Genomic DNA, 121,896 nt, shown 5'->3' on the forward strand with positions numbered 1-121,896 from the left:
CCTTCCTTCAGTTCGCTAAGCCAGTCCAGAGTTCCTTTTTTTTTTTTTAATTTAATGTTGCCAAAATTGTCTCTATTAATTACAAGCCTCTGACTGGTAGTTACACCACCTTTCTAGCCTCGTCTCCCACATCCAACCACATATGCATGTGTCCCAGCCTTACAGAAACATTGGCTGGTCCCCAAATATGGACAAGCCTGGCACTTAGTGATGAAGAAACTCCATGGTATTTCAGGACTCTGCCCTGTCCTGCCTTTTTTCTGTAATCAGCTCTTTCTCATCCTTCAAGATTCAGCTCAGTTGTCTTCTTTATGAAATTTCACAAACTTCCCTATACAAAGTGAGTTGCTCCCTCCTCTGTGATCTCTCAGTATTTGTGTACACTTCTGTCATAGCACTTATCAAAAGTGATTTCAAAAAGAGATTTCATACTATATATCTCTGAATATTCGGTATTTAGCACAGTGCCTAGAACATAGCAATGTTTGGTGAAAGAATGAACACTATTCAGACATCTCCCGGGGCAGGAAGGAGATAATTGGCTAAGCACTCCCCAGCACCAGAGCAGGCTGAAACTACATAGCAATATATCTGAGGAAGAGGTTCTGTGAAGGTCCCAAGAGTTCCAGGCTGAAGGCAGGCAGGCTTTCTTTATCATAAATAAAGGAAGGCAGGGAAATTTTCACATGAGTTGCTGGATATCATCTCCCAGAGAAGCCTTGGAAGCCATATGTTGACGATGACAGTCAGAGCCTTCGAATGACTGTAGACTAGAGGACCAGCACCCACCCACACCACACCCCTACCAATTCCCACTAATTGGACTTTTGGACTTTACATGAAACAAAAAATAAACTTTTATTGTATTAATCTTCTGAGCTCTCAAGATTTATCTGTTACAGGATCTAGCATTATCTCATCTGTTTACAGAAATTGAGGTTAGGTGTGGCTATAACAAAAACCTAAACTATGTGGCTTTGGCTTAACAGTTGAACAGTGAGTGATGAAGAAATGAAAATCAAAGGTTACAAGGATGGAGCCTCAGGCTATACCATGCAAATATTTAGTAAAAATGTCACCTATGATGATTTGTGTATTAGTTATCTATTGCTTGGTAACATGTCACTCCAAAATGTAATGGCCTGAAACAACAATAAGCATGTATTATCTCTCGTAGTTTCTGAGGGTCAGGAATTCTGGAGCAGCTTGGGGTCTCTCATGAGGTTGCAGTCAGATTTTGACAGGGCCTGCAGTCGTCCGAGGCTTGACTGGGTGGTAGGATCCACACACTCATGTGTTTACTTGACCAGAAGGTTGGTGCTGGCAAGTTGGTATCTCTCTACTTGGGCCTCTCCATGGGTCTGCTTGAGTGTCCTCATGACCTGGTGTCTGGTTTCCTCCAGAGCAACCGAATCAGGAGATCAAGGCAAACGCTTCAATGTCTTTTATGACCTAAGCTTGGAAGTCACATACCATCAGTTTCACTGCATTTTATTAGTCACTTTCCCTCAGACTGCTCCAATTACTGTACAGAGACTAAACTAGAGAAGGGCAAGATTTGAGATAAAGATGCCAATTTTGGCTCCTTTTTCTCTGTTTTAATGATTTCCTTGTACATATGATATGTATTGTAATCGTTTCCAAATGCTTCTTGGAAGTAGGCAGGATTGGAATCATAAATGATAATTATAATGCAAATCCCAGGCCACAGTACAACTGCCACCATCAGGGAAGCCCTCAGTCAAGGATAATGTTTTTGGCCAGGACAGAGTTATGAGTTCTTTTTTTCCCCCTCCAGCTTCTGTTCTTCTCTAACATTCAGCTTTCCTGAAAACAGTTCAGCTTTTCTAATTCATCTAAGTTTTCCAAATGCATTTTTCTATCTTTCTCATTTGCTACAGTTGTCATCTCTACACTGGCTAGATCTGTAGATGGAAGAAAGAACAAGGCACCTCCGGAATTGAGTTAGACTAATAAAACCAACAGAAAATGGATGAGATCAAATAAACACAAGTGAGCTAAACCAGCAGAATATAATGTAACAACAACAACAAAAGCCCCCAATTACATCTTTAAGGCAGACATTATGACAAGGGACATTCTTATGACATTACAACAAATAGGGACATCTCTAATGTCTCTCAGACCAGAACCTCAACCTCCAATTTCTTTTTTCATGATTGTATCAGAATGAAGCAATAATTTCCAGGACAACTCCATCTTTCATGAATTACAGACTATTTGTCCTCCCTTTAAATATTTTTAATATATTTATCCAGTAGTCAAAGACCCTTCCTGACTTGTAAAAAATCCTGTTGACCTAATTACTGTGTCTAGTTAGGTCCTATACATAGACTGGGACAGATGAGACTCTCATCTTTACAGATGAGTAACAGACAAGGAAAACAACAACAAAGAGACAGCTAACAGCCTAGAATCTAGAATCTATGACAGGTATAGGAGACATGAGAAGAAAATAGCAGTCACCAAAAGTAAAAGAATAGAATAATTTCAAAAGATATTTACTTAAGAAAACAAAAATAATCTTGAAGTCTATTTTATGCTCTCAAAAAGATGTAAAGAAAACCTGGGATCTATAAAACAAGAGATGAAACACAAGATAATAAGATAAACTGAATTGGAAAAGGAGCTGGCAGAGTTAGCAAACAATGTCATGGCAGAATTTAAGAAGAATAAAGAGCAGAATTAACAGCACATAAAGCCAAATCAGTTTTTTAAAGTGTCAACATCAGAAATTCTCCCATAATGCCAAGGGGAAGAACAAAGAGATGACAGTTATCGGAGAGGAGGTAAACGACATGGAGAGAAGGCAGTAGAAATCCAATACATAGGTATTGGTTCTCCTGAAGGAGAGTCAGGACAAGAGAACCACAATCATCAAAGACATAATGAGAGGAAACTTCCTTGAGCTGATAAAAGACCTGAAACCATAAATTGGAAGGAATTCACCATGTACCCAGAAAAAAAACTAGATAAATTGTGATTTGAAAGTATAAAGAGATAATTCTACAATTTTAGAAATATAAGAAACAACTCCTGCTGTGGTTTGTGTACTGCTAATGAATAGTTAAGTTTTCACATTCTTGCCCAGTTGTGAACATAGAGTAGGATCACACCCTGTCAATAGGAGCTGAGGCCTCCTGTGAAGAAAATATATATTTCAATGTATAATCCTGGAAAGGGAAAGATCTTGGTTGAGAAAAGAGGACTTGGAAGGTAAGCCTTAAATAGAAAGAAGTGGGAATTCCTTTCTCTGCCTCATTCTCTTAAGCCTGGAATCCAAAGAGTTCCAATGTGCTCAATATGCTTCCAACAGATAAAGGAACAATGGCATGTGCCATATAGAAGCAAGTCAGGAACTAAATTAGTGAGTTAGTGATTTAGTACTTGTCAAGATCATAGAACATTACCTGGCTCATAGTAAGCACTTGGTAAGTATTAGCTATTATCATTATCATAAATATTATTTCTATGTGATTAATTACTGTCATTTAGTATAGTGTTATTATTAAATGATACACCTTAGACTCAACTGGGATACAGAGATTTGAGAGAAGCGTTTGTGCACTTGGTCTAGAGGGATAAGAAGGAGAAATCTCCCCTCTCTCTCAGAGACCACTGTTGGCCATGGGGATCAGTGATACCTCTAAAGGAAAAAAGCTAGGGTGAGGACAAGAAAGCAAAACTCTTGGCTCTCAACTGTAGCCATCTCATCCCTCCCAATGTGGAGTTAGTCCCTCCGGAGCCAACTTTGATTAACAGGATATTTATTAAGTTAGCTACAAAGGAAGAAAATATCAGGCTGGCTTCATTCTTCTCCATAACATATTAAATTTCAGAAAAGAACATCTGTAAAATATTGAGGATGAAAAGTTTAAGCCAGGAACCCCACAACAAGCTAAATGGCATTCATGAGTAAAGGCAATTGAAAGGCATTCTCAATTATGCCAAAACTCAAAATTCCTGCAAACCCTTCTTTAAAGAAAAATTTATCTCATGATTCACTCAAGCCAAAAGAGAAAGAATTTTTAAAAAGAATTTAAGAAGGCCAAGTATGAAAGAGGCTGGTGATGAACAGTGAAGATATTAAACATAAAATGAATTAAATGTAACTGTAGTAAGAATAGTCACAAAACAGAATACAAATGTCATAAATAATTCTTAATACATAGTAATTTTTTAAAAGTAAGTCTTAAAATCCCAGGTTATGGGCTTCCCTGGTGGCGCAGTGGTTGAGAGTCCGCCTGCCGATGCACAGGACACGGGTTCGTGCCCCAGTCCGGGAAGATCCCACGTGCCACGGAGTGGCTGGGCCCGTGAGCCATGGCTGCTGAGCCTGCACGTCCGGAGCCTGTGCTCCGCGACGGGAGAGGCCACAACAGTGAGAGGCCCGCGTACCGCAAAAAAAAAAAAAAAAAAAAAAATCCCAGGTTATACCAACATAAACTTGGGAACTGTGTGAGGTGGAATGAGTAAGGGAGAAGGAGAAATATGAGGAAGTAGAGTGCCCTGATGTTTTTTACTTACAAAGATATTATTTTATTCTCTATTTTAGCAGTTAAAAAAATATAGGGTTGCGTGTGTTATTTTAAAACAAAATGTATGCCTTCCAAAGTACCAGGGGAAAAAATTAAGGAACACATAGTCGATACAGAAAAAAAGAGAGAACAGAAAAAAAAGAAAAATTAACAACAGACACACAAAACATGAAGGCAGAATCATTAAATCAAACCAAATATTTATTTGTATTGATATAAAATATAACATGGAACAAAGACATAGTATGGACCATTTTGCACTGTAAAATATGGCATCTATAAGAAGCCCTCAGAAATACAAGGAGATATAGACAGAAAAATAGTAGTAGTTAGAGACTTTAACATGCCTCCTTCAGTTCTTGACAAACAAACAAACACAAAAGTATAGAGGACCTGAATATAATTTACAAGTCCGACTTAGTGGAACTGTAACAGAATGTTAAATGGAATATTTCCTCAAGTCCGACTTAGTGGAAATGTAACAGAATGTTAAATGGAATATTTCCTATGTCTTAGAGTTTCAGCCAAGGCTGCAAAACCAAGGACGATGAATGCTCAGTGCCTATACGTTCTGAAGAGTGAAACAAAGCAAAAACAATCCAGAACTGCTATTAAAGAAAAAAAAAGTGGCCCCACAAATGGTCTTGCAACCCTTAATCCACCATCTGCTCCAGATTATTTAAGAGAATGATAAGGTTTAATTGCGAGGGCATTCTTTGAAGAGAGTGGTCAGATGAAAATAAAGTGCTGCAATGTTTCCCCTCCCATCCCCTCCAAATAAGGGTTCAAGGGAAACCTCTGAGATTTTTCTGGGAAACACTTGCTTGGAGGGAAGCCTGACATCTTACTAGTCATTAGCCACCTACTAATCTTCAGAAGTTTTCAGGCCCACCTCAGGTTGCCACAGGAGCCAACCTTGGAGGAGCTAATGTGTGTGGCCCCAGATCTGCTGAGTCACAGACATGGTGACTGCCCCTTGCCCAGGGAAACTTGAGGGCTTGGGGAAGTGTTTCTTGTGGGCCAAATTCTTCACCACATTATTATCTTATTACAGAAAACAAACAAAAACAAAGAAAAGCATACTGGTTAAATAAATCATGACATAATCAGATGATTGGAATGTTATTGAATCAATGAAAAATGTAAAATCTTTGGCATGAGAAAATATGTTCATGATATATTTCTAAGTGGAAAAAGTATATAACAAAATATCATGCTCATTGTATCCATTGTGGGAAAATGAAAAAGTATACCTGCATAAGTGTGGGCATATAACAGAGTAACCAAGAATAAGACTGGATATCTCAGACTTTGGAAATATGCCAGGACTGAGCTCCTTGGTACTTGTCTTTTCCAAAGTCCTGATGGTAAATCACAATCCAGTGAGAAAGGTGGGGGCTCCTCTAAAATGAGGGAATGGGGGCTTCCCAGGTGGCGCAGTGGTTGAGAATCCGCCTGCCGATGCAGGGGACACGGGTTCGTGCCCCGGTCCAGGAGGATCCCACATGCTGCGTGCGGAGCGGCTGGGCCTGTGAGCCATGGCCGCTGAGCATGTGCGTCTGGAGCCTGTGCTCCGCAATGGGAGAGGCCACAGCAGTGAGAGGCCCGCGTACTGCAAAAAAAAAAAAAAAAAAAAAAAAAAAAAAAGGGAATGTTCTTGATGTTAGTCATCCAGAGAAGAACTTAGTCCTGGAGCAGGAAGTGGTGGGGAGATAAGGAAAGCTTTTGCTCTGCGCAGGCCCAGAGGACAGGAAACCCAAATTTAAGCGTGGAGAAGTTCACAGCAGTTCTTATGGGAAAAGCATACACATCTTTTACTTTTTTTCATGAATTCCAATTTGTATATTCAATTTTAAATTTCCTCTCTATATATTCTTCCCTTTTATTCACAAATTACATGGATCAAATTAACTCTGCATTATATTAATAAGGAATCCCCAAATTAGCTTTAATAAATGGGAAAAGATTTAATGTTATATATTTTAAATAATGCCTCTGAGTCTTTCCAACTTTGGCAGATATACAGTCATCAGTCTTTTCAATCTAACAGGAATAATTGGCAACCAGAAATTTTAAATATATGTTTAAACAGAGTGATAAAGAAGTAAAACTGTGAATGTAAATTCATTATAATAATAATGAGTAGGGGCTTCCCTGGTGGCTCAGTGGTTAAGAATCTGCCTGCCAATGCAGGGGACATGGGTTCAAGCCCTGGCCCAGGAAGATCCCACATGCCACAGGGCAACTAAGCCCGTGCGCCACAGCTACTGAGCCTGTGCTCTAGAGTCCATGAACCACAACTACTGAGCCCGTGTGCCACAACTACTAAAGTCCACATGCCTATAGTCCGTACTCCACAACAAGAGAAGCCACTGCAATGGGAAGCCTGCGCACTGCAATGAAGAGTAGCCCCAACTCACCACAACTAGAGAAAGCCGGCGTGCAGCAACAAAGACCCAGCACAGCCAAAAATAAAAGAAATCAATTTAAAAAAACACACACAAAAAAAACACTCTGGCCCTCCGTCCCCTTTCTCCAGGCAAATCAGAGCTGACCTTTCCCCATTGAAGAAGGGCTTTGAGGTGTGAAGCAGAGTCTCACAACCAGTCCTCCAGTTCTGTCAGTGTGTATGGAAGCTGTTAAAAATGCAGATTCCTGGGAGCCACCCTCAGAAATCCTGAGTCCACAGGTCTGCCTTAGGGCCTATGAATCTACATTTTAAACAAGCTTCTCAAGCAGTTACAGCACCACACTTTGAGAAAACTGCACCTATACACTTTTTAGGTACCAAGTATAGATGCTTTCCATGGGACCACTGGGAAGGAAGTACCTCCTCTCTGAATATTTGGGGTTTCCTGGCCAGCCTACCTTGGTGGATTACTGGGGTATAGAGTGGGGTTCAAGTTCTCAGTGAACCTGACATAGCAAGGAAAGCTACATGGTAGGATGGCTATACATGGAAGGAGACAACTGGAGTAGGATGCCATGGAATTGGTGATGTCATATATCTCAAAAATCTGTTTGTACATTTAGTACAACTGCATGTGAATCTACTACTATATCAACAAAAAGTTTAAAAAGAAAATTCGTAACAGAAGTCATCCAGCCACTGGCATGGGCAGGAGAAGAGGTGCTAGGATGTTTCCCAAGGATCTAGTGTTCATGTCAGCTCCTGGGCTCAGTCTTTTGTATGAATTTGGAGGAAGAGAGGAATATAGTTAGCTGTCAGGATGTGGATGGTGCTGGACGGTGTGAGAAGATAGGTGCTGTAGCTGCTATGAAAAAGAGTGCAAAAAATTGATGTGAACGAACACTGGTCCAAGGGACACAGATTAGTCATGTTGTCAGCAGACTCTTTAAGAGTAGATCTATGTGGCTGTCTGGTTGTCAATCTCTAGATGAATGGTAAACAATGGCCAGCAACTATGAACATGAACTATTTTGGAAAGCGTCCTTGGAAAATGGATACAAACAGGGGGCTCAGTTAGAGCCCAGGTGGCTTGACAGTCCATGGAGGCAGAAGCAGTTCTCATTGTTGAACAGGGCTGCAGCAGCTAGAGTGAATTGGGAGAACAGTACTGAGGTAAGGGTAAGAGGACAAGCCATCTTGGTGACAGAGTCCACCACCACCAGGTAAGAGACCTGCTTTGAAAGGACAGTCAATTGGACATTAATCTAGTGTGAAGGTTTTCTGGAGACATTCCATCAAAAGCAGGGGGCAGTGGTTCTTTGGGTCACCCATGCCTGTCCTTGACCTGGACACAGTTGTTAACAATAGGGAGAATCCTGAATGGTGTCTTTCAAAGTTTTACACAGCCCTGGGGTCAATGAGATTGCATACCTTTTTCTGCTGCCAGATTCATTGAGACCCTGATCCCCACCATGCACTCCAGTAAGCCACTGAGGTAAACTGTTTGCCTTGACAGGCTAACCCAGCATTCTGCACTATCACACAGTCTTGATAGATGACAGTCTAACTCATCATATGCGTACACAGATGCTACTGCTTCCCTGATAGATGTAGCCAGGGACACAAAGTTCTCTGGTTTGAGACTCTCCCTTAGTAGGGCTGCCTCCACTGCTCCCTCACCTTCAGGATTGGGGATTGGACATCTGATAGGTAGTTTGGGTTGCTTAGTATGAGTAGAGTTCAAGTCTAAGAAAGAAAGACACATTCCCTTGTGTGTAATAAATCTTGAGTCTCAGTTACTCAGATTGCAGTAATCTAAGCACTCTGGTCGAAGATGCAGGTCCACTCAAGGCTGTGTTTCCAGTATTGACTGCAGCCTTGAATCCCACACTGGGTGATTGCCTTCAGCTGGAGCCGGCTTCAGGACAAGACTACAAGGACTACAAGGAATAGGTAGAATCCTGGTGGGAAAGGATAAGCCCTACAGCAGTGCATTAAGCCTTCATGCAATGAGTATTGAATGGATGAAGTAGTGATTCAGTCTACATGTGAACAATTCCAACATGGGTTGATGGGGTGGGGGAGATTATTTCCTAAAGTAACTCGTCTTTAGACTCTTAAAGAATTATTCCTTGTTTTGAATTAAATCTATCTTCATTTAACTTCCAGCCCTTTGTCCTACAAATATCTCTTGGGGCCATATCAAGTCTATCCATTCTTTCAAATGAAGACAGCTGTCAATGTTCCTGAGTCTTCTTTCTTTGATTCCTTTCACCTGTCCTCATCTGGTGACTCACCTCTGAGCATTCTCCAATACATCTACTTGCCTCTTAAAAGCGTAGTAAAAGAATGCAATACTCCAGGTGTGGTCTGATGGGCATCAAGTACAATGAGATGGATCACTCCCTTGTTAAAGATGGTGTGCTTTTATTGTTGTTATCACATCAGAAATTTACTGGGTTAGCTATATTTGCTAAAACCTGCCTTTCCACTCTTCCCTCTTTATGCAGTTGTTTGTGGAGCCAAGTATAAGTTGTAACATCTAGAACACAATGCCTGATTTATGGTCTAACTCATTTTTTATTAAATGGTGTAACTCAATATAATTATAATCATTATTATTAACTTCATCTTATTAGCTATGATCATTATAAAATAAAATTACCACTTAAAATGTTAGCTCAGGCCCCACCTCCTTTAGCCTCAGAAATGAAAATGCTACCTTGCAATACATCTGCTTTCTAATTTTCAGACTACATTGTTGTATCCCGCCCCTTTTAGCCAGGCCACGTCTAATTAAGCCCCGCCCCCAGAGCGGCCCCTCCCTGGCTCCTCCCCTGGCCCCCTCCCCTGGCCCTCAGCTCCTCAGCACCCGCCCACTCCTAGCCTGAGGAGGGAAACGCTGGACGTAGCTGCTGATTGGCTGGCTGGGGCGCAGCTTGATGGCGTCGGGCTGGCGAGCGGAGGTCCCGGCGGTAGCTCGCGGGCGACAGCTGCCGGTGTGAGGGGGCCCGTGGTCAGAGCGTGCTGCGGCCTTGGGGAGTGAGAAGTGGAGGCACGAGACCTCCTTATACTTCGCCATGAGTTTCCTGATCGACTCCAGCATCATGATTACCTCCCAGGTAAGCCACCGCGTTCCGCCCCAGGACTCCTCAGCCTCCCTTTCCCGAGTCGTCTCCTCCGGGCCTCAGCGATGCGGGCTGGCCCGGGGTCTCGGTCTTCTCGCCCGCAGTCAGTGCCCGTCTCACCCGTGCCCAGAGCTCTGGGAGGGTGTGGGATTTGCTGCATCCGGTTCCCTGCCCCCTAGCTGTCAGGAGGCGTCCTGCGGCGGTCCGCGCTCCCCGCCCAGCCTCCATTCCTCCTCACCCCAACCCTCCCCCAGGTTTTCAGTTCACTTTTGGGAGAGGTCAGGTGGCCTTAGCGCTCAGAGCGAGTGCCATGAGAAGGGAGCTGCCCCCAAAGCGCCCCGAAGCTCTGGACTGCGCCGCTGATTCATGGATTAGGGAAGAGTGTGGTTCCGAGCGCGGACGGCGCGACTCGCCAATCCCTGCTGGCTCCTGGGGACACGTGAGGGCTTTGCTGGTTTAGCTGTCAAATCCTGAATCCGGATGCAGAGAAATTTGCCGCCGTCACTTCAGAGATCTAATAAATATCAGGTTTCGTTTGTACAGTAACACCTCCATCCTTCATCCTCTATTTGCTGCCCACGCTTTCGGATCTTTTTCTAACCCTCTTTCCTTCTCGATTGGCCACCTTCATTCATTCGTACAGTCAGCTAACTTTTATCGAGCATTATATAAAGTTCTGAGGATACAAACCTAAAATAAGACACTGACTTTTCCCTGCTCTATAGAAACTTCATCTAGTGAGCCTTTTGCTTTTACCATGTCAGTTCGTTGAGTTACTGTTTTATTTTCTTCACAGCATTTATCATAGCACTGATATCATTTATGTATTTGTTTATGAATTTATTTTTTGAGATAAATTCTTCATAGCTCTATCCTCCCTCCAAGTGCGAGCACTCAATAAATATTTGTTGGCCAAATGTTAAAATTTGTAGAAGCTCAGACTACCTAATTACTGATCTTCCCTTCACACACACCCCCCATTTTTCCAGTAATTTAAAGTACTCTTTCTTAATTGTTCTTTTTTTTCAAGTGGCACATGACAGAAACAGTTCCTTCTGGGAGTTTAAAGTAAACTAAATCTTAGGGGTGTTTTTTTTTCTGTTTTTGTATTGCTTTATCCTAATGCTTCTGTCTTCGGAGTGGAGCATTCTCCTTGTTTCTTGAAAACCTTTTATTAAAACATTTTAGAGAGCATGAAACAAGGAACATCCTGATACGATAAACTTTTTGTTTTTAAAATTACCATTCTTTATAAGTTTTCATAACTATAGTTTTTATTGGCTGTGTAATATTCAAATGCATCAATGTACAAAAATCTGGACATGTAATTCTCTTGCTTTTCTAACTTTTCCAAGGCTTCCTGTTGCCCTTTATGACAACTCAGGGTTATTTTTAGCCCTAGTACCAACTCAAGAAAAATGACAATATTTAAGTAGCAGTTTTTTCACTCAGAATAAAAATAAGAATGTCAGTGAGGAAATTGGCATTACATTATAACAACTAAGATGGTTATAACCATTTTTAACATAGATATAATTGATTGACAAGTTGAACCAAGAAAGTGGCTTTCTGATCTTGTATGCCATATAATAGTTTAGCTTTCACACATGCATTCACATGCGATATTAAATTTAATTTTCAAAACTGCTCTTTACAAGTGAGGAACTAAGACCCAAACAATCCTTTGCGTGGAATTGTTCTCTGTCCATATATTTATGTGGCTACTTCATCATCATTTAGGTATCAGTAAAAATGTCACTTCAGGGAGGCTTTACCTGACGCCCTACCCCCAGTCAAGGTAGCCTCCATTCCAGCCACTTCTGTCTCATGTCCCAGTTTTAGTTTCTTCTTCATATCTATCACTTGTTTGTTTGTGTTCGTTAGATGTAAACTCCATGAGGTCCAGGATACTCTCTCTCTTGTTTCTGCTGTATTCCCCAGCGTCTAGATCAGTTTCTGGCACATAGTAGTCCTAGTAAATATTTAATAAAAAGCACCTTTCTAGAGAGGTGTGATTACCTTAGAAACACTTTCCCCTCATTTTTTCTGTTTTGTATGAACTGAAAGATTTATTTGAAAAGAAATTTGAAATCAGAGGTCACACATTGAAGCTGGTCTGCCTCAGGCAACATCCTGGTGTAGAGATTGTCACAGGATAAAGTTCACATCCTTAATGTGGCTTATGGGGTCTCTTATGATGAGACCCAGCTCTTACCTCTTCACTTCAGCCTTGGCCCTTACCATTTCTCATTTCAATTTATAACACACTAGCCTTACTAAACTTGTTTTCATTCCTTAACCCGGCCATGCTACCATGCCTCCAGGTTTCCACCAGTATGTTCTCTTTCTGGACCTTTTCCCCATATCCCTCCACTTCTTTCTCCTGGCTAACTCCTATTCAGCCTTCAGATCTCAACATGGATATCCAAAAAACCTCTTCCAGACTGGACTAGATGTCCCTATACATGTTTTCCTAGTACCCTTTGCCCACTTCACTTATAACAGCACTATCACATTGTTTCATAATTACTTGTCTATCTCCTCCATAGATTATAAACTCCTTAAGGCAGTGTCCATGCTCTCTTGGTTTGCCATTCCACCCCTAGGGCCTGGCACATATTAGACACTAATAAATATTTGTTAAATAAATAAAAATATAAATAAATGATCCAAGAAAGGGATCTTTTATTGTCAGTTCTTTAATAACTGTCCTGCCAATGGCCATCTATTTTTTTCAAATCTGTAGCTAATTTTCAAGGTTGGAGTTATTTTTTATAAAAGCAACTGTTATCTAACCTCTGTTTTCAGCCTTCTCTACAGTCATAAGACTTATCAGTTCCAAAGTACACTCTTAAGTCCCAAGGTCAAGACTCTGCACAATTTCAAAAATATTCTTTTTGAATAAGAGCTGTGCACTTCCTATTTTATTTGCAAAAATGTTTGAAATTGCTTTTACCTTTTGCATGCTTTTTAGATCCTCTGTGATCTTGCCAGAATTCATATTAATCTTGGACTTCTTGAATTCTTCTGGTATTTTTTTTCATATTAGTTGTGTAAAACTCTTTGTAAGCGTTTCTTCAATGTGAAAGGAGCCCACAATGAAATATAAAGGTATGTATCTCTTTCTCTTTTTCTTCCATTACCCATCCCCTCATATAGACTTACCAATTTCACTTGTTTTCTTTTCCTTGTCTAAATCCCATTTCAGAGTGCTCTTAGTGAAATATTTTATTCTTTTTTCATCCGTCTCTACCATATACACTACTCCCTAAATTTCTAACTTCTCCACCTGCAGTCATGACTTCAGAAGTCATTTAAATATGGCCTCTAAACTATAAATTTAAATGTCTCCACTGGTAATGATTTATAATAGCCAAAGGATTTCCCAGGTAGTCTAGGGGTATTTTCTCCTAATCTATTCACCCTCTTGCTTTTTTACTCGGTCTGGATTCATGGATCCAAGCTACTTTCTCATACCCTCTTGTTTCTTTACCTACATATAAAAGTCCACGCTCAGATCACTGCTATAGTTTGTCTACTACTAACTCAGGGGCCTAAAGGCTTCTGTAGAAAATCATACAACTGTGCAGATTGCCGATGCCATAAGTTTATGGACACCCTTAGCTCACTGAATCGTTTTTTTTCTTGACTTTAATCAGCTGCTTGTTCCCTTCCCCTCATAATTTCTCTGAGTCTTTATCACTCTTTTCAAAGCTCCCTTTTCCATTTTCACCTCTCCTACTCTTGGCAGATCACCTTGCCTCCTACTTTATCAACAAAACTGAAGCCAAGAGGTATGAGCTCCTTCTATTTCCTACATCTTAACTAAGCAGTTATTTATATCCACAACCATTCCCAATTCCTTTCCTCCCATGTGAGAAAATAAGGTGCCCCTTACTCCTGTTTAAGATGATGTTTTCCACCTGTGCCTTTGATCATGGAGCAGCTTATTGGGAAGTGGTTAAAAGCACAAGCTTTGGAGTCAGCCACCCAGACTTCAGCTTGAATCCTGATTCCAAAACTTACTATAAATGGGTTAACTTCTGTTAAGCCTCAGCCTTCTCTGTAATGAAGACAATCAAACCTACCTTATCTGGTTTTCATGATTAATGAGATTGCAAGGCTAAGCACTTGGAGTTCCTGGAATATACCACATGGTCAGTAAAAGGTAGCTGTTGCTAATAATAATAAATTAATAACATCATCAACTCACGTCCAGTGTTCTATCAGTTCCTTCTCATATTTGTTTATCTCTTTCCTGCTTTCTTCCCCTTGGCCTGTAAATTTTTCTCTTTACCCCACATGCTTCTTTAGGCTACTCTCTAATGTTTTCTCTCTGTCTCATTCTTGGCTGTCCCTTGGGTAATTCGTGCTTATTGTCTCTACTACCTTACCCACCGCCCCCCTCCCCTTCGCAGGCATCCCCAGCCACTAGAGTCTGGTTGCTGCCTCCACCTCCCTACTCAAACTGTTTTCCGAAGGTCAGCATTGACCTCCAAGTTACCAAGTCCTTTGAGCGTTTTCAGTCCTGGTTCTATTGTCCGTCTCTGCTTCATTTAACACTCCTTTAAACTCTATTCTCTTGGTTTCAGGATACCACAGTGTCCTGGTGCCCATTATTTCTCTGACCATTCCTCCTCTGTCTCCTTCCTGGTCTCTTCTTCCCATTCCTTCCCTCTACTGTTTTCTTCCTGGCATATTGCCTTCTTCACTCTACCTACCATTCCTGGGTGATCTCATATCCTTTTGTGGCTTCAGTTCTTAGGTGCATCTCAGCCCTACCTTCCTCATCTGTCTTTTATGTCAATTTGGATTGCCTTCAAGCACTTAGCACATCTAAAAGTGAATCCATCTTCATCCTATCTCCCACCCCCATTCCCAAACCTTTGTTTTCTTTCAGTAGTCTTTATGTAAAGTGGGTGGCCTCACTCTTCATCCTGTATCCCAAACTAGTCATCCTTGATTCCTCCCTGCTGACTTTACCTTCTAAGTACTCAGATCTGTTGCCTCCTCTCTAACCACCGATGTCTTAATTCAGGCCTTTATCATCTCTCATCGGGACTGCTGCAACAACCTCCTATCATGTTTCTTTCTCTACAGTGTTGTTTCCCTCAAATAGCTACCATAGTGCTCTATACAAAATAAACCCAGCCGTGTCTTTTCTGTACTTAAATAACTCCTCATCACCTACAGACTATGATCCAAGCTCTTTACAGTGGCCTCCAGGGCTTTCAGTCATTAGTTCTCTGTGCCTCCTCTCTTAGCCTTATTTTTAACCACTTCTTTCTTTGAATTTTATCTTCCAGCAGCACCAAACTGTGTGTAGTTACCAGTATATACCATACTATCGGGTTGGCCCCAGAGTTCGTTCGGGTCTTTCTGTAACTTTTTTTTTTTTTTTTTGGCGGTACGCGGGTCTCTCACCGCTGTGGCCTCTCCCGTTGTGGAGCACAGGCTCCGGACACGCAGGCTCAGCGGCCATGGCTCACGGGCCCAGCCACTCCGTGGCATGTGGGATCTTCCCGGACCGGGGCATGAACCTGTGTCCCCTCCATCGGCAGGCGGACTCTCAACCACTGCGCCACCAGGGAAGCCCATCCGTAACATCTTATGGAAAAACCCGAACAAACTTTTGAGCCAACCCAATATTTCTTACCTTTGTGCCTTCACTCATGCTCTTTGCTGTCTGAAAAGAAAGCCCTGTCCTTCTACCCCCACTATCTGTCTTTTACCTGCCTAATTCTTTTATCATCTTTTAAGAGTGTTTGTTTGTTTAATATTTTAGGGATGGTGGAAACCTTTGAGTGTGTAGTGAATACCTTGGAACCTCTCTCTAGAGAAATTCATATAACCCCCAAATTTGCACATGATATCAGGTTTTAACCCTAAATTAAAACCTCCTTCATCTAAGGTATTATCATCCCCAGAAAAATCTGTCCTAACCCCCTGCCAGATTCGTTTAGTCTCCCTCTTTCATATTCTTTTACAATATCATGTGCATGTCTCACATTATAATTATTTAGTGTCTTCGCCACTATACTATATCTTCCTGAGGGTAGTAACTATCTTACTCATCTTTTTGTCCCCAGCACCTAGCACAGCACATAGAAGTTATTACCAAAAAATTGAGGTTGAATGTTCCTGAAGAACAAAACATCTTTCACTGTGGACCATTTATCCATTCAGGAAACATTTATGGAGAGCCTGCTGTGTGCCAGGCATTGTGCTGGGTGCTGAAGATACAAAGATTAACAAGACAAACATGATCCTTATCCTCACAGAACTTACAGTCTAATGCCTTTTTAAAAAGCGTGTAGTTAAATTAGACATTAAAAAACTGTGTGGTGGGTGGTTTGGTAAGGGAAATACAGGGTAGAATAGGATTATATACAAAGAGCAAGTTACCTGTATTTGGGAGGCCAGAGAAGGCCTTCAAGAGGTAGTAATAATTAAGTTACCATCTGTAGGATAAGTAAGGAGGGGACTGGAGAGAAGTTCCCATCAGAGGACAACATCTGCCAAGGTGTTGGTATGAAAGAATGTTGTATCTGAAGAAGAAAAAGCAGGGGCTTCCCTGCTGGTGCAGTGGTTGAGAATCTGCCTGCTAATGCAGGGGACACGGGTTCAAGCCCTGGTCTGGGAGGATCCCACATGCCGCGGAGCAACTGGGCCCGTGAGCCACAATTACTGAGCCTGCGCATCTGGAGCCTGTGCTCTGCAACAAGAGGCCGCGATAGTGAGAGGCCCGCGCACCGCGATGAAGAGTGGCCCCCGCTTGCCACAACTGGAGAAAGCCCTCGCACAGAAACGAAGACCCAACACAGCAAAAATAAATTAATTAATTAATAAAGAAGCAAAAGCAGTTCCATGTGGCTGAAAATATGAATTTGGTGAGTAGGAGGAACACAACAAGAGGAGGAGGAGTCTGCTAAACCATGCTCAAAAGTTCACACTTGCTCCTAAAGTCAGTGGGAAGGCATAAAAGAATTTTTTTTCTGAAATAATGCCATTTGCAGCAAAGTGGATGGGCCTAGAGATTATCATACTCAGTGAAGTAAGTCAGAAATAGAAAGACAAATACCATATGATATCACTTATATGTGGAATCTAAAATATGATGCAAATGAACTTTTTTATGAAACAGAAACAAACTCAGACATAGAAAACAAACTTATGGTTACCAAAGGGGAAAAAGGGTGGGGGAGGGATAAATTAGGAGTTTGGGATTAACAGATACAAACTATTATATATATAAAATAAACAACAAGGTCCTACTGGATAGCACAGGGAACCATATTCAATATTCTGTAATAAGCCATAATGGAAAAGAATATGAAAAAGAATATGTATATGTATAACTGAACCATTTTGCTGTACACCAGAAACTAACACACCATTGTAAAGCAACTATAATTTTTTTTAAAAAAGAATGTTATTCTTCAATAAAGTTCCTAGCCAATATAAGAAGAAAAGAGGAGTTGTGTCAGAGTGTGTGTATGTAGAGAAAGTTCTATTTACCAGTGGAAAACAAATGAGCTTTAGAAAGCTGAACAGAGCTGTCATGTGGCTACTGTCTCTGATGCCAGCTTGAACCAAAACTGACAAAGTGAGACCCTGCAATCTTTTGGCTTTATACTGAGATGGAAACCACTTTAGTGGATTAGGCAAGATGGTGGAGAATCTGAGAAAGGTCCATGAAGGAAAACATATAGAAAATATCACTCTTTCTACTACTTTCCTTTTTTAAAAAAATCTTTTAAAAAATTCCTTTTCCTTGAAGTTGTTTTGTTTTGTTTTTCTAATACTTGCAAGCAGGAATCATCTGTAAGAAGCAAGTTTCAGTGACTCCTTTTTTATTTGCTAATTTCTCTGGCTCATAAAATGATTATCATAAGATTACAGGGAAAATATATACTTTAATTTTTTGTCTAACTTAAACAAGGATAATTTCAAACATTGAAAAGCATTTCAACATCTAGTCCCAGTGTTGAGGACTTTAATAAGTTGATCTTATATGGGTGGATGTCATCTTTAATCTCTGAAATAAGCTATTTAGTTAGGCGACCTTTTATCGTAAAATAGTCTGTAGAAGACATTTCTCAAAAGATTATGTATATTGACCTTCTATCTTCTTTCTCCTCCAGATACTTTTCTTTGGATTTGGGTGGCTTTTTTTCATGAGACAACTGTTTAAGGACTACGAGGTGAGAAGAGATCATTTTGATTATGCTAATATTATATGAATTTAGATTGTTTTAAATGAGACAAGAAAAATACCTCCATTATAGAAAAATCATGTTCGAGAAAGACAAATATCATATGATATATTATATGTGAAATCTAAGGAAAATGATACAGGTGAACTTATTTACAAAACAGAAGTAGACTCACAGATGTAGAAAACAAACTCACAGTTACCAAAGGGAAAAGTGGGGGGTTGGGGGGGTAAACTGGGACTTTGGTTTTAACAGATATACACACTACTATATATAAAGTAGATAAACAACAAGGACCTACTGTAGAGCACAGGGAACTATATAGTCAGTATCTTGTAATAACCTGTAATGGAAAGGAATCTGAAAATGTATATATATATATAAATATATATGTATATATCTGAATCAGCTGTACACCTGAAACATTGTAAATCAGCTATACTTCAATTAAAAACAAAATGAGTTATGCTTGAACTTCCATGACCTGTGATGGTCAAGAAAGAAAAAGAAAAATCATGTTCACTCCCAAGATGGGAAGTTTTTGCCACTATATAATTCTTAAATTGGAGAATATAATTAAGCTTAGTTGATTTTCTTTTTTTTTTTAGGCAAGTCGTGTATAGCCCAGAAGCCAGGATCAAGAAATATCATGCCTTAGTCATATCAGTATATATACCAATAGCAAATAGTTATTCTTTGGGAGAGAATTTAACTTATAATGTCTCATAAATGTGCTCATTCATTTGGTATCTGGCCTTCAGTGTTAATTACCAATCTTACATCCTAAGTTAATACCAAATTCTAAGGCTGGTTCGATTCGTATCTTAAGCCTTGAATTCAGAAAGACAGCAGCCTACACTGGACATTTCCTAATTAATCTTTCTCATTTAGTAATAAGCTCAATGGTTATGGACTATCTGGGGTCATTTCTAGTAGCTTCTCCATTAAACTTCCCCAGGGAGTTTGAGTTGTTGTTTGAAAGAGCCCGGAATTCCAGAGATTCTGTTCTGCTCAATACTTTAAGGCCTCCTAGGGGAGGTTCTAAAACTGGTCCAAGGTCTGAAGACGGTTGAAGAAACGCTTTTAGCACTAACCTGTATATATAAATCTGTAATTTTTTTTGTCAGTGTGCATCAGGAATTCTAAATGCTACTTCTGACCCTGTCACTTCATCTTCTTGTGCTTTAAATTTTTCATCCACAGGAGGAGGATGATAATAGTGACCCTAGAATTAGAAGTACTACTTACTTTCATCTATTTCTTCAGCTCCAGACAAGTTACTGTCATGGCCCTGTTTCTAATAATTTAGAAACAGGGAGAATGAGAATTTCCTTAATATAAGTTTTCTGACTTGTAACCAGAAGGTTATCAACTCAATATTTCACACAAGGAAATGACTTTTAGTCTCTGTTTGACTTTTAACAGGTGCGTCAGTATGTGGTACAGGTGATCTTCTCTGTGACTTTTGCATTTTCTTGCACCATGTTTGAGCTCATCATCTTTGAAATCTTAGGAGTATTGAATAGCAGGTGAGTAAGAGTACTAATTAGCTCTCCTCTTAAAGAGACCTATGTTACTTTCTTTATGGTGGAAGATTTACTGGGATCCCATATCTGAAAAAATCCACCACGTGGTTAGTTTAGTCTCAGTAACTGTAATAATCATAGCAAATACAGGTCCCTGGCACCTAGTAACTGGCTTGACAAAGATTATGAAATAGCAAGTAAACAAGTCTGAGTATTAGTTCTGAAGTACTAATTGAGACTGAGGGTGTGAGAACCTAGGTCCCAGGCTTCACTTTGAGAAGTTTTATTTTTCTCAGGCTGCTCTCTGATTGAATCCCAGTCAGAGCCCTTCACATTGTCCTGCTGATTGAAAAATCTCTACCTGAAAAGATCGCAATTTCTCAGAGTTAGTTAAGGGCTTCTATGAAGACTGAACTCCAGTTCTTACTAATCGAGTTAATTTTGTTGATTTCATAGGCATGTTCAAGTCTGATTGAACTTAGAGTGTCTTTAAAGCATTTTTTAAAAGCAACTCCTGTCTTCCTCCAAATAACAGACCTGTTTAGTTTACTGAACAGTCTATCCAAAATATTTCTTGCTTGTTAAACTGCAAGCTTGAGTTTTTTGGGGGCCAATGTTTGTGTGTAGAGAACATCAGCTATTCTATATAGAGTCTTGTACTTTTTTATGGAAAAAGTCTTTTAAGACTTTTAAGACATGGAAAAGTCTTTTAAGAATAAACTAGCATTGGCTCTGTAGTCAGGAATCAATGCTGAGCTAAGCTGTATAACTCATTATAGACCTCTGATACTTGAGACTTACAGAGAGATTATATTCTCAAATTCCTGTTTTGAGAGTCAGAGTTGATAATTATGGTCTCTTGATAGATAAATTAAGAACTTGTAGTATGGGAAAACAGGAATATGTTCTGACTCGGCTGCTTTTAAACTTGTTCTTCAATAATCCAAACCTTTCTTGGATGAGCTAGATACAGATCCTATGACCGTCAAGACATGCTAGTTATTAAATTTTATTTAAGAGCCCAGAAATAAACCAAAGCATATACATCAACTATTTGACAAGGGAGGCAAGAATACTCAATGGAGAAAAGATAGTGTCTTCAATACATGATGGTGGGAAAATTGGATATTCACATGCAATAGAATGAAACTTGACCCCTATCTTACATTATTCACAAAAATTAACTCAAAATGGATTAAAGACTTAAATGTGAGACCTGAAACCATGGAACTCCTAGAAGAAAATATAGTAAAAAAACTCCTTGACATGGGTCTTGGTAACGATTTTTTGGGAAATCACACCTAAAGCACAAACAACATCAAAAACAAACAGGTGGGACTATATCAAACTAAAAATCTTCTGCGCAGCAAAAGGAACCATCAACAAGGTGAAAGGACAACCTTTGGAATGGGAAAAAACATTTGCAAACCATGTGTCTGATATGGGGTTAATATCCAAAGCATATAAAGGACTCATATAACTCAATAGCAAAAAAACCAAATAATCCAATTTTAAAATGGGCAAAGGACCTGAATAGACACTTTTCCAAAGATTTACAGGCCAACAGGTACATGAAAAAAATGCTCAACATTACCAGTCATTAGGGAGATGCAAATTAAAACCGCAGTGAAAACAGTAAAACCACACCTCAGATCCGTTAGAGTGGCTACATCAAAAAGACAAAAGAGGACTTCCCCTGGTGGTACAGTGGTTAAGAATCCGCCTGCCAATGCAGGGGACATGGGTTTGAGCCCTGGTCCGGGAAGATTCCCACATGCCATGGAGCAGCTAAGCCAGTGCACCACAACTACTGAGCCCATGCTCTAAAGCCTGTGAGCCACAACTACTGAGCCTGCATGCCACAACTACTGAAGCCTGTGTGCCTAGAGCCCATGCTCCACAACAAGAGAAGCCACTGCAGTGAGAAGTCCACGCACTGCAATGAAGAGTAGCCCCCTCTCACTGCAACTAGAGAAAGCCCACACGCAGCAGCAAAGACCCAACACAACCAAAAGAAATAAATAAATAAATTTTTCAAAAAAAAAAAAAAAAGACAAAAGATAACAAATAGTGGTGTGGATGTGGAGAAAAGGGAACCCTTGTGCACTGCTGCTAGAATTATAAATTGATATAGCCGCCATGGAAAACAGTGTGGAGGCTCCTCAAAAAATTGAAAATAGAACTACCATATGATCCAGCAATTCCACTTCTGGAAATATATCCAAAGGAAATGAAAACACTGACTCGAAATAGTATCTGCACCCCATGTTCATAACAACATTATTTACAATAGCCAAGATATGAAAACAACCTAAGGGTCCATCAAAGATTGAATGGATAAAGTGTGGAATATATATACAATGGAATATTATTCAATCATAAAAACTGAAGAAATCCTACCATTTGTGACAACATGGATGGACCTTGAAGGCATTATGCTAAGTGAAATAAGTCAGACAGAGAAAGACAAATACTGTATGATTTCACTTATCTGTGGAACCTAAAAACAAAAATAAGAACACCAAACTCATAGAAAAAGAGATCAGATTGGTAGTTGCGAGAGGCGGGGGGGTTGAGGAGGTGGAATTGGAGGAAGGTGGTCAAAAGGTACAAATTTCCAGTTATAAGATAAATAAGTTCTAGAACACTGCTGTGTAATATATAGGCAATTTAAGAGAGTAAATCCTAAGAGTTCTCATCCCAAGGAGATTTTTTTTTTTTGTATCTATATTAGAGAATGATGTTAACTAAACCTTTTGTAATCATTTCACAGCATATGTAAGTCAAACCATCATTCTAGACACTTTAAGCTTATACAGCGGTCTATGTCAGTTATTTCTCAATAAAACTAGAAAAAAAATTTTATTATCACAACCTGGAAGTTTTACTGATATCTAAGCAGAGGTCAGCAACCTTTCCTGTAAAGAGCAAGATAGTAAATATTTTAGGCTTTGTGGGCCACACCGTTTCTATTGCAACTACTCAGCCCTGCTGTTGTAGAACCAAAGCAGCCATAGGCAATATGTAATCAAATGGGTGTGACTGTGTTCCAGTAAAACTTCATTTATATAAACAGGTGCCTGGCTGGCCATAAGTAGTGATCTAAGTAGTGTAGAAAGGACTATGACTCAAATAGTCTAAAACCAAAATTATTGTTTTTGGTAGCTGATGTCCCCCAACTTTTGACTCATTTATAATTAACAATCCCATATAGTAAGACACCTCACTCAGTTACTTGGATTTATATTCCTCAAATAGCTTATCTTACAGAGTATGGAAGTAGCATTGCTAAAATCTGGTTCTTTAGGCGCTTTTTGGGGGATTGGGTAGGCTGAGACATGTCTTCAGTTATACCTATTTTTCATACTAACATTTGGTCCTACTATGTAACAGAATGATAGACCGTGATCATATATTATTACCTGCGCATTGACTATTCAGAATACTTTTCAAAGGAAAATCTTGTACCTGACCAAGAGTATTCTTTTGGCTCCTCTCTAAACAGAAGTGGTATAGCCTCCTATTGAAATATGTAATCTTGTTGATATCCTTAATTTTCTCAAGAGAATGTCACTTTACCCTCAGCTCAAATGACAGTTAAAATATATGGTTTGCTTTTAACTGGCAATATGGATTACACTTGTCATTTCAAACCCACTGCCTCCCAATATCTTTCAGAAACTTAGCTGAAATACTAAGTATGATTGCCTGGAGGATGTGCATATTGTTTGTTTCTCTAGATGCTCAAAAGTGGGTAATCCAGATGAGCAAAAGCTGTCAGTTTATCTAAACCAAATGGTGTTGGCTCTCTGTAGGATAGCCTTTACTGAATAGCTGTTTTATGATTCCTGCCATCTACACTAAGGAGTAAGCAGTAAGAAATAGCCCTCTGAAACTCATCAGTGTTTCTCTTGAAAGGATGTTGTTAAGAACATTGTTAATTGCCCTCATATTTTCTTCTTTATGAAATCTTTGGAGAAATTTCAATATGATCGTGGTAATAAATCAGTAATAATCATGCTTACTTTATATAATTTGTTTCTCTTACATATACTATGAATTTATCTAACTGATCAATTTTTTTATTTTACATTGACTATTAGAAAACGTGAAGCTAAATTTATGACCCACCTGTAGCAAGTTTCTAGAACTTTATGGTGAGCATTTTCATAATAACCATCAGGCCTGGCCTGATATTCTACCTATATTTTGCCACTGTTTTTCCTTCCTTTCTTATTTCCTTATAGTTTATTTCATCATCCTGTATTTTATATGTACTCATAAACCACTTAACCACTTAAACTTTTTTGAAACAAGGCCTAGTTTTAAGTAAGTTTAAAATCAATAAACTTGACACCATTGAGAAAGTGAACAGATATCCCACAAATTGGAGAAAATTTTTGTAAATCATGAATCTGCTATGGGACTTCTATCTAGAATATATAAAGAACTCTTACAACTCAATAATAAAAAGACAAATATCACAATTTAAAAATGGACAAAGGATCTGAATAGGCATTTCTCCAAATAAGATATGCAAATGGACAATAAGCACATGAAAAGATGCTCAACATCTTTAGCCATCAGGGAAATGCAAATCAAAACCACAACGTGATACCACTTGGCACCCACTAGGATGGCTATATTCAAAAAGACAATAACAAGTGTTTACAAGGCTGTGGAGAAATTAGAACCCTCATTTGCTATGGGTAAAAGGTAAATGATACAGCCACTTTGCAAAATAATGGCAGTCTTCAAAAAATTAAATATAGAGTTATTATATGACCCAACAATTCCACTCCCTGGTAGATACCTAAAGAGAAATTAAAACATGTCTAGACAAAAAACTCCTATATGAATATTTATAGCATTGCTATTTATAATAGCTAAAAAGTAGAACAACCCAAATGTTCACCAACTAATGAATGGATAAACAAAATGTGGTATATTCATACAATGGTATGAATATTATTCAGCCATAAAAAGGAATGAAGTATCGGTAGATGCTACACATTGTTGAACCTTGAAAACATTATGCTAAGTTAAAGAAGTCAGTCACAGAAGATCACATATTACATGATTCCACGTACATGAAACGTCCAGAATATATAAGTCCATAGAGACAGAGAGTATATTGGTGGTTTCCTAGGGCTGGGGAGGTTGAAAGGAAAGGGGAGTGATTGCTAATGGGTACTGGGTTTCATCATGGAGGGAGAAAAATGTTCTAAAATTGATTGTAGTGATGGTTGCACAATGATGTGAGTATACTAAAAACCATTATATTGTACACTTTAAACATGTGAATTATGTCTCAATAAATTGTTATAAAAAGAAAAAGCCCTAAAAATATTTTAATCAATAAGTAAAATATATTTTATAAGCAGTATTAAAAGTGGTCATGCAAATCAGATGTTTATACTGAGGGTACAGAAGAAGTATTTATGTGTCTTTATAACACATATTATTATTAACATTTATTTTCTTTTAACTCATATTGAAATAGGACTCCCAGTGGTAAGTGAAACAAGTCATTCTACCAATAATATATATTAATAAGTGTTATTATACATTGTCTATTAATATAACTAGAACATTAACATTCTCAATTTAATAAGTAAAATTCTTAGGAGGTTAAGATGGCCATATATACCTTTGTATTTTTTAATCTCTATAAATGAGCAGATAGTAACAACCTAGTTGACTAATTAGATGGGATATATTCAGTATTGAGTTCATAGAGCAAGAGATCCTTTGGAAGACTAAAGAGAGTGAAAGTAGCCGCCCTCTTCCCCTCCTAGTGATATTCTTTGACATTTGTTTCAGCTCCCGTTATTTTCACTGGAAAATGAACCTGTGTGTAATTCTGTTGATCCTGGTTTTCATGGTGCCTTTTTACATTGGCTATTTTATTGTGAGCAACATCCGACTATGTGAGTATTTTACCCTCGTGTCAGCACAGAAGATGAGTATTCTTAGGGATTGAGGCTGTAGAGAGCTTCATTTGTATATTACTTTCAGTAGCTACTGTTGTTTGAGGGCACCTCATACACAGCATCTTTAAAAGACTGGTACAAAATAAATACTGAATGAATGATTAGGTTATTTGTCCTGCCACAGCTTTATTTGTTTCTACTATAATATCTTTCCTTTCATTTTTCCAATGCAGGGTACTATTTGTACTTTCTGATTTGTACCGGAAATTGTTATTAGTACTTTATCAGAAAATGACCTTTTCCCCCCTTTAAATGTCATGTTAAAAGACTTCTTGCATTCTTTTTTAAAAAATTTATTTATTTATTTATTTTTGGCTGCATTGGGTCTTCGTTGCTGCACGCAGGATTTCTCTAGTTGTGGGAGAGAGGGCTACTCTTTGTTGCGGTGCAGGGGCTTCTCATTGCGGTGGCTTCTCTTGTTTCAGAGCACGGACTCTAGGGCACACAGGCTTCAGTAGTTGCAGCGCAAGGGCTCAGTAGTTGTGGCTCATCGGCTCTAGAGCGCAGGCTCAGTAGTTGTGGCTCATGGGCTCTAGAGCGCAGGCTCAGTAGTTGTGACGCACAGGCTTAGTTGCTTCACAGCATGTGGGATCTTCCTGGACCAGGGCTTAAGCCTGTGTCTCCTGCATTGGCAGGCAGATTCTTAACCACTGCACCACCAGGGAAACCCAAGAATTCTTGCATTCTTAAAAAAAGAAAAAAACCTCCCCTAACTCAATCCACATCTTAATTTCAGCCAAATTTCTCTTATGATGGTAAGAGGTTTAGAAAACAGTTTCTAAAACTTATATTGTTCCATCATTCATTTGCCAAGTGAGCAAGCCAGCCAAATATTAATTAGCATGATTCCATAAACTTATGTAGAGAAAGCTCTTTAACATATATCTATTTCACCTTGTCTCCTCTTTCTTAGTGCATAAACAGCGACTGCTTTTTTCCTGTCTCTTATGGTTGACCTTTATGTATTTCTTCTGGAAACTAGGAGATCCATTTCCCATTCTCAGCCCAAAACATGGTGAGTATATATGTGATGGGGAGAGGGAAAGTGTTGTTTATAATTTTCTAATATAAAAAAATCAATTTTTTAAAACTATTGACTATGGGAAACATAGCAAGTTATTTCTCTAAAGTCTGGTTTTGAACTGAATTTTTCTTTCATCCTAGGAGGTATCAAATGCTGGTTTGGGAACAGATTTCTATCATTTTAGAGCAGGAGTTTTGACTTTAGGTTAGTGAATGAACTTTAAGGGAGTAATGGGTTGAGAAAGGTATCCTTAACTTTAACCTCCTAATATTTTATGCAGAATTATGGAAATGTATTTGTATGTGTATTTGGAAGTGAGGGATCCATAAGCTTTTATGAGATTCCCAAAGGGGTCTGTGACCCAGAAGAAATGGGCCCTGCTTAAGTGATAATAAAGATCGTGTTTAGGGAATGTATGTATTTTGGCAGAGAGCAATGACATAAAACACAATTAGTAGATGAAAAGCTTTTTAGGAGTCGGTGTCTCTCCTCACACAAAAAAGTTCATCTTACATACAAGAACAGGTCATGGACATAGCCCTAATTTCTGTGCTAAAAACAATGAACAAAAATCCCTCACCTAACAAGTTCTTCTAGAACTACTCCAGAAATAAATACTACTCCAAAAATATATATATAAAATAGAACTTCCCTGGTGACGCAGTGGTTAAGAATCCTCCTGCCAATGCAGGGGACACAGGTTCGATCTCTGGTCTGGGAAGATCCCACATGCTGCGGAGCAACTAAGCCCATGGGCCACAACTACTGAGCCTGCGCTCTAGAGCCCATGAGCTGCAACTACGTAGCCCCTGCGCCTAGAGCCTGTGCTCCACAACAAGAGAAGCCACCGCAACGAGAAGCCTGCGCACCACAATGAAGAGTAGCCCCCACTCACCACAACTAGAGAAAGCCCGTGCACAGCAACAAAGACCCAACACAGCCAAAAAAATAAAACAAAAAACAAAACAAAACAATTAAATTTCCTATAAAGATAAAAAAATAGATTAGGGCCTACCTGTAATAAATATACTGGAACTTTGATATACTGGAGCTTTTTTAAAAAAAAATACACATTTTTTTCATTTCATTATCCTGCTGTATCATCAAGGTTCTTATAGCAGAAAACAGATTCTACTCTAACTAGTTTAAAGCAGAAAGTGATTTATTACAGTGTATTAGGGAGTTAAAAGCCATGAAGGTTGTCACTTGCCACTCAGGACATATGATCAGAGACCAGACGTTAGAAACTGCTTCAGCTGCTCCAGCTCCCAAGTGTTGTCACCACTCCCACATTGTTCACTTCTGTATTTGAGGTCTTACATGGGCAAGTGAATATGATGCAACCTAGGTAACATTCAGAACCTTAGCTTCAGGAAGTCTGGGAAAGAGCTTTTGGCTTTCCAGATTCTATAGTACAGGAAGACATGCTAGAAAGGCATTGGAATGAATGTTTAATGAACCAGTGTCTTGAATCTGCCATACCTCCCATGCGTCCTTCTGTGTCTACTCATTACCTAGAGCAGGGATTTGGGGGAGAGAGGTCATAAGACTCTCCTGCAGGAGTGTCAGAGGAAATGTGCAGTTTTTAAAAGCATGTGCAGCATGATAAATAACTATATTTTAAAAACAAAAATAGCTATTTTGAAATTTCACATAACATTAAATAAGTCCCCCAAAGTTAAGAAGCACCAGCATACCAAAAACATTCAAACTCTTATCATGTCATACAAGACTTTCCAAGTCCTGATGACTGCTCTCTTTCTCTATCTGTCCTCCAGTCCTAGCAAATTACTTGAAGTTCCTAGAGCTGTTCTATCAGCATGGACAATGCTTCACATATTGTCTACCTGGAAAATACCTATTTATTCTTTCACTATTCAACTCTTGTCAGTTCCTCTTAGAAGACTTTCCTGGCCATCATTAGGAGATAGTAATTGCTCCTGCCTCAGTGTACTTATATCACCTTTAAAACTTATGATTACTTGTTTCCTTATCCAACTTCCTCATTAACCTGTGAGCTCCCTGAGGTCAGAGTCTTATTTATCTTTGTATCCTTAATGCCTAGCATGGAACCTAGCACATAATTAGTGTTTAATACATATTTATTGAATTAGTGAATGAAAAATAAATTTTTGGTTCTCCAAGGTGGTAGATGAGCTCAAGAATCTAACGCTCTGGGTAGGAATTTAAGATTTGCTAATATGGTCAGCATGCCCATGTCATTGTATGGAAAAATTGGGGGTAGAGAGGCCCTGATAATATAACTCTTAAGCTATTTCAGTAAACCCCCAGAGAGACAGATTTGTTTGTGATACTAGAAATGAGGGACAGTAGTTGTAAAAGGACCCCAGGGCTGCTTACAACAATAGCGCAAGCTCACATGCAGTCCAAAGATGTGACTCTGACACCTTTTTCCAGCTTTCTTCTTATGAGCAGTCAGCTCACGTGACCAGTGCAGCCAGACCATGCCCAAGGCGAGATGAAGACCATCACATCTATTGTACCTTCATCCATCCCTTTTTTAAATTCTGTGGGAATGTCCTGAAGAATACACTGAGAAGAAGAGCTAAGAAGATAGTTTCAGTATTAGTCTTTCTTTTGTGCTCTGGTAAATAAGCATTTTGGTTTTATTTCTGAATGTTCAAGCATCTAATTAATTTGACGCAGTAAGAGAAATAAGTAGGAAGAAAAGTTTAGGCAGTGGCTGAGAAGCAGCCACACGCCTTTTTAGAGCTTTCCCAGGACTCTCCCAACAACCAGTATGGTCTGTTGCTATGGAGACCACAAAAAACCTATAAGACCCAGTCCTTACCTATATGAAAAAATGTCTGTGAAAGTATTCCTTGTGCAGTGCCTGAACCTAGGAAGGTTGGAAGACCTAGTGGGTCTTATTCTTTTCTCTTTTTCTTATTCTCTCTTACTCATTCCCATAGTGGGAATGAGTAAGAGAGAATAAGAAATCATATGAAGCTAGAAGGAATCTCTGCGATTAAATAGCAACAGTGAGATGGTCTTCTGCAAGTCACTTATCCATCTGACTTTCCATTTATGAGCTGGAAAACAAGAATTATAATGATTAACCTTTACTTCATAGAAATGCTGAGATTAAGTAGACAGTATCTAAAGGTACTTAAACCAGAAAAAGATACTTAATAAAGGGACATCACCTTTATTAAGAGAATAAAAGGAGAGGGGACTTTTTTTTCAGTTTTTTATATTTAACAACCTGTATTAATCCCTTGGATTTTTTTTATGTCACTGAGCGATAATAATGTACCCACAGTCTACAAACATTTGTTGAACACCTTCCATGTGCCAGGCAGTAAGAAAAGCAAAGATCAATAAGACATGATTCCTTCCTGTAAAGAGGATGCAAATTCAAGAGATATGTGGAAAGTAGCATCAACAGAATTTGGATGAGGATTTATTCATTCATTTAACATTCTGCAAATATTTATTGAGCACCTAGTTTATATTAAGTGATAGAGATACAACCATGAACAAAATAAACTTGGTTTCTGCCCTCATGAAACTTACAGTCTAGAAGGAGGGACTAAACAGTAAATTGGTAAATATATAAACACATAGCTGCCAATTGTGATTATTGTCATCATGGAGCAAACAGGTTGCTATGATAGAGAATAATGCAGATAAGGATATCAAATTTAATGCAAGGCCTGAGTCAACCTTTCTGAGGAGGTGGTATTCAAGCTGAGATTTAAAGGACAAGATCAAAGGTAGACCCAGCAGGAAGGCACAGGAAACATCATGTAAAGCCCTGAGGTAAAAAAGACTGGTGTATTCAAGAGTGAGTAAGAGACAGAATGGAGACTAGTGGTATAGATTTTTTTATTTGGGTGACTAGATAGCTGAAGATGTCATTTGCTGAGATAAGTAATACAGAAGAAGGAAGATGATTTTAGTTTGGGATATGTTGAATTTGAGTTGCCTGTGTGCATCTAAGTGATATTCAGTAGGTAATTGGATACACAAGTCAGGAACTTAGGAAAAAGGTATGGATTTATCTGTCCTCTTGGAGATAATTTCAGGAATCTGAAAAGTTAGACATCAGCTAAATGCCATTAGGTGAGACTGGGGAAACAGGCAAGATCACCCAAGGAAAATGTATAGACAGAAATGAAAGAAGGAATTCTGGCCCATGCAGAGCAAAAAAAAAAAAAGACTAAGAAAAAGCAAGTAGAGAAGGAAATGGGAAAACCAAGGGAAATTGTAGTATGAAAGCCAAGAAAGGAAAATAATTTTAAATAGGAATGATTCAATGTCATAAATGATTAAATAAAACAAGGATTGGAAAATGTTGTTGAATTTTGCAACCAGAAGAAAATTTGTGACCATATTATAATAATGGCTAAGAGTCCAAGCTCTAGAGCTAGACAGTTTGGGTTTTAATCCTGACTCTGCCCCTTGTTAGCTGTGTGGCCTTAACTAAGTTACTTGACCTCTCTGTGCCTCCATTTCCTCATCTGTAAAATGTGATATTCAATAATATCCACCTCATAGGGTTGTTAAGAGGATTAAATTAATTGTAAGTAGAATACTTAAAACAGTACCTGTTATGTAACAGGTGCTTGGTGAGTGTTACCTATTCTATTGCCATTACAATTATTAATGAAAGTACTTTCATTGGGTGAAGAAGAATGGGTTAAAAGCTGAATTGCAGCCAACTGAAGAATAAATGGAGGTGAAAGAAGCTTGGCTATTAAGGGGTAGATAGAGAAGATTGGTAAATAGATGTAAACTCAAGGCCAAGGACAGACTTTTTCTTAGGAAAGAGACTTGAAACTGAAAGGAAAGAACCAGCAAAGGAAGAAAGATTGAAGATTTGAGAGATAGAGGACAGGAAATGGAGCAAGATTTTGGAGGAGGTGGAAGGGAAATTAGATCAAAAGAGCAGGTAAAGAATTAGATCTTAGATCTAATTCTAATTTTAATTAGATTAATTAAATTTAATTAAAATTTAATTAAAATTCTAATTTTAATTAGATCTTAGATCTAATTTCTAATTAGAAATTAGATCTCAGCTTCAGACACCATCTTGTTCTGAAGGGGGCAAGCTGGAAGGATGATTACAGATGTAAATATTTATAGTAGAATGAAGGTAGTTTATGTCTAATGACTTCTTTCTTATATAATAAGCACATTAGCTAAAAAGAACAGATAGGAAAAATGAGTTAAAGAGTATCTGCTGAGGGGTATGGGGAGAAATGGCTGACCAAGGGCGAGAAAAGGATTCCTTAGTAGTGTGTGATTTCTGTCAAGACTGGAGACCATACACCTGTAATGGCATCAATGTCAGTATGCATTCTAGCAGTTTGGGGCAGCTCAGTCATGGGCACAGGGAAGGCAGGGTGTTAGACTGATCCAGAGTCGGGAGTTTGCAGGATCAGGGCTTCAGGAGAAGAGTAGAGGACTGAAAGTCCTGGAGAGAGAAGTTAAAGCAAACAAGCTTGGAGTCCAAGCTCAGCAAAGAAGGAAGTAGAAGTTCGGAGAAGGCAAAAGACTAGAGACCAGCAGTCATAATGACCTCTAAAATGGTGTAGTGGAAATACAGGCACAAGAGGACTCAAATATTGGAAGTTCAGCTTCAAAGCTAGTAGAATTCCTGAACGGCAGCTCTGGCATTAGGCCTTAGGAGTGGTTGATTCTATCCTAGAAATAAGAAGTGAAAACAAACTTAAACTAGTTTTTTCTGTGACACCAAACTTCCTGAGTTATTCTTAGCATTGCTTTCTCTCATATATCCCCAATACATCAACAATAGCATTTATTTTAACTACCAAGTTGATTTTCAGCCTTCTCAAATAATAGGAAACAATTGATAATTAGAATACAACTGAGTATCTAAAACTCACGTACTTACATTTGAATTACTCATTCTATAAATTCAGCCCATTTATTAGATGCATTATGTGCGTATTGATAGCAAAAATGAATAAGACAAAGGTAGGTAAAGAGCTTATGACATTAGAGGAAAATGTATAGATTGAAGTTAACTATAGCAAGAAGTGGTATCTACTATTTATACTTTTCCAGCAGATTTGCTTTCCTAATTTTTTTGCCAAACCTTTTACTAAAAGTACTACCTTACTTTGTTAGAGTTCACACTACCTTGAATAAATAGGCAATAAGTGTTATTTATAATTGTTGTTATTATTATTATTTTATTATTACCATTACCCAAGAATAGGGATGATTCTGGAAGCACTTGGGATAAGAAGAAAATCAATAGACATATTTATTAGAGAAAAATCTACATATTAATAATTAAAATTTAGCTTATGTAAGTTAGCTAAACATAATGGTTGCTGTTTTCAGTGATGTTTCCTTTTGCTGTGCAGATGAAAGCCGTCTTACCTGTATCACCTGGCATTAATGTGCTTTGATATTTTTAGGGATCTTGTCCATAGAACAACTCATCAGCCGGGTAGGTGTGATTGGAGTGACTCTCATGGCTCTTCTTTCTGGATTTGGTGCTGTCAACTGCCCATACACTTACCTGTCCTACTTTCTCAGGTAACAAGAGTTTTGTCTCTTTTCTTTTTTCCCATTACTTATTGAATACGTATGTCACATCGTGCCACCATCATTAATACTTAAATATTAGATCTATGACACTGCCTTTTTACTCTTCTCTGTCCTTATGGGCATTGACCTAGGAATCTTTCAAATAAGTCTTATCACTTATATTGCTTGCCCTTGTTATTTGTCCTACGTTTATTTATTTTTAAAATGGCAATTTCAATCTGACCTTCTCCACCCCCTTTTCACCCCCACTTTTTAAAGACACATTTTTAGTGGACAGCAATGTGAGCTAGTCTCAACTTCAGCAAATCAGTTCCTCCCAAAAGTAGAACAGTAGATGACAATGCCAAGTTAAAACTGTGCATACACGTATATCCTAAATGTCACTGGATCAAAGTTAAGCAAGTCTATAAGAGAGCTACTTACCTTCCACTTCCCTGAGGCCCCAGAAGAATTAGCTATTAAAAAATGACAACAAAAGCATTTTTGCTTATTATAGTTATTTTAATATTCCTCAGAAAAAATACAGTTCCTTGAATTATAGGGAAACAATTGAGGTTTATGTGTTTCTCCAGCTGCCTTATATTATGCCCAGGGATGGAACCCAAAACTTTGCTAACAGCTTGTGCTTATTATAGGAATGTGACTGACACAGATATTGTAGCCCTGGAACGGCGACTACTCCAAACCATGGATATGATCATAAGCAAAAAGAAAAGGTAAGATATCAGTACATTAATGCTGTTAGAATTTCTCAACAAGGAAATTTGACATGAATTGGTGCTAAATTTCATCTCATTTCATTTTTAAGTTAGGGAACCATCAAAGACGTAGTGTCTAATCTTATGTAAAGAAAATTTTCAAATTCAACCTTAGTTCCTAACTTTAGATAAATTCTCTTGAGGTAAATTTTAGAATAACTTTTATATTTGAAGGTATTCTACACTGGATGTTTTAAAAGTCTATTGTGCTGCATTTTTACAAACTTTTTCATGCCTTATTTCAACTTCCCTTTCTCCAACTACTTTAAAAAATCCTTCAAGTCTTCCAGCTATTGTTGTTGTTTTTATTATTTAAAAACTACTTTTAAAATGTATGTTTTCGAGTGACATTTCTAGAAATCTGTATCACAGTGGGTAAAAGCATAGGCTCTAGATTCAGACTATCTGAATCTGAATCTTTGGCCTACAACTCACAGTGTGACTTTGAGCTAGTTGCTTTATTTCTTTATGTCTTGGTTTCCTTATCTGTAAAATGGAAATAATTATAATGAGTTGACTAACATGTAGAGTTCTTAGAACAGCGAACTATACATAGCCAAGGAAAACTATCTAACTTATTAATAATCTCGGCAGGACAATCATTTGGTTTTAATACTTTGCCTTTATTTATTCATTCATATAGTCATTCACTTAATAATTATATAGAAAGCCTATTTTATGCTAGGCACTGTACTAAATGCTGAATACTACATAGAGATAGAATGATGAACAAGGTAATCAGTTCCTACCTTCATGAAGCTTATTGGTCTACTGTTTTTATTAGAGTTATTAGTACTCATATAAAAATGATGTCAGAAGTTTTAAATTGCATGAGTGTTTTTCCATTTCATGTTTCTTCTTTCAACACTTTACTGTAGTAAGATACATAATCAAGTCAAAGAAGACAATATAAGAGAGAACAATAGACATTAGAATGATAAAGAGGTCCAGATTCACTAACTAATTATTTATCTCCATTTGTATACATCTTTACTAAGGGAGTGGAAGTAGATACACATGTGTTTACTTATATATGTTTTGTTCACATTCATGCTCTACAATTTATTTTACATGAATGAATATGAATGTAGATTTTTAGAATATAACAAGAGCAACATTGTTCAATATTAAAAGATACTTGTATAGGAACATACTATTTTGATTCCCATGATAATTCTCCCTTGTACTATGTTTATTTTATTCATATAGAGATATGAATATAAAGTCATGACCCATGTCATTGTGGATGTGCACTTTTAAGCCATTTCATCACTAGTCATGCTGAGGAATTGGCTCTGATCTATACATGTACCCCTATAGACCTCGTTAAGTCAGGATCTAGGATGGTTTGTGGTCCTGCAGTAGTTCTTACTAATTTGAGTGGCTCCCAGAAGAATCAGCCTCCCAACTTGACCTAATTATCACAGTTCTTTACCCAGTGGAGCTAACAGGGCAGATAGACAGCTAACATGACAACACTGCAACCTTTGAGGTTCATACAATGTCCTTGGTATTTACCAAAATATTGAAAAAATGTTTTCAGAAACACTCATAGTTGCAGAAGAATAGTGACCAGAAAACCATCTTTCAATTTAACAGCAGAGGGCCCTAGTGAGATGACATACACGAAAAATAGCATCTGTTATGCCCAGAAAAGTTGATGGTTGAAAATGGGGGCAGGAAAGGGGCATACTGTCTTCTCACTTGGAACACTGAATAGAGGATAAGGTTTATAGTATTTGGAAAGTATTCATCAAAAACCTAGTTCAGATAGTACAAATATGCTGAGTTAGTGATCAAAGGCTTTCAGCTTTTTTCAGTTTGAGAGAATTAAGTGACCTGTTATTTTGTTTTATTTTTCTGTTGACTTAGATTTTAAAGCTTTTGTTTTGGAGATCTGTGATATAACTGAAGTATAGTCTCTTTTCACAAACAATACTAGTTTTGAAATTGTAGTTTTGTAGAAGATAGAAAATAGAGTTATGCAACTACACACTATGGTATAAGGAAAAGAACTTGAACTAGACAATCACTTTACAAGAAACTTGTTAAGTCATCTTGAGCAAATACTAAACTGTCTCAGTTTTCTCATTTGTAAAATGGTGGGGTTAACTAAAGGGTCTCTAGGATCCCTTTCAACCCACAAATTCTGAATTTATACTTTTTCACACAGCTTATGATATACAAAAACAAAAAACCTAGAGTACATAGAGTATGTAAAAGTTAATGCAAGCTATTACTATGAGGAAAAACCTTATCTCTACCCTTGAATTAGAAACAGGAAAAATTGTTAAAAACAAATATTCAAAGGCAATGGAAAATGAACAGAGACAGGCAGAAATATGAAGAGTGTCAGGTAATTGCATGTTTGTGGTTTTCTTGCCTCGGGGTGCTCTTCAACCACTGCCCACTCAAGTATACAGATTGATAGAGTTCAAATCAGCAGAGTAACTGGAAAATTTAAAGGGAAAATTTTGGAAGCAAGATAGATGCAGAAGGACTGAGATCTACAATCTATATATAAACGCTGCCCAAATTCCTGCCTCATCACTAAAGTATGCATGTGTAGAGGAAATACCAGAGAGCTGAGAAGTAGGCAGAAACTAGAAAGGGGTGTACCCTTGAAAGACAGCATTGCCTATTAATGAGATTTGCAAGTTTGTTGTGTCTTTGACTGAGTGCATTGTCTGAACAGTATGTAAGTTAGACATTGTTGGATGACAGAAAGTGACAGGTATGTAAGTTAGGCAAGTTGGATGACAGAAAGTGAAATTCTTACTGGCTTGAGGTGTCAGAAGGTAGAACTCAGGACTGGCAAAGCAATTAGAAATTTAGGAGGGATCCCTAGAAACAAAGGGACCACAGAGAGGGTAAGCAAGGCCTAAAACTGATTATAAAATCTGCCCCAATTCTTTGTTGACCACTAACCTTCTCAGGCTCAGAGGAAACCACCAGAGAGTCAAGCTAAAGAAAGAGCCGCTAAGAGTTGAAAAACTGAGCAGAAACCATTAGTTACTGCACACAGTAAATATGACAGTTTCACATTTTGAGTCCAGGTAAATTAACTGCTTAGTAGAACAAAAAAAAGAGCAGTCCTCAGAAAAATAAAACAGATACCAAAGCCACTAAAACATAATAGATAATAAAATAGAAACTATATTTTGAAAAAGAAACAAAGGAAAATTCAAACCTGAAAACTACAGTAACTGAAATGAAAATTTTACTATGTAGGCCTAGCAGAGTTGAGATGGCAGAAGAAAGAATCAGTGAACTTGAAGGCAGATCAATAGAAATTATTCAGTCTGAAGAATAGAGAAATCAAAGATGGAAGAAAAATGAACAAAATCTCAGGATGAAGCAATATCAAGCAGTCTAAATACTTGTAGTTGGAGTCCTAGAAGAAGGAGAAAGGGGCTAAAAAAGTACTTGAAAAAATAATGGCCAAAAGCCTTCCAAATTTGGTGGAAAACATTAATTTACAGATCTAAGAGTCTTAAGTAGGGGAACCACAAAACTACACCTAGGTTTATATAGTCAAATTGCTAAAAGATGAAGAAAAATCTTGAAAGCATCAAGAGAAAAATGCTAAATATAGGGGAACAACGAAAAAAGTAATGGTTGCTGAACAAGGTTGTAGGATACAAAGTAAACATACAAAAATTAATTATATTTTTATATTACTAGAAATTAAAAATACAGTACAAATTACAGTCACTCAAAAAAATGAAATACTTAGGTATAAATCTAACACAACATGTACAGGACTTATATGCTGAAAACTATGAAGTGCTGATGAAAGAAATAAAAGGTCTAAATAGAGAAACATACCATGTTTAATAAACTGGAAGACTCGACATAGTAAAGATGTTAATTCTCCCCACATTGATGTACACGTTTAACATAAGTCATTTCAAAATCCCAGCAAGATTTTTTGTAGATACACACAGAATTATTCTAAAGTTTATATGGAGACACAAAAGTACTAGACACTTTTTCAAAATAGCTAAAACAATTTTGAAAAAGTAAAATGAACAGTATCAGTCTATCTTGATTTCAAAACTTATTATACAGCTATAATCAAGGATTATATTGGCAGAGGTATAAACACATAGACCAATGGAGCAGAATAGAGGACTCAGATCAACAGAAAAATGCCCAACTAATTTTTTACAAATTTGCAAAATCAATTCAATGGAGGAAAGATAGCCTTTTCAACAAATGGTGCTTGAACAATTGGACATCCATAGATTTTTAAAAAATGAATCTCAGTCTAAGTCTCACACCTTATACAAAAATTAATTCAAAATGTAAAACTATAAAACTTGGTAGAAAAATAGGAGAAATATTTGAAATCTAGGGCTACACAAGAGTTCTTAGACTTGACATCAAAAGTACAATTTATAAAAGGAAAAATTGATAAATTGGGCTTCATCAAAGTGAAAAAATTTCACTCTGTGAAAGACCCTGCTAAGAGGATGAAAAGAGAAGTTACAGACTGGGAGAAAGTATTTGCAAACCACATATCTGAGAAAAAACTAACTTTCAGAACTTAGAGAAAAAATAAATCAAACAGTCCAGTTAGAAGTTGGGCAAAAGACCTGCACAGACATTCACTGTACATGTTGTATAAGTGGCAATTAAGCACATGAAAAGGTTTTTAACATCATTAGCCATTAGAGGAATGCAATTAAAACTGTGAGCTATTACTACATACCTATTAGAATGACCAAAATAAAAATTAGTGGCAACAACAAATGCTAGTAAGGATGCAGAGAAACTGGATCACTCATACATTGCTGCTTAGAATGTGGAATGGTATAGTAACTCTGGAACACAGTTTAGCAGTTTCTTAAAAAACTAAACATGCAACTATTACACACCATAGCAATTGCATTCCTGGGTACTTTTTCCAGAGGAATGAAGACTTATCTTCACACAAAAATTTGTGCCTTAATGTTTATAGCAGTTTTATTCATAGTAGCCAAAAATGGAAATAATCCAGATATCCTTTAAAGGATAAATGGTTAAAGTGCGGTTTATCCATACCACAGAATACTGCTGAGTAATAAGAAGTTACGAACTACTGATAGATGCAACAACCTGGATGAATCTCCAGAAAATTATGCTGAGTAAAAAAGCCAATCCACCAAGGGTACATACTATTTATATAACATTTTTTAAATGACAAAATGGAAGTGGAAACAGATTCGTGGCTGCCAGGGGTTAAAGAAGGGCTGGGGGTGGGAGGAGGAAAGTGGGCTATACAAGGGCAACATGAGGGATCCTTGTAGTAATGGAAATGTTCTGTATTTCAACTCTATAAGTGTCAGTATCCTCGTTGTGATATTGTACCTACAAGATTTCCATTGGGGAAAGGTGGGTAAAGGGTACATGGTATATCTGTATTTTTTTATAACCCCATGTGGATTTACAGTTATCTCAAAAGAAAATGTTTAATTAAAAAAGTAATTGCTGACTTCCAACCAGAAGCGATGGATACCAGAAAACTGGCGAATGGCGTATTTAAACCATAGTAAACATTTTCAGCTTCTTTACGTGCAAACTACCTCCAAGTACATACTTCTCCTAGTGATTACCTCTTTGCCTGTTGTGGGACCACAATGCAGTGTCTGTCATCTTTACATGTTCAAGAGGTTCCACTCCACAGCCAGTCATTATGTTTACTGTATTATAGACATTGAAACTAAGGACCACAGAAATGCGCTTCTGTGCGCCCTATCTCCTCTGCCTTCCTTTAATCCAGCATGGTAGGTTGATGTAAATTAGTAGGATAGAACCTCTTCCCTTTTGCTCCAGCTTTCCCAACTATGAAAATAGGAAAACTAAGACTTATGAGTCTCGCCAAGTCAAAATCTCCCTAGGTCTGAGCCTCTTCTTGGCTGTTCTACATCTTCCGATAATGCTGAGTTACAGTGAACATGTGTAATTAAAGGAAAAGGCAGAAGGAGCTAATACAACTTGGGAGCTACATTCCATTTACTCAGTATCCTGGTAAAGGTCATTTTAAGGAGGAAACAGTTAAGTCAGTGTGGCTAACACACTTAATACTCTTTATTGTTAATATCATTTTAGCCAATGGCTTAAAGAATTTAGCCCACAAAAATACCATTTGGTATTTGGTACCATTGGTTCTATTTGTATTGGTCCTAACCATGAATACCAATGCTGCTGCTTTATCCTTACCACTTCTACCTCTTGTCATCCTTTTGAGGTTAACCTTGAGTTAAATTTTTCTTTAGTTCTACAACTCTTGTTATTAGACTCATTCTGGTTTATTTTAAGCCTGTAGGCCTTGGCCTATTGTACTCTTCAAGTAGCCATTTATGCACAAATGATCTATTTTTCCTCACAAGGACCCTATTCTATGTGGTGGGCTGGAACTTGCCAGCAGCCACCACTGAGGCTGTAGGTCCTTCCACAGACTGACAGGACAAGAGGAAGGACAAGTTTTCCATTGATTTATTCGGTAGTAGGGGGAGACTGTCATTAAAGGGAGAATGGTATTTTAGAAGAGGCCAGGTTTATGTGATTTTCTGAGGTTTTTGTTTGTTTTTCTTTTGTCTGCTTTTAAAAAGGAAAGAAAAAAACATTTATTGAGTTCCTACCCTGTACCTGATCCTTTAGCTAGGCATGTTAGCTATTGTTTTATTTTGTTTTTAAATGATAATGGTAATAATTAAATATATTATTTCATTGATCTTCACTATCATCCAGAGATGAGGAAATGAAAACTCTAAGGTCTCACAGTTTCCAAGTTGTAGAGCCAGTCCTCAAATTTATTGCCTACTCCAATTCTGTGCTCCTTCACCTATTCCACATTTCTTCTGGGAGTGTATGCTTTTCCCTCAGTTGTAAGCAGTGGAAAAATGGGACTTCAGAATTTGAATCCTTCCCTGAACAGCTCAGCAAATGAAAGGAGCAGTTATGAGACTGGAAAGCGGATGAGAATGGACTGCGAGGGTCCACGCTTCCTTGCTGAGGTTTTATATTTTATTTCAGGATGGCAATGGCACGGAGGACTATGTTCCAGAAGGGGGAGGTGCATAACAAACCATCAGGATTCTGGGGAATGATAAAGAGTGTTACCACTTCAGCGCCAGGAAGTGAAAGTATCCTTTATCCCTCTGCTTGATTCTTTTTCTCAACTCTGGACCAAGGGCACAAGAAAAAATAGTATTGGGATATTCTCTTCTAAGATACCTGACTGCAACAGAGTTCAGCTGGCCAGAGCTGGGCTTAGGAAATACAATGTGTACAGTCATCTTTCCAACAGCCATAGAAGATCATAAAATAATAAAACCATTGTCTTTGAACTGAAGGGGTCCTAACATGTCAGTCTTTCCATTTTACAGATGAGAAAATAGACCCAGAGAAGTTGTCACACAGTGGCTTGTGGCAAAGATAAGACCAGAACTGTGGTCTCCTCAGTTCTTTCCACTACACTATTGTATTTCCCACCTCTGAAAAACCACCACAAAACAATGCCTCCCCCAAATGGATGGTTTGTATATGAGATTGTAAGGGCCCATTTCTAAAGCAGTCAGTTTTAGAAACAAACAAATTTTAAGCAGCTCTGTATCTCCAGTGACTTTTTGGTTTAAAGAATCAAGGAGATTGGGATAATGGACTTGTCTTGGCCCAGCTGGTTGCAGTGTTAAACTGATTCCCAAACTGAGTAACCAAATCTGTTTGTGGCTACCAGGTTATTAAGCCAGAATTTGGGGTGGGGGACTATAGGTGAAATAGCATATTCCTGCTTCATTCTCCGGCCTGAGGAAGAACAGATTCCCCTGTGCCTCAATTGGAGGAAAAGAATGTAACCTATTCTTGCTATAAATTATGATATATCTTTCTGGCGTAAACTGCAGGTAAGAATTAGAAAAAGAAAAAACAAAAGTAGGATGACCACAGGAGAGAGAAAAAAAAGATGACTTTAAATCCATTTCTCATCTCCTATTTCCAGACAGAGTGCTAAGGGGTAAAATGATGAGCAGATGATAGCCTCTCTCCTCAAGGAGCTTACTGCCTAATCATGGAAGAGCCAAATGTGTAACTCATTAAACTGCGTTATTCAATGGCCTGGACCATGCCAACAGCAACCACTACTGAGGAAGGAGCTGAAGGGCATTTGCTGATTTGGGTAATAGTGGAAAACTCAGAGTGGAGGGAGGATTTGGATTAAAGCCAATGCTTCTGTTTTAGAAGGGGCTGTCTCTACTATTTTTATTGCTTAAAAATTCATAAAGACCAAAGTTTAGGTTTAAGCTATCTTAGCAACGCTAAGTCAAGTCAAAAAAGTATCGGGATTATTTAAGATCTCTGAGTCCTTTCCTAAATGGAGAGGATGATCACACGACCTCACTGAGTTCTTCGAAAGTGGCATAGCGTAATGGAAAGAGCAGACCTTGGAGTAAGGCAGATCTGACTTTGCTTCCATGCCTATTAGCTGTGTGACTTTGAGCAAGTTATTTGACTCTCTGAGCTTTACGTTCCTTATCTGCAAAATGGATAATAACACCTATCTCATGGGATTGTTGTAAATAATAGAAGATAATATCTGTAAAGAACTAAAGAAGGTAATGTCTATAAATCCCAGCCTGTATTAGAACTCAGTAAACATTAGTTCCCTTCCCTAACATTGTATTTATTCAGATATTTCAGGAGAAAACTTTGCTATATTATAGGTGTTTTTCTTACTATGTAACCTTTTGAGATTCCAAAGATTACATTTGACTTAATCTAACTAGATAAAGCAAAAATAAATAGAACCATCTTCTGAGCCATTTGAGCTAGTGAGAAACTGAGAGGTAGGTGTTTGGTGGTGATGCTCTTGATGGAAAAGCTTTTATACACCTGTGTCTGAGGTTGGAAAAATTGTTCTAAAGTAGTACTGCTGGCTATAAACAGGAAATTGAAAATATGGGCAGTTCCTAGAACCCACTGTAGAAGAAACCAAAAGCATATGCTTTCTTTATTGCTATTCCTTGAAACTTCTATGTGATTTAAACCTTGATGCCCATTTTGTGCCAGATCTTACTCTTATTCAACAGGAAGTGGATGCTTTGGAAGAACTAAGCAGGCAGCTTTTTCTGGAAACGGCTGATCTATATGCTACCAAGGTACAGAGCAAGGAAACTGAAGTGTGGTTTTTACTAATATGATTGAAGAGAGAACAAGACTAAATAGCTTTTTAGCATCCTCTATAGCCAAGCCATGTAAGAGGCACCTTATAGCTTCAATATCAGCCATGAAGCACTGATGGCTGCACTCTTTGTGACATTGCTCCTACCAGTAGCAAAACCCTTAATGGAACACTCTCAAAAATAGAAATTAGTGGGATAGTCAGAAGAGGCTTTTAATCATCTAGGAAGGTGGCACACACCACTTCCTATTGATGATCCAGGATCAAGAGGGTAGCTCCTATGGTAGCTCCTCTGTTTTTTATTCTCTTGCAAGTTAGTAATAGTGTAAGAGCAGTAAGACACCAATCTGCCGTGGTCTAGCCCTATTTTAAAGGATCCGGATCAAGAAGGGACCTAACTACAAGAAGTAACTTTCCTTTGTACACCTAAAATGCAATGTAATTTAAATATGCAAAAATCTATTAGTTAAGGTTGTTCAAACTATTTTAATCCTTTTTGAGGATTATTTCACAGGAATAGCCATGTAGGATAGAGGTAAACATAGGCTTTGAAGACAGATAGACCTGAGCCTAACTTCCCTTACTCACTAGCTCTGCAACCTTAAGCAAGTTATTTAACCTCTCTAAGCCTCTGTTTTCTCATCTGTAAAATTAAAGAGAACATATCTCATAAGAGTTGTTATGAAGGTTAAAGTAGATAATGCATATAAGGTGTTTATCCTAATTTCTGGCTTAAAGTAATCATTCAATAAATTTTTCCTACTACTACTATTACTGTTATTTTAATATTATTATTATTATCATGTATGGTTTTAATTCTTAGCCTGAACAGTGATTCATAGAAGCAGGAATTTTGTGGAATATAAATGTAATTTTGCTGAGTCTAACCATGTTTTGTGTTTGTTTTCCCTCAGGAGAGAATAGAATACTCCAAAACTTTCAAGGGGAAATATTTTAATTTTCTGGGTTACTTTTTCTCTATTTACTGTGTTTGGAAAATTTTCATGGTAAGTATATTATTTTTAATTGTCAGGATTTAGGTGATTTTCCCTGGTAATGGCAGAGAGAGAAAATTGAGTTCGGTTGAGACATTGAACTAAATTCCAAATCCATCTGAGTCAATAGAAAATGTGATCTTTCACATCTCTGAGCCTCATTTTTTCACCCTCTCCTTTTTGGGTCACCTAGAAGAGGGAGGTTTCATTTTTCTTCTGTCAGAAATCATGAATAAGTTCTTAGATTATGAAATATATGAAGAGTGAATATTGAAGTTTCTTATTTTACACCCTGCTTTCCATATTACGCATGAGTACGTGACTGTATATAATGCAATTCCTACCTTCAGCTCAGAATAGAAACCACCTGTCCTTTTTAATAATCTGTATATACCCAAAAAAGTAAATTCTAAAACATATTTCTACAGATAAATTCATCTTCTGTGCTTACAGCTCTTATTCTTTTGTGGCTCTCCCTTAACGCTCTATTCTTTATGTGCATTATGTACTGCATTATTTGTCTTTACTTGTGACTCATCTGCAGGTATTAATGGATTTCAGTGTGATTATAGAAAAGGCTGATTTGACGTTCTAGTTTGGTCACTTTCCCACTGGGCCTGTGCTTGCACAAAGAGGAGCTTTGTCAGCTTGTTAGTTAATTTTGATCAGTGTAGGTGAATGGAGGATTCTGGATTTAACAGATCTAATGTTATAATAAATTGATGTTACTACCCATTCAGATGACATTTTAAAATCTTGATTCATTCAGTGGGAGAGGATAAATGAAGATAGTGTATTCAGTTAACTAAGCTACTAAAGGCTTTTCCTGAGATGCAGCCTTTAGGAGAGCATAATATTTTTAACGGTTTTATTGATATATAATTGACATTCAACAAACTGTACATATTTAAAGTATACAATTTGGTAAGTTTATATATATACCTGTGCAACAGCCATCACCACAATCAAGATAGAGAACATATCCATCCATCACTTCCAAGAGTTTCCTCAGGCCCCTTTGTAATGCCTCTCTATTCCTTTTCATTGCTGAGTAGTGTTCCATTATATGGATGTGCCACAATTTGTTTATCTGTTCGCCTGCTGATCGATATTTGTTTGTTTTCAATTTGGGGATATTACAATAAAGCTGCTGTGAACATTTGTGTACAAGTCTATATTTGGACATAGGCTCTCTTTTCTCTTGGGAGAAAGCATTTAAGTATAGAATGGCTGGATTATATGGCAGATGTATGTTTGACTTTTGAAGAAACAGCCAAACTTTTCCAAAGAGGTTGCACCATTTTATATTCCCACCTGCAGTGTTTGAGAGTTTCAGTTATTCCACATCTCACCAACACTGTGTAGTCAGTCTTTTTAATCTTAGATGTTTTAATAGGTATGTTTTAATCATTTTAATTTGCATTTTCCTAATGTCTAATGAGGTTGAACAACTTTTTATGTGCCTTTTTGCCACCTGTATATCCTCTCTGGCAATGTATCTATTCAAATTTTTTTGCCAATTTTTTAATTAGGTTATTTTCTTTTTATTGGGTTTGAGAGTTTTTCAATATAGTCTGGAAGCCTTTTATCAAATATGTGATTTTCAGATATTTTCTCCCAGTCAGTGGTTTGGCTTTTCATTCTCTTAGCAGTATCTTTCAAAAACCAGAAATTCTTCATTTTGATGAAGTCCAATTTATCTTTTTTTTCTTACTATGGATTATGCTTTTGGCGTTGTAGCTAAGAAATCTTTGTCAAAAGATTTGTCACAAAGATTTTTTTTTTTTTTTTTTTGCGGTACGCGGGCCTCTCACTGTTGTGGCCTCTCCCGTTGCGGAGCACAGGCTCCAGACGCGCAGGCTCAGCGGCCATGGCTCACGGGCCCAGCCACTCCGCGGCACGTGGGATCTTCCCGGACCGGAGCACAAACCCGCGTCCCCTGCATCGGCAGGCGGACAGACTCTCAACCAGTGCGCCACCAGGGAAGCCCAAAGATTTTTTTTCATATGTTTTCTTCTAGAAATTTTATAGTTTTAGGTTTTACATTTAGGTCTATGATCCATCTTGAGTTAATTTTCTAATATGATATTGGAGTATGAATCCAAGTTCATTTTTTTCATATAGATAGCCAATTGTTCTAGCACCATTTGTTGAAAAGAGTATCCTTTCTCCATTGAGGTGATTTTGCAATTTTGTCAAAAACTAATTGACCATATGTGTGTGGGTCTGTTTCTGTACTCTTTTTTCCTATTGAGATTTATATGTGTCTTATATATTTACTTCTGCCCATACCACACTGTCTTGATCAATGAGTTTTCCAACTCATGAGCATGGTACAACTCTTCATTTATTTAGATCTTCTTTAGTTTCTCTCAACAGTGTTTTATAGTTTTTAGTGTACAAAACTTTCATCAGACTTATCTCTTAAGTATTTAACATTTTGATGCTATTATAAATGAAAATGTTTTTATAATTTTAATTTCCAAGTGTTACTAGTATATAGATATACAATTGATTCTTGTATATTGATTTTTTTTAATTTATTTTTTGCGGTACGCGGGCCTTTCACTGCTGGGGTCTCTGCCACCGCGGAGCTCAGGCTCTGGAGGCGCAGGCTCAGCGGCCATGGCCCACGGGCCCAGGCGCTCCGCGGCATGTGGGATCTTCCCGGCCCGGGGCACGAACCCTCGTCCCCTGCATCGGCAGGCGGATTCTCAACCACAGTGCAACCAGGGAAGCCCTGATTCTTGTATATTGATCTTATATTCTGCAACCTTGATAAACTCCCTTATTATTTCTAGAAGCTTTTTATAAATTTCGTAGGATTTTTCTACATAAACAATTCCATCCTACCTTTCTTCTTCTCCTCCCCCAGCCCTACTGCACTGACCAAAGCCTCCAGTTACAGAGTTAAATAGGGCAGTCATCCTGATCTTGTTACTGATCTCAGGGGGAAAGCATCCAGTCTTACACCATTAAGTATGATGTTAGCTGTCGGTTTTTCCTAGGTGCCTGTTATCAGGCTGAGGAATTTTCTTTTATTCATAGTTTCTTGAGTGTTTTTAATCATGAAAGCATGTTTGATTTTGTCAGATGCTTTTCTGCACCTATTGAGATGATCATATGGTTTTTCTTTTTTAGTGTGCTAATATAGTGAATTACATTAATTTTTGAATATTAAACTGACCTTGCATTCCTGCAGTAAACTTTACTTGGCCATGATGTATTATCCTTTTTATATTTTGTTAGATTTAATTTACTAAAATTTTGTTAAGAATTTGTGCATCTATGTTTATGAGGAATACCAGAATGTAATTTTCTTGTTAATGTCTTTGGTTTGGGTGTCGAACCTTAGAGAATAAGTTGAGAAGTGTTTCTTTCTCTTCTAATTAGCAGAAGAGTTTGTGTGGAATTGTTATTATTTCTTTCTTAAATGTTTGGTGGATTTCATCAGCCAAATTCATCAGCCAAAAACTCCAGGTCTAGAGTTTTCTTTGCAGAGAGTTTTTTAACTACAAATATAATTTCTTTAATATTTATAAAGTTTATTCAGGGTTATCTATTTCTTCTTGAGTGAACTTTTGTACTTGTGTCTTACAAAGAATTTATCCATTTTTATTGAAGTTGTCAAATTTATTGGCATAAGATTGTTCATAGTATTCTCTTATTATCCTTTTAATATTTATAAAATCTGTAATGATGTCACCTCTCTTTCTCTTTTTATGTAACAGCTTTATTGAGATATAATTCACATGCAATATAATTCACCCATTTAGTGTACAATTCAGTGGTTTTTAATATTCACAAAGTGTGTAACCATCAACAGAATCAATTTTTATCACCCCGAAAAGAAATCCCATACTCACTAGCAGTCATTCCCTATTTCTCCCCCAGCCTCAGGCAGCCACAAATCTATTGATACTTTCTGTCTCTATAAATTTTCCTATTCTGGATATTTCATGTAAATGGAATCATACAATGTGGTCTTTTGTGATTGGCTTCTTCACATAATGTTTTCAATGTTCATCTATGTTGTAACCTCTATCAGTACTTCATTCCTTTTTATGACTGAGTAATATTTATTTCCTTATATGGATATACCACATTAATTTAAATTATCCACTTATCAGTTGATGGACATTTGAGTTGTTTCCACTTTTTGACTGTAAATAATGCTATTGTGAGCATTCATGTATAAGTTTTTATGTGTACAGATGTTTCATTTCTCTTAGGTATATACCTATAGGGGTAGAATTGCTGGGTTATACGCTAACTATATGTTTAACCTTCTAATAAACTGCCAAACTACCAGGCTGTTTTCCAAAGCATCTGTACCAATTTACATTCCTGCCAGCAATGTGTAATGGTTGCAATTTCTCCACATCTTCTCCAACACTTATTATCTATCTTTTTAATTATAATAATTTTAGTGGATGTGAATTGATATCTCTCTAATTCTTGATATTGATAATGTGTGTCTTTTCTCTTTTTTTCTGATCAGTCTCTATAGAAGTTTATCAATCTTATTGAACTTTTCAAAGAACCAGCATCTGGGTTAACTGATTTTTCTCTGTTGTTTTTCTAGTTTCTACTATTATTTCTCTTCTGCTTTTTTGGGCTCTTCTTTTTCTAGTTTCTTAAAGTGGAAACTAAGATCATTGGTTTGAAACCTTTTTTTAAATATAGGTGTCTTAATGCTATAAATTTCTTGCTAAGCACTATTTAATTGCATCTCACAAAATGCAGCTTTTTTGATATTTTCATTCAGTTCAAAATACTTTCTGATTTCCTTTTTTTTTTTTTTTTTTTCCGCTGTACGCGGGCCTCTCACTGCTGTGGCCTCTCCTGTTGCGGAGCACAGACTCCGGACGCGCAGGCCCAGCCGCTCCGCGGCATGTGGGATCTTCCCGGACCGGGACACGAACCCGTATCCCCTGCATCCGCAGGCGGATTCTCAACCACTGCGCCACCAGGGAAGCCCTGATTTCCTTTTTGATTTCTTCTTTGACTTGTGGGTTAGAAGTATGTTATAAAATATTTGGGGATCATCTGAATATCTTTCTTGTTTTTTTGAATATCTTTCTGTAATTGCTTTCTAATTTAATTTCATGTGATCTGAGAATATACTTTGAATCTTTTTAAATTTATTGAGACTTGTTTTCTGACCCAGAATATGGTTAACCATGGTTAATCTTCTATCTACACTTGAATAGAATGTGTATTCTACTCCTGTTGGGTGGAATGGCTTGCAAGTGTCAATTAGGTCAAGTTGGTTGATAGTATTGTTGAAGTTTTCTGTACTCTTACTGATTTTCTGACTACTTAATTACTGAGAGAGGGGTGTTGAAATTTCCACCTATTGTTGTGGATTTACCTTTTAAAAAATTCTATCCTTTTTTGCTTCATGTATGTCATGTAGGGTCATTATGTGCCCCTTGTTGAAATGATTCTTTTACTCTTATGAAATGACCCTTTTATTTTTTGCTATGAAATCTACTTTGTCTGATATTAATATAGACATTCCAGCTTTCTTTTAATTAGTGTTAACATAATATATCTTTTTCCATACTTTTACTTTTAACCTATTTGTATCTGTATATTTAAAGTGGGTTTCTTGTAAGCAACTTGCTTTTTTATCTAATCTGATGGTCTCTGCCATTTAATTGTCATATTTGGACCAGGAGTCAGCCATCTGTAGCCCACAAGCCAAATCCAGCCACCACCTGCTTTTATTTTAAAAGTTTTATTGGAACACAGCCAAGCCCATTTATCTACATATTGTCTGTAGCTACAGTTATATGACAGTGGCAGAGTCTGCCAACCCCTGGTTTAGACCATTTATATTTAATGTGATTATTGATATGGTTGAGTTTAAAACAACCATGTTGCTGTATGTTTTTATTCATCTCATGTGTTCTTTTTTCCCCTTTTTCCTTTTTTTCTTCCTTCTTTTGGATTAATTGGGTATTTTTCATAATTCCATTTGATCTTCTTTGTTGGCTTGTCAGCTATATCTCTCTTTTTGTTGTTTTAGTGATTGCTATTAGAGCTGTCAGAAAATAACGACAAGGAATGACCCTGGAATTCCTTTATTCTCTTACCCTGAGTTTGTCTACCAAAATGTTTCCTTTCTGGATCCTTTTAAATTAAGTTGTATATGTCATAGCCTTATTCCCCTTTATACTCTACAGAAAAGAAAGATAGTGTAGATAGGGACTTTTGTTTGCCTATGTGTGATTAGCCAAAATAGATTTCTTATATATGATTTAGATTGAGAGTAGAATTGCATTTTTAGGAATATCCACCTGTAAGGTACATTTGGTGATTAATTCATTATTTTGAACCTTTTTGTTTTTGGTATGTGGGCCTCTCACTGTTGTGGCCTCTCCCGTTGCAGAGCACAGGCTCCAGACACACAGGCTCAGCGGCCATGGTTCACGGGCCTAGCCGCTCTGGGGCATGTGGGATCTTCCCGGACCGGGGCATGAACCCGTGTTCCCTGCATCGGCAGGCACTCTCAACCACTGCGCCACCAGGGAAGCCCTTGAATCATTTTTTAAAATGATAATTATTGAGATACTCTAATGTAAAGGTCTGTGTCTCTGCAGGCAACCATTAATATCGTTTTTGACCGAGTTGGGAAAACTGATCCAGTCACAAGAGGCATTGAGATCACTGTGAATTATCTGGGGATCCAATTTGATGTAAGAGTTGTATCAAAATCATTGTTTGTTATGTTTCTTTCTATTTTATCTGCTCTAAATTACAATTCTTTAGATTCTAACTCCTTATTCTAGGTACTTGCTTCTGCTTTCATTCTTCTCTCCTCTATATTTTGGCATATTCATATGGCAAATTCATAAAGGGCATAAAACCATAAGTAACAACTGGCAATTATTATTGTCATGGATAGTGATTATTTCTGTAGTTCCTCCTCTTCTTCTCTGTAGCAGCTACCACTTACCAGCTTCTCCGTAACAAATATTCAAATACTTCTCTCTGTGATACTTGATGACATCTTTAAACATAATGCACCTTTGATTCCTCTGGTAGAAAATTAAATACTAATTAGTGTTTTTGTGTTAGAACTAAAATGATTTCTGCTATAAAACTTTAACTGTATCAATTAATTCACGTGCGTTTTGAGCTAAAAATGTTAACTGTCACCTGTGCACAAAGGTGTTTTTAATCAACTTTCTACATGTTTTATAATACTACTGTTATTAAACACACTCTTGTCCCAATTTAAGTTTAATGTCTTTATTTGTAGAATAGTATATTTTCCAGGCATATATATAGCCAATGATTCTAGCTGATTAGCACTTTGATAATAAGACCAATGTCATGTTCTTAGTCCTGATGAGTGCCATTTAGCTGTGCTATGATCCTGGCCACAGACTGCATGCTACCCCCAGCCAGCCATCTCAGCTGGACGTGCCCCTGGTAGCTGGATAAAATGAAAATACACCAGAGCAAATTGAGCTCCAGTCCTTGAGAAACAGCTCAAAGCACACATTTTTTTGATGATAGATCAATAGTGTATCCTTTTTCATGTGAAAGAGCATGGTATCTTTCCTTCAAGTAGTGTATAAATTATACGGTAAAGTATGCTTTGCTCTTTTTTCACATGTGTTTTCCTCTTTTAAATTTTTTTACTGGGGTGAGTTTTTAGAAATGTCCTTATCAGTGCTTTGAGGCTAGCTGCTGTGTATGTATATGTATTCCATCTATAACTCATCTATATACATACTTCCCGTTTCATAATTCTGAATAACATCTCTTAGATGTTAGCAATGCAGCTCCCCCTCAGATGCTTTTCAACCCTGAATCAAGCACAGGGTATCACAGCTTCCTCTCACTCTGAAGCAATCCAAGAGAAGAAGAACGTATCATCATGTGATTCAGATGAAGGTCAGCTATTTCCTAGATTATAGCTGAGAATGTCTACATATTCTTTTATTATAAGAAGAAAAGTTTCTTATAGTTTTGGGTGATCAGCGAACTGTCATTCAACAATATTAAAAATTATCAGGCTGCTATTTAGTTTCCTTTTAATTCATGCCTTTCACTTGAAGCTGTGTTATTAGCTTTGTGTTTCTTCTCGTTATTAGAGTTATTTTCATCACTTCATTGCACTTGCTTTCTTCTGTCCTTAAGTTTTAAGTCTGCTAGTTAAGATATCCACTGCAGTCTTCCTGTACATGTTTTTGCTGCCACTTACTTGCTAATGAAGTTCCCTCTCACAGCTACATAAGTGATAAGAATGCATCTTCTTAGCTTTCCCATCTCTCTGAACAGAGATTTAACAAATATTTTTCCTTCCTATTGTGTTGACAGGTGAAGTTCTGGTCCCAACACATTTCCTTCATTCTGGTTGGAATAATCATTGTCACGTCTATCAGAGGACTGCTGATCACTCTTACCAAGGTAGGTTGTATCACAGAGTTTAAAAGTACTAATTTAATTACATGTGGCACTGTGAGATGATTTTACCTAATTAACATTTCTGCCTTCTGAGATCTTAAACAACAGTCGCAAATATTCAAAAGACATAAAACAGAATAAAAGAAAAAGTTAAACTAATACATAAGTTGATGATGATGTATTTACATCATACACCAATCAGATAAGTACAGTTAGTTACCAAAGGTCATAGAATGAGATAACAGTCTGTTTCATTCACTGATGTGTCACCAGCATCTAGAACAGAACGTGGCACATACCTACTGAGCAGGTATTTGGAATGAATAAATGAGATAGTATTTGAGGTTAGAAGAATAACTGTGAGAGTTGCTTGTAAGGAGGATATGGAAGTAGGAGAAGCAGAATGTTCAGCTATTTTCTGATCAACATAGGAAGGCTTCATGGAGCTGGAAGGTAAATCCTCTCTGGTAGAAGAGGTAGAGATTTCAAAATCCAAGAATTGTTTGAATGAAAGGAGAGAAGAGGTTGGGAGGGGAGAAGGGATTACCAAGCATCTAGCACAATTTTAGGAAGAGCTCAGGAGCCTAGTAACAATTTCAAGGGCTTGGAGTGGCCTGGAGTAATTTGTTTTAATGATTTATAATGATGTTAAAATCATATGTATCACATAGTTTCTGATAAGGCAGAATCCTCTCATGTTATAATACCTAAAACCACCAACTTACCCATATAGGAAAGTAATACTGGATCCTTTTGGGGCAATCTATTTAAATATCTTATTTATAACCTTAATCATATGAATGGTTCTATACAGGATTGTGGCATGGAAGAGACATTTTTAATTAAATGTTAACTGTACTACTTAATGTTTTTGACACAGGAATCTAGCAGTACTGTATAAATTCATCTCTCCTCCCTTTCTTGACAGTTCTTTTATGCCATATCCAGCAGTAAGTCCTCCAATGTCATTGTCCTGCTATTAGCACAGATAATGGTAAGTTTAATGAACTAGCTTTATGTGTACAGCTGTAAAATGCCAGAAATGTGTTCTATACTTTTAAATATTTTAACAATGCGCTGGGACTTGTCTGTCACTACATTCAAAGGGACTTCTTGATTAATCTGACTTACAGGGCATGTACTTTGTCTCCTCTGTGCTGCTGATCCGAATGAGCATGCCTCTGGAGTACCGCACCATAGTCACCGAAGTCCTTGGAGAGCTACAGTTCAACTTCTATCACCGTTGGTTTGATGTCATCTTCCTGGTCAGTGCTCTCTCCAGCATACTCTTCCTCTATTTGGCCCACAAACAGGCACCAGAGAAGCATATGGCACCTTGAACTCATGCCTATTATAGACTGTTACAGGCCAGTGGTGTCAGAATTTGGATATAAGAGGGAAAAAATGGAGGGGACCAGGGCCTAACATTTTTTAAACAAACAAAATGCTGTGGTAGCATATTCTACCTCCAGCTTACACCTTCCTCCTCAGATGATACTGTGATCATGAGTAGCATCAGCTACTCATGATCACAGAAATGAGAGAGAGAAGTAACTCAAGTTAGTACTCAGCCAAGAGCACCCTGTTTGGGTTTGAGGCTGGTGCAGTATGCTGGGTGGTGGGACTGGACAGAGCCAAGAAACTAAGGGGAGAAAATACACTGGAATTCTGGGCTAAGAGAGATCTAAGGTAGCTGGGCCAAACACATGAGATTCTGTTCAAGTCAAGGATCACATGGAAAAGGTTATGACGTTCCCTTGAGATTGACTATCATTAAAATCAGAGATTGTTAACACTTTGGACTTAGCATCATTTTATCAAGGATAGCTTGGTTAAAAAGTTATGCTTGTGTGATCTAATATGAGTTGGCATCCCACCCTTCCTCCCCAACCACTGTCCCCTTAAAATAACCAAGATGTTATCTGTCCTGGGGAATGAATGGTATGCAACTGAACTAGAGTCTACCAAGAGAGACTTCAAAGTATGTCATTTTTCTTGATTTCCTTTCAACTTATTATTTAAAAGTGAATTACTCTAAATTCAAGTCAGTGATGATATCTCATTTTTTCTTTTCATCTGCCCCTCGTGCTGTGGGGTAAAACAATGAATAATTGTTAACTGGAATAAGTCACTTTCCTACAACTCAATTTCTTCATCTGTAAAAGGAAGCTGTTGGAAAATTTGTAGAACACTCAGATACGCAATTTAAGAAAATCCTGAATTTTATTACCAGGAAGTCTCTTTTTATTACTAAGATCTTATTCTGAGTTTTTTTGTGTTTTGGGTTTCTAGAGGCAACATGAAGGTTTAAGCATAAAAAGTTTACCAAAAACAAAAGCACTATTAAGGTTACATCATCAGCTAATAGGCAAAATTTAAACATATTCAAAAGGCATTTTTAATGGCATTTATTTTAGCAACAACAACATTCTTACAAAGGATAATTTTAATAGGCTTATCTGCTCAGATACTTTAATTAGCAGTTCTCACATATACAAATTTATAAATCATCTTTGGTGCTCTAGGAACCTACAGAAGAGATAACAGCATACAGAGAAATGTAGTTAAGTTGAAGCTTGAAAGAAATCAGATGAAAAGCATCTGGCTCCTGCCTTAACTTTTCCTAAGTTGACCATAAATACCAAAAAGCTATCTGCAGTAGCCGCCCCTAAAACAGATGACAACAGAAGACAATCACACATGACAAACTGGTTTCCAGAGGAGTTCTTCTCTAACAGACAGTAAACTGGTGGTAGCTCATTCCTTAGGAGAGGATTCCTATTAAATACCCAGAAACAGCTATCAGCCAAAGCTATTGCTTGTTCTCATCACATCTCTGTATCTTCAGAATTGGAAGAAGAATGAGAGGCTGTACTGTGGGCCTGTCCAAAAGAAAACAAAGGATCTGTAAGTGGTAAGAGTGTGAACATCAGGAGGTGGATGATCTATTCTAGAGTTGCATGACTTAAATCAGGGAGTAGAGTCACTCACTAGAAGCCAGGTGACCTGAATTCTATACTTGGCTTTGTTTCCAGTTTGCTGTTTGACACTAACACATTTCTTAATGTCCACATATATATAATTTCTTTTCTATAAAGTTAGCATAGTACTATAATGACTTACTGTAGAGTTATTATAGAATTTTTTAAAGACACCTAGAATACAAAGTCAATGACTATCATGTATGCTATGGTCTGCAAGTCTGTGTCTCCCTAAAATGGGTAAAGTTGAAATCCTGTTCCCCAGGGTGATGTTATTAGGAGGTAGGGCCTTTGGGAGGTGATTAAGTCATAAGAGCAGAGCTCTCATGATTGAGATTAGTGCCCTTATAAAAGAGGCCTCCCAGAATTCCACAGCCCCTTCTTCCACGTGAAGGCGCAGCCAGAAGTCAGCAGTCTGCAACCTGGAAGATGTCCTTCACCAGACACTGAATCTGTCAGTGCCGTGATCTTGGACTTCCCAGCCTCGAGAACTGTGAGAAATAAATGTTTCTTGTTTATAAGCCAACCAGTCTATGCTGTTTTGTTTAGCAGCCCAAACAGACTAAGACAGCATGTATTCATTAAAAATGAGTATTTGTTTTTTATATTACCAATCAATAGAAATAATGTAACAGAAAGAATATAAAACTTTTAGAGTCTTGGCTTTGCCATACATTTTCTTTATGAACTTAGGTCAGTTTACTTTTGGACCTCAAGTTCACCTGTGAAAAGAAATTGAGACTTACCAAGGAATTTATCTAATCCAAATACATATGGAATAATGCTTTACTCTTCCCCAGTAATAAAACTTGAATATCTGCCAATTATTTTAAAAACAAGACTGTCACTAACCATCACCATTCATTTTCATGCTTACCATGAAGCAGGCACTGCTCAAAGCACTTTAACAGTCTTAATTAATATAATCCTGATAACAATCTGACAAATTATCCTTGTTTTATAGGTGGGGAAACTGAGGCACGGAGAATAAATCCATTTACCCAAGGCTGATAAACGGTAGATCCAGAATTTGTACATAGTCTGATTCATTTTCTTCTGGTGGTTCCCATTATAATTTTGATAAGTTACCATCAACTCCATGCTATGAAAAGTAAGATGTTTGCTGTTCTTATACCATCTCCTCTCTACCACGATAAATAAATTTTCTAGTTCTCTTTACACTGTCATTTTCTAGTATTTTAGGAAATCTATGGTAAACATAGACACATGGTGCACTTATTAAGGACTTTACCAGACTCTGGTTAGTTAGATCACTAAAAGAAATGTATCACCACTCACTCGTTCTTTTGCCGTGTGCGAGTCTTGCTCTGCTTCCTCCGGCGTTCCTTCTTCGGGATCAGGGGCGTCATCCAGTGGATTAGCCATGGAGGAAACAATAGGGATTTTCTTAGCCTGGAAATAATCATAGGCCTTCTTTCCACAGACTAAGAGTATGACATTCTTGCCACTGCTTTGGATTCTGTCCACCACCTTCTCATAGGGCTCATCCAGTACGTTCACTCCATTCACTTCAATGATGACATCCTCATCCTCTAGCCCAGCCAGGTCAGCAGGGCCACCTTTCTGTACCTGTGGGCAGAGGTTCTGAGTTATCACTTCCAAACACAGATAACAGAATGTTAGACTAGCTATTCTTCAGAGGAGAGATGAGGACATTGAGAATTTATTCTTAATCATGTTATTATTTCTCCTTGAGGTATGGTGCTCTATTGCTTTTCTCCTTATGAAAGCTACAACTTCCGTACTCAAATGAGTAGTGTCACAGTGGTTGAATATCATATGTTTTCTGGGTTGAAGGCATTAGATTTCATAGGTCTGCCTTCTTTGTTCCCAGCTTGAGAGCTGTAGAGATAGTCTTCTCACTGTCAGTCCCTGCAGGGTAGGGGCATTATGCCAAATGCACAGAAGCAAACAAGTATCACTCCCAGAATCATTAGTGACTGTCACCACAGTCATGTCAACTCACTCTGTTTATAGTATTTGACTTGAAAGTATCTATAGAGACAATTAGGTGGAACAGATGTTTAAGAAATGAAAGATGTGAGTTTAGGATGTACTAGTACCTGTCTTAAAGGGCACAAGACCATAACAGCATTTATTTGAACCCACGTGAGACCCTCAGTGTAAGCCTGCAATGTAACCTTTTTACTGAGCCATCGGTGAGTGGGAGAAACTGGGACTCTCCTAATTGTGACTGTTCGTTGGGCTGCCGGAACCAGATCACCATACCTCTTTGACGAATGAGCCTGGCTGACCCCGAATCGCATTTAAGTGAAAGCCATAGCCATCTTCACCTTTGACCAGCCTGCAGAGTTTGGGCTTATGATCTACTTCCTCCGTAGTATCTGGGCTTGAGACGTCCAGAGGAGCAGGAGTAGGAACTGGAGCCTCCTTGACAGACCCATTAGGCAGTTCTTGATTTTGATAGTAGAGTAATGGAGAAAAGCCAGCCTTTTGAAAGTAAAGGGGAAAAAAAACCCATTAACTGTAAGTATGAGGAGTTACACTTTATTAAATGTGCTGGTTTAATTTATAAGGTATCCTCCATATTCCACTCCTCTTCCAGATACATCTGGCTGTGGGCTGTAAAATTTCTCTACTACCCCAAACAGAAAAGGAAGATTGAGCTTGGCTATAGAGTAATGAGTGTAAACATGTAAACAAATGTAAATATATATAAAATAAAAGCAGTATAGAATGTTGTACAAGGATCCAAAAATAAGTCTAACAGAACTGCCAGTTTATTCCGATTCCATGATAGTGAGCGAGTCACCGAACAAACCATAGGCAATCTCCCTGTTAGGAGATTATAGACATTCGGTGACTTGCCCAGTACCTCATGCAGAGCAGGTTCACCTGGCCCTTCCCCTTCACTGGTCTTCAGAACTCTTCAGAGCTCCTTAAACACATTAGAGAAAGTGAAACATGAGACATTATTTTTACCACTATTTGAATTACATGCAGTAATTACTTGGGGGAGGGGGTAGAGGAGGTTGGCAATCATGCGATCACATATGGTAACCAAAGTCAATTGCAATCATTTGCTCCTTGCTTCCCCCACTCCCCCTCCAGTCCTGTATCTGCTGTACTCAATTTTTTTTTACTATTTATTGTAGGCATTAGCTGACACTTCTGTTAAGCCAGACTCCTCACTATCTTTAAATGCTTCTAATCCATCCCAACTCCCAGACTATCCATGTGAAGAAGGCAGTGATGGTCTCAAATATAAAAGAGGCAGAGAACAGGAAACATATGACTGGTTTGTGTTACAGAATGAAGAGTTTAGCTGAGTGTGGGTTTTAGTTGAGAGAATTAAAAGGGTATATTTGAGTATAGTAAGATCTTGGATCAGTAGTTAAATTATTGCCCTCAAGCGTCCAGGACATTTGTTAGGCAATTAGTAGAAAATCAAGCAATTGAAGGTGAGTACGTGTGCTCTGCCCCAAATCATACTGTTCAGCAACTTGGATAAAACTGGATTTGGGGTCCTGGTGTCATCTGTCTTACTAACCCCAAGACCACATCTTCCTTTCTTATCAAGAGTAGCACCAGCACAGAACCTGCTAGTTACCCAATTCAGCTAACTTCAGACCTCTCAATGATATACTTGCAAATCTTACCACATTTCTTTCTCTTTAAAATGTGGAAAATTGGGGGCTTCCCTGGTGGCACAGTGGTTAAGAATCTGCCTGCCAATGCAGGGGACACAGGTTCAAGCTCTGGTCCAGGAAGATCCCACGTGCTGCGGAGCAACTAAACCCGTGCGCCACAACTACTAAGCCCTTGTGCCACGATTACTGAAGCCCATGGGCCTAGAGCCCGTGCTCTGCAACAAGAGAAGCCACCGCAATGAGAAACCCACGCACCACAACAAAGAGTAGCCCCTGCTGGCCGCAGCTAGAGAAAGCCCATGTGCAGCAATGAAGACCCAATGCAACCAAAAGTAAATAAATAAATTTATAATTTAAAAAAATGTGGAAAATTGGGAGTACCCTGGTGGCATAGTGGTTAAGAATCCGCCTGCCAATGCAGGGGACATGGGTTCAATCCCTGGTCCAGGAAGATCCCACATGCCGTGGAGCAACTAAGCCCATGCGCCACAACTACAGAGCCTGCCTTCTAGAGCCTGCAAGCCACAACTACTGAAGCCCGTGTGCCTAGAGCCCGTGCTCTGCAACAAGAGAAGCCACCGCAATGAGAAGCCTGTGACCCACAATGAAGAGTAGCCCCCGCTCGCCGCAGCTAGAGAAAGCCCGTGCACAGCAACAAAGACCCAATGCAGCCAAAGATAAATAAATTTTAAAAATAAAATAGAATGTGGAAAATTGTCAGAGTGACTCATCACATGCAAAAATACCACTGATGTCACTACCCAAACAAGCAAATCAACTGTATCTGACAGTAGCAGCTAATCTTGAGGCAGAAGACAGTAACATTAAACACTTAATGAGTTTTTACTCATTCTTCACTCAAATATTTGGGTGTCTAGTATGTGCCAGGAACTGTTTTAGGTGTTTGTTTTATTCAATGATATATGTCAAAGATCCAACCACCTCCCACCTACCCATCTATGGAACTTACTTTGGGGTGGGGGGGGTAGTGAAGAGGGAGGAAGAAAATGGCAACAAGCATCTTTTTAGGTCCACTCTCTCTCATTAATGAAAACATTAAAATTATAGTTCGGTCATGCTGTCATAAGTTTAGGTGGCATTGAAAAGGACTTGATGCCAGAATTCCCTTTACAACAGCTACAGCAGTGACCTTCTGACTTCTGTTTGATTTTTTCCACCAACTGGGAGCTCCCTGCTCTGCAGAGCTTGTTCCTGGCAGCTTCAGTTGTCCTTAAGCCAAAAGCTATCTCCCTGTGCCTTCTCTATTAGGTCAAGCTGTGCCCCATAGAACACCTCAAAAATAAGTCTACTTCCTGCATGTAATAGCCTTCCAAATTCATTAGATAGATATAGATAAATAGTATATAGATATATAATATATATATATAACATTTTAAAAATCCATTCATCTGTCAGTGGACACTTGTGTTGATTACATCTTTTGGCTATTGTGACTTAATTTGTGGCCTAACATATTGTCTGTTCTGGAGAATATCCCTTGTGCACTTGAGAAGAATGTGTATTCTGTTGTTGGATAGAGTGTATGTCTGTTAGATCTAGCTAGTTTGTGTTGTTCAAGTCCTCTAGTTCCTTACTTCTGTCTGGTTGTTCTATCCAGTATTGAGAGTGGGATATTGAAGTCTCCAACTATTATTGTAGAACTGTATTTCTCTTTTCAATTTTGTCAATTTTTGCTTCATATATTTTCCCAGCTTTAATGAAGTATAATTGACAAATAAAATTGTATATATTCAAGGTGTACACATGATTTGCTAGACATATACATTGTGAAATGATTACCACAATCAAGTTAAATTAACACACCCATCACCTAACATAGTTACCATTTAGCCTTTCAAATTCTTGAAGATGTTCTTTCTTCCCCAAAGTCTATACTTATTCAAGCGAAATATTCACGTAGTGTCTTAGGAAACCTCTGCCCTGGTTACCTTTCTTGACACTGGCCTTAAAGTGAGGTTCTCAGAACTGGACACAATGTTGATTTAACAAACATTTATATGTGCCAGCAGGCATTATTCTGAATGCTCTAAATATTAACTCATTTAACACTCATAGCCAACCTTCACTGTAGCTACGCCCATTTTACAATGAAAGAAACAGGCACAGGGAGGGTAACTTACCCAAGATTACATTACTGGTAATTTCAGGTATAGTCTGAGCAACTCAGTACAGTAATACTACCATCTCCAGAAGCTAAGTGTCAATTAATGTAACCTTAAATTGCATTTTTTGGATAGGGGCAGAGTGTCACCAAGACAAGTGTCTTGAAATATCTAATCAAAATGTGCTGAGAGGGATTATGGCATAATAAAACCTGCATTCACACACCGGCTTCAGTCTGCTAAGCTGTGTGACTTTCACCAATCATCACTTAGTCTCTCTAAGTTCCATTTTTTTCATCTAAAAAGGGGGCTAGTACTACCACCACCTCTCATAATATTCCTCCCTCTATATCACTTATACACCTTTGGATGCTTCTATTATTGCATATCACATAGAACAAGTTCATCTTTGTTCATTTTTGTGACCAACACCCAGCAAGGCAAATGGTGCCTTAGGAGGCCCCCAAATGTCTGCTAAGCTGGAGTGAACCTCAGTTCTTGTGACAAAAGTTTTATAAAAACCTTAAAATGTGCAGATAATAGCTGTTGTGATTAGAGGAAATAAGGTTAGTTTGACACCAGTTGGTCTTGGTGAATCTGTGTTTCTACTCCCTTGCTAAGGGCTTATAAACTGTTTAATAATCCTTTCTAGGCTTTTATATGGGATTGATAGAATGTATTGGTCTATAGTTGAAAATCCAATTATTCCCTATTTGGGAAAGTTAGGGCTACATCTGCTTATTTCCAGGCTATTGTTCATAGGTTTTTCCCAGGTCACCAAGAGAAATTCTGCAGTTATATTTGCAAATTCTTTCAAAATCTTGAATCTAAGGACTTAAAACTCATGTACCAATCACTTGGCATTCTCTTATCTCTACCAATTTGAGTTTCAATGCAGCCTTTATGATGATTTTATGCCCCTTCCAGTATGAAGATCAAAGTGGTAACTTAGCCAAAGTTTGAGGGCATGACTGAAGGGACCCAACCTTAATTCATGAACGTGCGGCCTTGTATTACTTACCAGTTTATATATGTTTTCCGTCTCTTTGTCCACCACCAACAATGAAGTCTGGTCTCCACCCTTTTTAATCATTTCCACCACACTGTCATGATCGAGGGACTCCACAGACTCGCCGTTGACAGCAACCACCAGGTCATTGTTCTTCAAGCCAGCCTTCTCTGCTGGACTTCCGGAATCTATGTCCTTAACGATTTGACCTACTCCCCCCACACCAAAAAAAAATTAATAAAATTATCAGAAAGACCACTAAAAAACAAACAGGGGGATTTCTGCTGGAACCTAAGGCCCTTATAAAGTAGATATAAAAGGCATGCTGAGTACAACTCCTGTCCTTCCCACTGGCACCCTAGGATGTCTATACACATCCTATCCAGCCTCATTCTTTGGTCAGAACTCATTCCAAGAAAAAACACAGCCATTAATAATGAAAGGGTTTAGGGGCTTCCCTGGTGACGCAGTGGTTGAGTGTCCACCTGCCAATGCAGGGGACGCGGGTTCGTGCCCCGGTCCGGGAAGATCCCACATGCCGCGGAGCGGCTGGGCCCGTGAGCCATGGCCGCTGAGCCTGCGCGTCCGGAGCCTGTGCTCCGCAACGGGAGAGGCCACAACAGAGAGAGGCCCGCGTACCGCAAAAACAAAACAAAACAAAAAATAATAGTAATGATGAAAGGGTTTTAAAGAATGTTGTTACTAAAAGTGTTTGGGATTCAATCTTAACAAAATAGCATGCTCAGCAGTAAGAAGGGTCAGCAAGGTCCCAGGAAGTCAGTGTGCATACTTGTATCTGTACATCTTATGTAGAAGTTGGCGTAAAGAAAAAAGGGGGAAGGGAAGAATGATGAACAAAACCAAAGAATTCAGACCCTAGGAAACCCATGCTGGCATTTTAGTAGCAGTTGGGCAAATTAAGTTGTGAACGCGTTTGTGTGTGCATGCCACAAGGATGTGTCTTTAGCCTTATTCTCGTGACTTAAACTATCTTCACCAGATGCCTCCAGATCTCTCACACTTTTTTTTGTCCTTCACTCAGTTTTAACAAGCTCCAGTTTCACTTTTCCAGCTAGCTGCTTGGTGTCTCCAACTGGATATCCCATAGATTCCTCCAATGTAATGTATTCAAACCAAAAATCATCTTGGCCCGTCTCCCTCATCTTGGTCACCTGTTAGTGGGAGCACCATCTCCCCAGGCACTGACACTTAGCAACTGATTCTTCCTCAGCATCCACTCCCCATGTCTAATCAGCCAAGTCCTTCAGTGCTACCTTAATATTTTTACACATCTCCTCTTCTTGAGTCCTAGATCCCCTCTACCTGAAATTCTACCTAAACTGCCACAGCACCTTACCAGTTGCTCTCCCTATCCTTAATGCTCACCTTCTCCAATGCAGACCTGCCTCCAGATTCATCCTGATGCAACGTCTGACCGAGTCACTCCCCAGGGCAACAGCATGAACATGGGTTTTGGAACTAAACAGACCTGAATTTGACCCTAGCTGTACCACAACTAACTGACCTTATAGAAATTATCCTATCTTCTTCATGTCCTCAATTTCAGCAATTCTTGCGGAATTATTAGGAGTAATTGAGATGTGTAAAGCCCCCGAGACACTGTAGGCTTAATTTTTCTTCTCTTTCACACTGTTCAAAAAACTTAACTCCCCACTGACTATAGAAACAAGTCCAAACTCCTCAACACGCACTAAAGGTCCATCGATTCTCGCCAGCCAACCTTTCTAACTTGGTTTTCTGTGCTACACATTAGATGCCAATAAAACTGTGCCTGTGTTTTCCTGCTTTATTCACACAATCCTGTCTTCATGGACTGGCCTTCCTGTCCCCACTCCATCAACTTGCCCAAATTCTATTCATACTACGAAGCCTGAGCTCAAGTGCTGCCTTTACTAAGAGGCCTCCCAGTACATTTTTAGTGAGGAAAACTTGCTCCAACATTGAATCTCCACAGCATTTTATCTGCCCTGTATTAAGGTGCTTCTCACCATCTATCTTCAGTTATGGACACACATGTCTTATCTCCTCTACTAAACAAGAGTCTTCTTGACTGAAGAATTCTTGTCTGATTCACTTGATATTCTCAAGGGCCCTGAGGATGGTTTTACATTATATGAACCAAATTAATGTTTCATAAATTAATATAAATATATGATTAAAAGAAAATAGCAACTTCTGGGTGAATGACAGTTCACATGGCCTGAACCTACATTTTTTTTAATGTATTCAGCTTCTGTAGGAGGACCTTAGTTCTTTCCTTATTGGATTACAAGGAACCAGAAAGACTCCTGGTTCTCTTCAAGTCCCAGATCCCAACCCACACCTCTGCCTCAGATCTAGGGGTGTGTTGGAGCTGCCTCACACCAGCTCATGAAAACACTTCTCAACTTTGCATTCTGTAACAGCATGTTGGTGGCTTGAAATCAGACATGGTGGGAGTATTTACACCACAAAAAACAACACATGCTACAAATTAGGGCTTTTTTTTTTTCCAGAGAGCCAATTTACCAGCATACTACTGCCCAGATCCAAAATTCTGCCTTATAATTCTGCTGTGGAAACCTAGGGATGCCCACCATCAGGCCCCCATATGCATGGAGTTAAACTGACCCAGCTGTGCTTTCTAGTTTCTTACTACTTCCTTCATGAATCTGATGGGGGTTTGGGGGCCTAATGGAACTCTGGAGTCAGACTGGGATGAGGAATTGGATGGTTACACTGCCAGGTTTTCTGCTCTTCTAGTGCCTTACCTTTCTGTTCTGGGCCTGCCCTCAGATAGAAACCATAGCCATTGCTCCCCTTCTTCATCTCCACAACCCGGGGATGGTGGGGTAGCAGTTTCAAACTGGCTGTTTCTCTCTTGAATTTTATCTTCTGCTCACTATGGTGCTTGTCAGTTTCTTTGTCCACCAGCAGGAACATGATGCGGCTTCCGGACTTCTTCACCTGCAACAACATACACAGGTGAGGACCAACATCAATCTTCAAGAATGATGCTGGGAAATAGTGAAGTTTCTGTATCAAGGCACACAGTCTATAGATTCAACAGGAAATATGAGATGTGAGGCCTGAGTTTAAGCTGTAATACTATTTTCTACCACCTCACTGGTCTTTATCTATCTTCCCTCATACAGTTGTTGTTTTTCACCTTCTTAAATATGACCTCACCCATACAGATGCTAACTGAACCCAAGTGAAAGCTGTGTACCCAGAAAGGTACATAGATGAAGACTAGGAAAGGAGTTTGGAAAACAAAGTAAAGGTCTACTTTGAAAGATCCTTCTACCAAGAGAAGATAAAGTTGGTCAATTTTCAAGGTTCCATATGACCCCAAAGGAAAACTTCTGACAGACTTCCCTGGTGGTGCAGTGGTTAGGAATCTGCCTGCCATTGCAGGGAACACAGGTTCGAGCCCTGGTCCGGGAAGATCCCACATATCACGGAGCAACTAAGCCCACGAGCCACAACTACTGAGCCCGCATGCCACAACTACCGAAGCCCGCGCACCTAGAGCCCACGCTCTGCAACAAGAGAAACCACCGCACACCGCAACAAAGAGTAGCCCCCAGTCGCCGCAACTAGGGAAAGCCCACGCGCAGCAACGAAGACTCAATGCAGCCCAAAATAAATAAATAAATTTATTTTTAAATTTTATAAATAAATAAATTTATTTTTAAAAAAACCTCTGAGTGTTTTCCATGTGTCATGGAACCATGCTAGACATAAGATTTGGGATATAACAGGTCTTCAAATACTCCCCATGTGTAGCTCAATATTCATCACCACACTGGTTATCTTCCAACTTGTATTAAAACATTTTAGTAACATTGGATCAACATTCACCTTATTATAACTTTAGAGGGGGATTCCAACCCCCCTCTAAATTGGAATTAATTCCGATCAATTACAAATAAGAGCCAAAAGATAAAGTTAATGGTTCTTTAGAACACTTTTCTTCAAGATAACATGAAACTAGCAAAGGCCTTATTCCAAAACCCTATATTAACACTTTATACAACTAGTGAGTCTGTTTGCTCTTAAGACAAAGGGTTAGCTTCCCATTATTATAGTCCTCCCATCATAAACTACCATTCCTGTCTTCCTGTCACTTCCAATGAGAGCAGAGTGAAAGATACGGTAAGAAAAGTACTCCTTTGGGATATACCTTTTCAACCACCTCCTCATGGGTGGCATCCTCTACATTCTCTCCATTCACTTCAATCAAGTGATCATCAGCCAGGACTCCTGCTTTCATAGCCACACCTTGAGGTTTTATATCAGTCATGCACACTCCCTTTTTACCTGAAAGAGGGTAGGAGGTGAACAAGCATCACAACTCCCATTACACAGAAAGTCCAACAGCAAAGGGTTTTCTCCCAGTAATACAAAATTAGAACTTCGAATTTTAGGGCTAACTCAAATAGACTTTGGCTTCTGATCTGGAATGACAATTAGAGCTCATAGTGCAAAGCTTGACAGAGCCACTACTCAGTTGGTTTTTGTTGATTTGAATAGGATTTCTGAGCCCAACTAAATGCAAAGAAGCAATCTCAGGTGGCACTGGTTTCTTGAAGCAGAAAGTACCAAATCATGCCCACACTGCATCACTGTGTCATACTCCCTTTCTTTGCATTTGTAGAATTAGAAGGCGTCTGCTCCATTCTGTCCTCTTTAATTAATGCTATCACCAACCACCACATCAAGTGGAGTGAATAAATCTCACTGATGCAGGCTAAAGAGGGCAGAGGCACAGGAGGAGAGGAAAGAATCCACACAGTCATTGTGTATTAGTAGGTGGTATGATTTAGGTGCTTCTTAAAGAAATGCTGTCAATTCTTTCAAGATATTAATATATCAGCCTAGGCAAAAGGTAGTTTCATAATGACTACATAAACAATTTTCAAAGAATAACAGTAATTTACACTCTGCTTCCTTAAATACTTAACATTTCTCCTGTTACCTTGTTATGTATTTGTCATGAAGAAAAAATTTTCTTCATAAAGCTAACCTAAACCATTCACCATGGACATTACACAAAGGCCAAATGAGTAGAGTCTGAATTACAATTTCTTTTTCTTTTTCCTTTTCTTTTTTTTTTTTTTACCATTTTACTGATAACCAACCTCTGAGAAATGCCAAGCTTTCCTTGACCACCTACATCACTGTGTTTTAATAACTGACAAACTTGAGAAATACCTCTTATAGCTAGTTTATTTCCCTTGCTACAGGTTAAATAAGCCTTGGACACTATTTTACGTTTACTATTGGTCTGCTGTTTAGCACTTACCAAATTATGACCCACTATCAGTACCTCTGCAATACCAGAAAGAACAGGGAAGGAGCAACATTAGAGGTGGAACCAAAAGGCTAACACAGTTATGGTTCCAACCTCAATCCCAGTGGAATCATTAGAAAACCATGGTCAACTGAGCATGGGTCAGCCTGCAGCTCTGAAATTCTAGAAACAGAACTTCTAGTGCTTTCTGATGGTTGGGATTTCTCAAATCACTGTACCTCTCAGCTAGAGGTCAGGAAGTCACCTCAGAGCTTAGCCACAGCTGAGGGTACTATTTAAATGCCACAGGAGGGTGGGGGTTTTTGCAGTGTCCTCAGCAACTATAACAGTGGCTGATACATAAATAGGTACTCAAGAATTTTTTGAATAAGTGACTACCTGGGCATTCTGAGAGATGAAAAGAGATATCATTCTAATTCAAGAGTGGCTATCATGGAGAACCTCCCTTCTCTTGCCTCTTTTTCTCCATTCTCCCCTCCGTCTTTACCCACAAAGAAGCATCAACCCTCTAACTCTCTGGCTTCAAAGGCTCAGCCTGACAAACACTGGGGGACCAGAGTGCCCAGTGTCCCCCACACAGTGCTGCTGTCCAATGTCCTGATCCCTCTTTGCACAACTGTGCAAAGCAAGGGAAAGGCCAGGGAGGGAAAGGGAGAGAGAGGCTGCTGTTGGATCTCCATAGCAACTGAAAATTAGTCAAAGCAGTCATTAACAGATAACAGTATCTTTCTTTGGAAAGCTGTTTGTCCCTGCCCCACCCTCAAGCTCACCTTGGACAGTTTTCAGAGAGAAGCCATAGCTACTCCCTTCCTTCACCAGGTAGCAGAGCCGTGGCTGCGTCCAAGTCTGTGCTTCTCCATTCATCACAGAGGGCAGCTTCTTATCATTCAAACTCAACTCCTGACTTTGACTCAACTCTTTCAAATCTACTTGTTTTTTCATAGCTTTCTCATAAGAATCCCCGTCCAGGACCAGTAAAGTCACTGAATTCCCACTTTTTCTGACCAGATCCACAACCTAGGAGGAAGAAAGAAAAAGATTAACTTTAACCAATAACCCTCTATCAACCACTGGGGTGAGGGCCGGGGGAGGGTTCACCATCTGGCTCATTATCTGGCCCTGGAGATTCTACTAGCTGACCCCTGACACCCGAAGAGTTAGCAGATCTTGCCCCAGCCATCTCTGCCCAGGCCCCTCCCAAGATCCAGGTACAGATTAGGCTGGGCCTCTAGCACTACTGTAATCTAGAGTATAGCCCAACCCTAGCCCAGGGGACTTTTACTAGGACTGGTCCTTTCCAGGGACGAATGCTGCCCTAGAGCACATCAGGTCCTCCTGGGTCTATGGAGACAGCATAGTACAGTGAAAAGAGCACCCACTTAGAGGCAGACAGAATTGGGGTAAGGTCAGACCCTCCCCCATGTTCTCTACATGAACACATTAGCAAGCTAAGGTAACTGAGCCTCCACTTCCTCATCTATGAAATAGTAATATGAACCTCATGAGTTGTGGTGGGGATTTAACAAAATAATCAGCAAGGGTTACATTGGGTCTGCTAAACATTAAAAAGATCCCTTTTGCAGCCCTGTGGACAAAGGATCGGGAAGACCGGTGAAGAGGCTCTTGCAGAGACCCGGGGTGGGGGGGTTAAGATACTCCTTAATTAATCAATTACCTTATTTAAGGTAACCGTTAGTAACTAAGGGTAAGCTCATGGCAGTCAATATGGAGAAAAGTCATGTTTTAGAAGGAGAACGGCCTCTCCACAGGGCTTGCTGATGAATATGAAATTGCCTAGTATAGTTCCTTTCATGTAGCAAATATGCAATGCATATTAGACCTGACACTATTCAAACCTAGGAATAATTTTTACAGTTCTTGGTTAATCATGGGAGACTTGATTAGCCAGCAGAATATAGCCATAACGGTGTCCTGCCTTGCCAGTGGCAGCCAAGAAGGCTCCACTGACCCCCAAAACTAGAATCAGCAGAGATGTGGGAGCTGAAGAGATCCTAAAAGCAGAAGAACCCCAAATGTCCCATTTACCTGCGTATGCTCTTTCTTGTCCACAAAGACACCATTGATCCTAAGAACTCTGTCTCCATCCTGGAGACCTGCCTTCTCTGCTGGGCTACCCTTCTCAACCACCCGGACCAGGTGGCCATCAGTGTCCTTCTCAATTCTCAGGGAGAAGCCATAGCTTTGCCCTTCCTGTTTAGACAGCTTGCATTCTCGGGGGTTGAAGGTGGAGGCCATTTCTGTGATGAAAAACAAATAGGTAAATCCACAAGACAGAAAATCTAACTGGGGTGAGAAATCTGTCCTCCATCTCCTATACCTCTATTCTTCTGTCACACCAAATCCAGACTGTTCAGGTAGCAACATTCGGGGTATAGGAAGCCATCTTCCAGGACTTGCTAGTGACTTCCAAATCTATTTCTCCCCAAAGATGACCTTTCACTTGAATTTCAGACCCATGTATTCGGCTAGGTACTGGACAGAGATGCTTCCGTTTCAATAGCTCCAAAACCAAATTCCCCTTTGCCCCCTGACCAAAAGAAATTAGTTCCAAATACATTACCTAAAAATCTTAAGAAAATCCAAGTCCACTTTCATTTAAATATTTGAAGAGCTTGCCAAGTTCTGGGCATTGAAGATAAATCTGTGGACAAGACAGACCTATACTTTGCCTCTCATATCAGGAAGAACATGTTTCTACAGAAACATGTGATGAATGATCTACTAGGGAAGAATAGAGTGATAAGGGAGAATATAACAGAGTGTCTTGGGAGTAGGGAATGGGGTGGGAAGAATTAAGAACGGCTTCCTGGAGAAATGACTTTTCCAAGACCTTCAGGTCTTGGAATTAGTAGGAGTGGTGAGGTGAGACAAGATAAGGAAGACCTCAAACAATTAAAAATCAGAGAAGCCAGGCCTGAGAGCTGACCTGGTACATTGGAAACAGATAGAAAAGTGGTTTCTAGGACGCTGAAGTTCTAGTCAGAAGAGAGTAGGGATGCCCGACAGAGAGAGGATTCCCGCTGCCACGTCAGATTTCTCCCTCCTGAAGCGCTTCCATTTCCACCCATCCTGTCCCTCCTTTCACCCCATTGCAAGAGCAAGGCTCTGGGCCACAGGAGGAGGAATGGAAAAGTGTGAAAACCAACAGCTTGGGGCCCTGGCACCCAGTCATTAAGGGTCAGATTCCTGCTAGGCACAGGGAACTATATTCAATATCCTGTGATAAAACATAATGGAAAAGAATATGAAAAATATGTATAGGGCTTCCCTGGTGGCGCAGTGGTTGAGAGTCCGCCTGGTGATGCAGGGGACACGGGTTCGTGCCCCGGTCCGGGAAAATCCCACATGCCGCGGAGCGGCTGGGCCCGTGAGCCATGGCCGCTGAGCCTGCGCGTCCGGAGCCTGTGCTCCGCAACGGGAGAGGCCACAACAGTGAGAGGCCCACGTACCGCAAAAAAAAAAAAAAAAAAATGTATAACTGAATCACTTTGCTGTACAGCAGAAATTAACACAACATTGTAAATCAACTATACTTCAATAAAATTTTTTTAAAAAAGATTCCTGCCAGGGGCCCCCAACCCCTCCTGGCTTAAGCAGTTGAGAATAGCAGCCAAGAACTGCTGGTGTAGAGCAGAGGCCCGAGAACAGTAGGCTAGAGTCTGCTGGTTAAACTGCCTGCACGGCAAGCCATCATGCTCCCCTCGTCACAGCTCCCTCCAGTAACTCAGAATAAACCATCCATTTCTCCTGGAGGGACAAGAGCAGATGACCGCACAAGGTATGGGGGTGGAGGGCGGAAGAGAGACAACAAAGTGCTCCAGGCTCCCTAGAAGCCACGCCATGGTGATTGGAGATGGCCATCTCAGACTTCTGTGCCCACAGAAACATACAGTACAAATGGGGCAGAAAGACTCCCACGGCCTGATCCCTTGGCTATTGCACTTGCTCTCAGCGGAGTCTGGCAGCCAAGCCACCAGGGGCATGAATGACTAAGAAGCCAAGGAAACAAGAAATAAATAGACAACGTTTCCACACTAGTCTATATAAAATAGATAACTAACAAGAACCTACTGTATAGCACAGGGAGCTCTACTCAATACTCTGTAGTGGCCTATATGGGAAAAGAATCAAAAAAAAAGAGTGGATATATGTATATGTAAAACTGATTCACTTTTGTTGTACACCCGAAACTAACACAACAGTGTAAATCAACTATACTCCAATAAAATTTTTTTTAATAAGAAAATAAATAGACAATGTTTCAAGTAATCTCTTATGAGCGTCTGAGGCCTAAGCTCACCCCAGTGAGGATCAAGGGCAGAGAAAAGTGAAAACAAAGTCACCACGATCACCATCCACACCTGGGAGAGCATTGCAGCTCTGCCTTATCATGACCAACCGCCAGGAAGATGCTGCTTTGGGAGGAAAGGGGGAAAGTAGGGAGCTAGGGGAGAAGAGGGCAGCGCCAGAGTGGGGTTTCCTCACATGCAGGAACCTGTGTGTGGCCCCTCTGACTCTGACCCATGACTTTTTTTTCTGCTGATCATCCAGCCTGCATGCATTCTGTTTTCCAACTGGAATTCACATCTATGTCCAAACTTACCCCTAGATCCCTATCAGCTCTCAATTTCATAGGCCTGAAAAGCCTTGAAGGGAAAAAAATAAAAGCTGTCTGAAATTGGGAAGTATCAATAATTATAGAGAAACCTCATCCAAATCCTACAAAATTCGAAACATGCCCTTAAAATTCTTCAAAATAAGGGCCATTAGATGCTATGTTTTCATCAAGAGATGAGTCTGTTTCTTATCAGCGTATGAATGCTCATTTCTAAGCTCATTTCTACCCACCCCTACAATTCAGCCATCTCACACTCTGCAATGGCAGCCACAGGATCTTACTCTTTTTCTCAGGGATGGAAGATGAATCCTCCTTGCTCGTAGGGCGTTCCAGTGTTTGGGGAGGGAAGGGACAAAGTTTTCCTGTATCTCAATAGAGACCTGAAAGTCTGATATACAAAGAAACACAAATCCCTGTTTCTGGGCAAAATCTCAAGTTGTTTGTGTGTTTCTTTCTTTCTTTAAAGTTTCAAACAGCCAGACAGTAACCACTCAGATGTGCACTTATGTCTTTGAAGCCTCAGGTGCTCGAGGTCAGAGTTTCTTTTCACATCTATGTTTGAAGCACAGAGAATTAGAGCTAGTCCACAACGATAAAAATACTGATAGAAATGCTACCACTCTGGGTGGGAAACAGCTGCTGTCCCCAGGCCCAGATTATGTCCTTCCACCCTCTCTGCTCTTCCCACAATTCAGCCACTAAAGGATTAATGCTGCCCCCCACACCAAACTGATGAAATATTTAATGCCTTCAACTGTACCAATAGAGAAAGCTGATCAAAACCCCCAAAGCTTGGCCTTACATAGGGCCCTGAAACTATTTGTTTCCTGTGCCATCTTGTAGAGAGACAGTTCAACTAGGAATCAAGAGGGCTGGGCTCTGGTCCAGCTCCAGTCCTGGGTTTGTGTAGTCCACAGCCTGGTTTACACTGGCCCCTAAATCAGGGCTGGCATCAGTCACTTTAGCAAGACTCTGTCACTGCTCCATGATAAGGATGCCTGGAACTCTGGAACACAGGCCCTAACTAGGAAGGATCTCTGTATTTAAGGATACTGTTTCCTGTTTCTTCCTCCTTTTCTTACAAATCAAAACCACAGTAAGATATCACCTCACACCTGTCAGAATGGCTACCATCAAAAAGACCACAATTAACAAATGTTGATGAGGATGTGGAGAAAAGGGAACCCCTCGTACACTTGTTATGGGAATGTAAATGGATGCAGCCACTATGGAAAACAGTACGGAGGTTCCTCAAAAAATTAAAAATAGAACTACCATATGATTCAGCAATTCCACTCCTAGGTATATATCCAAAGAAAATGAAAATACTAATTTGAAAAGACACACACCCCAATGTTCATAGCAGCATTATTTACAATAGCCAAGATATGGAAGCAACACAAGTGTCCATCAACAGATGAATGGATAAAGAAGATGTGATACACACACACACACACACACACACACACACACACACACACACACACAATGGAACACTACTCAGCCATAAAAAAGAATGAAATTTAGCCATTTGCAACAACATGGATGGACTTGGAGGGTACTGTGCTTAGTGAAATAAGTCAGACAGAGAAAGACAAATACTGTATATTATCACTTATATGTGGAATCTAAAAAATAAAACAAACAAATGAATTGTTTGTTTAAAACAGACTCACAGATATAGAGAACAAACTAGTAGTTACCAGTGGCGAGAGGGAAGGAGGGAGGGGCAAGATAGGGGTAGGGGATTAAGAGGTACAAACTACTATGTATAAAATAAATAAGCTACAAGGATATATTGTACAGCACAGGGAATATAGCCATTATTTTATAATAACTTTAAATGGAGTACAGTCTATAAAAATTTTGAATCACTATGTTGTATACCTGAAATTAATATAATAGTATAAATCAAATATACCTCAATTTTTAAAAATTAAAAATAAGTAAGGTAATACTTTTTTTTAAAAAAAAAAGGATACTGTTTCCTATTTCTTCAGCCCCCACCCCCATCTTCTGCTTCTTGAGAATCCAGAGTTCAGAACCCTACGGTGGAGAGATATGCAATTAGTGAAGGCCTATGGATTTCCATAATATCATATCAGTGATCATCTGATGCAGGCTGGAGTCCATCCAACCCTCAGCAGGCCTTACTCCCCAGTTCAGATAGCCAAAATAAAATACTGGAAATGGAAGAAAGCTCTAACCATTTCTGAGCTCTGGGGGAAAAAGTCAATTTTTGGCAACAAAGTTGCTTCTCTGTGGGAAGGAGAACAAAGTGCAGGAAAGACTCAGTGGTGAGAGCCAAAGAATTTTTTTTAATCAAACTTTATTATTAATCATACCTTTAGACCCCATCTTCTTCTAAAAGGATTAGATTATTGCTACCAGGAAAGGCAATAATATATCCAAGGTCAAGAAGAAAAAGTAGGTACATTTTAGAAGTTAGGAAGGCTAGCTAATGACAACAGAGGAGGGTAGGTAGGACCTGTGAATGTGACCAGAGAAGAAAGAACTGAAGCCACTGGGCTATTTTCCACAGGAGAAAAATAGCTGGTGGGACCCAGGGGACTCTCCCAAGGCCAAGGTAGCCAAGGTCTCCCGGCTCCAGGCAGCCACCAACTGGACCCATACACGATCCGAGTCAACACCCACCCTCCTCAGCGGTGCTGCACAGAGCCAAGAGTCCGGGCAGCAGCTGTTCCTGAGATGATCACAACCACAAAAGTGAGACTCAAACAGCCAGAAGGGTTCAGCTTAGTTGGCCCAGGCTAAGAGGAAGCCTCATTTTCCCCTCAGTTTGTGTGTTTGGGGCTGGAACCTACAGGACCTTCCTCAGCAGGTCTAGTTGGAAAAAGAGTGAGACTCCATTTCAGTTGATTCCCACATCAGTGGGACTTGTAGTGAAGCATGCCTGCCTTGTCACCCGGCACATCAGAGAGTCCCCTGTTCCACGACAGGTGCTGTAAGTGGAAAGGTCCCATTAAAATAGACCATGGGCGTGAAGGCCTTTAAGCACCCCCCCCATACCCCTCCAGTGCAGGGGAGGGCTAGGAGTGAAGGGATCTTAAAGCCACTTAGCTTATCAAAAATCCATGATCTCCTGAGAAATATTTGAGAGTCTCAAGGTCAGTGGGAACCTGACAAGAACACAAAGCATCTCCCAATACAAAATGGAACACAGCGTTCTCTGAATTATTTCCTGCTCTAAAGCAGAGTTATTTGTCTAACTCCTGTAAGCTTCCAGGTATTATTTTGTAAAAGAATCCTGAAATTGCTATAGATCAGCTAACACACAAGGCAGGGAAGAGCAAACTCTTCTGAGGAAGGAAAAGACAACTCCTGGAAAAGCGAAGTCAGCAGGAATTAGAGGATATTTATTTGCCTCCTCAGCCCTGGGAGCTGTCTACCCAAAGTCAGCAGCTGGTTTCATCTGAGGGAACAGATCTACTTAGTTGACAGTGTAAATCTATAGACCATCAGGTGATGCCAGTAATAATAAATCACGTTACCATTTAAAAACTCACCATATGTCAGGCATGCTACAGTATCTCATTTAATCCTCACAATCACCTTACAAATTTAATCTCAATCCCAGCGGGCCCACAGAATCACCTGCAGAGATTTATAAAAACAGATGCTTAAACCCCACCTCAGATCTACTGACTCAATCCAGGCTTGAAACCTGAACATAAGCAGTTTTAGAATCCCCACGAGTTTAAGAAACTAGTGCTCAAAACCACCTCTTTGCTGCTCCCAGCTTCCCTTCTCTCCCCTCAGTCTTGGGATAACACCCTCAGGGGTCAGAGAAGAATGTCAAGGTTGGGTGAAATATTAACGGCTACCTTGAGCTCACCTTTACTCAACTTGAGAAACCAAGGTGGCAGCCCGGTTAGGAGAGGCCCTCAGGATCCAGCTCTGCCCACAGTGCTGCCTGGCCAACAGCATGGAAGTGTGTGGCAACCTAAAGGCTGTGACCCTGCCTCCCTCCCCACGTTCTAGTTCTGAGCCAGGAAACCATCCAGCAGCTGAAAACAACCTTTAACAGCTCCCATGGGCTCTTTGTCCTAGGAATTAAGTCTGAGGGGGCTCTCCCCTGGCCAGAAAACCTAACCACCTTAAGAGCTGAGGCCATTTCTCCTCCTCCATCACGCTATGGGTGGAAACCCAAGCTCCATTCCTGTCTGAGGCCAATCAATTAGATTCTCCAATTAGCATACGGGAGTGGGTGCAGCTTGTTTGGGATCATGCACACAGGCCCCTCAAAATTCTACTGAACATCAAGAAGACATATTATCCCAAATGTGATTTCATTTGTCCATGCCACAAATATTTGCCTCACACTTATACGCAAAACACTGTTAAGTGATTGATGGAACAAAGTGAAGCAACAGCTCTACCCTCAAGGACTTTATAGTTAAACGGGGGTGAAGGAAAAGTTTTAGTACAAAAAGAGCTACCACTATGAGCAGAGTATAAATGCCATGAGACCTACAACATGGGACAAATTAAGGGAAGCTTCACTAATTAGGTAGGATTTTATTTAGACATTGACAACAGATAGTTAGGATTTCAACAGGTACAGAAGTAGGAAGAGAACATTCTAGCCACAAAGAATAGTGTGGACTTCAGGTATGGAAGTGGGAAAGTTCTTGGGTATGGTCAAAGAAGAGCTGAAGCCCAACGTGACTGAAGAAGAGCCAACAGGAGGACAGCCAAGATGTCCTTTTGTCATGGATGACAAGTTAGACTGTAAAGGCCTCGAATACCAACCCAAGGGATCTGGCCTTAGTTTGGTGGTCAGGGACCACACAAAGGTTATAAGCAGAGGAATGACAGGATCAGAGTTGGGCTCCAAGAGGGATGGCCTGAAGCAAAGATGTACTGGAGGTAAGTCAAGAAAGAGGCTCTTGTAATAGTCCTCCTCACATGCAACGAAGGCCTGCCCCAGCCGGTAGCTGTGAGAATAGAATGGAGGTGACAGAGGTGGAGGAACTACAGAGAAGACTGAGTGACATATGGTATTAACTCTTCAATCCTGTCCTCTGAGATTTCTCCATGCAGAGATGGCCTCAGACAGGACAGGTGCAACACAGATGTCCAAAATATTTATTTACACTGACCATGGCTAGTGTCCAGGAAATACAAGAGGTCCCTATTACTCTCCCTAATTACTGCTTACCTCACTCACACACAGTTTTGCTGTGGGTTCAAGAGGCCTCGTTGCACAGAGTGGTACATGCACAATTCAGTCTTCTAAGGTCACCACTCAATGTGAACATAGCTGTGGCCATCTTTTCATTCTGTCTGTTTCCCCATAAATGGTATAGTTTCTCTGGATTCATTACCCTTGCTCAGTTTTTTCTACTAACCACCCTTCATATCTTTCCTAGACTCCCCTTCTGTATGGAATCAGTTTTGTCACTCCCAAAATTCTTATGTTGAAGCCTTATGACTGTTTGGAGATAGAGCCTTATAAAGAGATAATTAAGGCTAAATAAGGTCACAAAGGTGGGGCCTGGCATCTTTATAAGAAGACACAGAAGTGCATGTACACAGGGAAGAGGTCATGTGAAGACACAGTAAGAAGGCCACCATCTGCAAACCAAGGAGAGAGGCTTCAGGAGAAACCAACAATGCTGGCACCTTGATCTTGGACTTCTAGCCTCTAGAATTGTGAAGAAATAAATTTCTGTTTAAGCCACATGGGCTTCGTTATTCTGTCATGTGGTATTCTGTTACAGCAGCTCAAGACTTAATACATCTTCCAAGTAATGCTGCCCACTTGGGTTAGGTGTTAGAAAGGAAGAGGTAAAAAAAAAAAAAAAAAAAACCACAAAACCCCACAAGTTCATGCCTTGGTGACTGGCATAAAAGTCGTACCATTAAAAGATGATGCAGGAGACTTCCCTGGTGTCACAGTGGTTAAGAATCCACCTGCCAATGCAGGGCATCTTCCCTGGTCCAGGAAGATCCCACATGCCACGAAGCAGCTAAGCCCATGAGCCACAACTATTGAGCCTGTGCTCCAGAGCCCGTGAGCCACAACTGCTGAGCCCATGTACCATAGCTACTGAAGGCCGTGTGTCTAGAGCCTGTGCTCCACAACAAGAGAAGCCACCACAATGAGAAGCCCGCGCGCCACAACGGAGAGTAGCCCCTACTTGATGCAACTAGAGAAAGCCCGTGCACAACAACGAAGACCCAATGCAGCCATAAATAAATAAATAAAAATAGAAAAATAAAAGATGGTGCTGGGACTTCCCTGGTGGACCAGTGGGTAAGACTCCACGCTCCCAATGCAGGGGGCCTGGGTTCGATCCCTGGTCAGGGAACTAGATCTCACATGCATGCCACAACTAAGAAATCCACATGCTGCAACTAAAAGATCCCGCATGCCACAACAATGACCCAGTGCAGCCAAAATGAATGAATGAATGAATAAATAAATAAACATGAAAATAAATTTTAAATATTAAAAATTAAATTACACAAACAAGATGGTGTAGTTATGAGGAATGAGATGGCAAAGTCAGTTTGAGGTAGTTTTACATCAGAGGACTTGGCAGAACATCCTGTAGGTAGACAGAAGTGTGGGCCTGGAGCTCAGGAGATGATGGACTAGAGTCCTCATGGCAGTGCTCGGTGATGCAAGGGAGTGAGAACATGCAAGGAAGACAGCCGAGGATAAAGCCTTGCATGATACCGACATCTAGGAGACAAGAAGATGAAACTGAGAAGGAATGATCAGAAAGCCAAGATTTTACAGTCCAAGCTAAAAGAAGAATTTCAAGACAGGATGGTTAACAATGCAAAATGATGCTAAGAGGTAAAGAGAATGAAAACAGAAAATGCCACTAAGTTTAGGAAATTCAAGTTCAGGACAGATAAGGGACTAAGAAGCAAGTGAATACTAGTAAATAACAGAGGCCATGAATAAAGTTACATCTTGAAACAAATAAATGAGAGAGTTGGGATAGCAGCTTACGGGGAAAGCAGGGTTGGTGGTTGGTTTTATTTTTAATGTTTGTATATCAAGGGATGATATGGAGAGCACAGCAAATGGGTTTGGCCTTGATGAGATAGAATACCTCTACCGAGGCAGGAGAGAAGTGGAAAAAATGAGATAAAGAGGAAGGCAAGGTTAATTTACCAAGACAAATCAGGAACTTCAAGAATGTGGACCAAAATCTCCACTGAGTTCAAACTGATAAATCCATGAATGTGGCCAGGAGAGGAGGGTGGGTTAGCTGTACTTACCACCAAAAGACAGCTGCTATGAGGAAATAAGAGCCCAGTGTGCCAGAACTTCCAATCTCTCAAGAGAACCTGGAAGTCTGGATTTATGCAAAATGTCCCCATTTTTAAAAGCTGGCAGCTATTTCAAAGTTTTAAGAAACTTCACACAAAGTAACAGAATTGAATCCCTGGACGGGCAGGTTATAACCCTGGCAAAAAGGCTATCCAAAGCCAAAGCATTGTTTCACTATAATGAGTCAACACATTGAATAAAAATTTCTAAGAAACAGCTTAGGCTAAATATATTTCTTCATTAGAGAGATAAACAGATCTCACGAATTTATAGCAGAACAATCAGCATGGTTTCTCATGGCTTTTTCTCACCATAATATATAACAAGAATAGAAGGAGAAAGTGCTAACTTTTACCCCAAGTTGGAGCGTGACATGTTTAAAAACAGAAGGCTAGGAGGTGAGGGTTTCTATGTTCACAATGAGCCCAGAACTCATTAGAATGTGAGACAGTGGGGCCAGGGTGAACTTCGAGGAAGAGAAGCCACAAGTGTCCCCTGGGAAAGATGAAGTGCTCCAGGGACTGGCTGGGCAGGATGAATGGGGAGAGGGAAGAAGAAGGGGCTGAGAGAGCAGTTTTGCAAATTAAGGGGTTGACACAGGAACAGTCTTCTTAAACGATGTCTAGAACAGAGTAGTTTCCAGTTAACAAAAAGTTTAAAGTGGCCATATAGGTATGCAGCTGATGCGAAGGGAGTTTGTATTTTTATTTCCATCTTCCCTCAGCATTCTAGTCTGGGTAAATACATTAGAAAGAACAAGAGTTTTAAAGCCAAACCCACTTTTGGATTCCGGTGTCACCACTTGCCAGCTGTGAGAACATGCGTGACTTCCTTAATTCTGAGCTGGAGATAGAAATACACCTAAAATAGGAAATGCATATGGACCCAGCAAAGAGTACTGAAGATGGATCATGTAAAGCAATCTAAGCATAGCATCTGGAGCAGAGAAGCCCACTCCAGGTGCCCCATCTTCCCTGCTCTCTGGTGAGAGTCCTGAGTTAATGGGAAGCCCATTTCCTGTGAGGACATTTGAGCAATGTTCCTGATTTTCCTTCTGAAGCAGTCAAGAGATTGAGTGCTGGACTAGGGATAAGCTGGAATCTTGATTGTCAGGTCAGGGATTCTCTTATCTCCTCACTCTGGACCACCTCTGCAACGTGACTTTTAGCTGCTGAAAAGTCAGGGCTGAGATTTTGTTCTCCATGAAATCAAGCTCAAATAATAAATTCAGATTTCCCTAAACCCAGAAGTATCATGTAAGTCTGAAAGCTAGGGAATTACAAAAATAGAACCAAATGCCATATATCAAGGAGGTATAAGATTCCAGGGAGCTTTTACAGAACTAAGCTGACCAGAGAGTCCCAACACCGGAGCAGATGAGCTCTAATAGATGTGAGTACAGGATACACCAGCCAAAGGACCCGGGATCAGAAAAGGGTGGAGAAGACGGAGTGAGGGAAGCATCACCTGATATACGGATGGATGGGTGGATCATGGTCACTGGGGAGTGATGAGTGAACAGGTTCGCTCACCAGACAACATCACTGGATTTCCAAAAGATTAGAGAAAGGATGTGGGATAAACAGTATTCTTCTTAGAGAGGGAAAATCAGAAGTGACAGACAGGTGCAGCCAGGTGCAATGACTACCGTCAGGAGAGAAAATGCCCCAATATTATCTCCTTTGTCTCCCCAAATCCAGGATGTAGTGGATCATTCTATAAATACAGTAACCCTACAACTGTTAGTCACGAGGACTCTGGACCCACCACCATCTTATCAAATAGTTAGGAATCAATGGTGCAGTCATTATCAGACCACAAAGAAAACATAGCCTCTCCTCACAAGGCACTCATGTAACCAACACCTGAGCCATGAAAAACGAAACAGTGAAAACTTAGCAAGACAGTGGGGGATAATGTTTAATCCTAGTTACTGCAACTGGGGAAGGATATTTGTATAACCTAGGATGTAACCATAGAGTAAATTATTTCTGTTTCATTGAGGCATGAGGGGAAGAGAGGGCAGGAACTCGGGTAACATTCAACTTGAATGTGACTCACTTTGCACTAAACTCCATGCTGGTTTATAAAACACTTTGAACTTCAGCAAGGAGGAAGCTTGACCAGGCATGTCTGTACATCGTGCCCTTGTGAGAAATGCTGCCTCTTCAGCATTTACATGCATCCATGTCATGAGTAAGACAAAGAAATCACTAGACTTTTGTTGAAAAATACAACTGGTGGAGACTGGGGATGTTACGTCAGCAACTGTAGATGGTGAATTCCCTACAACCATCAGCCCTGATCAAGGGGTTCCAGCCCTGAGCCAGGCATGTCTGCCTTCTATCAAAGCCTGCCTCAGAGCCTCAGGACACACTGTTTCTTCCAACAGCATAAAAGAAATCCTAGTGTATCTCAGCTGGTGTTGACAGACGTCTTGAGCTAGGAGGAGATAAATACAATTCAATTTCATCCTTCTTCAACAATATTTTACCTAGGGCTTCCTTGGTGGCGCAGTGGTTGAGAGTCCGCCTGCCGATGCAGGAGACACGGGTTCGTGCCCCGGTCCGGGAGGATCCCACGTGCCGTGGAGCAGCTGGGCCTGTGAGCCATGGCCACTGAGCCTGCGCGTCTGGAGCCTGTGCTCCACAACAGTGAGAGGCCCGCGTACCACAAAAAAAATAATTAAAAAAATAAATAAAATTTTACCTAGAGCAGATCCAATATCTTTGCTGCAGATTATATTTAAGCCACGTGGATTCCTCCTTTGAAAAGCAAGAGTATGGGGGACTTCCCTGGTGGTCCAGTGGTTAAGAATCCATCTTGTGATGCAGGGGGACACCGGTTCGATCCCTGGTCGGGGAACTAAGATCCCACGTGGTACAGGGAAACTAAGCCCACGTGCCACAACTAGAGAGAAGCTCACGCATGTACCACAACAAAGCAAAGAGCCCGTGTGCTGCAAAAAAAGATCCCGCATACTGCAACTAAGACCTGATGCAGCCAAAAAATAAATAATTTTTTTTTAAAAAAAGCAAGAGGTGTGGAAATTCAAACACTCAAGTTTATTAATTTTAAATGATTAGTGTCAAAAATAGAAAAATAAGTGGGGTTCCAAAATATGTTTATGCTAATTATACTCTCCCACTGTGATGGTTACTGTTTGGTCTTAGGTAGCCATAGATTTCAAGTGTGGGAAATTAATGAAATGTGTTCCAATGGAGAAGGGTGATCATAGGACCAGTGAGTAATTCTTATTTCTCATCTATGATAAGGAATGGAATCTGCTTATCTTGAAGTTCATTTGGCCTGCTGCTACTAAATGTCGCTTCCCCCTACCCATGCATCATGAATGATACTTTGTCCTATACGATAGGACTCTTGGTTGGAGTTCAAGACCTTCCCCACTCTACTTGCTTATCTAAGAGTTCTGCAAGTTGGGAAAGAGATAAAGTCGATATCATCGTGTGGACACAAAGGTGCCCTCGGAGAAAGGATATCTTTGTGCTGCTGATAGAACTGGTACCTGAAAATAGCCGAGGGTTGGCTGGAACAAGAGTATCTCCCAAAACTGGCGTCTTGTTTTATAAGACCCTTTGAACTTGCATTTCTGCACCCTTGCTCTCTTCCTATGTATCCAGCCTCTAGGCTCTCCCAGCCACTGCCCCAAGACAAACTTCCTGATCTTACTCTCACCATGTTAGTCTCTAAAAACAACATTTAAGAACCTAAAGTCCAGACTCCTTTCTCGGGCTTTGAGGCTCAACATAATCCAGCCCGACTCCATCCCCCTCTGCTCCCTAGTGATGCCAAACTGGCCCACGTGTGTTCACCCACACCCAGCCTGCCCTTCGCTCACACCACATGCTCTGCCTGAAACACCTGCCACTCCGATTACTTATTTATAGTAGGCCACATTTTTTCCAAGTGAATGAATTCAAGACCTATTCAAGGCTCAGTTCAAATATTAGGTTATATCAATACAAATCCTTTCCCAACCACCACAGTCTGAAGGAATCACTCCAGCCTCTAAATTTCAAGTACCATTTATATAATCAACAACTTACATTGAGTACCTACTACCGAGGCTCAACCCAGACTACACACTGCTCTGCCCTCACAGAGCCCGGAGTGAAGTGGAGAAAGTTATAGACATAACTACCAAACACGGGTGCTGGAATATGGAAGAGAAAATGTTTGTTATTGTTATACACACTTATTGAGCTCCTGCTAGGCTCCAAGTGGCAGCCTAGGTCACCTTTTATGAGTTCTCATTTAATCTTAATGGTCCATTTTACAAGAAAAAAAAGTCCCAGAAAATATAAGTTGGTTTCCCATAGCTATCTGGATAAGCAACAGAACCTGGATTCAAACCCAGTTGAGTCTGGGTTCCTCCCCCCAGCCTCCCAACCTTGAGGGCTGTGTTAGGGAACCCAAGTAGTTAGACTTGGAAGGGGAAGGCAACCCAAGCAAAAGGAGTAGCACAGGTATGTTCAGGGATGGTGACTGGTTCCCAAAGCCCAGAGAATAGGCATATGTTGAAAGTAAGAAGCAGGTCAGGTTAGACTGGGAAGCACTGTAGACTCAGTTCTATAGACTACAGAGGAGCTTCAGTGTTTATGTCCTGTGAGGCTTGGCTATCTCAGACCACAGCTGCCATTGAGTTGACAAGGGGCTCTCTTTCATATTTATCAAAACTCCTTCCCACTGCCTGGGTTCCTTCCTTCCCTGGGGTCGTGCCCGTCATAAATCTGTCTGAATATCATCAGGATAGTAGCACTTAAAGTGCACAAGACACTGTGAGCTTCTCCAATCTCATCCTCATTAAGAACTAGGTTCTATTATGCCCATTTGACCAATGAGGAAATAAGAGAGGAAGAATACATCTGCTCTGGAATTCAGGTTTCTGATTTTTAATCATTTAGCCATGATACCCACCAGGCAAAGAGATTATCATGAAGGGCCAAGGAAAGGAGTTGCTGAGATCTCGAGGAAAACACATCTAGCTCTACCTTGCTACTCTCATCGAACTCCTATGCAACAAATGTGAAAATCATTTAACCAAGGTGTGACCAGAGACACCCATTCCCACTTGATCAGATTCGGGACCTTAGGTGCCTGAGAGACTATCAGAGTTCTTCAGCCTTGTCTTTCATAAGAGCATTTTATCCAAACATATTGACTCTATCCCTGTAGCTCCCTCCCTGCCACACTAACTTCCATTTATCATAATAGCTAAGCATCTACTCTACGCCAGGTATTGTTCTAAGAACTGGTATTACAGCAGGTAACACAAAGGACAAGACCCCTGATCTCTTGAAGTTTAACGTCTGCCAAAGGTGACAAAAAGTGCAGAAGATGACTTCTGATGATAAAGGCTACAAATGATGAGATGCAGTGGTGAGGTGGAGGGAGGAAGCTAAATTTAAAAGCCATTCCTGGGGAGGTAACATTTTAATTCCTACCCAAATGACAAGCAGGAGCCAGCCTTCAAAGCTCCAGGATCTGTTGTACTTGGTGGGCTGAAAAGGACATTTGTGATCAGCTAGTCTCAACTCTTTATTGATAAATGAGTAAATAGAGGCTGGATGAGATTAAAAGACAAGATCCCCCAGCTGACGGCAAGGCTGCCCCACTGTTCCACAGAGCCCTTGGAAAGACACATTTGAAATGTAAGCACAGGGGTCTCCCTGGTGGTGCAGTGGTTAAGGATCTGTCTGCCAATTCAGGGAACACGGGTTCAATCCCTGGTCCGGGAATATCCCACATACTGTGGAGTAACTAAGCCCGTGCACCACAACTACTGAGCCTGCGCTCTAGAGCCCACAAGCCACAACTGCTGAGCCCATGTGCCACAACTACTGAAGCCTGCGTGCCTAGAGCCCGCGCTCCGCAACAAAAGCCACCACGCACCGCAATGAAGAGTAGTAGCCCCCAGTCGCCACAACTAGAGAAAGCCCACGCGCGGCAACAAAGACCCAACACAGTCAAAAATAAATAAATTAAATAAATAAATTTTAAAAACAAGAAATGAGGCTTCCCTGGTGGCGCAGTGGTTGAGAGTCCACCTGCCGATGCAGGGGACACGGGTTTGTGCCCCGGTCCGGGAAGATCCCACATGCCGCAGAGCGGCTGGGCCTGTGAGCCATGGCCGCTGAGCCTGCGCGTCCGGAGCCTGTGCTCCGCAACGGGAGAGGCCACAACAGTGAGAGGCCCGCGTACCGCAAAAAAAATAAAAATAAAAACAAGAAATGTAAGCACACTTGTGGTTATGCATGAACACATATTTATAATTTTATTTTCAATACAGCCTTGGGGAAAAGATGAGAGTCTGATAGACAATAAAATTGAGGCTCCGGTACTTGTCTAACGGCCCGTCACAAACAACTAAATCAAAACCCAAGGGGCTTCCCTGGTGGCGCAGTGGTTGAGAGTCCGCCTGCCGATGCAGGAGACACGGGTTCGTGCCCTGGTCCGGGAGGATCCCACATGCCGCGGAGCAACTAAGCCCGTGGGCCATGGCCGCCAGGCCTGCGCGTCCGGAGCCTGTGCTCCGCAACGGGAGAGGCCACAACAGTGAGAGGCCCGCATACCGCAAAAAAGAAAAAAAAAAAAAAAAAAAAAAAAAACCCAAGTTATTTGTATTCCCGTCCCATGTTCTTTCCCCAGGATGAGAAACGGCTGTCTAGCCACTGGTCTATGAACATAGGACATCATTACTAGCCACTTCATGGTTTATGATACAAAGAACAAACAAAAGAGTCAAAGATAAAAACAATTTACTTTGTCATAACACACAAACTCAAAGTCCCTGAGTTATTTGCTGCAGGAAAGAACATGTGATTCCAGGTGACTAGACAACCGTGGCCTCAGACAAAGAGCCCCTGTGACTTTTGGAAAGGGGACTGAGAGCTCATGGGTGCAACATTGCAGGGACTATAATTAAAGAGGAACGTGTTCCTGCATAGCCAGCCCAGATCAGGAGTCTCCTTAGCTGGGAAGCCCCGAGATGACAGTCACATTTAAATCCCTTGACCACTTCTCCTTAGGAAATAAGTTACTAGTGGTTCCCAAACCTACCTGCCCACAAGAATCATCTGGGGAGGGAGTGGGGGAGATGTTGGGGCGGGGGGGAGATTTTTCAGGACCTCACAAGACCCAAAGAACTAGACACTCCAAAGGGCAGAGCCTGGGATCTATGTTTTAAAATTCAGCCAGCCTAGAAATCCACTGGTTTCTCCACAGTTCTCAGCGCTATAATGTGATAAAAAAGAGGAGAGACGCATGTTTTTATTATCCAGTGAGAAAGCTGTTAGGTTGTATCCTTTAAGGGCTGCTTCCAGAGAGAATCTCCCCGCGACCTGTGAAGTCTGTTGTCTCCCTCCCTTTGTCTGCACATCGAACCCCCATGCAACCCTGGGAAAGCTTTTTCTCAGGATCAGTTTACCAATTCCTCTGTGAAGCAGACCCCAGCCTGCCAGGGTCGGGGCGTCTCAAGCAGAGAGAACATCAGAGTGTGGAGAATCCCTCCACCTCAACCCCAACACCACCTGGCTCCTTCCCCACAAGCCTCTCTTCTGCCCTGGACAGCCAGCTACTGTGTAGAAAAGGAAAAGGAAAAAGAAGGGGGTTCGGGCCCAGGTGGTCAGTGCCCTCAGTCACGGGGAAGCCGACTCATTTCTTACCTGGGTCCTGGAAGAAGAGGAGCCACTGGGTTCACCAGGGAATTCTCTCTCTGCTGGTGAGCTCTAGTCTGGGAACTCGCTGGACTTTGAACAAAGGTTGATTTAAAAGCTGATGTATTTAACAGGGACGTGTGGTCTGAGTTCAAGTGACCTCTGTGCTGCTTCCTGCCAACTGGCTGGGCCCTGAGCTGGGCAAACCTGGAAAAGGTTCAGCAAACCCCGACCCAACGCTCTGGCCCACCTGCCTAGTGATGCCCGGCGCCCTGCTGGCCCTCCCGCTGCTCCCTCCCTCCGGAGAAAAGGAGGGGAGAGGAGGAGGCCAGCTAGGGAGGAGAGGCCTTCCTCGGCTCTGTCCCCTCGGCAGATGCCTCAGTCACACCCAAGCAACACCCAAAGCCTCAGGAGCCTCCACCATCCCCCATGGCGAGGGCAGGGCTGAGGACCATCACCTGACCATCCTCAAGCCCTGAGGTCTTCCTGGGGAGCAGTACCTGTGTCACTGCCACCCAATAGGAGGCCAGCAGGCCAAGGAGTCCCAGTAAATAGAGCAACCCCCCCCCCCCTCCCCGCGCACCCATCCTTCCTCCTCCTCCGCCTGCCTGCGAGTTCTTACTTGCATGCTCCCTAGAAGTTGAGCCAGTAAACCCCCTGCTCTTATTTCCCAGCTCCCTTCCTCTTCTCAGACACTCTCTCCTCTTTCTTTCTCTCTCTCTCACCGGTGGGTGCTCTGTCTCTATTCTCCAACAGTTGCCTTCCCCCATCCACGCTCAGAACCTCTCAGGCAAGCCCCGCTGGGCAGGTGGAGGTACTTCCTGCAACTCCTGGGCCAGTGCCTGTGTGGCGGGCTGGCATTTGTGCTCCGTCCCAGCCACAAGCAGCTGACCCCTGTCAGCAGCACTCACACAGGCAAACCTAGGGCTGGGCTCCTCACTGACCTGGATCCTCAGCCCACACTGGAAATCAGGGCAAGAGATTGCTCCAAGCAGTGAAGCAAAGCGAACCACAGGCTGAGAACAGGGTGGCCTTGCCCTCCTCCAGCCATGCTCCAAGGGCCTCTTGTCTTTGCTGGGTCTTGGCTGCCCTGGGGTGAAGGCATGGCCGGAGCCAGGGGCTAAATGGTGGTCAATGACAAACATCTGAGCAGATAACTCATACCAGGTCACCTCTACCTTCACTCTTATACTCCCTGGGCCTCCTGTATATCTTCCAAAGTGGAGGGTAGAAGGGGAAAAATTTGGATTTAAGATCTGAACACCTGGGGACTTCCCTGGTAGCACAGTGGTTAAGAATCCGCCTGCCAATGCAGGGGACACGGGTTTGAACCCTGGTCCAGGAAGATCCCACATGCCGCAGAGCAACTAAGCCTGTGCACCACAACTACTGAGCCTGCGCTCTAGAGCCCGCAAGTCACAACTACTGAGCCCATGTGCCACAACTACTGAAGCCTGCGTGCCTAGAGCCCGTGCTCTGCAACAAGAGAAGCCACTGCAATGAGAAGCCGGCGCGCCACAACGAAGAGTAGCCCCCACTCGCCACAACTAGAGAAAGCCCGCGTGCAGCAACGAAGACCCAATGCAGCCAAAAATAAATAAATAAATAATTTTTTAAAAAAGATGTGAACACCTGGGTTCAAATCTTGACTCCATCACTTCCCAAGTGTTTTATCCACAGGAATTCTTTTTTTCTTAAATTGGAGTATAGTTGCTTTACACTGCTGTGTCAGTTTCTGCTGAAGAATTCATTTTTAACTCTGTCTCACTTACCTTCATCATCTGTAAATAGTTGTTATAATATTGTTTTTAGAAATTTTTTTATATTGAATCAAAATATCTCTCACTTCTTTCCCTGAGTCCTGATGGCTCCCTCTGAGCTACACTAAGTCTACTCTTTATTCTACATAGCATCTCTTCAACTATTTGAAGGCTGATGTATTCCCCATAAGCCCTCTTTTCTCTGGCTAGCAATGGATGCTCCTCATTCCTTCAGGTGGTTTGCCTATGTCATAACTTCAAGACTACTTGCCCTGGGTCCCAGCCAACTTGTCAATGTCCCTTTTAAAATCAAAGGCCTAAAGGGAAAACTTGAAGGTGAGGGAATTGTCCTATATCTTGAGTGTGGGGTGCCTATGCAATTGTCTACGATTACCAAATTTTACCAAACTATACACCTAAAATGGATGAATTTTATTACATTTAAATAATACCTTAATTTTTTAATTAAGGAGCCGAAATCAGTAGAATTTATTCCTGAAACTTCTAAAATGAAAAAAGTTGGATGATCAAAAGAAAAGGCAGGACTTCCCTGGTGGTCCAGTGTTTAAAACTCTGTGCTTACAATGCAGGGGGCACAGGTTCAATCCCTGGCTGGGGAACTAAGATCCCACATGCCACGGGGTCAAAAAAATTAAAAGGCAGCCTTCACAGTGGAGCTTACACTCAGTCCCCAATCAAGAGACTTCTCAAACTCATCCTTTACCCCAGTCCAGATGGGATAAATAACCACAAGCCCTCGAACTGGGAATAGAAGAGGCCTTGAAATATAGAGACAGTACTGGTTCAAAGTTAAATAAAAATGAGAAGTTGTTTGGTTTTTTTTTTTTAATGACAAAACTCTTTCCCACTGTTATGTGGAGCTGAATGAGATTTACCAGATCAGTGGCTCTGATCTGGTTAATGCAGAAGGGAAAATAACATTGTCTATTGTGTGTCTAGTAAGCCTTTATATCTATTATTCTGTTAACACTCAGCATGATCTTATGAGACAATATCCCCTTTTACAGATAAGAAGGCTTACATTCATCTGGTTAATTACCCTGTCTGAGATCTCCTGGCTCAGAGGGCTTAAAGAGCCTGTCTGTCTCCTTAGGTAGTACTGTTTTGCCTCTACAATAAGGCCTCCCACTATCCAGGGAAGGAATGTGCTCTACTTCCCTAAAGGTACTCAAGCAGAGGCTGATGTTGACCTGTGTCATGTTACAGAAAGATGTCTTGCATTGTTAGGAGACTGGAGTAGGCGATTTCTTGGATTGCTTCCAACTCTAAGGTTCTGTGCACCTAAATGCTGTGGGTCCTGCCTGTGACGGTATAGTTGAATCCTGCCCTGGTGTGTGCATAGAGGACATGCAGATAAGAGTTATGAGCATGGGATTTGGCATCAGATGCTGATGCCATTAATGGCAGATTTAAGATCTTAAATCTGCCATTAATAGCTTTATATTTTTTATTGTGAGCTCAAGTTTGTCTGGGTTTTGTCTCTGGAAACCTTGGCAGCTTGAGTGGAGGGTTTTCTGTTGTTTTTGTCAAGCAGCACCTCTCCATACCCATAGAATGATGAGGAAAGGCATGAAAAACCTGGGGTCAATTTATGTTAGTTACTTGCCTTAGTGTTCCCAGATCATGAAAATAATTAATGTCAGTTACAGCACTAGCACCTCCTAAAGGCAGATCTGTGGTTGGGAATTTGCAAGAGAGGATTCTTTTTTCTCCCCAGAATCCAGGCCCAGACAGATGGTTTCCTTGTTATTCCTGATCCGCTTTACCCTGTCCTGTTTTTTCCATGAACATATCTCCTTTTATCATTATTTATATGTTTATTAATTATTTTCTGTCTCTTCCCCACCAGAATATAAATTCCCCAGGGGTAGGGATTTGTACTTGTTTTGTCACTGTATCCCAAGTGCCTGGAATATAAGCCTAGTTTATAGCAAGCTTTCAAAAAATGAATTGAATGAGTGAGTGAATAAATGAATCTCTTTTTGTCAACAGGACTGCTTTTTATCCCACCCTTTCACTGAGAGTGTAGCCTTCTGAGAGTCTGGTGTCCATGCAGGGTCTCAGTTCCTAGGTCCTTTCTCTTGTCCCAAAGTGACCCTGAAAAACAGATTGCTTGGTTACTGGTTTTCAGCTTTCTCTTCACTTCTGGAACTTAGAGATTTCTTTCCTTTCATCCACATTCAACTACCTATTTGAAAAAAAAGTTTGGTATATGTTACCCAGTATTTCTACGAACTTTGTAGAGAAAGGTTTTTCAGATTATCTAGTCTGCCATGTTTCCAGAAATGATTCTATCACTTAGTAGTTATTTTTCCTCTCAAACCCCCAGCTTCAGACAATACTACAAAGCTACAGTAATCAAAACAGCATGGCATTGACACAAAAACAAACATATGGATCAATGGAACAGAATAGAGAGCCCAGAAATAACCCACACACCTATGGTCAATTAATCTTCAACAAAGGAGGCAAGAATATACAATGGAGAAAAGACAGTCTCTTCAGCAAATGGTGTTGGGAAAGCAGGACAGCTGCATGCAATTCAATGAAGTTAGAACACAGTCTCACACCATACACAAAAATAAACTCAAAATGGCTTAAAGACTTAAATATAAGACATGACACCATAAAATTCCTAGAAGAGAACATAGGCAAAATATTCTCAGATATAAATCATAGCAATGTATTCTTAGGTCAGCCTCCCAAAGCAAAAGAAATAAAAGCAAAAATAAACAAATAGGACCTAATCAAACTTATAAGCTTTTGCACAGCAAAGGAAACCATAAACAAAATAAAAAGACAACCTACAGACTGGGAGAAAATATTTACAAATTACGCAACTGAAAAGGGCTCAATTTCCAAAATATACAAACAGCTTATACAGCTCAATATCAAAAAAAAAAAAAAACCAATTAAAAACATGGGCAGAAGACTTAAATAGACATTTCTCCAAAGAAGACATATAGATAGCCAAAAAGCACATGAAAAGATGCTCAACATCACTAATTATTAGAGAAATGCAAATCAAAACTACAATGAGGTGTCACCTCATACCAGTCAGAATGGCCATCATCAAAGTCTACAAATAATAAATGCTGAAGTGGGTGTGGGGAAAAGGGAACTCTCTACACTGTTGGTGGGAATGTAAATTGGTGCAGCCACTATGGAGAACAGTAGGAGGTTCCTCAAAAAACTAAAAATAGAACTACCCTATGATACAGCAATTCCATAGCTAGGCATACATTTGAAGAGAATGAAAACATTAATCTGAAGGATACATGCACCCCAATGTTCATAGCAGCATTCTTATTATTATTTGCGGTACACGGGCCTCTCACTGTTGTGGCCTCTCCCATTGCGGAGCACAGGCTCCGGATGCGCAGGCTCAGTGGCCATGGTTCACGGGCCCAGCCCCTCCGCAGCATGTGGGATCTTCCCAGACCGGGGCACAAACCCATGTCCCCTGCATCGGCAGGCAGACTCTCAACCACTGCGCCACCGGGGAAGCCCATAGCAGGCTTATTAACATAGCCAAGATATGGAAGCAACCTAAGTATCCATCAACAGATGCAGGAAAAAAGAAGATGTAGTATAGATAATGGAATATTATTCAGCCATAAAAAAGAATAAAATTCTGACATTTGCAACAATCTGGATGGACCTAGAGGGCATTATGCTTCATGAAATAAGTCAGAGAAAGACAAATTCTGTATGTTATAACTTATATGTGGAATCTAAAAAATAAAACAAATAAATGAATATAACAAAACAGAAACAGACTCACAGATATAGAGAACAAACTAGTGGTTACTAGTGGGGAGAGGGACAAGATAGGGGTATGAGATTAAGAGTTAAAAACTACTATGTATAAAATAAATAAGTGACAAGAATATATTGTACAGGGACTTCCTGGTGGCACAGTGGTTAAGAATCCACCTGCCAATGCAGGGGACACGGGTTCAAGCCCTAGTCTGGGAAGATCCCACATGCCACAGAGCAATTAAGCCCACAAGCCACAACCACTGAGCCCGTGAGCCACAACTACTGAAGCCCATGCACCTAGAGCCCGTGCTCTGCAACAAGAGAAGCTACCGCAACAAAGAGTAGCCCCCACTCGCCGCAACTAGAGAAAGCCGGCATGCAGCAATGAAGACCCAACACAGCCAAAAATAAATAAAAGTAAATTTATTTTTTTTAATGAATATATTATACAGCACAGGGCAAGATAGCCATTATTTTGTAGTAACTTTATTTTTTTTTCTTTTTTCTTTTGGCGGCATGGCGCAGCATGTGGGATCTTAGTTCCCTGACCAGGATCTAACCAGTGCCTCCTGCAGTGGAAGTGCAGTCTTAACCACTGGGCCACCAGGGAAGCCTCACATAATAATTTTAAATGGCATATAATCTATAAACATATTGAATCACTATGTTGTATACCAGAAACTAATATAATATTGTAAATCCACTGTAGTTCAATAAAAAAAAAATTCCAAGGCCGATGCCCTTTCTACTACACCAATCTGCCTGGTTTAGTACAAGATTCTAGCCTCCACCCTTCACATTTGAGATATTGCCTGATATGCTCAAATTTTTACTCCAACTTCAGATCAGATTATCCTTGTCTTCTTTGTAGCTCATTAACTTACTCAGAGCCTGACATTTTAAGCTCCAGTGGTTTTCTGTCCCTGACCTGAGTCAATGTTTATGACAATCTCCCCTTTTACTCCCTATGTTACTCTGGCCTTATCTAACACCTGAAGGAGCAGTCTGTGTAGTCTGCATACCTTTGGAGGGATTTATTAGGCCAGGGTCCAGATGCTGGACCTGAGATAAATGTTTTACAGCAGTGAGAGGCAATGGGCAGGAGGAAGGGCAAAGCCATGGTCCTCGGCTGGTTCACACATTGTGGCCCCACATGATTGCTGATCTAAACTTTCTAGTTTTATTCAGCAACCAGGTAGCAGGTCAGGGCAGGCCTGAGGACCCCTGGAGAGCTGTGACTTATTAATACTTGCAAGCTGACTGCAAAGGATACTTTAGCAGTCATTCCCTCCCTCTTCCTTTTCCCAGCTGAGGGGTCAGAATACACAGTATTTTTCCACTGGGGGGAAAGAAACTGACGTGCAGAGCAAGAACAGGCCACGTCCTGGGTTCCTGAATGTACCAAAGTTTGGGCACTCTCGGAGTATGGATTAGGGTCTCTACTTGCCTCTTTCTGAAAGACACAGAAATGGAGGATCAGTGGTCCTTGGGAAGTTTGGACCCTGTCTGAAAGAGCCAGTTTCTCAGGGGCCCCAGAGGGACAAGCTTGCGGATAGGAAAACAGCAAGGAAAGTGCCAGGGATCTCAAGGCCAAAGCCTCAGCCTGACTCCAGCCCTCACAGAGAGACTGAGGAGCAGCCCATCCATGGGTGAAAGGCCAGTGAGAGAGAATCAAGAAAAGGAACAGCCTAGTGGGCCCAAGTATGTGGCATGATTTAAAGACACCCCTGCCTCAAAGTATTGCCTCCTTCAGGATGGTCCCAGAACTTCCTGACACTCTAGTTTGGAGAACAAACGAATTCATGTGCACCCTGTTTTTCCCCATTGCTTAGAATTCTAACATGCCAGAAAAAAAACAAAACAAAACAATACTCATTATCCACTGAAGACAGTACATCTTCTTCTCAAAAGCCCAAGTCAGATTAAGGATGATCCCACCTGATCTGCCTCAAGGTGGAGTACAGCCTCTATGCTCCCAGCCAGCTATGGGAGGGCTGAAATTCTACCCTCAGAAGTGGATCCTTTGTTAAACACTATCTTTTCCTTTCCACTACATCAGACTGGAAATATTCCAAAGGACAAAATGTGAAGTCCCTGATGCAAAGACTTGGGCATCAGGAAGGCCTGGGATTCCTAGCGGCTGTGGGAAGGCTGAAGAAGTGCAGATGTCACAAAATGTGTGAGGCTACTTTCCTACCAACTCCGTTGGCCAAAGACAAAGCTTGGCAGGAGGCTTAGCAAGGAGCTCAGCACTGGGACTCACAAGCCTGCAGCTTGTGGGGCAGCTCTCAAGGGGCGATAATTGGAGGAGGACGGGGATCTGCAGCTCTACAGCCACGTGCTACATGACGTTGGCATCCAAAAGGCAGGGAGATGCCAAGAGGAACCATCTTCCTATTTGCTCATACAGCACAGCGTGGCTTTGTGGTGGCGGTGAGGGGACAGCCCAGCCCAGAAGACAGACAGAGCTGCAACTGCAGCCATTTCTGCCATCAGGCTGTTGTGTCCTGGAGAAGCTCAGGTTATCCCCATACAGATCTGCGTGTGGAGCAGGTGGCAGTGTTTGGGCTGCCGAGCCAGCAGTTCTGCAGGAGGGAGGCCTGGCTGCAAAGGAACCGCTGTCCTCTGTGACCAGGAAGAGACAAAACAGACTGTCCCTCATACCAGTGAGTTGGGCAGACAGATTTTCTCTGCCTTCTGTTTAAAAGACAGAACTTGAGGTCAATATTCCCAGTGAGCCATTCACTACAGGCTGGAAGTTAAAATTGAAACTGAGAGGTGTTGTTCTCAGGGCCTGCCCTGTCGCCCTGATACCCACACCCCTGAAACTGCCACCATGTCCACACAATAAAACAGCCCTGACTCCCTCCTCATATGATATTACCAAGGACTCTGGGCAAGAGGCCAGTGGAGACAGCGGCGGGATTGAAATGCCTACGCGGCTTTGCTCTAAGTGCCCTCTGGCCCTGAGGTTTGGTTTCCTTCCAGAAAACTATTGGCTGTGCCAGAGGGGTCAGTTTGTCCTTTCCCAAGGGAGACTCTGGGTCTCCCACCAGGCCCGTGGAGCCAGGAAAGGCTGAGGGCAAGGCAGAGAAGGGGAGTAGATCCCTTTTCTCCGTCAGCCTCTGACGTGCTTCCTTACATGGCCTGTCACCCAGGTTGCTTGCTGACTGTCACGCCCATCACAAAGCAAGTGTAAGGCCCAGATCAGACCAAGGTTCAGAGGTGCTCTCCCCACCCAACACCCCACACACTCACACACAGTAAGAGCCACGTGTAGATGCAGCCAGGTGAGCTTCAAGGGGAAGTGTGCCAGAATAACAAAATTTTCTCTACATGCAGATGTGGTCTCAGGCATCTTCATTGCCTAAAAGTCTGACGTGGTGGAGTGAAATATGGAAATTAGTCACAAAAGCTAAAGTGATCTTTGGCTTCAGTGAATATACTAAGCTCTGACTATGCTGAGGCCGGTGGCAGGTCTGAGGCCCAAACACACTTGACAAGGGAACTTTACAAACTAGACTCTGGAGGAGAGTAACAAGGATGAAAGAAATATTGACACTGTGCCATAAGGAAGAGTTGAAGGAACAGGATACTTAGCCCAGAAGGGAGAAATGTTAGCTAGAATGATTAGCTTTCTTCACAGATTTGATGAGCCCCCATGTAGAAAAGGAAAAGCAGGTGATGCTAATAGCCAACATTTATTGAGTACTTACTGTGTGCCAAGCACCAGGCTAATTATTTTACACACATTTTGTCATTTAATCTAAACATCAGTGCTATTATTATTCCCACTCTACAGATGAGGAAAATTCGGATAGGTTAAAAGTCTTGCCCAAGGTCACATACCTAGTGGTAGAGTCAGCAGATGAGCCCAGGCCTGCGACTTAACCACCATCCAGAGACATGTTCTGTGTGGAGCCCTTAGCAGAGCGAGATGCAGTGGTTGGAAGTGAAAGTGAGGCAGATCTGAAGGCAACATGAGAAAGATTTTTTTTTTTTTTTTTTTTTTTTTTTTGCGGTACGCGGGCCTCTCACTGTTGTGGCCTCTCCCGTGGCGGAGCACAGGCTCCGGACGCGCAGGCTCAGCGGCCACGGCTCACGGGCCCAGTCGCTCCGCGGCATGTGGGATCTTCCCGGACCGGGGCACGAACCCGTGTCCCCTGCATCGGCAGGCGGACTCTCAACCACTGCGCCACCAGGGAAGCCCGAGAAAGAATTTTTAAACAACTGGAGGCAACAAAGAACAGTGGGCGGGTGCTTTGGGTGGTCATGAGCTACACACCACCAGAGAGATGAAAGCAGAGCAGGCAAGAGGTGTTACGTAAGACAGTTTGCAAGGAGAATTACAGCGGCAGCAACAGCACCTGGGAACTTGCTAGGAGTACAAATCCTTGGACCCCACCGCAGCCCTACTGAATCAGAAACTCTGTGACTGGGCCCAGACACCTGTATTTTAACAAGCCGTCCAGGTAATTCTGATACACGCTCAAGTTTGAGAACCACTGGCATAGAAGGTTCTGTACCCGGCAAGGGACTGGACTAGCTGACAGTGTTAGTCCCTTCCGTCTCTAACACCTCACAGTTCTATAGAGGCGAGATACAAATATGATTTAACATCTAACCAGATTTTCTTTTAACATTGAGCGCATTCTAGTAATATCTTGGAAACAATATATCAGCTGCTAAATTGTGTGATTGGACTCAGGTAACTTAGATATCCCAAGGCTGAGAAAATAAATATTTGGAAGGCTGTGGGCAAGGGGCTGCCCCTCCAGCCCCACCACCTCCCCCCCCCCACCCCGCCGACAAGGAAGCAGCCTACATTCTAGCCACCTGTCGCTCCACGGGTTTCCAAACAAACCCCGTACGTCCCCGACTCCTTGTTCGTTCCTGTTGTTCCTCTATCTGAAAAACACTTACCTTTTGAAATTCCCCCCTTTTCTGAAAGCTCAATTCAAATGTCACTGTCCATGAAAGTTGCCAACAGTATCTGGTGCACGGGGCAGCCTTCCTTCCCTCTCTGCTTCCTGGGTTTTCTCTCACTTCTGGGCAACTCGCAGCACCTAGAGCGGTCAGCCTCGTCTCACAGGGGTGGAGCCTCTCAGCGGAGCTGCGTTCACCTGGCGCTCAGTCATGTCAGCCCCCCAGCGCCTACCGTACGATAATGCTCAGTGAGGAGGGATAAGAGGCAACATTTTAGGAAAATGATGTATGCAACTATTTACAAGATGAACCGACGCTGCCTGACTGGTGAGAAGGGAGCCCTCTGTGATTCAGTTTCAAGTCCTGAGGTCTTTGCAGAACTTCGAGGTTTTTGCAGTAACCACTGTGAATACATGTGTGCGCTGCAGGGGTGAAGGTGCCCCACCTCCGTGCAGCTACAGCCCTGTTATCTTCAACTCCTCTTCATGTTCGTAACCATCTTCGTTGCATGATCCCTGGATGGTGTGAAATACTGAATGCCCTCTCAGCCAACCTTCTAAGTATCCCACAGAGACAAGCATGGACCAAGCTCCTTTGTAGAGAACAGAGAGGTCATAAATTAGACCACTAGTGTAAGGACAGCAAAGAAGGATGCTGGGTCACCAGATACCAGGCCCAGTTTAACAGCTTATGTCTGCAGGGCCAGGTGTCCTGTGGGCTGTGGTGGACTGGCCCTGTGACCAGGATGCTGGTGAGAGACAGGGAAATGGGATGAAAGACGCCCCTCCCCAACAAGGGTTTCTATACCCCAGGCTCCTGGAATTGACTCATTCTATTGTGAAACCTGAATACTTTGGTGGAGTAACAAGGTATTCCTGATGCCTGTCTCACCTGACAACACTTGGGATGATGGCTTCAATGGGGCCACGTGAAAGGACCTCGAACCCCAGAGGTCCTATTACAATTTTGGAGCAGGGGGGCACAGAGCACTACAAAACAGGAATTCCCGGTCCACACAAGGGTGAAAGGGACTCTAGATTAGTCATGAAAAATTTCCCCCAACCCCACTTGGCCTCCTGGGCAGCACAGCACTGGCTGGTAATCATGACAGGTGTTTGCTGCAGAACCAGGAGACTTCCTGTTGTGCTGGGCCCCCTCTGGCACAGAGCCTGGCCCACTCTTGCAGAGGTTAGAACCCAAAGCTTCTCATTCTCAGGCCAATGCTCTTTCCACCAAAGTGCACAACCCTAGAATTTAGGAATAATCGTTGCAATCTCCCCAGCCATCAACAACCAAGGAGGAACAGAACAGAATAGAAATAGGTGAGGGGGTCACAAGTGAAGAAATAAGGTCATTCATCCATCCCTTCACCCGCACATACAGGACCATTTTGGCCACGCTCACCCCTCATCTCCCCTGCTCCCCTAGCCTCCCTGCATTGCTCCTAGCCCATCTTCCCCTTCATCCTGCAGCAGCTCTGTTCTCTGTCCTACTTCTAAGCAAAGTCTTCTCTCAGGAAAAGACTAGGCACCTTTCTTTATACTTGAGGGCACATTCTGTCCTTATATCTTCTAGTTATTCTATTATCAGTCTTATCCTTAGTATGAACTATCAAGTGAAAAAGCTTTCTCCCCCAAGGCGAAGAAAACAGTTTCAAAGAGTGGTTTTTCCCAGCCCTTTCAGCACCTTACTCTATTTCTAACATGCAACCAAAAAAAAAAAGAGGAAAAGGAAAAGGATAAAGTGGCAGAGGAGGATGTGGAGGAGAGACAGGAGAAAAAATTTCACAGTGAGGGTGGAGGAGGAGGAGAACAGCAGGAAGACCCCTGACTGCTAAAAAAGAACCCATTCTCTGGCTTTCAAAGGCCATAACTACCAGTAATGAAGGCACCAGCAATGACAGAAGTGGGAGATGGAGTTTTAACAAAAATGAAGAACAAGTCAAGGGCTGAGAGCTCATTCAAAGTGCTTTCACCAGAGCCCCCAGCCTGAGAGCAGGAAAGAAGAATTTCTGTCCTGAGGTAAAGAGCCCCACTGGGGACCTGGGGTCTGGGAGCAGGGATGGGACAGTTGACAGGACTGCTCAGGCAAGGACAGGCTTCCAGTGAGGTCCCTGAAAAACCCCGTTTCTTGAAATGTTCTTTGCCCTCAGGAGCCTGGGAAGAGAAGTGTTCTTCATGCCCAAGGGGCTGGCATGCCCACTCTTCTCCAGGGGGCTTTCAGGGATACAGCCTGTTCTGACAATATCCTCAAATGGGAAAGAACCGCACTGTGTGTTCATGGGAGGGAAATCCAGGTGAACTCCTTGAAGTAACTGTACCTGACAAAGCCTAAATTCCTGGTGCTGTTTTAAATCCTCCAGGCTTCTTTCTTCTGTTCAGTCTTCATGGGGGATGAATGACAAATGTTTGTTCTTATCAATGAAAAGGAGATAGTTACCAGAGGAAAATTACCAAGGTTTGAATAAACTCTCCTCTAGATCCCTCAAAGCCTGGCCTGGGAAAAGCCACTGGGCTCCATGGAGCTTGGCGCTCGCCGTGTGAGGCACCTTGAGGGAATCTCACATCCCAGATGTATGCTCCTGGGGTGATGCAAAAAAGGGAGACTTTGGGTCACTGGCACGTTTTGGGCAGAGTAAACCTGGGAATTCCAGGGTGAATGTAATGGTTTGGAGATAGTTCTCCCCAAGTTCCAGAGTTATACACTTTAGTGGGAAGACCCTTCACCTAGGAATCAGGAGACCTGGTTGCCTCAGTTTCCCTACATGCAAAATGAGGACCCTGTCCTGCAGGAGCTCTTAACTGAGGGTTCATGGAATCGTGAATCGGGGGGAAACATTACATCTTTATGTTCACCAGTCTCTAGTTGAAAGCATTTGCTTCAACTATGAATGTAGGCAACAAACCACATTAGAACTTGCCATCAATAGAAATTAGTTACTTTCAAATCTCCTTACGGTCGTCACAGATTTCTCAAAATGTCCTATATGCTCAGCACTATTAAGAAATTACAATAGTTTATTAGGTTGATGCCACATCTAAAAAGGCATGTATACTACTCTATCACACATTCTTCTAATGTTTGGACAACCGTTTTGAAATAATTTGTTTCTTTTGTTATCTTATGTATTTTATTTTATGAATCTTTTAATGTTATTCTGAGAACAGGCTCCACAGGCTTCACGAGACAACAGAAGTGTCCACAGCACATTTATGTTAAGGTTGAGAAGCCCTGCTCTAGTGTGTTGAGAAGGGTCGGAGCCGGAGGCCTGAGAAAGCAGACAAGCACTCCAAGGGCCTCCTGACCCTAACTTTGGCTTACATACAAACCTGGCTCTACTCTAAGGAATTTGCTGTTACGGTGATTTCGGAGATCCCATCTCTGGGCCTGAGGCATCTTTTTCACTTTTGTGGGAGATCTGCAAACAGAGGTATTTGTGGAGCGGATTGCTAGTGTTCCAGCTCCTCTGACAGGCTAGGTCTGGGCTTTGGTAGAGGAGAGAATGGAGCCTCCTTTTTACAATCTTGTCCCCACCAGAAAACCTTGGGCACAGCTTCATGTGTCATTTAATCGTCACAACATTCCCATGAGGCAGCTTTAAACACAAGACGAATGTGTGGCTGAGCAATTTTACGAACGTGCACGAAATCACGCGAAGCTTGGATCTGAACCCAGGTGCCTCCCGCTTTAAAAGGTCGGGGGAAAGGAGGGCTTGTACTGTCGGCTGCGGCTGCGAGCTCCCCCTACCGAGAGTCCACAGGCCCTGGGCAGCCAACGGAGTTCAGGAATCCCCGGGAAAAGGCTGAAAGGTGAGGGTGCCAGACTGGTGCCAACCTAGTCTGCACCCTCATCCTTGCCTGCTCCGGGACTGGCCACATTTTATGAGGGAGAGGAGACTGCCTCCAGCACCTGGTGGACCCAGAAAGTCCCCAGACTTCCCTCCCCACCACCTCTTCCTGCTAGTGAGGGCCAGCTGCCGCCCTAGTACAGACTGTGACCCCAGGACCCACCAGACCCGATCTTGCATCCCCCAGACCTCCGCTACTAGTTTAGGTTTTCCTGGCGAGCCCGCACGCCCCCTGCGCCCCGGCCGTTCAAGGGGCCAAAGGCTGGTCTCAGGAAGGCTTCAACCGGAAGGCAGCGCCCTCTAGCGGTCAGAGTGCAGAACCAGCAGGGCCCTGTCTGCACCACACTAGGGTGCTCCCTCTCTGGAGCACAAAGGTCACCTATTCCTTGTCCCATGGACCCCACCTACCCACAGCCCTCCACAACGGCCCACGACAGACTTACACACTCTGCTTCAGCTCGTCCCTAGGCACCGCGAAGCCCGGCCACTCTTGCATCAGCGCCGCCACCCTGTCTGCCGCTCTTTTCTTGGAAGCAGTCCCTACCCTGCCCCCTCCCATCCCGCTGCACCAGTCCCTAAGGAACCACGCCGGGAAAAGGCATATGACCTTCTCAGTATCTCACAGCTAGCTAGTGCAGAGCCAGGACTGGAAGCCAAATCTCCCCAGCACACTCGCCGCTGTACCTGTAAGGCACCAGCTCCCCAAAGCCAGCAGACATCTGTCAAGGCCTAACTCCACTGCCATCTTGCAGCCTTTCCAGATCCCTCATTTAGAATTTCTCCTTCCCTATTCCTTGATACACTTTATGACCTTATTATTGTTATCAGAGTCCTCCTTGTGTTGCAGCTGTTCCTGAATGGCTGGATGGGTGTGAGAAAAGAGGCAAAGGAAATTCCAAGAGAAAGACCTCATAACTTGGGGGTTACAATCCTTGCTCCCGCACTTAGAAGCTGTGATTTTAAGCTGGTCACAATGCCTAAGTCTCCATATGCTTAGTTCAAATGACAGATTTTTAAATAACCATAATAGCTCAGTGTTTTATAAGAACTAAACACAATCATGTGTGTGGACGTGCTTGAGACACTGTAAATTGTCTCAAATATGAGGAACCATAGAAATAATCATGGCTAACATTTACTGAGCCCTATGCCAGGCACTATATATACTAAGTAGTTTACATAGGTTGCTTCATGTAACCTACACAACAACCCCGGGAAGAGAATATTATCATCACCATTTTATAGACCAATAAGCAGATTTTCAAAGAGGTTAAAAAACTTGCCAAACATTATACAGCTAATAATTGTCAAAGCCAGATTACAAACCTATCTTTCTGATTTTAGAGGCTGCATTTAACCACTAAAATAGTCTGTCTCTGCTGTTTTAGTTATCTCTCTGTGCCCTGTGTCGCCTGACACGTCATAGTTGCTCAGTGTTTGTCAAAGACATTCATTTATTAAGGGCTGAGCATAGTGCCTGTCCCAGGAGCCTAAGAAATTTGCTTGTTACCAAGTAAGTTTTGGGACCAGGACTTGGACGCAAGCTGTCTGGCTCCAGAGTCTATGCTTTAAACCACACCCCTTGGCTGAAGAAATAATTGCAATCCTCTTTCTCTTTCTTTTCAAATCAGATAATGCTTGTAGTGAGACACACAAGCATATCACTAAACTTTCAATGTTTTGTATCAAGAGTCAGCAGGACATTCTGTTGGAGACACGGTGAAGCACGAAGGTGTAACAACATAGGAGAGGGAACAAGAGGTCAAGGCTAAGGCAGCAGCACTGGGGGCCAGATCACTGAGCTGCTGTTGCTGCTGGGATATTTTATTAGGATTGTGACAAATTTATAAGTAAATACAAAGAAAATTAACAATTATCTCCATTTAGATTTTCTTTCATGTTCCTTAATAGTACATTATAGTTTTTATCCTATAGGTCTTAACAGAAATCTTGTTAAAGACAGAAAGAAAAACATCATATGATATCACTTATATGTGAGATCTAAAAAAAATAATGATACAAATGAAATTATTTACAAAACAGAAATAGACCCACAGACATAGAAAACAAACTTATGGTTACCAAAGGGGAAAGAGGGCGAGGGATGAACACACTATATAAAACTGATAACCAACAAGGACCTACTGTATAGCACAGGGAACTATGCTCAATATTTTGTAATAACCTATAAGGGAAAAGAATCTGAAAAAAAAGATATATATACATATATGTAAAAAAAAGATGAAAAAAAAAAGAAAAAGCAGGATTCTTTTGAACAATTGTCCAGATACTATCTGTCCAAATACAGAGTCAAATATTCTGTATTTATTTATGTAAGACTATATTCAATGTCAGCAACACTCATCAGATATCTGGTGAGCAAACTTCTGAAGTGTTAACTGAAGTACCTTCAGAATTATTTTAATTCTGAAAATATTTATTGTACTAAAGAGTTTATTTTTAAACATCTTTATTGGAGTATAATTGCTTTACAATGGTGTGTTATTTTCTGCTGTATAACAAAATGAATCAGCTATACATATACATCTATCCCCATATCTCCTCCCTCTTGCGTCTCCCTCCCACCCTCCCTATCCCACCCCTCTAGGTGGTCACAAAGCATGGAGCTGATCTCCCTGTGCTATGCGGCTGCTTCCCACTAGCTCTCTATTTTACATTTGGTAGTATATATTAGTCCATGCCACTCCCTCACTTCATCCCAGCTTACCCTTCCCCCTCCCCGTGTCCTCAAGTCTATTCTGTACGTCAGCATCTTTATTCCTGTCCTGTCCCTAGGTTCTTCAGAACCATTTTTTTTTTAAGATTCCGTATATATGTGTTAGCATACGGTATTTGTTTTTCTCTTTCTGACTTACTTCACTCCGTATGGCAGACTCTAGGTCCATCCACTTCACTACAAATAACTCAATTTTGTTTTTTTTATAGCTGAGTAATATTCCATTGTATACATGTGCCACATCTTCTTTATCCATTCATCTGTTGATGGACACTTAGGTTGCTTCCATGTCCTGGCTATTGTAAATAGAGCTGCAATAAACATTTTGATACATGACTCTTTTTGAATTATGGTTTTCTCAGGGTATATGCCCAGTAGTGGGATTGCTGGGTCGTATGGTAGTTCTATTTTTAGTTTTGTAAGGAACCGCCATACTGTTCTCCATAGTGGCTGTATCAATTTACATTCCCACCAACAGTGCAAGAGGGTTCCCTTTTCTTCACACCCTCTCCAGCATTTATTGTTTGTTGATTTTTTGATGATGGCCATTCTGACTGCTGTGAGGTGATACCTCGTTGTAGTTTTGATTTGCATTTCTCTAATGGTTAGAGATGTTGAGCATTCTTTCATGTGTTTGTTGGCAATCTGTATATCTTCTTTGGAGAAATGTGTATAAGAGTTTATTTTAATGTAGCAAATAGCAAAAAGTTTATAAACTTCCCAAATATCTTACTGCAAACAAAGCCAGTTTTCAGGATCTGGCCTCAAAAGTTAGTTCATTATAATAAAATTATTGAGTATTTGCTTTAAAAAAAGAGTTGGAATCAGAGTTCCTCTTGGTTTTCTGGATTTAGGAATGTTTAGGAAATACCCTGGAGGAAAAGAATGCAAGCATCCTTCCTTGAAAAGAGCAGATAACACTATCTATGAAAATTAAATGATTCAATGCATATAAAGTACCTGACATATCATAGGCCCCTACAATTACAGTTGCTTTTTCCTCATCCTCCATTTCATTTCTAAAAATTACTTTTTATAGGTTATGTTTTTGCAATACACTCTATTTTTCTTGAAAAAAATTTTAATTAAAAGTAATATGTCCATAAGGTAAAATAAATCAAGCAAAATAACATAGAGTGAGAAAAGAAGTTTCCTTACACTTACCTCTCTCCCTACCCACAGTACACCCCCCAAAAAAAAACGTTCACTACTTTAAATTTTTTTTCATTTAACCCCTTTGATGGTTAAGGTTATAATTTTACTTATACACCTTTATTTTCTGTTACTTCAAAGAGTATCTATTGGCCCTCCTCCATGAGGAATTTAACACCCTGACATCACCTCCTGCTTTCCAATATTTGTCAATGATATTTAATGTTTTAGTCCTTCTAGTGCTCTTCATAAATTTAGAAATACTTACATCTTTATTGTTTTACTAATTTTACATGTTTTTTTACTCCCCTCTGAAAACTGAGGCAATACCAGTTAGACTTCTTTCTTACTCTCCTTTAACTCTAACCCACCTAATTTTTGTAAGGTACTTTAAAACTTTTTACATTGTCAAGGTTTGTAACATTTATATTTGTTCTATAATACTAGTTAAGTGATCCATGTTATGCCTGTAGGTTTATTCTATAAGGAGTACTAACAACATTACAATTATGTAAATATTCAATTAAATCAAACAGTTTGATTGGATCCAAAGAAAAAGAAATATAATCTTATGACATTAATTAAATCTTTGCCTCAAAAGAGAATGTTACAAATGTCAAGGTCAAGTGGACTTCCTTTTCATTTCTTTCCAGATGTCTTCCATTCTTCAGATCATATTCAGTGGCTGGGGTTTCTTATATCTTACAGTAATACTATGTTTTGTCTTCCTTTTTGGCTGTGTAGTACCAACTTGAATAATTTTCTTCATAAATGGTGGGTGTGTGGTAAACCTTCTCAGATCAGTGTTCTCAATTTTATATGCATGGTATCACAGTGTGTATGTACATAGGTATGTATATATATGATTTTATCATATATTTTTAAAATATATTATTTGATATGTACCAAATATGTAACATATATCTAAAAATCTAAAGCATAACAATATAATTAACACCAATGAGCTCACGGCACAATCACAAAATTAGAACATAACCAAAAGCATCCTCTACCTATGTATTTCTCCCCATACCATCTTACTGACAAAGAAAGAATGATAAGCAAAGAAGATGCAATTTGAAAAATAGTATTTAAAAAAATTTTTTACATCTATGCTAATTGCATTATGGCAGAGAATGTGATCTTTTTGACAAAGATTCTTTGATATTTGCTTTATTGGCTAGTACATAATCAAATTTGTAATAAATAAATCTAAGGAAAGTAGAAGGAAAGAAGCAAATTAAATGTGGAAATCAATAAGAAAATAGAAAATGATAGAACTATTAAGTAAGTTGAGCAATTTATTCAGGAAAAACAAGCAATAAAATAGATAATTAACTAATGTAATCAAGGAAAAAAGGGAAAGAAAATACAAATACACAAAATAAAAAAATAAAAAGAAAGAACTATGAATGCAGAGGAAATTTAAAGAACCATAAAAACCCCTTTTCTCAATTCTATGAATAGACAAAGCAGATAATTTTCTAAAAAAAAATTTCAATGTACAAAAACTGTTTCCAGTAAAGAAAAAATACTAACTAGAATAATTACCAAACAAGAAATAGACAAAAATTATTATGGCCTAACTTTCCCCCTAAACATTTGCCCAGTTAGTATCACTAGAGAATTCTACTAAACCTTTAAAAAACAGATTATTCCAATGCTATTGAAATTGTTCCTGAGCTTAAAAAAGAAGTTTCCAAATTCTTTTTGTGAAGTGAGCATAATATTTATTCCAAAACCCAATGAAAGTAACACCAAAAGATTTAAAAAATCAATCTTATTGAAGAATATTGAAGCAAAAGTCTTAACTAAAATACTATGAAACAAGATTGCTTTGGTTATTCAGGGTCTTTTGTGTTTACATACAAATGATCCCAAATAGCCAAAGCAATCTTGGGAAAGAAAAACGGAGCTGGACGAATCAGACTCCCTGACTTCAGATTATACTATAAAGCTACAGTCATCAAAACAGTATGGCACTGGCACAAAACCAGAAATATAGATCAATGGAACAGGATAGAAAGTCCAGAGATAAACCCACACACTTATGGTCAACTAATCTATGAAAAAGGAGGCAAGAATATACAGTGGAGAAAAGACAGTCTCTTCAATAAGTAGTGCTGGGAAAACTGGACAGCTACATGTAAAAGAATGAAATCAGAACACTAATACCATACAATAAAATAAACTTAAAATGGATTAAATAACTAAACATAAGGCCAGAAACTATAACTCTTATAACTCTTAGAGAGAAACACAGGCAGAGGACTCTCTGACATAAATTGCAGCAATATCTTTTTTGATCCACCTCCTAGAGCAATGAAAATAAAAATAAACAAATATGACCTAATTAAAATTAAAAGCTTTTGCACATCAAAGGAAATCATAAACCAAATGAAAATACGACCCACAAAATGGGAAAAAATATTTGCAAAGGAAGCAACCAACAAGGGATTAATCTCCAAAATATACAAACAAAACAGCTCATGCAGCTCAATATCAAAAAAACAAACAATCAAAAAATGGGCAGAAGATCTAAATAGACATTTCTCCAAAGAAGACATACAAACGGCCAAAAAACACATGAAAAGATGTTCAACCTCACTAATTATGAGAGAAATGCAAATCAAAACTACAATGCGGTATCACCTCACACCATCAACAGAATGGCCATCAACAAAAAAATCTACAAACAATAAATGCTGGAGAGGGTGGGGAGAAAAGGGAACCCTCCTACACTGTTGGTGGGAATGTAAATTGGTACAACCATTATGGAGAACAGTATGGAGTTTCCTTAAAAAACTAAATATAAATTAAGAGAACACTCCCATTTACCACTGCAACAAAAAGAATAAAATATCTAGGAATAAACCTACCTAAGGAGACAAAAGACCTGTATGCAGAAAATTATAAGACACTGATGAAAGAAATTAAAGATGATACAAATAGGTGGAGAGATATACCATGTTCTTGGATTGGAAGAATCAACATTGTGAAAATGACTCTACTACCCAAAGCAATCTACAGATTCAATGCAATCCCTATCAAACTACCACTGGCATTTTTCACAGAACTAGAACAAAAAATTTCACAATTTGTATGGAAACACAAAAGATCCCAAATAGCCAAAGCAATCTTGAGAACGAAAAATGGAGCTGGAGGAATCAGGCTCCCTGACTTCAGACTGTACTACAAAGCTATAGTAATCAAGACAGTATGGTACTAGCACAAAAACAGCAATATAGATCAATGGAACAGGATAGAAAGCCCAGAGATAAACCCCCACACATATGGTCACCTTATCTTTGATAAACGAGGCAAGAATATACAGTGGAGAAAAGACAGCCTCTTCAATAAGTGGTGCTGGGAAAACTGGACAGGTACATGTAAAAGTATGAAATCAGAACACTCCCTAACACCATACACAAAAATAAACTTAAAATGGATTAAAGACCTAAATGTAAGGCCAGACACTATCAAACTCTTAGAGGAAAACATAGGCAGAACACTCTATGACATAAATTAAAGCAAGATCCTTTTTGACCCACCTCCTAGAGAAATGGAAATAAAAACAAAAATAAACAAATGGGACCTAATGAAACTTAAAAGCTTTTGCACAGCAAAGGAAATCATAAACAAGACCAAAAGACAACCCTCAGAATGGGAGAAAATAGTTGCAAATGAAGCAACTGACAAAGGATTAATCTCCAAAATATACGGGCAGCTCATGCAGCTCAATAACAAAAAAACAAACAACCCAATCCAAAAATGGGCAGAAGACCTAAATAGGCATTTCTCCAAAGAAGATATACAGATTACCAACAAACACATGAAAGAATGCTCAACATCATTAATCATTAGAGAAATGCAAATCAAAACTACAATGAGATATCATCTCACACCGGTCAGAATGGCCATCATCAAAAAATCTGGAAACAATAAATGCTGGAGAGGGTGTGGAGAAAAGGGAACCCTGTTGCACTGCTGGTGGGAATGTAAATTGATACAGCCACTATGGAGAACAGTATGGAGGTTCCTTAAAAACTACAAACAGAACTACCATATGACCCAGCAATCCCACTACTGGGCATATACCCTGAGAAAACCATAATTCAAAGAGTCATGTATCAAAATGTTCATTGCAGCTCTATTTACAATAGCCAGGACATGGAAGCAACCTAAGTGTCCATCAACAGATGAATGGATAAAGAAGATGTGGCGGGCTTCCCTGGTGGCGCAGTGGTTGAGAATCCGCCTGCCGATGCAGGGGACACGGGTTCGTGCCCCGGTCCGGGAAGATCCCACATGCCGCGGAGCGGCTGGGCCCGTGAGCCATGGCCGCTGAGCCTGTGCGTCCGGAGCCTGTGCTCTGCAGTGGGGGAGGCCACAACAGTGAGAGGCCCGCGTACCACAAAAAAAAAAAAAAAAAAAAAGAAGATGTGGCACATATATACAATGGACTATTACTCAGCCATAAAAAGAAACGAAATTGAGTTATTTGTAGTGAGGTGGATAGACCTAGAGTCTGTCATACAGAGTGAAGTAAGTCAGAAGGAGAAAAGCAAATACTGTATGCTAACACATATATATGGAATCTAAGAAAAAAATGTCATGAAGAACCTAGAGGTAAGATGGAAATAAAGACACAGACCTACAAGAGCATGGACTTGAGGATATGGGGTGGGGGAAGGGTAAGCTGTGACAAAGTGAGAGAGTGGCATGGACATATATACACTACCAAACATAGGGTGGATAACTAGTGGGAAGCAGCCACATAGCACAGGGAGATCAGCTAGGTGGTTTGTGACCACCTAGAGGGGTGGGATAGGGAGGGTGGGAGGGAGGGAGATGCAAGAGGGAAGAGATATGGGAACATATGTATATGTATAACTGAGTTATACATATATACATATGTATATGTATATACATATGTATTTGTATTCACTTTGTTATAAAGCAGAAACTAACACACCATTGTAAAGCAATTATACTCCAATAAAGATGTTAAAAAAACCCAAAAACTAAATATAGAACTACCATATGATTCAACAATCCCACTCCAATGCGTATATCCAGAGAAAACCATAATTCAAAAAGACACATGCATCCCAACGTTCACTGCAGTACTATTTACAATAGCCAAGGCATGGAAGCAACCTAAATGTCCATCAACACAGGAGTGGATAAAGAAGATGTGGTACATATACACAATGGAATATTACTCAGCCATTAAAGAAGAATGAAATAATGCCATATGCAGCAACATGGATGGACCTACAGATTGTCATACTGAGTGAAGTGAGTCAGACAGAGAAAGACAAACATCATATGATATCCCTTATATGTGGAATCTAAAAATAATGGTACAAATGAACTTATTTACAAAACAGAAATAGTCATAGATGTAGAAAACAAACTTGTGGTTACCAGGGGCAAAAAGGCGGGGAGGGATAAATTGGGAGATTGGGATTGACATATACACACACTACTATATAAAACGGGTAACTAATAAGGACCTACTGTATAGCACAGGGAACTCTACCCAGTACTCTGTAATGACCTATATAGGAAAATAATCTAAAAAAGAGTGGATATATGTATATGTGTAACTGATTCACTTTGCTGTACAGCAGAAAGCAACACAACATTGCAGATCAACTATACTCTAATAATTTTTTTTAAATATTATGAAACAGAAGCCAGCAGCATATTAAAAGACTAATATACCAAGACCAATGTTATTTTTGTTTTTGTTTTGTTTTTTAGGATTGCAAGGATGCATCAATTTTAGAAAATCTATTAACATTGACCACCATACTAATATGTGAATAAAGAAAAATCATAGGGTCATTTTTGTTGATGTTTAAAAGACAATTAATAAAGCATTCAGTATTTATTCTAGATATCTTAAAAACTCAATAAAATAGAAATATATATTCCTTAACATAATAAAATATATCTCATCCCCAAAGCTAGCACAATGCTTAATAAGGAAACAACTGAAGAATCTCCCATTAAACTAAGAAAAAAGACAGGACTCATTATCACCACTGTTATTTAATATTTTCTGGAGATATTAACCAATACAATTAGACAGGAGAAAGAAATCAGAGATATAAAAATAGAAAAGGAAGTAATTATCATTATTTACAAATCATATGCTTGCATGACTAGAAAATCCAAGAGAAACAACTGAAAAATTATTAAAAACAATTACAGAATTGAGTAAGAGAAGGTGACTGGGTATGAAATTAATATTTAATCATCAGTTATCTTTCAGGTATGAAAAACAATGAAGAGTTAAAAGATATAATGAATGATATAAATTAAAACGATATGAAGATACAAACATAAAAGATACAATGGGAAAGAGATATTTTCAGCAGTGACATAAAATATTAAATACTCAGAAATAAGCTTAAGAAATGGACGAGACTTTGTGAAAAAAATTCTAAACATGGCCAAGCTACACACGTATCAAAACACAAGACTTTAAAAATGGTAAGGAATATCATGTTCTTGGATCAAAAAAATCAATGTCACAAAAATTTCAATTCTAAGTTAAAATATAAATAGAACATAACCCAATTTTAAAAATACCAATAGGTCTTCTTGTTGGTAGATGGTGAGAAGGGAGAGACCAGCTAAGCAGATTATAAAAATTATATAGAAAATTAAGTTAATAGAAAAATTCTGAAAAAGTAGAGGGGGACTAAATATTAAAATATTCTAAATCTATAAAAATGATTAGACATTTAAAAATATTAACAAATATATAAATTACTATTTTCTAGGAATTAAAATATAAATCTAAAATTTGTCAGGCACATATATAAACAGAATGAATGTACAGAAATAGGCATGCATACACACAGATGTATTGAATATATGACAAAGTATTTCAAGTCAATGGTGAAAAGAAGTTTCACTCAACTAAAGGTACTGGAATGACTGGTAGACAACTTAAAAATTAAGTTGGTTCTGTACTTCACACCTTCCACCAAAATAAATTTCATGAAAATGAAAAAATTTAATGTAAAAAATGAAAAAATACGAATACTGGAAGAAACCATGGGAGAATTTTTTCAGTCTTGGGGTGGAGATGGTCTGTATGCATGTCACATAATTATATGAAAACAAAAAGATTCCTGCAAAACAAAAACTACCATAGGAAAAGATGAATGGCTAACTAGAAAAATATTTCTACCTCCTATCACAAAGGACTAATTTTTTGAGTATAAAAAGAGCACCTACAAATCAATCTGAAAACACCACCAAAGACATCAACCCAATAGGAAATGGGCAACTTTATGGAAAGGGAAAAACAAATGTCTCTTGAACATGTAAAAATGTGCTTAACCTCGGTCATGATAAGATAACTATAAAACTTCATTAAGGCCATTTTTCACTTCTCAAATTAGCATCATGTTGTTGGCATGGGTATAAGAAGGATTTCATATGTTGCTGGTGGAAAGGTATGCTGGTGCAACCTCTATGGAGGAAAATATGGCAACATTTCTCAAAATTGCAAATGCATATACCCTTTGACCAGCAATGCCATTTCTAGAGATTCATCATTTGCAAAATGATGTATGTACAGGGTAGGGTTTGGAAAAGAAAAGATTGGAAATAATCAAAATGCTCACTGATGGAAATTTATGTCAATAAATTCACATAATTATAAATACTGTGCAGCAATTTTTAAAGAGGGAAAGTGCTTTATGTACTGATATGGAATGGTCTCCATGACATACTGGTAAGTGAAAAAAGCAAAATGTAGAACATCATTCGTTGTTGTTATTATTGTTGTTTTTTAAAAAAGGAAAAATAGGGAATTGTTTATATATGCACAGAATGTCTGTAGAAGGGTCCACAACAACAAAGCAACATTGGTCAATAATAGATCACTGGGGAGTGGGAGTAGGAAGAAAACTTTTAACCGTATACCCCTCTCTACTCTTTGAATTTTAAACCCTGTGGATATAATTACCTATCCAAAAATCCTATCCCATTGTAGTTTGGTTACAAACTACAAAAGTGCTTAAATATATTTTTAACATCTACACAGAGGATTTTTTTAAATAAAAATATTTATTTTATATATATAGCTCTGCAATTTGCCTTTTTTTGACATGATGGTAATATTATGAACATCTGCCTTTAGGCCCATATTTATAGAACTCATTCTTTTTAATATATAATATTCTATTGTGTATATTAATCAAAATTTATTCAACCATTTCCCTTTTGATGAAAATTCAGGTATTTTCTTTTTTTTTTTTTTTTTTTTTTTTTTCGGTATGCGGGCCTCTCACTGTTGTGGCCTCTCCCGTTGCGGAGCACAGGCTCCGGACGCGCAGGCCTAGCGGCCATGGCTCACGGGCTTAGTTGCTCCGCGGCATGTGGGATCTTCCCGGACCAGGGCACGAACCCGTGTCCCCTGCATCGGCAGGCGGATTCTCAACCACTGTGCCACCAGGGAAGCCCCAGGTATTTTCTTGGTTTTGATTTTTGTTCAGTTTGGGTTTTTTGACACGAAAATAATTTTTCTTAGCTAAAATTAGAAGATATAAATATAAAGGTAAAATAATACAAATATTGGAAGAAAATTATAACCTCAGCCCTAGGGTAACTTACTTAAACAATAAAGGAAACACAAATGCCTTAGGAAAGAGAAGTATATTGTATTTAACTACATACAAATGTAAATTTTCCTTATGGAAAAAAATTAAGTCAAGAGACAACGAAGTGAAAGAAACTATTTGTTAAAAAAAAAAGAAAAAATGGCAACAGGTTAATATCTCTAATATAGAGAAAGTTCCCAGAAGTTGATTTTTTTTAAACATGCAAAGAATATGAACAGGCAATTCATAGAAGAGGAAATACTAATGTATAGAGATCCTCACCCTCACTAGTCATAGTTTCGAAGGCAAAACAACAGTGAGGTCTAACTTCTCATCCATCAGATTGGCAAAAATATAAAAGATAATAACTAGTTTTGGCAAGTCCATGAAGAAATGTACATTAAATATTCTTGCTGAACATCTGAATCTCAACCATCTTTTTGGAGAGCAATCCGATAACATAGTAGAAAAAATTTTTAATGTTCATATTCTTTGACCCAGCAACCCAACTTAATTTAGGGGAAAAAAATCTGAAAATATAGCCTTTAGTGTTTCTCTATGCCTCTTCTCTCTTTCTCTCTTTTCCCCTATCTTCTCTCCAGTACACCTCATTTAATTAACTGTGTTATTTCCCAGCCAGCTGGACTCTCATGTCCAAGCCCTCCTCCACCTCCACCAGACTCTAGCCAACAGAGGCTACTGACTGAAGCAGGGAGATGGTCTTGGATCCCTGTAAGGCCTTGTCTAGGAGTTCCCCTTGTGCTTTCAGAAAAGTGAGGCCAAGGACATCAGCAGAGCCAACATCTGCTTCGAGTTCCTGGTGCTCTTGACAACATGCAGCATCTGGCAGAGGCTCCTTTGCCCTGGCCATTCTGCTGGCAATTGTGGAGAACAAGCTTGGTCGTGAGGACAGCCCATCCCGAGATCCCCAGAGCAGAGACAGCCATCAGGGAAAATCCTGAACTCATGAGGGATGGATCCCATGATGTTTTTCTGGTGGGGAAGAAACGGACTCATTCTTCTTGACATTAATGAAAGGGTGAAAAATATAATTTCTTTTTCTTTTTTGTTAGAACTAATACTATTGCCCTCCCCACCAGACATTCTGCCTCTGCTATATGTTGTAAAAAAAACCTGGTAATCTGGCCTTCAGGCTCTTACACACTATAAATTTATGAAATCCAGGTTTGACATCCAGATACTACAATATTTGTCAACTTTAGCAACCCACTTAACCGCTCTGTGGCTCAGTTTAACCGTAAAATGGGAACAATAATACCTGTCACTAGGGCTATACCAAAGATTAGATGTATACAAAAGAAGTTCCAGTTGAAGAGTAGAAATAAAATATAAACCAATTCTGAATTAATGAAGAACTGGGATTGCAGATCTCCCTCAGATACGGGTATAGCCTGTAGGTTAGTCTTCTAAGAGGGTGGTATTTAATGTCTATGGAGCAGCCCTCATCTCTGCCTCAACATTTATATGTGAGTGAGTTTAGATTACCATGTATACACCCGGCCTCCATGGCTAACACTTCTCTTCCTATTCCAGGATGAATGCACATACTCAGCTCAACTTCCCAGGAGGGAAAGCAACTGTGTAGCTTAAAGAAGAGGCTGAGGCAGGTATGGTGTTTTTGTGCAAGGACAAGTCTTGATTGAGACTGTTCCCCTGAGACTAGCTTGGAGCAACTGAGACTTAAATAGGATCCTGGGAAAGATGGTATCAGTGAAATATCATCTCAGTTGGAGTGCACCATAATCCAAGCCATGGCATTGGACAGTGAGACCTACCAGTGGTGTGCCAGAAGCCAGAAGCTGCATATCTGCCTTCAGGGCCATTATTTCTCTGAGTCACAGATGGTCTCCTGATATCCCCAGTGCCACCAGGTGGGACAGTAAGCAGGGTCAACAGCTAAAGACAGAAGTAGTTATTTCAGGTCCTGGATAGGCAGTCTCCTTGGAGAAGAGTCCTTCCCATTACTCAAATCCTTTTCCATCACTCCCATTGGCAAATGCTGCCTTTCCTCAAAGCATGGATACAAAGGTATCTCATTTTGTCTTTAATTTTAAAAATCCTTCTGAGGTAGCCATCCCATTTTTATTGACACTGAGACTGAATCACAGCAGGAAAAGCAACTTATCCAAAGCCACTCACTGAGCAGTGCCAGTAAAAGCAGAAAGGTCTGGAATTTAGGCCTCCTGATTCCCAATTCAGTCCCTCAGAGATGTGGCTATATTTCTAAATATAGGCACTGAGCCTTCAGGCTGGGAAAAAAAGATGGATAAAATGGATAGTTGTCTTAAAGAGCATTTAGTCATAAGAAACAGAAACCCACTCAAATTGCCATAGATTAAAGGGGGAAAAAATAATAAAGAAGTATAGCTAGCCCTCATGAGTTCTGGTTTCTGGAATCAAAAACCAGAAAGCCAAAAGAACCCAAAACAGTTACTGTCTCCTCTCTGGGGCAGCAAGGCCTCCCATCTCTGCGTATTTCCTCATTTTGTGCATGCTCCCCTGCTGTTACTACTTTGGTACAGCCTAAATATAGCCACTGCAGCCTCAGCTTTATGTATATGACTTCTTCATACTCCTAGACAATGGAGCAAGTCTTCAAAACTGAAAATTATGTTCTACTTAGAATTCTATACCCAATCAAACTACCAATCAAACATGAGGAAAGGACTTCCCTGGTGGCGCAGCTGTTGAGAGACCGCCTGCCGACGCAGGGGACACAGGTTTGTGCCCTCGTCTGGGAGGATCCCACATGCCGCAGAGCGGCTGGGCCCAGTGAGCCATGGCCGCTGAGCCTGCGCGTCTGGAGCCTGCGCCCCGCAACGGGAGAGGCCACAACAGTGAGAGGCCCACATACCGGGAAAAAAAAAAATGAGGAAAGAATGAAGACACTGTCAGACGCACAGTGACTCCAAAAAAAAAAAAAAAAATGCCTTTCATATGACCTTTCTTAAGGAGCTACCAGAGGATGTACTTCAGTAAAGCAAGAAAGTGAATCAGTAGAGTGGATAAAATGGGATCCAGGAGACAAGAAATCTAACAGGGGGAGGGGATAAAGAAATTCTAGAATTAAAAAGGGCCAAAAAGGGCAGTTAGTCCTGAAGAAAGCAAAAGATACAGGACTCTGAAAGATCTCTCGGGGGTGAAAATGGAATTGACAGATCATCTCTCTGATGGCCCATGACAGATCTGACGAGGGATTAAAGATATGGATATGGAAAATTTTGCCTGTTTAAAAAAAATTAAGGTGATAATCATCTCCAGGGAAAACACTAAATTTTACAAAAGGAAACATAATCATAGCACACAACTTGGCTCTGTAATAAGTAACATTTACAGAATCCAAATTATGTAAACATTAACTAAAATTTATAATGATTTTTTTGAAAGATGCAGAGAAGGGTAGGGGTTTAAGAGAAGCATATCCTCATCTTCTATAACAGAAAATCAATAGACAATGTCTAAACTTTATCATCAAGAGTGGTAATATTAGCATTTTATGTAGGAATATGGTAAAACACCTCAAAGAGTTGATAGTGGTTGTCTCTGAGAATAAAGACACTGCTATTACCTTTTACGAACTTTCAAATACTATCTTGACTTTAAGAAAAATAGATGTAAATTACACCCACCCACCCCCAAATAAAAACCTGTCCCAGAGCCTTTTAACAAATGTTTTCATCATCACCTACAGTTAGTAGTTAATCCAAATTTTCTACTTCAGTCTAGGTTGATTTCTATTTTCTTCCTTGCTGCCTGGCATCTTCCCATCTGACCTAACTAGCTTAGTGTTCAGCACTTCCATTCTCTTCCTTATCAAACTCTCATCTTTATTGGCTTCTGTGACTGTTCCCCGTTTTTTCTACTTTTCTGGCTGTTCTTTTCTCTCCTTCTCTGTTTCCTCCTCCCACCTCTCAAACATGAAAATTCATTCCTCAAGACTCATTCCCCACTCCTTCAATCTTTTCTCTCTACTATCTCTCCCAATTTCTGATCTACCCTCATGATTTAAACCTGCACCTCCTGAGACTTCCCTGGTGGTCCAGTGGTTAAGACTCCACGCTTCCAATGCAAGGGGCACGGGTTTGACCCTAGTTGAGGAACTAAGATTCTGTATGCCACGTGTCGCAGCCCCCCCAAAATTTAAAAATACAAAATAATAAAGTCTTGGCAACTCCCTGGTGGTCCAGTGGTTAGGACTCAGCGCTTTCACCAACGTGGGCCCAGGTCAAAAAATAAATAAAAAATAAAGACTTTAAAAAAAAAAAACCAAATCACTCAAAATCAAACCTATCCTGAGACCATATTTCTGTCCATGATTCACAGTCAAAACCTTGGTTCCTCCTTTCTTCTCTGTCGCCATCCAGTCAGTTACTAAGTACTACTAGTTCTTTCCCACATTCATTCCTTTCTTTCCAAAGGTGTTTTCCAGGTCTTCATCATCTCACACTTAAAATATTCCAATAGTCTCCTAAGTGGTAACCCCAGATCTCAAATCTGCCCATGTTTTACTCATCTTTATACCTCCCACACCTACCTCAGAGCCTGGCACTGAGCTATTGCCTAGTAAGTGGTCCATCAAATAGATAATATCTCTGCCTCTAATCCATACTGCCACCAGACATCTTTCTAAAATGCCGATTTGTACATACCACCCCAGAGTTTTAATGGCTTTTCACTGTCTATGTGACAGTGATTAGTTTAGCCTGGCACTGGAGGCGCTCTATAAAATTTCATTCTACTACTTATGTGAATACTCTGTTCCAGTTGATTTCACTAATGGAAACTCCTCTTTCATTCATCTAAACTTAGTGATTGCGTATACCGGACACGGTGCTAAGTCTTGGAGAATAGAATGGGAGTACGACGAAGCCACTGCCCCTTATAATCCAGTATTGATGTTCTCCTAATACACCTTAAGTATTTCTACTTGTGATGGTTCTAAGATAGAAAGCCTTTATCATCCTCTCAGCATATTTAAGTATTAGTAAATATGGATGCTCACCAAATGTGGAAATAAGGTTCCTTTCGGAACATGAAACTAATAAAGCCAAACAGGTAACAGATAATATCAATAAGCAATGTCTACCATTTACTGAGTGTTTACTGCGTGCCAGGCATTGTGCTAAGTGATACATTATTTCATTTAATCTTCATGGCCTTTTGAGTTAGGTACTATTCTTGTCCTGTGACAACCAGGCTCAAAGGTAATTTGTGTAAGTTCATTCAGCTAGTAAATAATGGACAAAAATCTGTATCGACTACAAAACCCAAGATTTTATTTATTTTTAATTATTTACTTTTGGTTGTGTTGGGTCTTTGTTGCTGCACGCAGGCTTTCTCTAGTTGCCGCAAGCAGGGCTACTCTTTGTTGCAGTGCGCAGGCTTCTCGTTGCGGAGCACAGGCGTGCAGGCTTCAGTAGTTGTGGCTCACAGGCTCTAGAGCGCAGCCTCAGTAGTTGTGGAGCACAGTCTTAGTTGATCCACAGCATGTGGGATCTTCCCGGACCAGGGCTCGAACCCGTGTCCCCTGCATTGGCAGGCGGATTCTTAAACACTGCACCACCAGGGAAGCCCAAAACCCACGGTTTTAACTTAAACTGCTTGACCCACTCCAGAAGATGGTTTTTAAATGAGACTTGGAGACACCCAACTCCAAGGTAACTAAGCTATTTTAGCTGTCTCTCTGGCAAGACTTGAGTTCCTTCAAGGTAGGCCTATTTGCATCCCCACTGTGACACACATAGATTCTATATTTATTTATTGCCACTATGTACGTCATCATCACCACCCACAAATGTTAAAAAATACTTATGTGGGCAACGGATTATACCAAGAGGTATCCTTGGGGATCATAAAAAAGATGTCCTGAGATCATGCAAAAGGAGGTATTAGTAATTTCCAAAACTCTCTCCTGATCCATTGATTCTCTTCTGAACAAGAGAGTGAACTACACAGTAATGGGACTGAAACAGGACACCCCAAGTTTGGCCACAGTAAAGGTGCTCTCAGTTCAGGCTTCCTGCAAGAAAAGGTCTGGATGATGCTGGTCACCAGCCTGGTGGTCCAAGTTATGTTCTGAAGAGCTTTTAGCACCCCAAGAAATGAGAGTGCTATACCTTTAACATCTTGATTACTCTCCAGGAGAAGGGTGGAAAGGAAGCCCAGAGTAGGACAGGGAAATAAATGCTCCTTAGGCCCTGGCTGTCCACATGAAAACATCACACCAGTACGAGGGCAAAATCGGTCCAAAGGAACTAAAGACTTCATACTAACTAGAGGATGACAGATGAATCAGACTTTCCATTGGGTAGGAGGTCACACCTATGAGGAAAGCAAATACACATACCTCTACTTATTGGATGAACAGAGGGCTACAAATTGAGGCAACAGATGTTTGGCTATAATGTGAAGATGAGCAAGGCAAGAAAGGTCTGGAGGCGGGTTTTAAACAATGCAGCTCTTCAGCAAAGGTTGATGGCCAGATTGAGTATATAAAACACTTGTAGTTGAGTCCTCTGAGCATCATTTATCAATCAATGTCAATTAGCTTTCCCTATTAGATAAAAAAGATATTGGAACTTGCAATGACTTGCCATTACACGTTTGCATAATCAGTAACTGATGCAGGTTTTTGCCTCTCCTTGGCATTCTTAATTCCAAGCCTTATTTAGGCCTTCCTCAATTCAATAACTACCACTGTGCCACCAGAATGTAAGCTCTGTAAGTGCAGAAACTCTGTTTCGTTTACCCCAACCAAAAACTGTACCAGGCACATAGCAGGCTCTTAATAGATTTGTTTAAAGAAATTGTATGACAGATTAGGCTTTCCACATGGTGACTCTAACCTCATGCAATGCTTCCAGGTATATATTCCCCAATTACTCACCAGCAAATGGGTATAAGGAGATTAAATGTTACCCCAATGCATGGGAATTAATACAGGACCCTCTCACTCCAAAATCCATGCTCTCAGTGATTATCTATTACATGCTAAGCATTTTCTCTCTCAACTCCATCACCACTCTCCCCATTCTGAGATTGCTTCCTCCCATTTCCAGAAACAGGACCACACTTCCTCACATTTCCAGAAACATTCCCTTATTCCAGCCCCTTAACTGCAAACTATCAAAGGAAAACAAAGACCACATCTGTGATCCTTGGCAAGCACCTGCCAAATGTAAGCCTACGCCAGTTTTCAGGGAGAAACTGGTGAATATCAAGCAGTCTGACCCTTCAGACATAATTCTTTATTGAATCTAAATCTTCTCAGATGGTTAGGCTATTTCATTGGCAAAATCAATTTTATTTCTTCATACGTATTAAAAACTCTAAAGAGAAAAGGAGATTGGGTCTAGGCATACAACAACCTACTATTGACTCCCAAGTTATGCGAGGAAAAAAATCTCTAAGCTCTTTTTACTTTTCTAGTCAGGTGAAGAGAATGAACTTCTGATAGGTCATTCCTTTTATCACTCTTCCCACCTCAATACTCAGGAGAATTATTGAAGTGGTAGTGTTCAGTAGAAAAAAACTACACACATTTTCTCAGGACCAGAGAAATCATGTACGTCAAGTTATCATGCTTACATGTGATGAAATGAGGGAACTTTTC

General features: G+C 40.3%; 3 protein-coding genes across 9 annotated transcripts; 2 read left to right on the top strand and 1 right to left on the bottom strand.

Moving 5' to 3' along the window:
• Positions 1-9,886: 9,886 nt before the first annotated feature.
• Positions 9,887-56,901, top strand: GPR89A (G protein-coupled receptor 89A). Of its 6 annotated transcripts, XR_010840795.1 has the most exons (17): positions 9,887-10,091; positions 18,242-18,301; positions 19,739-19,842; positions 25,663-25,769; positions 26,746-26,847; positions 33,270-33,390; positions 34,038-34,118; positions 41,181-41,290; positions 43,212-43,300; positions 44,238-44,330; positions 50,927-51,022; positions 52,656-52,745; positions 53,671-53,736; positions 53,876-54,007; positions 55,591-55,656; positions 56,118-56,216; positions 56,688-56,900. XR_010840795.1 is itself a non-coding variant. In XM_067034756.1 (16 exons), the coding sequence occupies exons 1-15, from the start codon at positions 10,050-10,052 to the stop codon at positions 55,651-55,653; spliced, it is 1,356 nt and encodes a 451-aa protein (XP_066890857.1). In that variant the 5' UTR covers positions 9,887-10,049; the 3' UTR covers positions 55,654-55,656; positions 56,688-56,901. The 6 variants fall into 6 exon arrangements, 5 of the variants coding, with proteins under 5 accessions (XP_066890857.1, XP_058904128.1, XP_066890882.1 ...); XM_067034756.1 differs by lacking the exon at positions 56,118-56,216 and having other exon boundaries at positions 56,688-56,901; XM_059048145.2 differs by lacking the exon at positions 56,688-56,900 and having other exon boundaries at positions 56,118-56,247.
• On the bottom strand, positions 54,950-102,299 carry PDZK1 (PDZ domain containing 1). Of its 2 annotated transcripts, XM_059048114.2 has the most exons (9): positions 102,191-102,299; positions 69,851-70,062; positions 68,575-68,821; positions 66,674-66,810; positions 65,259-65,454; positions 62,500-62,696; positions 57,974-58,195; positions 57,023-57,313; positions 54,950-55,624 (listed from the first exon to the last, which is right to left on the bottom strand). In XM_059048114.2, exons 2-9 carry the CDS (start codon positions 70,058-70,060, stop codon positions 55,571-55,573), a joined length of 1,554 nt encoding a protein of 517 aa, XP_058904097.1. In that variant the 5' UTR covers positions 70,061-70,062; positions 102,191-102,299; the 3' UTR covers positions 54,950-55,570. The 2 variants fall into 2 exon arrangements, with proteins under 2 accessions (XP_058904097.1, XP_066890835.1); XM_067034734.1 differs by lacking the exons at positions 66,674-66,810; positions 69,851-70,062; positions 102,191-102,299 and having other exon boundaries at positions 55,485-55,624; positions 68,575-68,660.
• On the top strand, positions 77,102-120,414 carry CD160 (CD160 molecule). Its single transcript, XM_067025051.1, is given in 7 exon segments — positions 77,102-77,333; positions 115,104-115,166; positions 115,818-115,868; positions 115,871-115,920; positions 115,922-116,128; positions 120,224-120,254; positions 120,257-120,414. Coding segments are annotated over 7 exon segments (792 nt in total).
• Positions 120,415-121,896: the final 1,482 nt, after the last annotated feature.

Source organism: Kogia breviceps, chromosome 1, assembly GCF_026419965.1.
Source record: "Kogia breviceps isolate mKogBre1 chromosome 1, mKogBre1 haplotype 1, whole genome shotgun sequence".
In the NCBI taxonomy this organism is placed as follows: domain Eukaryota; kingdom Metazoa; phylum Chordata; class Mammalia; order Artiodactyla; family Physeteridae; genus Kogia; species Kogia breviceps.

Bases quoted from the DNA above. Each gene is read 5' to 3' on its own strand.
- GPR89A (XM_059048135.1), top strand. From the start codon at position 10,050: ATGAGTTTCCTGATCGACTCCAGCATCATGATTACCTCCCAG. The intron at 19,843-25,662 runs GTGAGTAAGAGT...CATTTGTTTCAG, and splicing joins TTAGGAGTATTGAATAGCAG to CTCCCGTTATTTTCACTGGA. The intron at 51,023-52,655 runs GTAAGAGTTGTA...TTGTGTTGACAG, and splicing joins ATCTGGGGATCCAATTTGAT to GTGAAGTTCTGGTCCCAACA.
- PDZK1 (XM_059048114.2), bottom strand. From the start codon at position 70,060: ATGGCCTCCACCTTCAACCCCCGAGAATGCAAGCTGTCTAAACAGGAA. The intron at 68,822-69,850 runs GTAAATGGGACA...TCTTCCTCCTAG, and splicing joins ACAAGAAAGAGCATACGCAG to GTTGTGGATCTGGTCAGAAA. The intron at 57,314-57,973 runs GTATGGTGATCT...CTCTGCCCACAG, and splicing joins CAGGCTCATTCGTCAAAGAG to GTACAGAAAGGTGGCCCTGC.